Source organism: Jaculus jaculus, chromosome 14 (assembly GCF_020740685.1).
Source record: "Jaculus jaculus isolate mJacJac1 chromosome 14, mJacJac1.mat.Y.cur, whole genome shotgun sequence".
In the NCBI taxonomy this organism is placed as follows: domain Eukaryota; kingdom Metazoa; phylum Chordata; class Mammalia; order Rodentia; family Dipodidae; genus Jaculus; species Jaculus jaculus.
The window spans coordinates 82067802-82211980 of record NC_059115.1 but is presented as its reverse complement, the minus strand read 5'-3'; the positions used below and the strand labels follow the sequence as shown (position 1 = coordinate 82211980).

Sequence of the window (144179 nt, the reverse complement as noted above, 5' to 3'; positions counted from 1 at the left end):
CATCCTCTCCAGAGCCCTTCTTTTCAGGTGCTCCCCCCATGTTCCTGCTAAGGGTTCAATCTTTTAGTCTGTCTTCAGGGACAAAGGTTTCTATGGTACCAGTTCATTTGGGATTTAGTTTTGTGTTTTCCCCCTATCCTTCCCTTCCCCTCTCCCCAAGTCCTTACCTCCCTATCATCCGGGCCTCGAGATGCCATTCAGGTATGTCAGCAACTTGAGCTGGTCGCGGTTAGGAACCGCAGATGACTGAGACCATGTGGCCTTTGTCTTTCTGTGATTGCGTGAGTTCGCTGAGGATGATCTGTTCCAAGTCCATCCATTTTTCTATAAATTTCACTGTGTTATTTTTTCTTACCACTGAATAGAATTCCATTGTATAAATGTACCCCAACTTCATTGTCCATTCATCCAATGATGGGCACCTAGGTTGATTCCAGTTCTTAGTGATAATGAGTTGGACAGTAATAAACATAGCTGAGCAAGTATCTCTGCAGTGAAGCATGGAGCATTTAGGCTAAATGCCCAGTGAGGGAATGACTGGGTCTGCTTGCAGCTCTGTGTTCATCCTTTTCAGGAATCTCCACGTCGATTTCCATAGTGGTTGTACAAGCTTACAATTTTACCAGCAGTGAATGAGGGTTCCTCTTTCTCCACATCCTCACCAACATTTGTTGTCATTGGATTTTTTTTTCAATGATTGCCATCCTTATTGAAGTTAGGTGACATCTCATAGTTGTTTTAACTTGCATTTCCCTGATGGTTAGGGATGTTGAACATTTTCTTAAGTGTGTGTTGGCCATTTGTATTTCTTCCTCTGGGAACTCCCTATCCAGTTCTCTGCTCCATTTTTGAGTGGGTTGTTTGATTTTTCATTGTTTAAGTTTTTGAGTTTTTGAAGATTCTAGATGTTAGGCCTCTGTCAGTGGTATAGCTGGTAAAGATTTTCTCCCATTCTGTGGGTAAGTTCATTCTGCTCTGAGTATGGTATGTTTGTCTGTGCAACAGCATTTTAGCTTCATAAGATCTCATTGTTGAGTTATTGCTTAATTTCCTGGGTTACTGGGGTTCTGTTCAGGAAGTCTTTCCCAACTCCTATATTTTGGAGAGTTCCTCATGTAGAAGAGTTTCAGGTCTTATATTGAGGTCTTCAATCCATCTGAATGTGATTTTTGTGTATAGTAAGATGTGTGGGTCTAGTTTCACTTTTCTTTTTCTCTTTTTTTTTTTTGAGGTAGGGTCTCACTCTAGCCCAGGATGACCTGGAATTCACTATGTAGTCTCAGGGTGGCCTTGAACTCATGGCTAACCTCTTACCTCTGCCTTCCGAGTGCTGGGATTAAAAGTATGTGCCACCGCACCCAGCTTTAGTTTCAGTTTTCTATATATGGCTATTCAATTTGTCCAGCACTGTTTGTTAAAGGTGCTATCTTTTCTCCAGTCTACGTTATTGGCACCTTTGTCAAAGATCATGTAGGTCTGCTCTGCATCTATTGAAATGATCATGTGGCTCTCGTGATTAAGTTTATTTATGTCAGGTATTACACTGACCGATTTCCATATGTTGGACCATCTCTGAGTCCCTGGGATGAAGCCTACTTGATCAAGGTGGATAATGCTTTTGATGTGTTATTGAATTTGGTTTGTGAGGATTTTGTTCAGGGGCTCTGGACCTAAGTTCATCAGGGATATAGGCCTGTAGTTTTCTTTTCTTGTGTCTCTGTCTGGTTTGGTATTTGGGTGATACTAGCTTCATAAAAGGAGTTATGGAGCTTTCCTTGTTCTCCAATTTTTTGAAACACTTTGAGAAAAATCGGCTTCAGTTCTTCAATGAAGGTTTGATAGAATTCAGTTGAGAAAACATATGGTCCTGGACTTCTCTTTTGGGGGAGGTTTTTGATTACCTTTTCAATCTCAATGGATGTGATAGGTTTATTTAGGAGATCAATCTGCTCTGAGTTTAGTTTTGGTAGGTGGTATGTGTCCAGGAATTCATCCATTTCTTCTAGATTATCCAATTTTGAATAGAGGTTTTTTTTGGAAGTAATTCCTGATAATACTTCCAATTTCATTTATGACTGTTGTGACATCTCTTTTTTCATTTCTAATTTTGTTAATTTGAAATGCCTCTCTTTCTTTCTTTTTTTTTTTTTTTTTGCTTGATCAGATCAGACTGGCCAGGAGTTTATCAATCTTGTTTATTTTTTTCAAAGAACCAACTCTTCATTTTATTGCATTTTAAAATTGTTTTCTTAGTTTCCAATTCATTAATTTCTGCTCTGATCTTGATTATTTCTTTCCATCTGGAGCTCTTTGCATTGGATTATTCTTGTTTTTACAACACTTTTAGGTGGATAGTTAGGTTTTTAATTTGGGGTCTCTCTGTCTTTGTTATGAAGGCATTTAGTGCTATGCATTTTCCCCTAAAATTAAAAAAAAATCAAGGTAGTCATTTCTGTCTCCTTGCACTGAGCAACAAGATCAAGGTAGGCAGTTTCCTTCGGTCTGGTTTGGTAGTGTGCATTTGTTTCTGGGTTGCTCTTACATGCTGGCCTTGGCTTCTTGTAGACCCCACTCATAGGGAACCTGCCAGATGGGTTTCAACACAGACCCTCCTCTAACAACTCAGCAGCAAAGCTAACCTTCGGATTCATTGAGATTAGATGCCTGAGGGGAGAGTCTTGTTTCTTGCTTCCTCTCAATTCCTGCTTTCCCTTTCCTTTTTTTCTTTCTTTTTTTCTTTTTTGTTTTTGCCAGATCAGCAATATGGTCATATAATTTAAAAAGTATTCCTAACAGCATGTGTGATTTGTCTTCCTGAGGTTTGTCTAGGGTCTAGGTCCATCCTTCCCACATAGAAGTTCATTCTAGTATTTTTAGAAGTGTGTTTATTAATTCTTCAAAGGACAATGAATTATTGTCTTACACAACTATTTCAGAGAATGTAAATGAAGTCACGCAAGCCATTTTGCAAGACATTTGGCCCAGACACATAAATCAGACAAGAACAACACAAGAAGGAAAACTGAAAATCATTCCCCTTTATGAATATAGATAGAATTACAAGTGAAATGACCCAAAAATTCTCTTTTGTGCTTAACAAAAAAACACCACAAAAATACCACTTAAAAACATAGTGGAAGAATCCCAATATATATATATACAGGTCCAATAATGTATTTTTCAAAGATCATGATTCCCAAACAATTCTGTGATGGACTACTTGTTTTTGTTTTGTTTTTAATAAATTCTATTATGTATAGTTGAGGTTTATAGCATAATGCTATTGTGCTTTCAAATACATGCCTGTGTAGTAAATAAACTAACATAGCTATCATGAACATTTATTTGGAAAAATCTCCAACATAATACGATTTTATTAACTATAGTCTTTTCTTAGATCTCTAGACCTCTTTCATTCCTGTTGTTGGTTTTGGTTTTTATGTTTTTCATTTTTAACAATATTTTTATTTATTTGTTTGAGAGAAAGAGAGAGTGAGAACATGGGTGTTCCAGGGCCACTTGCCATGGCAAACAAACTCCAGATGCATGCACCACTTTGTGCATCTGGATTTATCTGGGAACTGAGGACTTGAACCTGGCCAGGCTTTGCAAGCAAGTGCCTTTAACTGCTGAACCATTTTCCCAGCTCCTGTTTGCTTTTCAGGCAGCATCTCAATTAGTTTAGGCTTCCAATTCCCTATGTATCTACGGATGACCTTCCAGGCCAAAAAAAAAAAAAAAAAAACAGCTCTCACCTGAAAGAGGTAAGAGATAGCTTATTCTGGAGCCAAATATGAGTGGCTATGATCTGGGAACACAGGTACCCCAGATTCCATGTTCTAATGTGTTAACAATTTCATGAAGGTTTTATAGTTACAGATCAAAAGAAAGTCATACATCAAGGTACTTTTGAAATCCACTGGTTGACCAGCCAAATGACTTACTGTGAAGTGGGAAATCTCCACCATAGGCCTCAGATGCTGTGTGATAACATTCTTAGCCCTTGGGTTGGTGGAAGCTGGGGTCTACTATTGTATTTTTAAAAAGATTACACCTAATCAACTGATAGTCACCAGGGTGTTAGGTCAGACACAGAGGTGGGCAATAGATGGCTATTAAGGAGCTAAAGGCATCCCCAGGTAATTGGGCTCTGACTGGCCACACCCCATCTGTCTGTGGTCACAGGAGCTTTATCAGTCCATTCAGCCTTGCTGGAAATAGGTGCAGCAGATACAGCTTGGGGGAAAAAAAAAAGGAATTAGGGCACAAGGGCTGGTGGTTAGCCAACATCTTGGAGTCAGGGTGTCAGGAGCACTAAACTAAACTCGTTAGTCAAGAGGCGGATTATGTTAATTCAGTGGCTACACTTTATTCACTCTTCACAGGTGTTAATTAAGCCAGGTCCCTTTCCCTTATCCTCTCAACTAGCCTCAACCCCTGAGGCACTCACCTGCAAGGTCACTTGGCCTGCAGGTGGCCTCCGGGCTCTGCTCTGCCTGCTCCACTCCACGCCAGGCTGCCAAGTGGTCGCACGGGCTGCTTCTTCTTGTGGGGGCATCGGCACTGAGAGGGACGTGAAGTCTGCCTCTTTGAGTTGAATGACAATATTCTGAGCTTTGGTGGGGTTTTTATATCCGTTATTTCCTCAGTCACCCTGGCTGCTGGTAGTCACCTTCGGGCTACCTCATTTGCATATCAGCCCTTAGTCTCTGGACAGGCCCCTGGTTGCCATGGTGATGTTGTCACTGCTGAGTGAGTGTCCCATTTTTACTTGTAACTATTGCTCCTAACGCTGGGGGTGGGGGGGTGGAGAATAAGGACACAAGGGCTGGTGGTTAGCCAACATCTCCATGAGTCAGGGTTTTCTTTTTTAATATATATTTTATTTATTTATTTGACATAGATTAAGAGGGGGAGAGGGAGAGAGAGAGAAAGAGAGAGAGAGAGAGAGAGAGAGAGAGAGAGAATGGGCACACCAGGGCTCCAGCCACTGAGAAAGAACTCCAGACATGTGCACCCCCTTGTGCATCTGGCTTACGTGGGTCCTGAAGAATCAAACCTGGGTCCTTTGGCTTTGCAGACAAACGCCTTACCAACTAAGCCATCTCTCCAGCCCTGAGTCAGGGCTTTTTGGAATTCAGTCCTTGGACTGTTCTCTGGACTGGTCATTGGTGATATTCTTTTTGCATCTGTAACCTTGGCTATTTCTGAAACAGGGCTACCTTCCTACCACAAGCAGATGCCCTATGACAGCATCCTTTCTGACACAGACAGTGGGCACCTCCTGTGTGTTTTGCCAAGAACCCCCTTCAGGACATAAGATTAGCAACATACTGATAGTGTCTGGCACAAATAGCTTGGATGGGGGTGGTCAGCAACCTTCCTCACAAGTGGCTTGGCCAGCGGTTGGTTATAGCTTTTTTTTTGAAATGGGGTCTCGCTTGAGCCCAGACTGACTTGGAATCCTCTGTAGTCCCAGGCTGGCCTCAACCTCACTTCGGTCCTTCTACCTCTTCCTCCTCAGTGCTGAGAGTAAAGGTGTGCACCTAATGCCTTTTTTCTTTTTCTTTTTCTTTTTCTTTTTCTTTTTCTTTTTCTTTTCTTTTTGTTTCTGTTTTTGTTTTTTGAGGTAGGGTCTCACTGTATCTCAGACTGACCTGGAATTTACTATGTTGTCTCAGGGTGGCCTTGAACTCATGGTGATCCTCCTACCTCTGCCTGCCGGGTGCTAGAATTGAAGGTGTGCACCACCACACCCAGCTCGACTCTAACACCTTTTTGATGTGAGTGACTTCAGGAGATTTCCCTTGTCTAGAAAAGGCTTGAGTCCTGCTGAGATACACAGTCCTGTTTTACAGCCTGAAAAAGATAATCCTGAAGCCAGAGGGGAAAAGAGACAGGATACACCTGCAGTGGTGATATCACACGTGAGACCTACGGACCCCTAATGAGAGACACCCTTCAGAGCCCGGGAGCCCATCTCACCCTCCCTGCTAAGATTGTTTATTTTCTGACTTCAACTCAGGAAGGGTAACTTTTTCTCTTTCTCCTTTTCTCCCTCGTCTAGACACCAGCCAATTCCTAACCCTGCTTGCCCTGAGACCCCAGGCAGTCCACCCTGGCCCTCAGAAAACTGCCCCACCCTCAACATGCAGCAACTTGCAGCTCTCGCTGCAGAGCCCGCGCCCTCTTGATCTTGGACTTAGTTCAGCCGTCTCCTCTTTTTTCTCCTTCCATTTGCCAAGATCTCCAGATTGCCTGCCCTGTTGTTTTCTCTCTCAAGCTCTAATAAAGTGGCCCTCAATTTTCTTTTTGTGTCTGTTTTTAAACTTTTTTAAAATCAAGAATCTAAGACAAGTAACTTACAAGAGAGACCCTCTGCCCCCCTTGGCACAATTATGTAGACTGGAGCATTTTGTATTGCCAGCTTGGAGTAGGTGACAGCAAAGAACCCTGGCCTTAAACTGTCCCTCCTGCTTCTACAAGTATGTGTCACCATACTAGGTCCCATCTATATCCCTTCTTCGAGTATATACCCAGATGGAATGAAATAAATATCTCATAGAGCTATCTACACTCCGTGCTCATTCAGGCATTGTTCACAGTAGCCAAGATACAGAAACAACCTAAGTGCACAAGGTTGATGAATTAATAAAGAAAATATGGTGCTCACAATGGAATCTATTCAGCCATAAAAAGAAAGAAGTCATGCAATATGTAACAATGCCAATGGGTCCAGAGGACATTATGGTAAGTGAAATAACAAAAACACAAATCCTATATCATCTCACTTACATGTGGAATCTAGTAAAGTCAATCTCATAGAAACAATAGAATGCTGGTTGCCTGGAGCTGGAGCTGGGGGGGGGGGGGGGCTGTAGAGTAGACGAACGCTGATCAAAGGATATAAGAATGAATAAAGCCAGTTGTTAGGGTGCACACATGTAATCCCAGCACTTGGGAGGTGCAGACATGATAATAAGAAGTTCAGGTTCATCCTTGGCTACATAGCGAGTTTGAGGCCAGCTTCGGTCACATGGGACAAGGTCTCCTTTAGAGTGTTCGTCTAGCCTGCATGAAGCCCTGGGTTCTATCCCTCCCACCACATAAACCGGACATCATGGTGTATACCTATAATCCCAGGTAGAGGCGGGACAACCAGGAGTTCAGGTCATCCTTAACTATATAGTGACCTCAAGACCAGCCTAGGCTTCATGAGACCCTGCCTCAAAAACAAAATAAAATAATTTCTTTTTTGCATTGCTGCCGATCAAACCCAAGAGCTCATGCATCCTAAGCAAATACTCTGCCACAGAATGACACCCCCGCCCTACACCAACAAAATCATGTATTACCTCTACTATTTACTGATTGCTATTTATTGGGTCCTTTGGAAAATTATTCATCTATTCTAAGACTCAATTTTCTCAATGAATAAAAGTGAAATAACATTAATCTTTAGCTCATAAAATACTTATGTGGATTAAGTGATAAAATCTTCAAGTGTTGGTCAGTTTTCAGTCATTGTGCTAAAATATGTGGAATAATTTGCAAAAGAGAGAAGGGCAGGCTGGAGAGCTGGCTTAGAGTTTAAGGTGCTTGCCTGCAAAGCCTAAGGACCCAGGTTCAATTCCCCAGAGCCCATGTAAGCCAGCTTCACATGGCATGCATGTGTCTGGAGTTTGTTTACAGTGGCTGGAGGCCCTGGCGCACCCATTCCCAAATCCAGCAGCTCCATGTCCAGCATCAGGGGAGCCCATGATGGAATCATCTGGGATCCAAAGGGCTTCGGTGTCCCCCCTCCAGCTGGGCTGCCTGGAGCACACATAGCCTCTCCTTGGGCCACTCTCCTCTGAACTTGCAGCTTTCTTCAGTGGACATCCCTGGTTCTGGCATTTCAATGTCCTGGGATTTCCACAGTAGCTCAGGCTTCCCTTCCCAGCTTCACGCAGCTACGCGACGCTCCTTGCAGGAGCTCAAGCCCTGACCCCATCGCCTGGCCTCAGCAGCTCTCGGCAACCGTGCTGGAAAATTGCATGGTCCGCTCAATCCTGCATCTTTCGCCCTCCAAAACCAGTACCTTATGGTTTGTTTGGCTGCAAGCTTGGGCTGGCGCCTGGCTCTCCTGGACCATGCATGGCTGTACCAGCTTTGGGTGCAACGATGACGCTGACCCCAGGAAATACTTTCCTTGGAAGTTGCTTTCAAGCAGGGGTATTCTCAATTTAGGCTCTCTCCTCTTAAGTAGATTTACATTTTTGATAAGGTGGAGCCTTTATGGAGGGGTCTTGCCTCTTGTCCCAGTGCTGATTTCTCTTCAAAGGCACCAATCTCTTTAACAAGGACAGCTGCTTTTGAACATGTTTTTTTCTCTGGTCTCGGAATCCACCATGAGGGTGCTGTCACGGACTCTAGACTTGCCACCTGTGTAGTTATTCTAACTTCTGGGTAACCACGAGGCTCTCTCCCCCTGCAGGCTGATAGCACTTGCCAGCAGTCCACAATGGGGAGGCTTCCTGTGTCCAGCAACCGAACCTGCCTGCCATTTTTAATACAGTTGTAGTCATTGGTCTTATTAATTTCATAAAAGTGTGCCGGTGGATAGCTTGTCATCCTCACACGCTCTGTCTGCTGAAACATGTGGCACCAGGTGTCTCTGCCCCGCCCCCTCCCGCTGCCACCAGACAGTCAGAGAAACAGAATTCCTCTCTCAAGGTGACTCACACAAACTAGAATCCCATTTTCCCCAAAGCCAGCCACAAAAATAGAACTATTACTCTGACCCCTCGCTTTCTGAGGAGTGGACCATGAACTGTCCTACCTTAGGTGCCCAGTAGGTAGGAAAGCTAAGCCAAGAGGAATCGGAGCAGGCCGTTCCTGCTGAGTCCTCCTCTCAGGGTGTGTTCCCTGCATCACACCCCTTCCTCCATCTGAGCACGTTTCTATTCAGCCATCCATTCTTCATAGAGCCTAGGTGTGAACATAGAGTCTCCCCCCCCGCCTCGCCCGGACTCTGGGTCCTCAGAAAACGTTGGTGAAATCTATCATGCTTTTCTCTTGTTAACTCTTCCCTCCCCCCTCCCTGCTTTTTTGAGATAAGGTCTCACTCTAGCCCAGACTGACCTGGAATTCACTCTAGTTTCAGGGTGGCCTCGAACTCACGGCAATGCTCCTACATCTGCTTCCCAAGTGCTGGGATCAAAGGTGTATGCCACCACACCCGGCTTCTTGTTAACTTTTGTTACAGACGTGTTGGCTATGACCCTTGTCTGTTGGGTGAGGAAAGGGGTCACACCTTGCTGCCTGTACATTGTCAATGTTTATTGTTTCTGCGTATGTGTGTCCGCTTTTTTCACAGCATCACTGGTTGAAAAACACTGTCATTAGCCACTGGATTGCTTTACTTCTCTTTGCCAATCTCAGCTGACTGTGTTTGCGAGCACTGTGCAGTCTGTCCGGCAGCAGATTTATGGTGACCCAGACAGCGGGGGAATGTGAGTCTTCCTGATTGTTTCTTGTCAAGAGTGTTTGGGGTTGGGGAGATGGCTCAGTGGTTAAGGGTGGATCTTTGAAAAGCCTGCCAGCCCAGGTTTGATTCCCCCGTACCTACGTAAAGCAATGCACAAAGTGGCACATGCACCTTCAGTTAACTTACAGTGGCAAGAGGCCTTGGCACATCCATGTTCTCTCTCTCTCTCTCTCTCTCTCTGTAATAAATAAATAAATATTCTTTTTCTAAAAGTGCTTGGATTTTTTCTGCATAACTAGAATTTCTCTATAATTTTACGATCAGCATGTGAATTTCTGAAGCTGAGTGTTTGTTTGTTTGTTTATATGTGTGAGTGAGGGGCGTGTGTGTGTATGGGTGTCTTATGTACAGGGCACGTGCATGCATGTATATGACAGCAAGTGTACATGGAGGCCGGAGGTTGTCTTCCTCAGTTGCTCTCCACCTTATTTTAACTTTTTTTTTTTATTTGACTTTTATTTGTTTGACAGAGAGAAAGAGGGAGAAAGAGGGACAGAGAGAGAGAGAGAGAGAGGGAGGGAGAGGATGGGTGTTCCAAGGCCTCCAGCCACTGCAAACGAACTCCAGACGCATCTGCCACTTATGCATCTGGCTAACGTGGGTCCTGGGGAATCGAACCTGGGTCCTTTGGCTTTGCAGGCAAATGCTTTAGCCCCTAAGCCATCCCTCCAGTTCTCCACCTTATTTAAAATGTCACAAAGGCTCTCTTGCTGAACCGGATTTGGCTACACCAGCTAGCCAACAAGCCCCAGGGAGTCTGCTGTCTCTACCCGTCCAGACCTGGTGTTTTAGGAACACATGGGCTTTTCATGTGGGTGCTGGGGATATGAACTCTGGTCCTCACGCTTATGCAGCTGATGTCTTATCAACTGAGCCATCTCCCCAGCTGCTCAGCTGAGATTTTGATAGTTGTGTTGAATCTGTACATCAGTGTAGAGACCATTATTGTTTTCACAATATAAAGCTCTCTATCCATGAACACAATACATTTTCTCATTTATTGGCATTTATCATATCTCTTAACAGTGTTTTGTAGTTTTCAGAGTATAATTTTTATATTTACCTTGTTAAATTTATTTTTGCATGTGGTCTGTTCTTTTCATTGGTTCTAGTTATTTTCTATAAAGTCATAGGGGTAAAAGTTCTCACTCAGACCAAAACTGTTGCAAAAACTTTAATATTTAATAAGGAATATTTGCTGCAGAAGAGACAGAAGCGCAGTGGACAAAATCAGAGGGAGAGGGAGAAGAGCGACTCCTGAGAAACATAAGAGGTCTTTTATAATAGTTATGGGACATTATTTGGTCTTACTTCATGTGAAATTTTTGTGGGGTCTGTATCTCACTATTTTATTAATTGGTAAATTGTTCAAGACTAGTTGGCTTTCTTGAGATTGGCCATTTGGGATAAGCTACCGTGGATAATCAGGAGTCAGGTTATGAACGTTTATTCAAGACATCACAAGCCACTGGGCCAGACCCCTAGGAATCAGAGTCTCACTGTTAAAATGTGGGAGGCTTTGCTTTTATTTTCAGTCTCTCTATTTTTCTGTGTGTTTTTCTCTCTCCAAATATTGAATTTTGGTTTCTAGGGGAATATAAGTCTACGTTTTCACAATCTCTAGTCTCAACCTTTTCCTCAGTAGAAATGCCAGTTGAATTACATAGGGTTGTTTGCCAACATGCTTATAAAATAGGCAAGTTCCAGAAAGAACTGAAAACCTGCTCTTCTACACAATCCTTTTTCTGTAGAACTATTAGCTGGCATTTAGAAATACTTCCCCAACCTGCCTCTCTTGAAACTTAAACAAGGAAAGAGACTCATTCTTACCGTAAGTAGTTGTAACTTAGGGTAAGTCCCTTAAAATTTGCACTCCTAAACCCTGAAAAAAAAAAAAAAGAGACTGAGACTTAGGACGTTTCTAAGATTCCGCTCATTATGGGTCTATCTTTGTCACCTTCCCTCCTGGGCCCACACTTTGGGATTTTAAGGTCTACATCTCCCCCTGCTGGTCACAGAAAAGAGAGCACGCGGGGGAGAAGGCCAGTGTGTAGCTAATGATACCTACCTGTACTTTGACTGATTTTTCAATATCATTTTTAATTTTAAGTCAATTTCCCCTTTAAAATTGCTACACAGAAGTGCATTAATATGTCTAAAGGCACCGTATGAGTCATGACTCACCAAAGCACACCTTGCATAGAATCCTTTGTGAATTTAAGACTAATTCTTAACAGTCATCACCAATCAGCCTTGCTTGATTTAAGAAAAAAATAATTTTTAAAAAAGGCCTGCGGAAATGGCTTAATAGTTAAGGCACTTGCCTGCAAAGCCAAAAGACCATGGTTCTATTATCAAGGACCCACATAAGCCAGATGCACAAAGCGCATGCTTCTGGAATTCGTTTGCAGTGGTTGGAGGCACTGGCGTTCTCATTTTCTCTCTCTTCCTCAAATTAATAAAAATAAAAATATGCATCTTAAAAACTACTCAACTTGTAAGTGTTTATGACCAGCACTTTTTTCAGCTTTGATCAGAGAAGCTACTTTTGACAGTGGGCAACGGCTAATGCAGAGACTCATGACTGGTCCAAGTGCTGAGGCCATGCGGCTTGACTGCTCAGCCCCAAATGAGACATCTATATCCTCTGTAAGGCTCAAGGAGCATCATGGGAGGTGAAAAGAAAGAACGCAAAGGTTGGAGGATGAGGAGGAGTACCGTGGAACAGTCTGCCAGACATGACCCACTCACAACTGGGTCTGTCAACAACACTCAGTCATGCATGTAGTCATGAAGTCCCATCTCAGCCTCTGAGGAATTATGGACAATTAATACTTGCTGGGGAAGGGTTATTTTCTTCAGTGGCGTAGCCACTGGCAAGCTGCTCATGCCCAGCAGGTGACTCCTCACCCATCCTCGCACAAGCAGCCCTAATTAAACTGTGTGTGCCACATGCGCACAGAGACATGAAAGTGGAAAAGGCTGATGGGAAGAAGAGGGGTGGCAAGAGTGGGAGGCACAGGAGAGGGCAACAGGGTAGATATGTTCAAAATACATTATATACATTCAAATTTGTGAAAAATAAAAGTATTAAGCAATTACATAAAATAAAGATATTGGGGCTGGACAGATGGCTTAGCAGTTAAGGAGCTTGCCTGCGAAGTCTAAGGACCCATATTCAACTCTTCAGATCCCATGTAAGCCAGATGCACAAGGTGATGCAAGCATGCAGGCTGCTCGTGAACACAAGGTGGCACATGCATCTGGAGTTTGATTACAGTGGCTATAGGCCCTGGCATGTCAATTTTCTCTCTCTTTCTCTTTCTCTCTCTTGCATAAAAAAAAAGCCAGTCTGTTGGGCTAGCCTCAAAAGAAAGAGAGGTGGGTGGGAGAGGGAGGAAGGAAGGAAAAGGACATCTGTGGGAAACTGGATACTGCTGTAAAATCTGTATTGAGTCAGTGTCGGTCTTGGTAATTGTACAATAGTTATATAAGCGGTCAACGTCAGGCCATGCTGAATGAAGAGTGCTTCATTTGGTAACTTTGGCAAAATAAGTTAAGATACTACTCACATTTAAAACAAGGTTTATTTTTTCTTTTGAGACATGTATCCTAAGCTGGCCCTGAACCTGCAATCTTCCTTCCTCAGTATTCTCCAGTGCTGCGATGACCATCAGGTGCCACCACACCTGGCTCTAAAGCGAGAATTTTTGCCTCTGTCTTGTGGTGAGAAGTTATCATCACAGCCGGTCATCAGTTGCGTGACTCACAGAAGAGACAACCGACTCCCGGCTCTGCCATAAGAGGACAGGGTGTCCTCGGAGTGGGTAGAGAGCAGGGGTGGATGCCTTTCCTTATTCTGTGCCAGACACAGGGTGGTTTTGCCTGAACTGATGCTCCTCTTCCTATCACTGCCATTAGCTCTGACTTTCTTATTCAGCCCTTGGGCTGGCCATCTCCAGACTTGAGGAGCATGGGACCCCAGCCAAGTCAGTCAATGAGTATCTTCCTTGGTACCTTTTGTTTCTTTCTTTGAGTCAGAATTTGCAGCCTAAACTGGCCTTGAACTCACTATCCTTCTGCTCCAGCCTTCCTGAGTGCTAGGATTGTTGCAGAGCCTTGAGAGCAATCAGGCATTTCTTGGCCCATTTGGATGGATTCAAGTGCCTAAAGGTCTCCAGTTCCTCTTGCACACCAGAGAAATTAAGGAATGTGGACAAGGAGGTGAGGAGGGCAAATGGAGAGGAAACAATAGAAAAGGACTCCTTCCCAAGTGAGTAACAGGGTTTTTCAGAAGAAGGAAGACAGGTTTGCTGGATCATGCTTGGGAGCTGGTAATATGAAGGTGGAAAAGCCCCAAAATGTCAGGACAAGCACACTTAGAAGGTCCACCAGAATCCAGCAAGAACAGATGGAGAGAAAAGAGGAAAAGTTGCGCTTTCTGAGTTAGAACTCAGAAAAGTGAGCAGGCTTTGCAGTGAGTGTCTAGGTATGGGACAGCACAGTGCCTCACTAAGGACAGAGCTGTTCCTCCCCCTCTTTAGCACATCTCGGAGGGAGGGTGGTCTCTGGGCCAGAAGGGTGCTTGGCAGGCTTCGCCAGGACCATAGGATGTGTGGACCTCTGGTCAGAGGAAAGTGGCCTTCTATGTCCTGGTACCAGAGGAGCAGGAGGTTCAGTCCTTCCTAATGTCGCCTTGGGCTGTGGAGACAGAGGTGTCCAGCAGTTCCTCTGACACTATTGGTGGAACTTATATGTGTGTGTGTGTGTGTGTGTGTGTGTGTGTGTGTGTGTGTGTGTGTGTATGCCTACATATATAGATATATATTATTTATTTATTTATTTATTTGAGAGAGAGAAAGAGGCAGATAGAAAGAGAGAACGGGCACATCAGGGCCTCTAGCCACTGCAAACAAATTCCAGACACATGCGCCTGCTTGTGCATCTGGCTTATGTGGGTCCTGGGGAATCGAACCAGTGTCCTTAGGCTTCGCAGGCAAATGCCTTAACTGCTAAGCCATTTCCCTAGCCCAATTGGTGAAACTTCATAAAGAAAGAGAAATTTGTCTTTCTTTGCTGTTAAGTTTGTAAGATATAATCTTGGAGTTGTCTGGGACCAGTTAAGTGGAGACACTTACTAGATAAAACTTGTTCCACAACCCAAATATGTTAAATATTCATGATTACCCACTGAGAATAGGGGTCAGTAAGGAAAAGAAGGGACTCGAGACATACTCAATGGGAGAGGGTCTTGATTAAGTTAGCATGCATAAAGTCCTGGGTTCAACCCCTCAACCCTGCAAAAAAAAAAAAAAGAAAGAAACAAAAAAGCCAAAAAGAAAAATGAAGAGGAGGATGAGAATTAGCTCCATTCTAGCATTATATAACTTTCAGCATCTACAGTAAACTCAAATCTCAGTAAAACTACCAGAAGTGTTCGTTGAAATTCACTATAGTCAAAAGGAGGAAGAAAATATTTATATATTTTTTTGTTTTTGATTAAAGAAAAATTTTCTTGCTATTTTCAAACAAGTTTCTATAAAAATCAAGGCAAGAGGGCTGGAGAGATGGCTTAGCAGTTAAGGTACTTGCCTGTAAAACCAAAAGACTCATGTTTGTCTCTCCAGACCCCACGTAAGGCAGACGCACAAAGGTGAAGCAAGCACAAGGCTGCACATGCCCACTATGTAGAGCAAGCATCTGGAGTTTGATTTCAGTGGTTGAGTCCCTGGCACACCAATTCTCCCTCTTTCTCTGTCTCTCTCTCTTTCTTTCTCTCTTGTGCGCTGTCTAAAAAACTAAAAATAATTTTAAAAAATCAAGGCAAGGGCCGAAGGGATGGCTTAGCACTTAGGGAGTTTGCCTGCAAAACCAAAGGACCCAGGTTCCATATTAGCCAGATGCACAAGGTGGCACATGCATTTGGAGTTAATTTGCAGTGGCTGGAGGCCCTGGCATGCCCATTCTCTCTCTCTCTCTCTCTCTCCCCCTCTTTCTCTGTCAAATAAATAAATAAATAAAAATAAAAAATCAAGGCAAGCCTCACCACATAAAAATGCTGCAAACAAAAGAATATAGTAGAAAGTACATTTTCAAGTATAGCACTGACAACCCATTAGAACAAAAAGGTATTCTCTCTCCTCTCTCTCTCATTTTCTTTCATTGTTTTTTGGGGATCAAACCTAGGCCTTCACTTGTGTCAAGACCTCACAAAAGACATTTTTTGAATACAGTGAAATGAAGCTAAAATAACCAAACCAGGAAAAAAATTTTCTCCTAGTCTTAAAGATTTTAAAACTATCTTAACTATGCTTCAGGTGAATGTGAGATAACAGCTCAAAGGGAAACGTTAAGAGTTTTTTAAGAGTGTGAGGGCAACTTTTCACCTTGGTGGCAATGCTATGTGAGTCAGAAAGTCACTGCAAGCAAAAAGCAGCCGAGCCCTGCTAAATGGGATTTCACAGCACGGCTCTGAGCGGGCTGGACTTGAGTGTGCGGCTCAGAGACACTAAAGCCAGTATTAGCTGGTAACCATGGGCGGAAAAGGAAAAACAACAAAACACAAATTTCTCTTCTCTAAGGGAAGGAAAAGTGAGTTTTTTCCTAAGATTGTAATGGAAATAAAGTAGAAGAATACTTGGTAGCAAGAAGTCTCGCCCAAGGAACACTTTCTTTAACTTAATACCCCCAAGGTCCTATCTTGTAAGGATAAAAAGACAACACACTAGGATTCTAATTTTTCCATTCCATTTCATATGACCCTTGCCTGGATTTACAAATTGAGACTATAACCAGGTGTCATGAAAAGTAACACAGTTTTATTTCACTGCCCCTCATGTAAAAGTCATGAACAAGTTCACATAGGATGAACTTGTCTTAAAGGATGCCATGTTCCAAGCCAAAGAAAACTCCCAATCTGAGGACTGGGTTTACTGCTGAGGACTAGAACACTCACCTAACATAGAGAAGGCCTGTGGGTCTTTCCTCAACACCACATACACAAAACAGACCCAATTATAACTGTGTTTTACTCATTTTGAGAGTCTCTTCTCATGAGATAAATATTGTTGTTTGCTTGTATGTTAGTTTTAAAAAATATTTTATTATTTGTTTATTTGAGAAAGAGAGAGGCAGATAGAAAGAGAATGGCCCCACCAGAGCCTCCAGCCTAGAGTAAACAAACTCCAGACACACGTGCCACCTTATGCACCTGGCTTATGTGGGTCCTAGAGAATTGAAGCCAGGTCATTTGGCTTTGCAGGCAAGTGCCTTACCCACTAAGCCATCTCTCCAGCCCCCCCCCCCCAACTTTCTTTTATAGCAGTATCTATCCTAGACCAAGAGTAGCAAGACCTCCCTGGTTTAGAAGAATGGTGATGTCACCTGGTAAGACTCCTCTCTGCCACACTTTGAGGTGGGACGCACACGCACACACACACACACACACACACACACACACACACACACACAACCACCCACCCCCATACCCACATACACACACCCCTACATACACCCCCACATACACACACACGCACACAACCACCCACACCCACATACACACCCCCACATACACACACACACACACACACACTCACACTGAAACGCCCTTGGAGAGAGATGGCTCTGAGCCAAGAGAAAAACGAAGGGAAGGATTGCTGTGGAGATCTTTCTGGAAGGAGGAGTAGGGTTGATTTGGGTGTGAGCCGTGGGGTAGAAGTTTAAGAGGCTTCCATTGTGACACAAGGAGGAAGAAGCTGGGGAGAGGCCGTGGGGGGGTGACAGCATAAAGACCTGGTTGCTAGGATCTCAGGATAAACAGCAGAAGCCTGTGGAGAGGGAGAGGGAGCTGCGCTCCTGGTCCCCTTTCCCTCCCCTCCCCCTGCTGCCCGAAATGTCACCTTCCACCTAAACATCATCTCCCAGGTTTCAGTCCATCATTCTGACTCCACCTTCTCCAGCTGCTCGCAGGGGACTGTCGTCTGCCGTCCTGGAGTCACTAAGGTCTCCCGCTTTCCTGGGCCCCGATGGCTGGCTCTTCCAGCTCAGCTGCACTGCTCTCCCCGCCTGAAACCTCCAGCTGCACTGCTGGTTTACGACAAGAAGCAGTGAGACCGGGGCTTACCATCTCCCTGCTCGAAATTGGATCTCTTTCCTCTTACTTTTCAGACTCCCTCTTTTCAGTAACGCCCCATGACCACCTGGCCTCAGGACCACAGAGGACACAGACGTTGTGTAGCCTCTTAAAGGACATTAAAGATATTCTTAAATGTGTGGCAAGCTTTGAAGAGACGAGCACAGAAGCAAACGAAGCTTTGGAGGACAGCAGCGCTTCTGAACCTATGCCAGAACTTCAAGGACTTGACAAAGTGAATAAAACGCTACTGAAAAATCTATCTGTGAGTCTAGATCCAGACAAAGAACAGGACACAAAGGAGCAGATGATATTGAGGACTGAGAGCCCTAAGCATGTGGCACTGCGATCTGCAAGGTATGTGGGAAATTCATGTGACAGAAGAGCCTTCAGCGAAACTCAGCTGGCTGTGAAAAAAAGAAGACGCAAATCTTTTTATGTTCAAGAGGAGAACAGGAGGCTGAGGAACAACATGGAGCAGTTGCTACAGGAAGCGGAGCACTGGAGCCAGCAGCACACGGAGCTCAGCGAACTGATCAGGGCCTATCAGAAATCTCAGAAGGAAAGAAGCGAGTCTCTGGAGAACCGCCGGGTGGCCTCCTGCGACCGTGCGTGTGAGGAAGGGTCCTCTCCACGGGAGCTGGAGGAACAGGCCAGGAAGCTGAGCCAGGACACCCAGTCGCTGCGTCTGATCGCGGCTCTGCTGGAGAACGAATGCCAGATCTTACGGCAGCGAGTGGAGATCTTCAAGGAGTTCCGTCACCACCAAGAGAAGCCAACGCAAGTGAACTGCGAACAGGACAAGAAAAGTCAGAAGCCTGTGGAAGCAGACAAGGTGGGAACTAACAAGAACATGCGAGCGAGTGACAGCACGTGCCATAAGCGAGACAGGGTCTGCAGGCGCCCGGATGCTTGCCTCCGGAAGAAGGCACGGAATAACTGGCTCAATACTCGCATTGCAAGAAGAGCGCATATTGGGAGAAGGAGGACGCCCAGCAACGTAAGATAGAAAACGCCAAAGTAAATCCCTCTTCAGGTATCAGCGAGCATCTGGCCTATGCTAGATCTTTGGCTCAACCAAGAACGAGCTACACAAGAGAATCATCACATATTAGTCACTCCCTTAGACTTATGTAAGTGTGGTCTTTATGAACTTAGTAACACAATGGGTTTTTAACTTTTTGCCTTTGAAATTTCACTTGGCATTTGTGACTGTGATGTGTCATAGAGGTTTTACGACACTATACCCAGTTACAAGTTCAATTAAGCAAAGATCTGAATAAAGACCAGAAAATATTTTTTTGCTTGTTTTTCTTTCTTTAATCATTATCTGGAGGGGAAAGGTATACATTGCCATAATTGTGATTTTTGTTGCTGTCGATTGTCATTTGCTTATAGAGACAGGATCTCATGTAGCCCAGGCTGGCTTCAAACTCACTATGTAACCGAGGATGACTTTGTATTCCTGGTCTTCCTTTCTTATAGGAGAGGAAGACCGTCACCTTCATCTTCTGTATGGATGTCCAGAATGATTTTCTCAAAATCCCTCATGTACAGTATAGGCCCCATTACATACAGAGTGACATCTGGTTCTCATTGCAATTCCCTGGGAACAAGAACTGGGACAAGGGAACCCAGTACCAATGCGATTACATCACAATAATTTGCCTCTTATCTGGCCATCTTGCGCATGCATGCAGGATAAAGTTAAGATGGTTGAAACCCCCAAGCACAACCACACTTTCTCCAGCCCAGGTTCTTTCCTGACTGTAGCATAGGGTCAAATATTCACATGTAGAAAGTGCTGAAAATACTTCCAATCTCTACTCCACAAACCACTTCTTTCATATGTATGGAGTGTACATCACATGAAATAACCTAGGGGCTGGAGAGATGGTTTAGCAGTTATGCGCTTGCCTGTGAAGCCTAAGAACTCCGGTTCGAAGCTCTATTCCCCAGGTCCCAAGTAAGCCAGATGCACAAGGGGCACCTGTATCTGGAGTTTGGTTTCAGTGGCTGTAGGCCCTGGTGCACCCAGTCTCTCTTTCTCTCTCTCTCTTTTTGTCACAAAGAAAGGAAGAAAGAAAGGAAGGAAGGAAGGAAGGAAGGAAGGAAGGAAGGAAGGAAGGAAGGAAGGAAGGAAAGAAGGAAGGAAAGAAAGAAAGAGCAAATGTACCTAGCAGGCAACATTTTCCTAGTGCACCTATTAGTAAAAGAAGATTCTCATACTTGAGCAGCATTTAGGTGCTGAGAGTACCATACATTTCCTTCCACCTGTCTGTTTTTGAAATAGAAACAACCTATTTTAATTTCCAACTATCTTGATTAACAAAGTATTGTTCTCTTATTTACATACCAAGCCATATGTATGATTCATGTCAACAAGTGTAAAATTGCTGGTAAAAGATTTTCTTGCATATGTGTGTAGTATGCATGCACATATATGTGTGAGTGCACATGTGTGCATGTATGCATATGTTTGGAGACCCGAGGTTGACATCGAGCATCTTCCTCAACCTCTCTCTCCTTTATTAAGCAAGGCAGGGTCTCTACTTGAGCCCAGGGTGCTCTGATTCGGCTAGTCTAGTTAGCCAGCTCATCCCAGGATCTCACCTCTGCCTCTCAGGAGCTGGAATTACATATTACCAGCATGACATATGCATGGGTGCTTGAGATCTGAGCTCAGGTCCTCATGATTGCAGAGCAAATGCTCAATCCACTGAACCATCTTCCCAGCCAAAAGCTATTTTTTAAATTAAGGTTTAAGTACCACAGGTAAGTTCTGCTATTCTAGACCCTTTAGACTTAGCACTGGCTTTATGCCAGGCATGGTGGTGCATGCCTTTATTTTTTATTTATTTATTTGACAGAAAAAGAGGCAGAGAGAGAGAGAGAGAGAATGGGCACACCAGGGTCTCTAGCCACTGCAAATGCACTCCAGATGCATGTGCCCCCTTGTGCATCTGGCTTATGTGGGTCCTGTGGAATCTAACCTGGGTCCTTTGGCTTTGCAGGCAAACGCCTTAACCTCTAAGCCATCCCTCCAGCCTGCAAGTACCTTTAAATGCTGAACCATCAACCCCAGTTGAAACATTCTACTGGGAAAAATGACTACTAGGAAGAAGAAGCAGCCTCTGCCTCCCCTCAAGTCTGTAAGCCAAAATAACCCCTTTTTTCCCCCACAAGCTGCTCTTGGTCAGGTGATTTCTACCAGCAATACAAACCTAACTGCAACAGAAACTTTAGACATCACTCATGGACACTGAAATAAAAGTCAAGGTTGACATCACTACGAACCTCAGGCCCAGGGAGATGGCTCCCTGGGTGAGGGCATTGCTGTGCAGGTGTGAGGACTTCCGTCTACTCCCTGGCACCCACGTAAAAAGAGCCAGGCTTGGTGGCACATACCTGTGGCCCCAGCACTGAGCAGGGTGGAGACAGGAAGATTGTTGGCCTCCCTGGTTAGCCAGTCCAGACAAAAACCCAGACAACTCACGATGCTGTGCGATGCGGTGGGAGACTGTCTCGGGGAACCAGAGCCATAGAGGAAGACACCTGACACTCTTCTCTGGCCTTCACAGGGGTGTGTACAGAGCATGTGCAAGTGCACACGCACACGCATACACCGCACGTGTACACACACACACAGTGAACAAAAAAGAAAGAATCCGGGTCACATCACTGAAACCTGAACAAGAATCAGTGTTGCCCAATGACCGGTTGTATACTTTTGTTTGTTTGTTGGTTGGTTGGTTGGTTGGTTGGTTGGTTGGTTGGTTGGTTGAGGTAGGGTCTCACTCTAGCCCAGGCTGGCCTGGAACTCACTATGCAGTCTCAGGGTGGCCTCGAACTCACAGTGGATCCTCCTACCTCTGTCTCCCAAGTGCTGGGATTAAAGGCGTGCGCCACCATGCCTGGTTTATACTTCTTAACATTGTATCCCCCACATTTTTTTTTTTTTTTTGAGGTAGAGTCTCACTTTAGCTGAGGCTGACCTGGAATTCACTAGTCTCAGGATGGCCTCAAACTCATGGTGATCCTCCTATCTCTGCCTCATGAGAGCTGGATTAAAGGCATGTGCCACCATGACCAGCATATTTTCTCTTTCTGAGGGAAAAATTCCAATAAAAATAAAAGTATGTTGTGGTTTGAATAGAGTAGATGGCCCCCAATATATTCAGTTGTTTGTTTGTAGTTTGCATCTGCTGGCTACCTGGCTGGAGGCAATGTCACTGGGTGATCTTAAGGTGTGGTGGTGGGTTTTCGATTTCAATCTAAAAATATGCAAAGTGTGCCTAGCTGGAGTTCCTGAAGTGTGCTGTGGCTTTTGACCCTTAGGCTTGTACTTCTCTCTCTCTCTGCTTGGTCCTGTGAAGGCAGGCCAGTTTCTTCTGCCTTTATGGAACTTCCCCTGGATCTGTAAGCTTCAATAAATCCCTTCCTCCAGTGCCTGGTCTGGAAGTTCATCTCAGTGAACCTACAGCTGTCTGCTACATATGTTTCAACAAGTTTTAGACATCTATTCCTATTATTAACATATGCATTACTGTTCAAACAAAATTTTAAAAACTCAAATAATACTAAGAGGAATAGAAAATTAACCCAAACTTGTTTGGCAATTTTTCAGTAGTGTGTGGTAATTGTAAAAATAATGAGTTTTAGGCTGGAGGGATGGCTTAGCAGTTAAGGCTTTTGCCTACAAAGCCAAAGGACCCAAGTTCGATTCTCCAGGACCCACAATAGCCAGCTGCACAAGGTGGCACATGCATCTGGAGTTTGTTTTCAGTGGTTGGGGCCCTGGCGTGTCCATTCTCTCTTTCTCTCTCTCTCTGTCTCTCCCTCCCTCCCTCTTTCTCTGTCAAACAAATAAATAACAATAAAATATTAAAAAAATAATAGTTTTCATCATGACCTATTCACACCTGTATATAACACTCCTTTTTCATTTTTCCAATAATCCTTCATAGTAGTGAACTAGATAGAGATTCTTTTTCTTTTTTGAATTTCTTCTTGCAGCTCAGGGTGGCCTGTGACTGAGTTTCTGTGGATCTGAGGATGACCTTGAACTCCTGACCTTCTCTCTCTACCTCCCAAGTTCCTGGATTGGGCGTACACCACAGGCCTGTTTCTGCAGTGCTGGGAATCGAAGGGTGCTGGGCTAGCCCTCCACCCCCGAGCTACATCCTCAGCCTCAAGAGTCTTTGTTCTTAAAGGACGTGGATTTCCATGGAAAGCTTACTTCCCCTGTCAAGCCTAGCAGTTTATAAGCACAACAAGTAGCCTTCATAGTTTTTCTGAGGTCCTCTGAAGTCCTCCTACTTTCTTGCCTTTCCCATTTATCCCATTGACACACCTGGGATTCACCCAGGAAAAGAACTGTCGTGGCCTTTAGGTTTCTCATCCCGTGGTTTTTCAATTATGGACAGTTTCAAGTCCTTTCTGCATACCTATACCTACTGAGCCTTTTAAGCTTTTCAAATAATTATGGAATGCTTTAAATTTTTTTAAACTTTAAATGCTTTTAAACATTTTGCTATTTAAATAGCAAAATGAAAGAAACATTGCACAATAGGAGGTGCCTGGATCCTAACTTGTCTGAACACGGTTTCTTTCACAAGGGGGAACAGTAACTCTCTTTTCAGGGCCAATGCCTTAAAGGTTATTTTTTGGTTCCATCAGCTAAGGTCTGATTACTTTTGGGGGGAAGTAGAAACACTGAATGAGATAATTAGAAATTAATTAGGCCTAAGGGAACAGCAAATAACCAAAGGTCAAGGTATAATAAAAATTAGGAATGATGATATGTTGCCAATGAAAAGAAAGTATTACAAAGCAGACAGACAACTTGGATCAGAAAAAAGAATCATCATCACCATTATCATCATTACATTGTTAATATTGTTATTATTTTTTAGTGTTCCTGTGCAAGCCTGATCAATACAGAAAATCACTGGAAAATATTTCTTACCACAGGTAAAGCACCAGGCAAAGATTTATTGCTGGAGAATGAGAGTGGATTGTGGGTTTTTTTTTAAATTTCTTTTCTAACAATTGCATTCATTTAGAGGAAACTACTAACAACGAATCCATTTTTAATTAAACCTCCGCAGGGAGTCATGCATCACCTGGCTGGCACTAGCCTATTAAGCAGCTTTGGCTTAGGAAGTGGGTGCTGAGGTACACATTCTGTTTTGATCTTGAGAATTTTTTTCTTCACTTCAGAAGATAGTAATGGGCTGGGGATGTGACTTAGCTGATACAATGCCTGGGGTCAATCCCAGAACTTCATAAGACAGGGGATGCACATTTATAATTGTAACACTTGGGGAAGGGAAACAAGAGGATTGGGGGGGGGGTTCAAGGCTAGCATGGAATTCCTACTGAGTTCAAGGTCAACCTGGGCTTCATGAGGCCCTATCAAAAGAAAAAGAAGAAAAAGAACACAGTACTGTTAAAGGAGGAACAGGAGAAAGACAGCCTTTTTTTTTTTTTGAATAGGTAGTCAGCCAGGGACAGGGGTCCATGGAGATGCCACCCTGACTGCCAGGGCAGAACTAGAAACCACATCTGATCCAGTCTCATCCAAGACAGCAGTGAGCAGCACTCACCAGCTTCCTGCTTCTTCAACCACAGCACCCCTGGGTGGACTGGCCCCTGCGGAGTCAGCCTCTCATGTCTACCAGCCCATCAGCTCTCTCTCTTACCTGAGCTTGATGGCGAGGCTCATCTTACTTGATGTTTAATCTGCAAATGGGCCTGCCACGTGTGCGGGACCCTCTGCACCCATTTCCCTTGTCTTGGCTCCTGAATCGTCTGGTCCTTGTTTTGGCAAGCTGGTGCTCATGCGTGCTCCTGTCTTGCTGTCCGGTTTTGCTACAAGTGTGATCTCTTTAAGCCTTGAGTCTTGTGCTTCCCCTTGTCTTCTCTGAACGAAGGTGAACGGGTGGCGCGGGCTGTCATGCTTTGCTTTCTGCGTGTGTGTGTGTGTGTGCATTCACACTGGACTTAGAGCTTCCTCCCCGTGTGCACACACACGCACATAAACTCCACACATGTACCACACACAGAACATGTTCATATGCACGCCATACACGTGCATGCAAAACAGTAAAAATGAACATTGTTTTGTTGTGCTTTTTCACCTACATGTTTTTGAGACATGGTCTTGCCATGTAGCCCTGGCTAGCCTGGTAGTCTCTCTGCAGCCCAGACTAGCACTAAAACTCAAGGCTGCCTTCCTGCTTCACCTCCCAGGTGCAAGGATTAAAGGCCTGTGGCATCATGCCAGGCCCTCAGTTGATTCATTTAAACTGTGGTAGAGGGCTGGAGAAGTGGCTGAGCAGTTAAGTGTGCTTCCTGTGCCAGCGTGAGGGCCTGAGCAGACTGAGTTCAAATCTCCAGATCCCTCGTAAAGCAGCTGGGCAAGGCCACAAGTGCATATTACCGCAGTCCTGCAGGGGAACGAAGAATCCATGTGGAGCCCCAGAAGCATGAGAAATAGGAGAGAGAGAGACTGACTCTGGCTCAAAACAAGACTACTAAGAAGACACATGGTAGTCCACTTTAGCCACCATAGGTGAGGCACCCCAGCCCCAGGCAAGGATATGGAATGCCGCAGGGCACACACACATGCATACACCACCTCTCTCCCTCCCTCTCTTCCTCCCTCCCTCTTTCTCTCTCCCTCTCTCTCTCACACACACAAGCAAAAATAATAAAAATAAATAAAATTGTGGAAGGGGCTGGGGAGATGGCTTGGAAGATGAAGTGTGTGCTATGCAAGTATGAGTTCTGAAGAGCAGCCAGCCTGGTGAACATACCTGTGAACTATGAGGGACCCTACCTCAAACAAGGTGGAAATGAAAACACACCTGGGTTTGTACTCTGACCTACACACACACACACACACACACACACACACACACCCCAAGATTATGGAGTTTAGGGAGGTGTTTATCCTTCAGTGAGGGACCTTACAGGGTGCTTGTGCCTTACTAAACAGTAAAATTTATTATATCTTAACACATTTTAAGAATTTAAGAAAATATGTATATATTTCCTTATTTGCATATGTGTGCCTGTCGAGGACGGGGCATGTTAGGACGTGCTGCAAATGAACTCCAGATGCATTACCACTTTTTGTGTACAGATTTATGTTGGTTACCCAGGAATTGAACCCCTGGCTGGAAAGCTTTTAAAGCAAGTATCATTAGCCACGGAGTCATCTCCACGGCCCCCATAAAAATATTTTTAAGCTGTCTTGCTTAGTAGTCGGGGGGGGGGCGGGGGGGAGCCGCAGGGAGAAAAGCGGTATAAAATGTTAACTTGTCCCAGAAAATGCACAAAGTAAAAATCTCGAGGTGTGTAAACACAAGTGCCTTCTGGGAAGTTACGCTAAGTTCTTTCTGAGAACTTGTAAGGACCGGTGATGAACGCTCGAGTCAATAGTTGACACCAGCAAGAAGAAAGATGTGGCCATGTTGGATTTCTCTTTCAAATGAAATTGATTATTTCCTTGTCTTTTTTGATATGTTATTTATTCATTTGCAGGCAGAGAGATACAGACATAAAGAGAGACACAGAGAGAATGGGCATGCCCGGGCCTCCAGCCACTGCAAACACACTCCAGATGTGTGTGCTACTTTGCTCAGCTGGCTTACGTGGGTACTGGGAATTGTACCCAGGTCATTAGGCTTTGCAGGCACACACCTTAACCCCTAAGTCATCTCTCCAGTCCCCTTTTCTTTAAATTCCCATTTGTTTTATGAACTTTTCCTGAGAAGATATGAACAAACACCCACTCACCTTAGTCAGGGCATCAATGATAGAATCACGATTCCACACAAGTGTAGCTTGCTAAACCAATGAGTTTAACTGGGTCTGTTTACAGGAGCATGGACAATGTATGGGTGTCTATGTCACTGATGAAAATGTCTCTTAGCGAGTCAGTCCCCAGACAGAGCATCTAGTGCTGGAAGGTGCTACATGAGCGACTGGGGGATAATGACCAATACCCGTCCAAGCAACGCATGGTCTAACCTACTTAGCAGCAAACAACCTGTCGTGATGTTCATATAAGTGCAATAGTGGTGCATAGCCATGGTGGGAAACCAGCTGCTCTCGATTTGGCTAACTGATCTGCTCAGTGGAGCGGAACCCACAGTTGGAGCTGGAAAACAAGTCAGAACTATATCCAAAAATGGACCAGCTCTCCACTAAACTTTCTCTAAAAAACAATGGTGATCACATTTACTTGGTTCTAACTTTACCCTCCATTGGAGAATCTGCTTCTCTTTTTCAGATAGACACAGATCCTAAGAAGGGAACCACCCATCATACCTCAAAAGGGCCCCATATGAAACTAAGAATAATTGGGGAAACTTGCAAGAACACACAAGGGTGAAGGAAATAGATACAGAGAACAATCAACCCCTACCAAACCGATATCCAGAGACACAGCGGCTCCCAAGACCACAACATGGAAGCAGATCTAATATGAACCCAACATGGCTCAGGAAAATTTGCAGAAGAGGGGGCGGAAAGAATGTCAGAGCCACACGTTGGCCATGACACACAGAGACATTTCCTCCTACCCGAAACTAAAGACTAACCCCACAATGCACGACCCATATACCCCAACAAATGGGTCCCTGTGGAGGGGGAAGGACAGGGAGGAGGCTAACAACTTAACTCCATTCACGGAGTACAAAAATAAAAGAAAATGGCTCTTAGCAATGGTTAAGCACTTATACACTCTTTAGGAGGGTAGGGCTTTCATGAACCCCTCTCCCCTAGCAATCCTTAACCAGCTTTGCATCCTTGGGGAGTTGTGGGGCCTGGTGCGCCTGTCTCCCTTCCATAACATAAAGTTAATGAGGCCCGTCTCGCACACGGTCCCCTTTAGGTAACCACAGTTGCTAACAGTTAAAGACGCCAATGGCCACACCACGCCATGAGGAGGACAGCATTCCACATTTCCTATGCTGCTCTCAGGCCTCCTTTAGTTCATCCTGTCCTAGTTTCTTTCGACATGATACGTGAAAATGATGCACGTGCACACTCTTGTGTTCAACCCTTAGGAGGCAGTTTTAGAGTTCAAATGTGCAAGTTTAGGTCCTGCCTCACTACCGCCCCTGTCTTTCTAATAAAGGGACAGCTTCCCTTGAGGAAACACGGTAAGTCAGTACAGCAACAGCTGCTCTGATTTTTTCTCCACTGTTTTTTGTAAAATAACTGTAAATGCCTGCCCTGCATTACATTCATTTTGGTATTCAAGGGCTCATGAAATATGATTCATTTTAGGTGATGGGATTGACTCATTAAATGAGTTTTTGTTTCTGTGTTTTAAGTGTACAAATTGTGATGGGAATGATGTTTAAAGCCATGTACCAGAGGCACAACTGGTCGCCCATGACCATCTCCTAAATTTCTGTTGTTTCATGTAGAGCTAAAATTGCTGTGTAAGAAAGAATATACTGAAACTGGGCTGGAGTGATGGCTCAGTGGTTAAAGGTGCTTGCTTGCAAAGCCTAAAAGCTTGAGTTCAATTCCCCAGTACCTACATAAAGCCAGATGCACAAAGCGGTACATGAATCTGGAGTTCACTCGCAGTGGCAGAAGGTTAGCACGTCCATATTCACTCTCTCTGAGTCTTTCTTTCTCTCTCAATAAATAAGTTGAAAATAAAATAGTTAAAAACTGTGTTAGCAGGCTGGCCAAACACTGCTTAGTGAAGATTGTCACGGATCGCATCAGGCAAGTAGAACAGACAGTGGAGAGCACTTTCATCACATGTCGGCAAACAGGAAATCAAGCCTCCCCACGTACTTATTGAACTTTTTGGGGGGGGTCTTAGTTTTCTCTTCTGACAGCATAGCAGGGAGGTTAGTTAGAATGATGATTCTAGAAAATGTGTTTGGAATATGTATCTCAGCAAGCAACCTTTGAACAGAGGTCAGAGGAAGGCAGGAAATGGTGATTACATGACCAGTGTTCTGATGGTCAGGATCTGGTGTTGGGCAGAACTAAGATACTGAGATCCCAAGCTGTGATTAGACAGGAATGAGGCTTAAGGGCATCCCCTGTAGAGTATCACCCTTCGGGTCCAGACAGAAAGCTCTGGAAAGCAAGCACAGAGGAAGCTTATCATTCTAAGCAGATCAACAAGATTCCTCAATGGGGCTAGAGAGATGGCTTAGCAGTTAAGCACTGGTCTGTGAAGCCTAAGGACCCAGGTCTGATTTTCCAGGTCCCACATAAGCCAGATGCACATGGTGGCACGTGCACCTGGAATTCATTTGCAGTGGCTGGAGGCCCTGGTGTGCCCATTCTCTCTCTCTCTCTCTGTCTGCCTCTCTCTCTCTCTCTCTCTCTCTCTGTCGTTCTCAGATAAATAAATAAAAATAAACAAAGAAAAATGATTCCTCATTGGCAACAGATCAAAACTTAATGCTAGCGAAACAATCTGCAGTCAATCAGAGGACACTGTGGCTTGCACCAGAGAGTGAGGAGCAGACGGATTTTGAGGGCAAAGCTCTGTACAGCATGGTAGATTACCACAGGTTCTTGTGTGAGAGGAAGAAACCAGAAGCGAAGGATGGCGTCTAAGTTTATCCTGAGCAACTGGAAGATGAGGTCATCAGGATAAAAAAAACTATGAGAAGAGATGTGGGGCAGAGCCAGACGCTGTGGGTGTTTGATTTGATTTATTTTGTTTATCAGATAGGGTCTCATATAGCTTCAAACTCACACTACAGCTGAGGATGACCTTGAACTTTTGATCCTCCTGCCTCTCCTTCTCAGTACTCGGATTTCAGACACGTGTCACCACAGCAGGTTTATGTAGTGCTGAGGTTTCAAACCAGGGCTTTACGCATTCTAGGCAAGTACTCTAACAACTGAGATAATCCTTAACCAAGACACTGGTTTTTTTTTTGATATGCCTAATTTAAATCTTTGTTTTTAATGTTTAAAGGTCCTTGTCAAAACGACCATTTTTACTTGTTAGATAATACAGGAAGAACTAGAGAAATTATTAAGAGAAAGCCTACATATCTAATCATGAAACTTCACCTTCTTCCCCTCCTTTAATGCTGAGAACTCTAGCATCCAAGATTTTTTTTTGTTTAGCTATTTTATTTTTTATTTCTTTCTTTCTTTTTTTATTAATTAGTTTTATACTCAGCGAATACAGTAAATTTGGTACCATTGTTAGGCTCATCCATGTCCTACCCCCTCCCCCTGGCCCTTCCTTGTTGAGGTATGTGGGTTATGCATTTTGGAGTTAGCCCACAGTTATGGGTAGATCCTAAGGAGAGAGCCACTCCATCATACCTCAAAAGGGTCCTGGCTGAAACTAAGAACAATTGCCGAAACAAGCAAGGGTGCTGTTTTCTTGGTGAACCAGGTACCAGCACAAGGGTGAAGGAGATCAACACAGAGAAAAATCAACTCCTACCAAATCAGATATCCAGATATTCAGAGACCCAGAGGCCCCCAACACCTCATCAGTGAAGCAGACTAAAAATGAACCCAACATGGCTCAGGGAAATTTTGCAGAAGAGGGCACAGAAAGAATGTCAGAGCCACACATTGGGTCATGATAAGCAGAGACATTTATCCTACCCAATATTTACTCATTCCATGCCTCCCAGCTACCAGAGACTGATGATATGTTACTCTGTAGAAACTAAGCAGCTGCAGAGAAAATCCCCACAGGGATACCTAAGCCCATAACCATTCCAGAGCTCTTCCCCGCAAAGCCATGAGCCTGGCCAGCACACTTCCCGGCGTTCTTTCATTTCCACACACCAGACATAAATGGCCAGCTAGAAATCACCAGACTTAGTCAAGGCTTCATGCTGTGTCCTGGGAAAGACAGGAGGCAGGGAGATCCCACCCACTCCTTCAGAATTTCAGCAGAACTGTGCTAGGCTCAACCTGACGCCTGAAGCACCCTTTCAGCAACAACTCAGATTTCTGAAGATGAGCAGAGCAAAGGGCTTGGGGAGGTCTTCTCCAAATTGCCTTCCAATAATAATTGGTGGGAAACAAGTATTGGTACTAAAATTGACACAAATGGATGAAGGATGTGAAAATAAAATAAGAACAAATGAGAGGCACCAAGAAGGGAATGTTAAAGTATTATTCTAGTAATGATTAAACAAAAACTTGAGACTTTCTATTTAAAGGTAAGTATATTTAAACCCAGTTTCTGTTCAGCTGAAGATTATAATTTGTAATGTTTCACTCAGTCTTGGGTTCCATTTAATCACTTGGCATCTAAGAAAATCACCATGAAGTTCATCAAAGGTCACAGCTGCCAATGTCTATTGTAATAATGAGAATCTTTTCAAGTTATGAGCAGAATTAATTTTTCTCCTCTATTGTCTTATGCAAACAAGACCAGCTTTAGCAGGTGGACAAATAAATGACAACTGTATATTATTGAAGGAGAACGTCCCATAAAAGCAATATTGACAGTATTGATAAAACCCACATTGAATTTATCTAATTTTCTTAGCCAACACTAAAAGTGTGTGACTCCAGAGGGACATTTAATAATGAAAGTAAATCATCTGAGCTCCAACTTTTTAACAAACTATTCCTGTTAAAAATGAAATGGGGGCTGGACGAATGGCTTAGCGATTAAGGTACATACCTGCAAAGCCTAAGGACCCAGGTTTGATTCTCCAGGTCCCACTTAAGCCACATGCACATGGTGGCACATGGATCTGGATTCGTTTGCAGTGGCTAGAGGTCCTGAAGTGCCCATTCTCCCTCCCTCCCTCTCTCTCTCTCTCTCTCTCTACTAAATAAATAAATAATAAAATCTTTTTAAAATGAAATGGGGGGGCTGGAGAGATGGATAAGGTTAAGGTACTTGCCTGTGAAACCTAAGGACCCATGTTCAACTCTTCAGGTCCCACATAAGCCAGACATACAAGGTGACACACACACACAACGTCACACATGTGCACAAGGTAGCATGCACAACTGGCATTTGATTATAGTGGCTGGAGTCCTTGGGGTGTCAATTCTCTCTCTCTCATTTAAAAAGTTCAGTCTGTTGCGCTTGACTCAAAAAAAAAAAAATGAAATGGCACTAGGATAGAGAAAGGAGTTTATTAGAACTGGAATGAGCTCATTTTTTTCTCTAAGCCTAAAATTGCTTTAAAGCAGTATTGATTTTAAAATAATCAACAAAATAGCCTTTTTAGGATACTTTCAGCTTTATCAGTCTTCCAAAATTTTATGATAACTTTAGTTTTTTGTATTGTGTTTCTTAAGCAAAATATAAATACATCATAGGAGAGTAAAATTACAATGGAAGAGATCTTTCCATTTAAACAAAGCAGGTCATATTCTGGAAAGATTGTATTGTTGCTAATTCATCAATATACAAAAATAATTCATGATGAATAAATTAGCAATGTCAACCAAATAATAATTGAAATCTATGCACTATTTTCAGAAAAGATGAAGTGCATTTAAAGGTTTTATGCGGGTTTGTGGGAGATACAAAGAGCATGCCGAGAGACAGCAGGCAGCAGCCACCACGCTGTGTTCTTACCCGGATTCCTGGAGTGGAATTGAGGCCCTCAGGTTGTCCTTGCCTTGTTTAGACAAAATAAGCACGTAGGGGACTGAGCTATCTCCACAGCCTCTGGAAATGCTGCTCTTTAATATAGAATTTGTAAGCTCTGGAATCTAATAAGTAAAAAATGGAAGAAACATATCCTATATATGCAAGGCAAGCCATTGACTAAGTGATCTCCCCAGCTAAGGTGAGTATTATTTGTTTCTTTTTTGAGACAGTGTCTTACTATTTAGCCCAGTCTAGTCTTGAACTTGTGGCAATTCTTCTGCTTCAGCCTTCCAAGTGGCGGGATTACAATGGTGAGCCACCATATTCCGTTTTTAGTTTTAGATAAACATGTCTACCTACTGTTACCACAAGAGGAACTTTTATGACAACTATATGATCCGAAGAAAAATCAGCTCTGAATCAACATTTATTGTGGTAGTTTGAATGTATGGCCCCGTAGATTCAGTCAGTCATTTTTGTTTAAAGTTCCTACTTGAGGCCTAGCAAACAAATTTTTGCTACAAGAAGGCATGCCACTGGGAGAGGGGCCCAGCCACAAGGTATGTTTGGAGGTGAATCTCCAGTCTAGCTCCACAAGGTATGTGCAGTTGTTCTTGTTGCTTTTGGTGTTTTCTGGCTGTGTGGTGTTTGTTTTTCTCTGTGTAGATCTATGAAAGGGGTTCAGCTTTTCCACGATTGAGGGAATGTCCCCTGGATCTGTAAGTCTGAAATAAAGCCCCTCCTGCTATAAGCTGTGTCTGCTTGGATGTTCATCCCAGCAATGTGGAGCTAACTGCATTGCTGGAGCACTTTCAGTATGCCAGGCTCTGAGCCGGTTGAGGAGGAACACTGATGTCATCCAGTGACCATGTGGAGAAGTCACGAGTCAAACCAGATTTCCCTTGATCTGAAGCACAGCATCCAGATAAGGTGCACAAGTTACAACTGACACCCGGATACCCACTCACACATTTGGAATAACTTCCACAATGGTTTTCCAATAATCAGAATTGCCAATATTTAAGACCTAGCTATCTGAGCACAGAATTCCAGGTTTCTGACTTCTCAAACAAATTAAAAGAGAGGCTGGGGACTGGAGCAATGGCTTAGAGTTAAGCGCTTGCCTGTGAAGCCCAAGGACCCAAGTTCAAGGCTTGATTCCCCAGGACCCACATAAGCCAGATGCACAAGGGGGTGCACGTGTCTGGAGTTTGTTTGCAGTGACTGGAGGCCCTGGTGTGCGCGCGCTCTCTCTCTCTCTCTGTCACTCTCAAATAAATAAATAAAAACAAACAAAAAAGCTTTTTCAAAGAGAGAGGCTGTGGAGATGCCTGAGTGGTCACAAACACTTGCTGCACGCGCCTTACCACCAGAGCTCTGATGCACAAGACCTGCAGACAGCGAGTGCAGGGTTTCCAGTTCCGCTGCCTCCACAGCAATGGGAAGGGGCGTCAGAGCATCCCGAAGCTCACAGCCAGCTCGTGTGGCAACCACGGCCGCAGAGCAACACAGACGCTGCCCCAAACAAGGCAAAAGTGAGGTTGTCCTTTGACCTCCACATGCATGTCATGGCCTGCGCATGCGCACACACCACAAACGTTAACAGCTTTTCATCAGGATGGCTCTGAAGGCAGAGCATGCCATGCACGTTATGGCAGCCCAAGACTGTCCCTCCAGGGGCAAGTCAGAGACCCTTGGAAACAAGCTAGACCACTATACCATTGTGGTGGTTTGATTCAGGTGTGCCCCATAAACTCAGGTGTTCTGAATGCTAGGTTCCCAGCTGGGGGAGAATTGGGAATTAGTGTCTCTTGAAGGGAGTGTGTTGTTGGGGGCGGCCTTATGGGTGTTATAGCCAGTTTCCCCATGCCAATATTTCGCACACTATCCCATTCCTGTTGTCCACCTGTTGTTGGCCAGGGGGTGATGTCCACCCTCTGCTCATGCCATCATTTCCCCTGCCATCATGGAGCTTCTCCTTGAGCCTGTAAGCCAAAATAAACCTGGTTTTCTCACAAGCTGCTCTTGGCAGGGTGATTTCTGCCAGCATTGCGAAGGTGACGCAAGAGCCGTCACCAAGTTTCCTCTGCATCAGCCATGGAAGAGCTAGGAGACAACACACTGTTCACTGTCAGTGTCAAGGGCAACAAGCAGATCAAAGAGGCTATGAAGAAGCTCTGTGACACTGATGTGGCCAAAGCCACCGCCCCAGGCCTGAGGGACAGAAGAAGGCGTGTGCGTGACCAGCTGTTGAGCGTGGGGCTCTCTGCCTGCCGCAACAAAACCAGGATCGGCTACAGCGAGTCCACCTGGCATTGGAAACACACTTTTCCTTTCATCATAAAAATACAACAGAGGTGCTGGAGATGTGGCTAGCATACCCAAAGCCCTGGGTTCCATCCCCAACACTGCACAAACCAGTAGTGGTGGTGTTTCTGAAATCCCAGCACTTGGGAGGTGGAGGCAAAAGGATCAGAAGTTCAAGATCATCCTCAGCTATCTAGGAAGTTCAAAGCCAGCCTGGCCTAGTAGACACTCTCTCTTAAAAAAAAAAAAAAAAGAAAAGAAAAGAAAAATTACAGAGGTAGTAACTTTGGTCTCAGCCAGGCAACTGTCACTCAAGCTAAGAGGATGTCTTAAGTAACTGGACTTTGTTGTTTTCTGGTTTTGTTTTTCAGTGCCAGAGGTGTTTAATTGGTGGTTTCCTTATGCCAGGCCCATGTTATTACCGGATGGTGCTTGTCAGCAGAGAAGTGGCTTCCGGGGTGTGTGACCTGTGCCAGTGACTGGGCCCTGTGCTTAGAAGAGCCTCTGGGGAGGTGTGATGTGCTGCTTTCGCAAGCTTAAATTCACCGTCGTCTTTGATCAATGGCTCCCACAGTGTTAGTTTGCAACAGGTCTAGCAATTTAGGTAACTTGCGCTACCAGTGACTGGCCTTAGGACTTTTGACATGAAACACTCAAGAGAGATACTCTTGGGCATGCTTAATTCTACAAAACATTCTAAGAAAATCGAAAACCAGGAGTTTTTCAGATGCTAATAGATTTAATTCGTGTCTTCCATTTTTTCTATGACAGTGCACGGCCAAACAATTTCAAGCTTGGTAGAACACCTGTGCCAGCTCTGCCTTGCTGTCCTCATCCAGCTTGCCATGCCTAAGGTCTGTCTTCGAGGCTGTTCTCCTCGTGGAAACACTTGTGACCAAATTCATGTTCTCAGACACTTGAGTGCCTACCCCCGACCCCCCATCTCTCATTCCCCAGAGTTCTGCAAGACACGTTTTGAAGGCTCTGCATAGGAGGTCATTATTTTTATGGTCAACTCATAATTGTAGTACCTTGCTTGTCTGGCTTCTTAAAGTTTAGGAAACGCGTTTACATCAGTCATTTAATCTTTACGACAATCCTACCGAGGTAAGTATTGTTGTCCTTTCTTTGTAAATGACTAACGTGAGGCATGATTCATGACACTGACTCCTGACCTGGCAGGGACTAAGGCTGCTTGCTGTGCAGGTGTAGAGTGATACACGTAATACGCACTTACGTTTTGCACGCATGTGCATATTATGTGTGGTATGGTGTTTTGCGTGTGTGGTGGTAGTGGTAACGGCGGTGTGTGCATGTATTATACATGGCACGTGTGTGGTGATGCGTGTATATGTGGTGGTGGATGGTGTGGGGGGCATGTGTGGCAGGGTGCATGTATGTGCATGTGGTGTGGTGGCGGGGTGGGTGGGTGGGTGTGGATGTGTGTGTGTTTGGCATGTACACGTATGTGCTGATGCAATGCCGCATGTCGTGGCTGAGGAGGGGGTCAGGTGTCCCCTCCCTCACTTAGCTGCTCTTCCTTGCACTGGAGTTTCTTATGGAGTTCAGAGCCTGCTGTTGGAGAGCCCCGGGCCTGCCGTGTCTGCTCCCCACGGGCCTAGCACTGCAGGTGCGCATGGCCCAGCTGCTTACGTGGTCCTGGGCCCCTCAGCCCTCGTGCCTGCACAGGAAACACGCCTAACTGCCGAGTCTTCTCTCAAGCCCTCCTCAACTATATTTTAAGATTCTTAGTAAAGGAGATATTATCTTAGCTTCTTCACTTAAATTCTCAATGACATATACAGAATTTGTCTGAAAAAAGGCAAACCCCCAAATTATTAGTTGGCAGTCTAAAGGATGCAAAACTAAAATCAGTTATAAGCTATAATGTTATTTTTCTATTTTTTTGACATGTGTGTGATGTGTGTGTGTGTGTTTGTGTGCTCCGTGTATGTATGTGGTGTAGTTACCCTCTCATTGCTGGGACAAAGACCCACAAAGAAGCCTAATGAAGTAGCCTAGGCATTTGTAACCCAGCATCCCTACAGCAAAATGGGAGGTAAGCCTAGAGAACCCCAGAAGCTCACAGGCCACTGTCTACCTTAAACAGTAGTGAGAAACAAAAGAGACTCTGCTTTAAAGAAGGTGGAAGGTGCGGACCACCCACACGCTGAGGCTGTCCTCTGACCTTCTCATGTGCACTGTGGCACGCGCATGTGCACATACACACAACTGAAGACTTAGCCAAGCATAGTGGCACATGCGTGTACTCCTAGCACTTGGGAGGTAGAAGCAGGAGGATCAGGGGCTCAGCACCTAGCAAGTTCAAGACCAGCCTGGGTAACATAAGTCTTCTCTCAAACAATGCAGAAACCCGAGAGCCTATCAAATCAAAGTGCCAAGGAAATTCTCTAATAAATTATGGAACATAGGGATGGAGGCATGACTTAGTGGTTAAGGCGTTTGACTGCAAAGCTGAAGGACCTCGGTTCAATTCCCCAGGACCCATGTAAGCCAGATGCACAAGGGGGCACATGTGTCTGGCATTCATTTGCAGTGACCAGAGGCCCTGATGGGTCCATTCTCTCTTGCTCTCTTTTCCCCCCTCTTTCTCTAAGTCAAATAAATAACCAAGGGTTGATTTATAAAAATAAAAGCCAAAAAATAATTTAAATTACAGAATATAAAGCTCCAATAGATGCCAAGACATAAAAATCTACAACTCTTATTAGATTTTTTATCATAGTAAACAAAAGATTAAAATAGATATCCTTGGGCTGGAGAATAGCTAAATGGATAATGATATTTGCTTGCAAAGCCTGCCAGCTCCAATTCAATTCCCCAGCCACCCACATAAAGCCAGATGGGCATTTGCTTGCAGCAGCAAGAGACACTGGTACCTACACACACACACACACACACACACACACACACACACACACACACACAGAGATAAAATAGATATTTTAATCTACAGCCATGCCACCCTGAATATGCCCGACTTTGTCTAAAATAAATATCCTGCAAGCACATACTGAAATACATAATACTTGTTTGTGTGTCATCACCATCCATGGCAAGGAGGAGGATTACTTAACAATTGATGGGAGAGAAATTGATCAACTCTCTGGGAAATAGAGGTGACAGAGTCACATATCTAAATAGTGGTTCTGTCTCCTGCATGGATATTCGGTTGGAGAGAAAGCAGAACAGATGTTGAAAGTCAACTGAGAGGCTATAGCCAACAAACAGGAAATGGCTCTGTTGTGGGGAGCAGAGGTAGAGAGGGGAAGGAGTGTAGAGGACTTCACAGGGACCTGGGCCAGAAAGAGGAAATGTAGTCTTGTGCGTGCCATAGGTGACTTGTCTCTAGGACGCATGAGTGGACTATCGTCACCGTCCCTGTTTTAGCTTTGAGGTCATCATTCACTTACACAACTTCAGGTGTGTAAAAGGATGATTTTAGGATTCTGCATAACCCCTATGTAATTACAGCCTCTTTAAAGACTCTTTTAGGGGCTGAAGAGATGGCTTAGCTGTTAAGCGCTTGCCTATGAAGCCTAAGGACCCTGGTTCCAGGCTCAATTCCCCAGGACCCACGTTAGCCAGATGCACAAGGGGGCGCACGCGCCTGGAGTTTGTTTGCAGTGGCTGGAGGCCCTGGTGAGCCCATTCTCTCTCTCTCTCTCTCTCTCTCTCTCTCTGCTTCTTTCTGTCTGTTGCTCTCAAATATATAAATAAAAATAAACAAAAACATTTTTTTAAAGACTCTTTTAGTCTATTCAGAGTAAGTTTACCTCTCACATTTACATTTAAACACCTCTTGGTTTGCGTTTTAGGGTTAGTCCTGAATACCCTGACTTAGCAATAGCCTTGGAGATAAATTTTTACTTCTGGAAACAGAAATTAGACTGGATGCTTAAGGGTACAGGCATGACTCCATTGGGACTTCTGCTGAACTTAGATGGGAAATACACTTCTAATCCAAGCATGTAAGACCAGCAGGTGCCCTGAACAAAGGAAATGAGGTTTCATATATATTTCCCACCAATAATCATCATGTGTAAATAAGAGGTTCAGTGAGTCTGGAGGTGTTGGTTCTGTCAGGAAAGTGTTTTTTGTACAAACATGAGGACCTAGGTTCAGATACCCAGGCCCCACATAAAAGCTGGGCAAGGAGTCATGAACCAGGGTGTGGAGACAGGGACAGGAAGATCCCTAGATCTGCTGGCTGGCTAACGTAGCTGAATCAGTGAGTTCTAGACTCAGTGAACAACCCTGTCTCACAAAATAAGGTAGAGAGCAACTGAGAAAGATACCCAACATCATTTTCTGGCCTCCATACTCATGCACACATAGTTAAATATGCGTGCACACTACACATGCACGCACACGCCAAGAACAGAGAAAAATAAGTGAATTAAATTTGCAGCACCATTGAGACATGACTGGTCAGTGCCAGCCCTTGCTTGCAAAGGAGGAATTCCAACTTGCAAGAATGTCCACTGACCAAATTGGTCAGTTTCTGAGCTCAGGTGTGGGAAGCTCATTGGTCAGGCTTGACTAACAGGAAGATTCCCAGGAGCCTGTATTGGTGTGAGTACGCCGTGTTCAGAGTTGTGGTTTTTGTTTTTGTTAGGTCGGGACAGGCTCCCAAAATGGAGTCACCATGTGGCAACAGAGACATAAGGAAGTAGGTTATCCACACTCCTCAAGAAATCACCCAGCCATCATCCCCTCCTTGCCTAACAATGCCTCAGGTCTAGGTTTCCTGCCCCTTATTTCCCAGGTCACCTGCTCACTGTTCTGGTCTCACACCCTAGCTATGTGAAATGGCTGATGTAAAAAACAAAGGCGTTCTTTTCCCTTCCCCACCTTCCCTAGCTGGAATCTCAGGTAGGCTGTGCTGCGCTCTTGAGAGTCAGTCCTGGCAGCTCGTGCTTTTCTTGAATAAAAGCTTTCATCTTTGCCTCAGAGTGGTCTGCATGGCCTTGATCACTCCTGAACCTTACAGGTTTTTCAAAAAAAAATTTTTTTTAATTAATTTATTTGAGAGAGAGAGAAAGAGGCAGACGGAGAGAGAGAATGGACGCGTCAGGGCCTCCAGCCACTGCATTTGCCCCCTTGTGCATCTGGAGTCGAACCAAGGTCCTTTGGCTTTGCAGGCAAACCCCTTAACCACTAAGCCATCTCTCCAGCTGCAGAGTTGTGTTGTTAACACCAGGTCTATGTATGAACCCAGATCCCTTAGGGCCTCTTTCCAGCATCTGATCACTTAATCCCCCCTTGGGGTGGTTCCCCTGCTGTATGATACGTATTGTGTACATCTTCGCTAAGCGTTATTTCTACGTTTCTTGCACACGAGAACGCCGAGTGGGAACAGATCAGAACTAAAGCTCTGAGGCTCTAACCAGGAAGGTCATGCGCCACAGCCAGGGTCAGACCAAGATGTTTCTTTCCAAAGCACGCTTTCATCACTTACATGGCAAATCCCAGCAGTCACATTTTTGTGCTCTGGCTTGGGTTTTGCCAGCCTTCATATCAAATTGAGATATGGTTGCCAGGGCAACTAAACTGTCGGCTTAATGCTTCCATTTCAGTTTGTTGTTGGGTTAGGTATTTTATTTAGGGGGATTATCTACTTTGTTAAGTATTTCACTTTGATATATTAAGTCTCTGGCCTCAGCCAACTGCCTCCATCCACTTGGCAATGGGCACGTTGCCGCCACCTGTCGCTAGTTTCTGGTGATCCGGTTTCGGTTATTTTCCTCTTCCATTAAAACCACTCCTGTGGAGGTGACCACAACTCTTTTGCAAGCCCTGTGGCCACCTCTTATTTATTTTATTTATTTATTTGAGAGCAACAGACACAGAGAGAAAGACAGATAGAGGGAGAGAGAGAGAATGGGTGCGCCAGGGCTTCCAGCCTCTGCAAACGAACTCCAGACGCGTGCGCCCCCTTGTGCATCTGGCTAACGTGGGACCTGGGGAACCGAGCCTCGAACCGGGGTCCTTAGGCTTCACAGGCAAGCGCTTAACCGCTAAACCATCTCTCCAGCCCCCTAACTAAGTTTTGAACAATAGTGCTTATTCTTCACTGAGCTGGAGGGTGGGAAGCCCGCGGCGAAGGTGACAGCAGGTTGCCCCTGTGGTGAGGGCTCGTCTCTCCTGAGACCGTGCCTTGTGACCATGCCCGCTTGAGAGGCGTCGACGCAAAAGACACAGCTCTCACTTCAAAGGGGATAAGAGACTGTTTGTTCTGGAGCCGAACATGAGTGACCATGGCCCAGTAACATGGATTTAGGTTTACCGCAAATTCCAGGCTCCAGCGTGTTAACAATTTCCTGAAGGCTTTATAGTCATAGGACAAAAGAAAGGTATAAATCAAGGCACTTTTCAAAGCCACTGGCTGACCATCGGGTAGTGAGGTTACAGCGGATGTGGAGAGATCTCCACCTTAGGCCTCAGATGCTATCTGCTGACATGCTTAGCCCCTGGGTTGGTGGAAGCTGGAGACTGTCAGTACATTCCAAAAAGGGTCACACCTAAGCAACTGATAGTCACCAGGATGTTAGTTCAGACACAGAGGTGGGTGATACATGGCTATGGAGGGACTAAGGGCAGCCCAAGGTAACTTGGCTGTGACTTGCAGCCTTCCATGCTCTGAGAGCACAGGGCCTTCATCAGTCCCTTCAGCCTTGCTGGAGGTAGGTGCAGCAAGAAGGGCAGCGAGGGACGGACCCACGCCCCCAGTCTCATGTGTGTGGGTGCTCATCGTGCCCCCAAGAGCCATCCTCACATCAGCACCTACTGGAGGACTCCACCTCAGCACCTCCTCAATCCACCCTCCTCTGCCAGAGGGACGTGGATTCACCGCAGGCCCTCCCACCGTGGCTCGGGTCTTGTGCCCTTCTACCATTTGCTTCTCTGCTCTCTTTATTCACCTCCTAACTAGACATTCCTCTGTTCCAGGCTTCTCCTCTTCTCTTCTCTCTTCAGGTGGTTCCTCTGCTCTCTCTTGCTATCAACTGTGACTATTTTGCAAATAACCTTCAGCCAGCTCTGAGCCAAAGATCTCTGCTCTGGCACTTCAAGGTATAGACATGGGCAAGGACTTCCTGAAAGGGGTTCCAAACACTCAGGGGGTAAAAATAGATAGATTTGGCAAATAGATTTGCATGAAATTTAAAAAGCTGCTACGTACCACAGGAAACAACAGCGTGAGGAGATAGCCTATGGAATGTGAGAAAATATCTGCCAGTGATTCATTCTCCAGGGAATTAACATCCAGACTATAGAAAGAGCTAAAAACACATTAAACACCAGAAGAAAAATAACCCAGGCAGTAAATGAGCAAATGAACCGATCAGACTCTTCTCAAAAGAAGAGCAGCACTGGAGAGATGGCAGCAGCAGCTAGGGCGCTTGCCTGTAAAGCATAATGCCTGGTCACCCATTGGCCCGCTGTCTGTCTGTCCCTCTCTCCTGTTTCCTTCTATATGTGTGCAGATAAATTAAAAAAAAATTAAAGAAGTATAATAGTCAATAACTACATCCACTTTGCAGATGTTGACATACCAAGGAATATGGAATAAAAAACACAAGATTAAATTGGTTTCATGCAGTATTGAAGAGATGGCTTAGCAGTTAAGGAGCTTGCCTGCAGAGCCTAACGACCTGAGTTCTATTCCCCAGTACTCACATAAAGCCAAATGCACAAAGTAGTGCATGCTTCTAGAGTTCGTTTGCAGTGGTTGGAGGCCCTGGAATACCTATTCTCTGTCTGTCTCTCTTCTCTCTTTGCTTGCAAATAAATATATATATATATTTTTTTTTAAATATTTTATTTACTTATTTATTTGACAGAGAGAGAGAGAGAATGGGCATGCCAGGGCCTCCATCCACTGCAGATGAACTCCAGATGCATGTTCCCCCTCTTGTGCATCTGGCTAACGTGGGTCCTGGGGAATCGAACCTGGGTCCTTTGGTTTTGCAGGCAAATGCCTTAACCACTAAGCCATCCTTCCAGCCCTATTTAAAAAATGGAAGTTTTGAACTGGCCCGAGGCCCTCTCAGAAGGAAGGGAACCCCTCAGTGGTACAGCTAATCTTGTCAACTTGACAGGAATTGGGACTGCCTGGGAGACACAGCCCTGGGAATGTCAGCTAGGGCATTTTCAAATAGGTTTAACTGAGGTGGAAAGACCCACCTAAATATATATCCCATGGCTGGGGTCCTGCATGGAATAGAAAGGAGGAAGTGAAATGAACATCCTAGCTCTGCTTCCTCACTGTGAAAGCAACGTGACCAGCCACCTCATGCTTCTGCCACCACAGCCAAATCTGCTCTTCTCATCATCCCTTTCTTATGGACTGCCTCACACCATGAGCCAAACAAGCCTCTCCTTACATTACTTTTGTCAGGTATTTTGTCACTTCAATGAGAAAAGTAGATCCAGTTTTCCTTGCAAATGTATGCAGCCCTGAGAATTAGTTCTGACCAATGAATACAAGTCCAGGGTTCCTGTGATAGCTTCTAAGACTGTTCCTCAAGGGACTGGTTCCATGTGTCCTTTCATACACTGTTTCTCTTTCCTCCCTTTTGACAAACGGAACCTTGGATGTGATTACTGGAGCTGATGTAACCATCTTCGACCTTGGGGTGACCTTTACAACAGAGGCCACAGGACAGCAAAACATTTACACACTTGAAGGCTGTGCTGTGCTCAAGCAAGCAAAGTTCCATGGCGCCCCTACACCACCTACCTCTGGATGGTAATGCAGGAGGGGAAGAAGCACTTACTGAAGCCTCCTATTTTGGGATCTACTGAGGTCTTTTACCAAATCTAACCCTAACTACCACAAACAAACAAATAAAAGAAGGTAATAAGAAACCCAGGCTTTCCTTAAAAATGACAGACCTTCATTGAAATGAAAATAGATGGGAAGTTATTGAAGAAAATTCCATTTAAGAACAATAATAGAGCTAATTAAAGCCAGGCATCTTGTCCAGATGTCCTTGATGCTAAGAAGGAAATGGATGTGGAAATGACCACCATAGGAAGAAAATACCACAGGATGTACTGTGGCCTCATGTTATCCAGTTCCCTTATCTATCGCTGGTCCAGCACAGTAGGCATGCTCAAAAACCTTAGTTTAGGGCTGGGAGAGATAGCTTAGCAGTTAAGGCACTTGCCTGCAAAGCCTAAGGACCCAGGTTCGATTCCCCAGTACCCATGTAAGCCAGATGCATAAGGTGGTGCATGCGTCTGGAGTTCATTTGCAGTGGCTAGAGGCCCTGGAGCATCCATTCTCTCTCTATGTACCTCTCTTTTTCTCAAATGAATAAATAAAATATAAGATGATACCTTTAAAAAAAAAAAGCACTGGGCTAGAGAGATGGCTTAGCCATTAAGTGCTTGCCTGTGAAGCCTAAGGACCCTGGTTCAAGGCTTGATTCCCCAGGACCCACCTTAGCCAGATGCACAAGGGGGCACATGTGTCTCGAGTTCATTTGCAGAGGCTGGAGGCCTTGGTGCACCCATTCTCTCTATCTGCCTCTTTCTCTGTCTGTCGATCTCAATAAATAAATACAAATAAGAACAATTTTTATAAAGCATTAGTTCAAGAAGACAAAGGGGCAGATGATGAGATTTCATTTTCTTATCACATACTGTCCTTTAAACTAGTAAACTCTCTCTCTCTCTCTCTCTCTCTCTCTCTCTCTCTCTCTCTCTCTCTCTGTGTGTGTGTGTGTGTGTGTGTGTGTGTGTGTGTGTGTAGTTTATGCTTTAATTTGGCTAAAGAATTCTGAGTCCATATGATCCTAGGTTTTTAAAATATTAAGGCAGATTGTAAAGGGTTCAGGAAAGATTTGTCTAGTTATCACTAATTGTCCTTGATTTGAAAAGATGTGAGTCAAAGAATTGTTATAAGAGAATCTCTTGAAATAGTGACCAATTTTGTTAAAAAAGCTGATGAGAGATTTCTCATGAGCTCTTGGACTGGAGGCTAGAACTTTCACTTCATTTACATGCGGATCCCCATCATAATCTACATGTTATGGATGAGAATACTATTCCAGTCTGGAAAGAGAAAAAATCCACCATATTCCCTCATTTCCTAAACAAATTTAATCTGCTCTGAAGTGGGCACGTTGGGTCATGCCTGACCACCCTCCGAGGGGTCCTGCAGGGATCTCAAGCTTTCATAAATGTCACAGAGGTTGGCTGGCCTTTGTTCTCTAGGGTTGTCATCCTTGCCATTGCTCTGTGAGCCCCAGGATGCTGTTCTCTAAGTTGCCTTTTGGGCACTGAGACCCCAGCAGGCTCAAAGTATCTCTCAGGGATAGCCAGGGACGGGTGGGAGGGGTTGCTGCATGCTGGAGGACTTAGTCTCCACCACCTCAGCTAAAGAAAGCCAGAGCTGTGAGTTCAAGACCACCCTGAGACTACTTAGTGAATTCCAGGTCAACCTGGACTAGAGCAAGACCCTACCTCCAAAAACCAAATAATAATAATAATAATAAATATAGGTAAAGAAAAGCAATAACTCGTTTATTTTTTTCTGCTAATAGTTGTGCACAATGTCAAACTTATGTAACTCAGATAGGATGTTAGCTACCTTTTGAATTTATTCTCACCAAGTGTCGCTATTACAGTGACAGACAAGGAGAATGGTGGATGTAAATTTCAGTGCTCTGTCTGGCTCCAGTCCCTGTGCTGCTAGTGGGATTAGATGACCAGCTTGATGAGTGCCTGATAACGCCAATCTCTTCTCCACAAATTTGCATTTACATGCCAACTTCTAAATAAAATTTGCTTATCAGTATGTCAATATGATATGCTACATCTTTGACATTTCTGCTAAGAAATTCAGTTATGACTATCCTTGAATAAATACAAGTCACCAATGATTTCGAAAAAGTTTCTTAGTGAAACCGTTCTATGACTTATGAAATATACCATTAGAATTATAACTAACAACTAATTTCCTACTTAAATTTAGTTATGATCCCCATCTGGAGTTTGTTTGCAATGGCTAGAAGCCCTGGAGCAACCATTCCATTCTTTCTCAAATAAATAAAATATTTTTTAAAATTTTTAATTAAAAAAATAGTTAATCACCTTCATGGAACCAAATACAATGTAATTCTAAAAAATGCCCACCTTTTTAAAAACAAAATTATTTATGTTTTTTTCTTAAAAGAAATATGTTTTGTTTGTTTGTTTGTTTGTTTATTTACTAGCTACAGAGGGACCAGGGTGGAGGGAAAGAGGGAGAGAATGGGCATGCCAGGGCCTCTAGCCAATGCAAACGAACTCCAGATATATGTGCCACAATGTGCATCTGGCTAATGTGGTACCTGGAGAATTGAACCTGGGTCCTTAGGCTTTGCAGGCAAGTGCCTTAACCACTAAGCCATCTCTCCAGCCCTATTTATTTATTTTTGAAGCAAGGTCTTACTCTAGTCCAGGCTAACCTGAAACTCACTCTGTACCTCAGACTGGCCTCAAAATCATGGTGATCCGCCCACCTCAGACACATGAGTACTGGGACTGAAGTTGTGTGCCACCATACCTGGCCAAAATTCACAACTTAATTTCTCCTTTCCTTGTCATTTCAAAAGCACTGCAGAAGCTGGGTGTGATAGCACACATCTGTAATCCTAGCACTTGGGAGGCTGCAGGAGGACCATGAGTCACAGAGAGGGAGGGAAGGAGAGAGAAAAAAGAAAGGGAAGGGAGGTACTGACTATTGGATCTTGTAATAAATCTGCCATTACTAGAAAACACAATGTAATTATTGCATATTTATATTAATGTAAAAAGCTTGAATGTCTTATAATATGTACCAACAACTAAATTCATGTTATTTATTAGTTTTTTAAAAATATTTATTTATTTGAGAGAGAGAGAGAGAGAGAAAGAGGCAGATAGAGAGAAAGAGACAATGGGCATGCCAGGGCCTCCAGCCACTTCAAGAACTCCAGATGCATGTGCCTCCTTGTGCATCTGGCTTATGTGGGTCCTGGAGAATTGAACAGGGGTCCTTAGGCTTTGCAGGCAAACGCTTAACCACTAAGCCACTTCCCCATTCCCCATTTATTGTTTTTCTGTGGTTATAAATTTCAAAATGTACTCAGAAAACTGGGTTAACTGCACTTTTTGGTTTTTAGAATTTTAAGATGCAGCTATGTTACAATAAGGATCTTCAGCGGTTGTTTGGTGGGTATCACAATTATAGTTGTCCATTGAGAACTGAAAAGCACTATTCCCAACAACCCATGCTAAATGACAGCACATGCTGTTGACAGGAAGTGTGCGTCTCAGCACGCCTTAAAGAGCCTTGCTGATTAGGTACTTCTGTGCCTCACATCACATCACAACCCGGGGACAAGTCCTCAACTGCAGGTTTGTTGACAGGTGGGCAAAACTGCCCACACTCAGAAATGCCAGCCATACATGGTAGGTCAAGGCTCAAAAGCAGCAGGCAACCAGTTATGAAACCTATGTGGAAGGTGTTCTTGGTCTTAAGTGACCATGTGCAGGCCTGGGGGAAGTAACCAGCATGTACAAAACATACGGTGAGAGCTCAAGACAGCACCTATCTGCTCCATAAGTGTGGTCTTCATGGCTTCCCTCATGCTAACTGCTTCGTGTGGAGCAGTTTCTTTGCTGGGACAAAGCACCCGACCAAAAGCAGTTGATGGGAGGAATCCAAAGCACTGAAATCCACAGACCAAAGAGTAAAGTTTACAGGTTTTATTATAGATAGAACTTAAGAGAAGGAAGGACAGAGCTTGTGCCCAAGAGACATGAGCAGGGTTCCCAGAAATGGGGAAACTCACAGCTTAAAGGAAGGAAAGGAGAATACAGGGAGCCCCTGCCCCTGAGAAGGAGCGGGGTAAAACCCAGCTTTTAAATATATTTGAAGGTACCTGGTGGTACAAGGAACTGGTGTACATTACTCATCACAGGACATTGATGTAACAATATGACTATCATCACTCAGTTTACCCAAAGAAGTAAACCCATCAGGAATAGCAACTATTTATTTCCGTGCCCCACTTACGCGCTTCACATGAACTATCTCATGCAGCGTGTTAATTCTATTGTGACGCGAGTGTACTAGTGCCTAAACTTAGCAAATTTAGGTCACACTGTGTGGAACCTTCAACGGAGAGTGTCCCCCACGGCCTTGTGTTTATGATTAATCTTCATACTCAATCCACAGTCGGTGGCAGTGTGGGAGGTGCAACCTTGTTGGAGATGTGTCTCTTCAGTGGGTTATAGCCCAGGTCTTCTTGCCAGAGGCAGCTGGCTCACCTCCTGCCAGGTGTTGTGGCAGGATGCGACACCCAGCCTCTGCTCCGCCCTGCCATGATGAAACTTCCCTGTAAGGGTGGGAGCCAACATAAAGCCCCTCTTCCAAATGCTTTCGGTTGTGTGCTTTGTTCTAGCAAAGAGGTTCAAATTCAGGTAGTGCAAATCCCGAGACCATAGGCTCAACAATTGGGGGATCACAATAGAGGGACTGAGGGTGTAGCTCAGCGGCAGAGCACTTGCAAAAGCCCTGTACTTGATTCTCAGTGCCACAAAAGGGAATGGTGAATGCGGAAGCTGATTTTTTTTTTTTTTTTTGTAGTTTCAAGGCAGGGTCACCCTCTAGCCCAGGCTGACCTGGGTACTGCCAGGCTGGCTTCCAACTCATATAGTGATCCTCCTATCCCTGCCTCCCAAATGCTAGGATTAAAGGCGTGCACTACCATGCCTGGCAGGGAGCTGAATTTTTAAGTTCACTGATCGACTTGTCATATGTGTCACCTTAATTTTTTTCAGACTAAGTATATATGTAATGTTGAAAATTTGGAATGTCTTAAAATGATCTTAAAATAGTTGTTTTTCATGAGATAATTTCCCTATTGTTAAAATTTCTTTGTAAATGTAATGTTAATGGCTTTAATCATGTGTGCAGTTTTCTTTTTAACCATTCCCTTAGTTCTAGACTTTAGACTGCTGTCAATTCTCAAAATATAAATACTGTAAATATTATCATATAAATCTTTTTGTTCTGAACTATTTATTTATAATTTCCAATAGGGAAATCATTGAATTAGGTCGCATGAAGTTTCTAAGTTTTTTTTTTACATGATTTAACAATTTTTAAAGTCCTATTTTTTATCTTAATTTGTCCTAACTTATATCCCCACAAGAATGTAAGCCTATGGAATTTAATCATTTTAAGCAAATTGTTAGATTTATGAAAAATCACATTGCTTCAGTTTCTACATTATTATTAATGTGCTTCAACACTAATAAAATACAATAGGCATTTAAATTTTTAATTCACAAATTGGCCATTCATGCATATTCCTTTTCTATTTAAAATATTAGCGGTTGACTTTCTTATTTACATTCCCTTCGTCCTCACACTGTACACTTCTGTCCCTACCGCGATTTTGTACTATGCTACTGGAGTGTGATTCCAAGGGCAGGGCCCCCCATTTGATGTGTGAATGGTGTCACATTGAATCTGCGAGCAGAGTGGAGGAAATGCAGTGTACTTTGTGGAATTTTTCCTGAAGTTGAGATACTTCCTATAACTCACTGTCACACAAAAGATAAATTATTGCAGCAACCAAGGTTTTTCCTCATGAACTAAAAATTTCACAGTTCTATTTAACAGTTTAGGCAAAGCAAGGCTAGACACTAAGTATCTTCGAAAGCTCACAAGTACAGCTGAAATTGCAGATTTAGCCCGTGAGCGGATTCTGAAATTTCTGAGCACAAATCACGCGTGATTGAAATCTTGAGATAACTTGCCACCTTCGCAAGACTACTATGCATTCTGAGCTGTGAAACCTTTTGCTAACTGATGCACACAAATGCAATTCGTAACGATACCCTCATCCTCCAGTTTGCACTTCTCCCGTTTAAATTTACATTAAAAAAACACTGTGGCCAGAGTAGCCACGCTCAGCGTGCTGGAATAGCTGTGCGGCTTCTCCCCGGGAGAAGCTGGCTCCGCTCGGCCCCGGGGACAGGACGGCGGAGGCAGCCGGTGCCCTCGGCCGAGCACCACCGCAGCCGGCCGGGAGCACGTCGCGCCCGAGGGTCTCCGCCGGTGCCCGCGGCCGAGTCGCGCGTGCGCGTGTCGCAAAGGCGGGGCGCGGCGACCAGCTCGTTTCCTGCGGCCAGCGGCGCGGGCGAGTCCGGTGCCGGCCCGGCGCGGGGAGCGAGCGGAACGGGACGTCCAGGTCAGCAGAGGGCGAAGGCAGCGGGACGCCAAGGCCAGGGACTCCTCGGCCACGGGACAGGCCTTCCGCGTCCCCGGCGCAGCCGCATACTTCCGCCCACTCCCTGGCTCAGCGCGCAGGCGCCGACGCAGCGGACGCCGCCGGAGGGGCGTGGCGGAGAGCGGCCTGCTGTGCGCCTGCGCGCTGCGCTAGCCGATACGGGAGGGGCGTGGCGGAGAGCGGCCGGCCGTGCGCCTGCGCGCTGCGCTAGCCGAAGCGGGAGGGGCGTGGCGGAGAGCGGCCTGCCGTGCGCCTGCGCGCCGCGCTCCCCGCGGTGGGAGGGGCGCGGTCCCCGAGTGGACATCTCTTCCACCCCCGCCGGCGGGTCTCCGGGGCCCCGGGGACTGCAGTGTCGCATCGAGTTCCCCCAGAGCTCAGCGGGGCTGTGGGAGGTAAGAGCGCCCGAGCCCGCCGTCCTGACCGCTGCTGCTCTGCCCAGGGGGAGGGATGACCGCGAACTCGCGGAGCGGACGACGGTCTGGCCCGCCCCTTCTCCCTCCCCCCCCCCCCCGACTCTCAGGAACCGTGTCCCGTGTCCTCACGACCGGTTCCCTCTCCTAGTCCTCGGGGAATCCCAGGTCCCGACGCGGAGGGAAGTGTCGGCGGCTCGATGCCGGCTCCCAGCCGACCGCCTGGGGAGCGGGGTAGCCGCAGCAGCGACCCTGGGGCGTGGCGATCGCTGGAAGCCCGGCGGCCGTGCAGCCTGGGGCGGGGACCGAACCTCCGACGGGGGTGCGTGCTGCGCCGCCTGGACTGCGGGCTGCCCCTGCTGCCCGAGCTCCCTCGCGTGCCCGTTCCTAGACCCTGCATCCCACCCTCCCGCTCCTCTGCAAGGATGCGCCGCTGCTGGCTGCTCCTTCCAGCAGCCTTCCCTTTGGGGCCTTTGAAAAGATGACCTGACTTTTAACCATTAACTTACCTGGATGACCGTGATTGCAAATTGTGAGATTCCAGACTGGTGTTCTTAATGTGTAGGAAAACCAGCTCCACAGATTTGATATTGTTAATCATTTTATTTTTTAAAAAAAGTGTATTGAACTCATTTATTCTCATTTATCCATGGGAATTTGTCATCTCTTGAGTGGGGCAGAAGTTTAATGGTTTGAGCCAGTAGAATTAAGTGATTTTTTTTCCACTTTCTCATCCTCCTAAATATTAAACTGTATTTAGTGGTAAGATTTATGAAAATCATAATGAATAAATATAATTGTAGCCGGGCATGGTGGTGGAGCGCTTTTAATTCCAGCACCCAGGAGGCAGAGGTAGGAGGATCTCTGAGTTCGAGGCCAGCTTGGACTACAGAGTGAATTCCACATCAGCGTGGGCTACTGCGAGGAGATCCAACTTCAAAAAATGAAAAACGAAATAATGAAGCCCAAACAAACAAACAAAAAGATAATTGTAGTTCTTCCATGCAAGAGCCACCAAGCACTATTAACATTTTGTCTTTTTTCTGTGTCTTCTTTTTCCCGTGTATATTTTCTTAATTGAGATGACCAGGCTTTTGTATACAATGGGACTGCTTGCTTTTCTTTACCAAGGTATTTTTGTCTTATGTGATTGTTGTTTGAGGTAAGGTCTCTTAGCCCATTGTGACCTGGAATGCACCCTACAGCCCCCTGAAGTGTACTAGGGGTGATCCTCCTTTCTCAGCCCCCGAGTGCTGGGCTACACATATGAGGCTCCCTGTTTGCCTTTCTTATATATTTTAAGAAGCCTTTTAAAAAAATTTTTTTTAAACTTATTTGTGTGCACGCAAGACAGAACCAGAACATCAGGGCCTCTTGCCACTACAAACGAATTTCAGACCCATATGCCAATTTGTACACCCAGCTTTAGGTGGGTACTTGAGAATTGAACCCTGGCAGGCTTTATATGCAAGTGCCTTTAACTGCTGAGTCATCTCCCGAGCCCACCTGCGACTTCTTGCTTGTACACAGAATACATGAGCAGAACATCTTGAAGTAACCTCTAGAGAAAACTAAACTCCTAAGTTGTTGCTGGGTAGGGTGGCAAATGCCTTTAATCTTAGCGTTTGGGAGGCAGAGGTAGGATTGCTGTGAGTTCGAGACCAGCCTGAAACTACATCTTAAAAAAAAAATAAATAAAGAATCCCTACTTAGTTATCACCAATCATATTTAACATTATGATTGGGGATAAATCACATTTACAAACTTACCAAGGAACAAAATGCTTTTTTTGTTTCGTAATGTGATATATGTACCATTTTGGAAATTAAACCTCAGAAAATAGTTTTCTTTTCATTTATTTATCTAAAATAATACTGCAGTGATGTGTGGTCGGCATGCCTGCAGTCCCACTGCTGGTGGCAGTAAGTCAGGAGGATTGAGTTCAAGACCAGCTTGGACTACATGGCAATTTTCAGGCCAGCTTGTGTACACAACAAGGTTCTGTTTCAACAGTAAAGCAAAATCGGGCTGGAGAGCTGGCTTAGTGGTTAAGGCGCTGGCCTGTGAAGCCTAAGGACCCATGTGTGAGTCCTCAGGTCCTACATGAGCCCAATGCACAAAGGTGGCTCAAGTGCAAGGTCGCACATGGCCAGGTGGTGCAAGTGTCTGGAGTTCAGTTGCAGTGGCTGAGGCTCTGGTGCACCAATTCTCTTTCTCTCCCTCCCTCGTTCACTCTCTTAAAAAAAAGAAAAAGCAAAATAGCAATATAACCATTAAATATTCACTATTTTATTGAAAACAACTATATTTTCTAAAACTGAATTTAGTGAGAAGAGTGATATTCTTACCTCCAGGTGAGTCATTTAATGTCTGGCACAGGAGACAGCTAAGTTCTCATATTTGTTTCATTTCATTTGGGTGTGCTATCTTGTTTACGTAGAAGTATAGGGGGAAAAAGCCATCCTTGGGCTGGAAAGATGGCTTAGCAGTTAAGGCGCTTGCCTGCAAAGCCAAAGGACCCATGTTGGATTCCCCAGGACCCACGTAAGCCAGGTGCACAAGGGGGCACATGTGTCTGGAGTTCATTTGCAGTGGCTGGAGGCCCTGGCACATATATATATATATACATATATATATATATGTAAAATTTTAAAGCCATTCGTACACAGACATGGCTGAAAAAAGAGGACCTGGTGTCCCAGAAGTTCCCGGAAGGCTTTTGGGAACTTCAAGAGCTCTCAGCACAACTCGAAATAGCTGACGTAGCCTTTCCTCAGCAGGCTCTTGGGTTGCTTTCAACTCCCCACACTTAGCAGCATTGAAAGTTACTTGTGACACGCTCTTGTGCATGATCGCCAAGGTTTCTCTGTGGATAGCGTTGCTAGGTCGTGGAGTATGTCCCCCTGCCCCTTGTTTTAGCCTTTTGATAGACATAAACATGAGTCTTGATGCCCATCACTGTGTGTGTCCTGTCCTGATACTGGCGTTTAGATAATTTCACCTAGTGAGCAGTCGACTGCCTTTGTAGGTCTTCAGTTGGTTTGGAGTGTTTTCTCGTTACCAGGTGCAGGGTTTTGAGACGTTGGTCCACACTGCCTCTCTGAGGCCACTGCAGCTTCGGTCAGCTGGTTGAGATGCTTCTTGAAGAATCACACCTTCCCAGCATTGAGTACTTTCATAAAGAACAGCGGTCTGATCTTTTCTAATTCTTATAAATCTGATAGGCATTGTATGATCATATTTTTATCTTTTCGTATGATTTATCCATTAAAGTCCGCTGTCAGAGTGCTTTTCTAACAGATTTTTATTGCTATTATATAGTAAAGATGCATAATACAGTTCTTTGAGGAAAATAATCATATTTTAAAAGATTATCATGTCAAACTTGACCATTTTAAAAAATTTTTCGTTTATTTATTTATTTGAGAGTGACAAACAGAGCTCCAGGGCCTCCAGCCACTGCAAACGAACTCCAGACACGTGCGCCCCCTTGTGCATCTGGTTAATGTGGGTCCTGGGGAATGGAGCCTCAAACCAGGGTCCTTAGGCTTCACAGGCAAGAGCTTAACCACTGAGCCATCTCTTTGGCCCGGAAGATGCTCATTTTTAATCCTATTTACAAAAGCACATGCTTATTTTCAAAAGTAAAGTATGCTAGACATATAATGTAAACTTATGTAATCCCTTCCTTAGATTTATAGCATTAACAGCTTAATGATTATTCCTTCCTCCATATTTTCCCCTTTGCTTTTACTAATACTACTTTGAACAACTCATTTAGAAAAAAATGGGTTTCTGTTATGCACAAAGCTCTACAATTTTGTTTCTTTTTTTTCAGATGAGGGTTTTTTTGAGATTTTATTTTCATTTATATATTTATTAGAGACAGAGAGAGGGAGAATGGGCACGCCAGGACCTCTGGCCACTGCAAATGAACTCCAGACACATGTGCCACCATGTGCATCTGGCTTACGTGGGACCTGGGGAATTGAACCTGGGTCCTTAAGTTTCACAGGCATGTGCCTTAACCACTAAGCCAGCCCAATTTTGTTTCTTTCATTTAACATGATGTGTTGGAGCTTTCCTACAGAAGTGCTTGTAACTCCGCAGTCTTACCCGGAGTGGCTTGGGAACGTGAGCTGTGGTCATTGGCTGGCGAATGTCAGGCCCCTGCGCTCCTGTCTTTTTTCCTAGGTGCTCTCCAGTAACGGCTGTGCGGCCAGTCTCCAGGTCTTTGTTCAGACTTCTCTCTGCATCCCAGATCTTGCATTCAACAGCTTCTCGGACATCACTCCCAGGATGTTCTCAAGGTACTTGAGACAACAAACAGTCCAGAAACGAACTCCCATTTCTCCTTAATCCTGTATCACCTGTAATGCTCAGTGGTAACAGCTTTTATCTACCACCCTTCTCATTTGTTTCTATCTTGAAGTGTTTTCATTTTTAAAAAATTTTTTTGTTTACTTTATTTATTTGAGAGTGACAGAGAGAGAAAGAGGCAGATAAAGAAAGAATGGGCACGCCAGGACCCCCAGCTGCTGTAAACGAACTCCAGATGCGTGTGCCCCCTTATACATCTGGCTAACGTGGGTCCTGGGGAATGGAGCCTCGAATCAGGGTCGTTAGGCTTCACAGGCAAACACTTAACCACTAAGCCATCTCTCCAGCATAAGTGTTCTCATGTTTTTTAGAAAAAGTTATTTTGTTTATTTACATATTTAGTATTTATTAGAAAGAAAGAGCATGTGAGTGAGCATATCAGGGCCTCTAGCCACTACAGACGAACTTCAGATGCATGTGCCACCATGTGCATCTGACTGACATGGGTCCTTGGGAATCGAACCTATGTCCTTAGGATTCGCAGGCAAAACCTTTAACCACAAAGCCATCTCTCCAGCCCCAAGTTCTCATTTGTTAGCTACTCTTCTGATTCCTTTTCACCTTCTGAATTATCTCAGCCTTTCCTCCTCATCACTCACCTCATCACTCATTATTGGTTTATTTTCTGATTATTCGTAGGTGCTGCTAACACTTTTTGTAAAGCCATGAAGAGATTTTTAAATCAACTTTTGTAAAGTGAATTATATAGATTTCATTGGAAACCTGTGAGCTTATAAATGGCCAAGTTAGTAAAACTGTCATTTCAAATAAGTTCTAATATATATACAGAAAGTTTATCATAACATTTCACTGATTTCTTCTGTATGTAGTAAATTGCTGGCCCAGAAGTGATCAAAATGAGACATATGTAAAGATTAATAAGAGTACACATTAAAAGGTCTCAATGTACAGCATTTTCATTGTCATCCCATTTACAAATTGTTGGGGTGTATTATTATCTCTTTTTCTTTTTAGGTACCTCAAATACTATAATGCTTAGGAGTATCTTACTACATTGAGACATTCGTAAATAGTTTCTGTTGAATGAAAGCTCTTAATTTTTTTAATTTTTATTTATTTGAGAGTAATAGAGAGAGAAAGAGGCAGATAGAGAGAGAGAGGGAGAATGGGTGGGCCAGGGCCTCCAGCCACTGCAAACGAGCTCCAAACGCATGCGCCCCCTTGTGCTTCTGGCTAATGTGGGTCCTGGGGAATCGAGCCTCGAACCGGGGTCCTCAGGCTTCACAGGCAAGCGCTTAACTGCTAAGCCATCTCTCCAGCCCTAATTTATTTTTTAAAATTCTCTGGCTTTTGCTAGTGAGAAACCGTTTTTAGACTGTTTGGTTCCTGTTTTTTATTTACTTTTTAATATATTCTACATTTAAAGGTCCCAACTGTCTTAAAATACTTATTTACTTGGCTTCTTGAGACAGCGTCTCACTTGGTAGCACTGGCTGTCCTGGAACTTACTATGTAGACCAGGTGGGCTGATCTTCACGTGTGCACTTGTGGCAATCCTCCTGTCACTGCTGCTGTCTTGTTTGTTTGTTTGTTTCTTTCTTTCTTAGGTAGGGTCTCACTATAGCTGAGGCTGACCTGGAATTCGCTATGTAGTCTCATGCTGGCCTTGACCTCACAAAACTCACAGTGATCCTCCTACCTCTATCTACCTCCCTCATGCTAGGATTAAAAGCAAGCACCACCACTCCCAGCCTGTCTCTGTTTCTTGAGTGCTGGCATTATAGACATGCACCACCAAGCCAGCCTGGTTTTCTTTTTCTTTTTTAAGGTTATGTTTAATTTTAATTTAATGTCTCATTTTTATCAAAGGCCTAGCCATAAAGTGTTAAGGAATAGAACTTACGATGAAAAGACCAGTCACCTGTCCAGCACCCACCCAGACACTCAGAAACCCATTGTTCAGAGAAGGCTCCCTCAGTCTGGGTTCCCAGTGTGAATCACAGATGGCAGAAAATTGCTTCAGCAGCTGTTGACTTCTCCCTAGGATCACATCAACTAGTAGCACTTGAATGCCCAGGAAGATAGTTAATTTGTTACTAAAGGTGAATGCCTTAGGGCAGTAAAGACCAGTTCTCTCACAAAACTATTCCTGAGAAAGTCTGCTCTAGAGCCAACACCTTCAAACTGGTTTTTCACCTCCAGGTTTTTTAAGTCATATGCTCAGTTGCGTAGTTTCTCCTCTCCCCGTTCCTCATCCGCTCTGGTCTTAGATGTCAGTTCGTATGAGAGGAGGTGGCCGGGTAGGTTTGCTGCCCCAGCCATTCCCTTTAACCACTGCGCTGCGCTGCGCTCCTTGTCTTGTCACTCCTGAGTATTCGCAAAGGGTTTGTGTTAGCCGTGAGCTGTTCTCTGTTTATTTCAGCTATGTAAATGTTAGTGCAAGTTTCTCTTCATGTATTGGTCCTAAAATGGGCCCCTTCCCGCTGGAGACCATACCCCTTTGGTTCTGGGTTATTCTATTTGGTAACGTGCCTCCCTGCAAACTCCACCCATTCTAACTTTCTGTGCTGCTGCTGCTGCTGCTTTTTTTTTTTTTGAGGTAGGGTCTCAGTCTTACCTGGAATTCACTATGTAGTCTCAGGGTGGCCTTGATCTCATGGCGATCCTCCTACCTCTGCCTCCCAAGTGCTGGGATTAAAGGCGTGTGCCACCACACCTGGCAAGTTCTTCTTACTACTTGATTCTCTAATTTTCTGATCTTTTCTCTTCTGCTTTCCATCCCATTTTGGTCTCCTTTTTTGAAATGTTTTTTTCAACTTTTCCCCTTTTTGGTCCTCTATACTTTGTACCTTGACTTCACATTTATTTATCACTTACACTCGTAGGTGTGAGAATGCATGCCATGCATGTGTGCTGCAGGCACCCCAGAGTGTGATGCCAGATGCTTGCATCCAGTGTGGGTGACGTGGGAATTAGACTTGGGCTGGCAGGTTTTACAAGCAAGTGCCTTCCCCATTGACTGCATTTTAAAATAAGTTTGCTTTTTCGAATAATTTTAGATACACAGAATTATTGGAAAGATAATTCCGCGTTTCCAAATGTTTCATCCAAGCCTGTTATTAATGTATTACATAAATATGGTGAATTTTTCATGATTTTAGTAAGCCAGTGTTAATAGATTATTATTAAGTAAGGTCCATACTTATTCACCTTTCCTATGCTTTCCCTAGTATGTTTTCTCTGTTCTAGGACCTATCTCAGGTATATTACACCAAGTAGGTGCATCTCTTGAGGACTTCTTGCTTGTCAGTTCCTCAGATGCTCCTTGTTTTTGATTCCCTGGACAGTCTCTTTGAAGAAGAGCTGACTGGACATTACAGAATGCCAGCTGGGATTCGTCTTACATTTTTGCTCATGATTAAACAGATAACGTGTCTCCACACTGAGATGAAGTGCCTTTCCATTCCTGTCACATGTCAAGGGTAACACCAGCAGTATCACTTTATATGTCAGTATAACCATGTGGTCTCTTAGAAATATTTTATTTTATTGTAAGTAAAGAGAGACAGAGAGAGAGAGAGAGAATATGAACCAGGGCTCCCAGCCACTGCACACATACTCCAGACACATGTGCCACTTTGTGCGTCTGGCTTTACATGGGGACTAGAGAGTCAGACCCAGGTCATTGGGCTTTGTAGGCAAATGCCGTAACATACTACATGCACACACGTAGTTCTATGTGTAGTCCACACTAAGTTAAACATGACTTCACACTGATGTTGCCGACTCAAAATTGTCATCACATCGATAGTCTCAGCTTCCTCCCTTTGCTTATCTCTAACCTCCCTTTCCAGCAGGGACAATACTGGCTCCCGTCTTCTGCCATCCACTTACTTAATGATTCAACTGCCGTATACATTTTTGGTGGTTTCTGTTAACCTACAGCCTCACGTAACTTGTGTCCGTTAGTATTCATAACCAGAGTTCCTTTTGCCTTTACTCTTACAGACTCCTTGTTTCCAGAGGTCAGCACCTAGTCTTCTCCCCCGGTACAGACATTGCTTCATACATTTGTAACACTGTTGACTCTTGTCTCATTCTGCGTTTCGTTCTGGGATCCCTGACCTGCAGAGTGGTTTCTTGTTGCTCGGTTGGGGTTTTGTTTTGAGATCGTCTCCTTCTGTAGCCCAGGCGGACTCGGCGCTTGCTCTAGCCCTCCTGTCTCAGCCTCCTGTGTGTGGGGTTGCAGGAGTGAAGCGCTGCGCTCAGATACGGTTGTAAAACTGCGTCCACTGAGACACATCCTTGTAGAATAAAGTTATGTGGGTGGCGCGAGTGCTTGTCTTGACGCCCCGTGTTAGTAGATGTGCGGGTTACCACCCTGAAACATCTTCCGTGCTTCACGGCCTCAGCACCGCTAACCCAGACTACCCACTCTTGTGTGCACGGTCTCCAGTTTTGCCTTTTCCAGAGTGGTAAATTGAGCCATACAGCATATAGGTTCTTTTGTTTAGTGTTGCTCATTTAGCAGTCACCCATGTTTCTGTGGCACGTCGGTGAATGTTATGTGGCATGGTTTATTTATCTGTGCACCTCTGGGGACATTTTTGTCACTTCCACCCTGTGGCAATTATGAATAAAGCTATTTATATGCATTTATATCTAAGCTCTTATGTGGACGTAAGCTTTTCAGATCAGATTGAAAGCACACAGACTAGATTGCATAGTGACCATGCTTAGTTTTATAAGAAGAGACTGCCAAACTGTGGCTGCATGATTTTTCAATTACACCAGCAATAACTTAGTTTGTTATTGAGCATATATCACATTTGATATTGAAACATTTAGGGGGTGGATTTTAGCCTTTCTAATAGGTGTACGGTGGTATCTTGTTTTAATCTGGAGTGTGATGTGAAACTGTTGCTTTCAATTCTTGTTTGTATCTGTGCATCATGTTTGGTGAGGTTTACCTACAGAAGTTTTGTCTGTTATCTTGCTTGCTTTTATTGTTACTGTGACAAAAGTAACTTGAGACAGGAAGGGTTTATTTTGGCGCAGTTTCAGGATACACCTGTTGGGTGGCATGGCTACAGAGCATGAGGCAGCCGGTCCCATTGTGTCCACGGTCGGAAAGCAGAGAGGGATGCATGTTGACAGTCAGCTTGCTCTCTTCCGTTTTCTGACCTCAGCCAGTGGGATGCTGAGTACTACAGTTAGGGTAGGTCTTCCCCGCCTCAGCTAACCTGATCTAGAAACTGCCTCACAGACATGCCCACAGATTTATCTTCTAGATGTTTCTAGATCTAATCAAGTTGACAATAGAGATTGACTATCACCCACTCCACCTACCCCCACCTTCTGTTTTGTGGTACAGGGGTTAACCCACCTCTTGCCTCTTGTAAAACAGGAGTTTTTGTTGGCTTAGTTTTTATGGTTGTGGGTGTTGAACCCAGGGCCTCATGCATACTTGGCAAGTGTTCTATAACTGAGTTATATCCCCAGCCCAGAAGATTTTCATTTTAATAAGGTCGGATTTACCTTTTTTTTTTTTTTTCATGAATCATGGAATCAGTGTTACAGTTAAAATCTACTACTGTGAAATCTGCTACTGCAATTCTTTCCAAAAAGGTACACTTTCTCTTTTCCTTGTGTTATTGCACTAGCCAGGGCCTTGAAACATGTTAAATTAGAGAAGTAAGAGAGGACATCTTTTTCCTAATCCAGTCTGTAAGGGAAGGCAGTTTCTCATGAAGTGTGACTGCATTTTATAAATATTCTTTATCAAATTGAAGCCATTCTCCTTAGGGTTCTCTGAGAGGTTTTGTTAAGTCTGTGCCTCCCTGCATCATTGACAAGATTTTCTGATAATTCTGTCTGTTGTGGTAGACTGCACTAGTTAACTTCCAGTTGTTGCATGAGCCTGGCATGTCTGGATAAATCAGAGCTGGTCATGCTGTGTAAGATCCTTATTTAGGGCTGGAAAGATGGGTTGGCGGTTATGCCTGTGAAGCCTAAGGACCCCGGTTAGAGGCTCGGTTCCCCAGGACCCACGTTAGCCAGATGCACAACGAGGCGCACATGTCTGCAGTTCGTTTGCAGAGGCTGGAGGCCCTGGTGCGCCCATTCTCCCCCCCCCCCCCTCTCTCTCTCTGCCTCTTTCTCTCTCTGTATGCCACTCTCAAATAAATAAATAAAAACTAAAAATTTTTTAGAAGATATTTATTTATTTATTTTTTGAGGTAGGCGTATTATGTAGCTCAGGTGTGGCTCGCTCTCGGGATTCTCTTGCCTCGCCCTCTCAGGTGCTGAATTACAGTCGCGACCACCATGTCGTTTAATAGTAGTACTGTGAGGGAGCAGAGAGAGGTGTAAGCCCTACTACCTTCGAGAGCTTCTCTGAAATAACAGGAGTGCTGGTGGGTCAGGCTGTTGTTGCTGTTGTGTGATGGTGTTGGGGATATTGAACCTGTGCCTTGCATGTGCTGGGCAGGTGCTCAGCCAGGGCGCTGTCTTCTCAGCCCTGTCTTCTCCTTTCACGCTGTGGGAGCTGGGGAGCTATCTCCAACGAATAAAAGCACGTAAAGGTTGTAGTCTCTTGGGCTGGAGAGATGGCTAAGCGGTTAAGCACTCACCTGTGAAGCCTAAGGACCCCGGTTCGAGGCTCGGTTCCCCAGGTCCCACGTTAGCCAGATGCACAAGGGGGCGCACGCATCTGGAGTTTGTTTGCAGAGGCTGGAAGCCCTGGCGCGCCCATTCTCTCTCTCTCCCTCTATTTGTCTTTCTGTCTGTCTCTGTCACTCTCAAATAAATAAATAATAAAAAAATTTAAAAAAAAAAAAGGTTGTAGTCTCCTGGGCTGGATTCCGTTCCCCAGCACCCCCATAAAGCCAGATAAACAAGTGATGCAGTTTCTGGAGTTCATTTGCAGCAGCCAGAGGCTCTGGCACACCCCTACTTACACACACACACACACACTTTGCTTGAAAATAAATACATAAATACTTAGAAAAACAAAAAGAACATGTTTTTGGTTTCATTTGTTTTCCTATTTTTATTTTCATTGATATTTTTGCTTTAATTTTTCATCTTCTACTTCTATTAGACATAAATTTCTCTTCGTTATTTCTTCTTCTGGTTTTCCAAAATTGAAACTTAGGTTATTGATTTCAGGTTTTGCTTCTTTTTAATATAGGTACTTAGTAGTGTTGCTCATGAAAGTTTCCTTGCATCCCTCAATCCTGTTTTGAATTTGAAAATTTCTGCTTTTGATTTTCATGATCATTTTTTGTTCTCCATATGTTCCTTATTTATGTCTTTGTGGTCCTTTCTCATAGTTGCAAAATGTTTTTTCCTCTCTGAGAATGTGCCTTGAAGGTTTCTGTTCCTGCGTTGTGTCTTCCTTGTATCGGCTTGTTTTCTGTGCTTTGGGCACTGTCCTCTATGTACGGCATTACACATTTAAACCTGTGAGTGAGAGTAATGCACTTCAGTGAATTGAGACGCCATGCTTTCGTTGTGAAAGCACTTCTGACGTGCACTTGCTGCTGCGCAGTTGTTGTTCCTGAAAAAATGACCTTTTCTCTCCCTGGCTTCTCTGACTTTGGGGCTGAGTTGTTTCACTGCAATGTGGCTTACATGCAGATTTCTTTTTGTTTATAATGTGATAGGAAGTGTTTCCTGTCTCTATTGAGTTTTTCAAGAATCTTGGGAAAGTGTCTAACATTGTCTTTAAATAAAGTCTTGTATGCTCTCTCCTTCCCCATGGCACTCCTCTCATTTCATTTCCTGTGCCCCTGAATTTCATTTTCACATTTGTCTCTTCTTCATTTCTCTGGGCTTCATTTTGGGTAATTTCTTCAGATAAACATTTCGGTTCATTTGCTTCTCTTTAAGCTCTGTCTAATCTTTTAATCTATATTTTTAAAAAATGTTTTATTTTTATTTATTTATTTGAGATAGAGAGAAAGAGGCAGAGAGAGAGAGAGAATGGGCATGCCAGGGCATATAGCCACTGCAAACGAACTCCAGACACATGAGCCACCTTGTGCATCTGGCTTATGTGGGTCCTGGGGAATCAAACCTGAGTCCTTTGGCTTTGCAGGCAAGTGTCTTAACCACTAAACAATCTCTCCAACCCCTTAATCTATATTTTAAGTATTATTAAATTTTATTAAATCAGTGAGAACCCCTTCAGCTTGGTTTCTTTACCCTTTTACTCAACTTTTCATAAAACTGACTTTAGTTTTGTATGCAGGATTTTATTTGTATATAGCCTGTTTTATATTATGTAGTATTTATAAGAATTTTTATCTTTCTGTGGTATTATTCTGTCATCTGTTTGTTGTTTATTTTTTTTTAATATTTATTTATTTGAGAGGGAATGGAGAATGGATTTGTGCCAGCCTCATGTTGCTGCAAACAAACTCCAGATGCTTGCATCACTTTGTGCATCTGGCTTTACGTGGGTCCTGGGGATTCAAACCAGGACCATCAGATTTTGCTAGCAAGTGCTTTTAGCCACTGGGAAATCTTTCCATCTCATTATCTAGTTATTTTGATAACTGTTTTACAACCCATAATGCACGTAAGTGTTATGTTGTAAGAGTTTATTTTAGGGCTAGAGAAATGGCTTAGCGGTTTACGTGTTTGCCTGTGAAGCCAAAGGACCCAGGTTCAATTCCCCAGGACCCACGGAAGCCAGATACACAAGGGGCACAGGAATCTGGAGTTCATTTGCAGTGGTAGAGGCCCTGGCGCGCCCATTCTCTCTCTGTCTCTCTTTTCTCTCTCCTTGCAAATAAATTAAATTTTAAAAGAGTTGGTTTTTAATGTCATATTTTCATATAGAAACAATTTCATATAATTTTTATATAGAAATGATAGTCTTCAATGAAGCATTGTTTAATTTTGTTTTTTTTATTTCATGATTGTTTACCGGCATCAAATAGCTGACCTAATAGTTATATGTATAGAGAATTAAGTGTAATTGTGTTCTTTTTTATTTTCTAGACATACAAGAATTAAATTCTGAGTAACTATACAGGTAGAATGGACAGTTACTTTAAAGCCGCTGTCTGTGACTTGGACAAACTCCTTGATGATTTTGAGCAGAACCCAGGTTTGTTGGCTTTCCTATTTTGTCATTAGGAGAGTTTTAACATGTCTATAATTTAGTATCTTAGGAATACAGAGTATTCAGCAGAATTTGATATAGTTTTGGTCATACTTTTGTGTAAAACCCAGTTATTTGATTATGCATATTAGTTTGTTTATTTACTTATTTATTGTTTTAGTTTTCTGAGGTAGGGTCTTGTTCTAACTCTGGGCTAACCTGGAGTTCACTATGTAGTGGTGGCTATTATTCTGTCATCTATTAGTTATTTATTTTTTAAGTATTTATTTATTTGAGAGGGAGAGGAAGCGAGAGAATGGGCGTGGCAGCCTCCTGTTGCTGCAGACAAACTCCAGATGCGTGCGCCACTTTGTTCAGCTCATGGCAGTCTTCCTATATCTGCCTCCCGAGTGCTGGGATTAAAGGTGTGCACTGCTACACCCAGCTTGATACATATTTTTTAAAATTTATTTTTAGTATTTTTTGGTTTTTCAAGGTAGGGTCTTATTCTAGCCCAGCCCAGGCTGACCTGAAATTCACTGTCATCTCAGGTTGGCCTCAAACTCACGGTGATCCTCCTGCCTCTGCCTCCCAAGTGTTGGGATTAAAAGTGTGTGCCATCATGCCCAGCTTATTTATTTTTTTTGAAACAAGGTCTTATTAGCATGTAGCCCAGGCTGGTTTTGTACTTTCTGTGTGGCTAAAGATGACCTTGAACACCTGATCCCGCAGTCTCCACCTTCCTAGTGCTGGGACTGCAGGTGTGCTTTACCTGGTTCATGTGAGCTAGGGATCAATTCTGGTAATGGATGCTAGGCAAGCATTCTACCAGCTGAACAACACCCTAGAACCTAGTTTATTCTTTTACTTTTCTTGTACAGAATAGAGCCGATGGCCAGCAATAGAAGCTTCTTTGTAAACATCTGTATTCAAAAGTAAAACCTAGAAAATACTTAAAGCCACATACAGAATTTATCTCGAAGCTTTAGAAAGCATAATGTCTTTAAAATCTAACTAAACTTGTCTTATTTTTAATTAGATGAACAAGATTATCTCCAAGGGCCACAAAATGCATCTGATTCTAACCAGTGTTCAGTTTCTTCATTGCTACCCAAGGACCACCGAAGCATTAGCTGGGTCTCATCAGAAACATGCTGCGAAGCAAGCCAGGGTTTTCTAAATAAAAAAACATGTGGGGCACTCACTTCCCTACAAAATGAAAAACATGTCATGGGGCTAGATCTCCTTTCCTGTGTGGATGGGAGTACTTCCGATGAAGCCCAGCCACTATGTATGAGAAGATGTGGTAAACCTGTCTGTGACCTGATAAGCGACATGGGCAACCTCGTTCATGAAACCAGCAGTGAAGAGGACATTAAGAAATTGCTGCCAGATGACGTCACGTCTGGCGCAGGTCCTTTGATTGGGTTGGATTCATCCTCACTTTCAGACACTGCCGGTGTTTCTCCGGTAGACCATGGGAGTGCTCCTGTCACAGGAGAACAGAACAATGTCACCTCCCAGCTAGAGAGTGGAGAACTAAGTGCAGTGGAGCTGGCTTCAGAAGCAGACGCAGCACCTTCAGGTTCTTGTGATCGTGGCAGAGCAGTGAGCTTAGAGGACAAGATGGTCTCTCATGAGCGAGGAACAGTTGTCGGTCTGGACGCGTCTTCTCCTCTGACTCCCCGAAGTTCTGAAGTGTCTGATGCCGGAGGCACCGCACAGCACAGGAGCCTTCCGTGTGAGCTGCCACAGGACGACGGCTGTCTGGAAAGAGAGAGGGCGGGCTTGGCGGTCGTAGATGCCTCCGAACGCTTAAGGGAAGAAGATAGTGGGAATGCTTTGCCCTGCAGTCATCCAGAAAATGAAGGGATGTGTCCGAGTGACTCAAATCCAAAAGATGGAAATTCCACAGGACCAGACTTTTCCTCCCAGGAAAACAGAACTGCTGGGTTTATGAAACCGTTAGTAGAAGAAGATTCAAAAAACTTAGACCTTAAAGATAATAATGATATAGCCCAGCCTTCCTCTTCATCTCTGCCCGTGTCAAGTGAGGCTACACGGTCTTCATTGTCTTGTCTTCCGCTGTCTGGCTCGTTGTGTGGCTCTTTAATTGATGGCAACGCACGAGGTGATTGTTTACTTCCAAATGAGCAGAAGGAAGATGGGATGACTGCGCCTGAGGAAATGCAGAAAAGTGTGGCTCTAGACGGGGAGCACAAGGAAAAGTGTAAAACTATACTTCTTCAGCCAGTAAACGAAAAGAGGGGGGAAGCCAAGGCTGAGCCTGAGCAGGAGCTAGTGAGGGCTGACTGTCTGGAGTGCCCTGATGAAGCCAGTTCTGCAGCTGCTGCCCGTCACGTGGAGCCCTCTGCGGCTCGTGCCCTGGAGTCTCCCCGTCTTCCCTGTGCAGGCCTCGCTGTCCCGGGCAGTGACGCCGACGGGCCAGACTTCGACTACTTTAACATCGACGACGGCTCGCGGACTGCCGCGCTCGTCAGCGATGCTGAGCTCGACGCCTTTCTGACGGAGCAGCGCCTGCAGGCGACGCCCGCAGCACCTCTTGAAGACGGCGCAGGGCCCACGGGCTCTCGGGAGAGCCCGCCAGATGCGAAAGGCTTAGATGACGGGAATGCCGGGGACACATACTTCAACGCGGAGGCAGGAGCCATTGGGGAGAGTGGTGGCTCTGTGACTTGTGAAACAGTTGATAAAGATATGACATTAGAAAACGGTGGCCACTGTACGGAGGAAAAAAGCACAATTCCAGTTGAACAGAAGCCCTCTACCAGCAAGCCTGAGGTGACCAAAGAGTCCCCAGTCACCAGTATCCACAGTCGGTCTGTTCATGTTGGCGGGGCTAGACCTAAGCAACTGCTTGGCCTTCCATCGAGAGCAAGGAGTTCAAAGGAACCGAATAAACCAGATGTTCCAAGTAAGCCAGGAAGTGATTCCAACATGGCAAATGCCGTTGTGGCCACCACTTGTCCTGCAGATTGTAGAGCTGATCCTCAAGTTAGCTTCAACTCGAATTACATCGATATAGAAAGTAGTTTTGAAAATGGATCCAGTTTTGTAAAGGCAAATGAGGCTCTGCCTGAAAGCACTCATAAAGAAGTCTTGGCTCTGGGCCACAAACAGCCTACGTGGGTTCCAGACTCAGAAGCTCCAAACTGTATGAACTGCCAAGTCAAATTCACCTTTACAAAACGGCGACACCACTGCCGAGCATGTGGGAAAGTAAGTTACGCAAATATTTCTTTCTTCTTTTATTGTGCTGTGGATTGAACTCAGGGCCTCAAACAAATTCTGTGTCTGAGTTACATCTCCTGTCCAAGTGTTAAACTTTTTACTATTGATAAATCAGATGTTCCAAAGTCAGTCAGATCCCCCCACCCTAATTGTCTTTGAATACTTAATTTTAAGAACAGTTCCCAGGAAGACGCTGGAAAGCCAGTTGGCTTACACAGAACACCACACCTGACCTTGTTTGTGTCCTGATTGAGAATAGTTGGATGATAAGGAGATTACCTATAAATGTTAAGGAAATTGTTATACATGTCTTTAAAATATTTTTTAATTTATTTGTAAGCAGAGAGAGAGAATGAGAATGGGCGCACCAAGGCCCCTAGCCACTACCAATGAACTCCAGATGAATGCGCCATTGTGCATCTGGCTTACGTAGGTCATGGGGAATCAAACCCAGGTCGTTAGGCTAACTGCTCAGCTTTCTCTCCAGTCCCCTTCTTACTTTTCATTTAATCTTTTTTAGCAGTATGTTTTCATCTTTTTTGTTGTTTTTTTTGTTGTTTGTTTGTTTTTTGAGGTAGGGTCTCACTCTGGCCTAGGCTGACCTGGAATTCACTATATAGTCTCAGGGTGGCCTCAAACTCATAGTGATCCTCCTACTTCTGCCTCCCGAGTGCTGGAATTTAAAGGTGTGCGCCACAACGCCCGGCTGTTTCGATCATTTTGCTAATAATTTGTAGCAGGATAGTATTCTACTTGTAAAGGTTAAGTAAAGAACTATAGGAAGTTTTGTACTTCTGTAGTGCTGTGGATTGGATCCCAGGGCTTTGTAGATACTAGATAAGCTCTTGACCTGAGTAATGTACCCAGCCCTGTGTAAGGGACTTTTAAAATGATAGGTATCTATTAATGTTTTCATTGGCTTCCAATTCACATGATGGTTTTGAAGAAATTCTTATCAGAGATAAGATTATAAAGCGTGAAAACCTTATTGCATTGGAGTTTTCTAATGAGACAAATCCGACTGAGTACAGTGTGTGTGTGTGTGTGTGTGTGTGTGTGTGTGTGTGTGTGTGTGTGTGTCAAAGGTCTGTGAGCCTCAGAGAGGTGGTGGTCAGTGTGGATAACAAATTCTGCAGTCCCAGTCCACTGTGTAGGCCTGCTGGCTCCCTGGAGAGTCACTGGTGGGAATCGGCATTGAAAGGCTAAAGAAGCTGGAGCCTGATGTGTGTGCCGGAGGGAAGCACCAGTAGATACTCATTCCAGAAGAGTGCAGCTTGCACACCCTGGCTTTCTCCTTTTCACTGTTACTCCTGCCAGGCCCCAGCCTGTTGGCTGGTACTGTTCCCGTCCAGGGCATTCCTTCCCCTCACGAGGTCCCACATGCGCATGTCTGCTCGGACTGGAAGCACCTGCACATGCGTGCCCAGAGGTGCACTTTAGGAGAGCAAGGCCTTTCAGGCCCGCCAGGTTGACAGTCATTAGCTGTCACACTCGTTGAAGTTAAAAAAGATCATTAAAGAATTCTTACTATTATGGTGATTATAAAAATGAATCATATAAGTAAGTTGGATTTTGGTTAAATAGCTCTTAGTGCTCCCTTCCCCATTCCTGTAGTGTGAATATATTGGAGACAAAAACAAATACAGTATTTTACTCTTTATAGGTGTTTTGTGGTGTCTGTTGTAATAGGAAATGTAAACTTCAGTACCTAGAAAAGGAGGCAAGAGTATGTATAATCTGCTATGAGACTGTTAATAAAGGTGAGTATTAACCTGACATGTTTTCTCCCAGCAATTGAATATATATCAAAACAATTGGATTGTGACAAAGATAAATTTTTATTTTCTTAAGGCAGGGACCTAGTGTTGACTTATCTGGCTTAGGTGGGACATCCCAAGGCTTGGTTTCTCTTCTTTTTGTTCCACTCTTACAATTAATGCCACCAATCTGGAGAGGAAGCGTTCAGTTTCTGGAGTGGCAGTTCATTAACTTTTAACAGGTACCAAGTCCTTAAATGCTGCATTTCATATGCGTATTGTTTTGTCATCGTCCTCATCCTCACCATCTTAAACATTTATAAAATACCTGTCCTTTGGTCCTCAATGTTACATACTAATGGTAAGCGGCAAGATCATAGCTCTCACCTTTTAGAGCGGCCTGAGATGAGAATGACAGACGTGCATACGGTTCTGCGGACTCACAGGCCTGCCAGCTGTTGGCGCATTGTCTCGGCTCCCTTCTTGGTCGTAGAGTGTTACTGCGCGTGCTTCCCATCTCTCTCCGGCTCTCTGGTGGGTTTCCCTGCTCAACTGTGGTCTTGGTAGTCTTTGAGTTCCTGCAGGATTTTATTTATTTATTTGAGAGAGACAGACACAGAAAGAAAGACAGATAGAGGGAGAGGGAGAGAATGGGCGCGCCAGGGCTTCCAGCCTCTGCAAACGAACTCCAGACGCGTGCGCCCCCTTGTGCATCTGGCTAACGTGGGACCTGGGGAACCGAGCCTCGAACCGGGGTCCTTAGGCTTCACAGGCAAGCACTTAACCACTAAGCCATCTCTCCAGCCCTCCTGCAGGTTTTGTGTGCGTGTGTTATAGCTGTGTTTTCATCCCTAAATACACGTTTGTTCTTTTGCATAGATCTTGCATTTTCAAAGATTTGTTGACCACTTAGTTCCCAGCAAAAATTACTTGGGCCTTTTTGGACCAGGGCTGTGCACTAGCTCAGGCACTGCTTCCCATTAGTCAGGAGTATAAATACCTGATAATAATTTGTTTTTCTCTTTTGAATGAAGATTAATTTTTTCAGCAATTCTCCAAAAATCTCTGATGTGAGTCTAGTAGCCTGAGGTAAGCTGTTCTACTCCCTGCTGTTGACCTGTGCTCTGGAAGATAATTGAATATAAGTCACATTTTATGTTACTACAATTATTTATGAAGTGGCCAGGTGCTTATAGCTATTTCCTTCTACATTGCTTCAGTGTCTAGAAGACAGCTGCTACTGCTGTTAGCTAAGTCATCTGCTAGAAACTAAATTTTAGGACAAGCTCTTACATTATAATATAAATAGAGCAACTTTTCCCCCACTTAAAAAATAAAACATTTGGGAAGGTTCAATGCATTATATCAGTTGAGGGGTCAGATTTTGGTTTGAGGACGAAAACATACTATGATTATAAGGCCAAAAGAGAGGGAGACACAAACATTCAAGAGACTGAACAGGGCATGAAGGTTAAACTTGGCCTGTCAAAGAATGTAATGTGGAGGGAAGGAAGTGTACTCAGGAGAGAGTGCTTGCCTAGCACATGCAAGGCCCTGGATTTAATATCCCCACTCCACCACCTACACACACGAAAAAATGTTGTGCAATAAGTTCATTTTCGTTACCTGTTTTATTTTGTTTTGATATCTTACATACTTTCATGGTGCTATTAGGCATTAATTTATGCATTAGAAGAAAACATGAGTAAAAGTTACGTTAACATCAACTACAGAGATGAAAAGGATAGAAATGATCATTTAAGTAAGAAGTGATTCAAGGGTTGTGAGACACAGCAAAGGAAGGAATAGAGGAAAAAGATGGCTTGAGTAGAAACGAGGTTGAGGCTGTGCTGAGTGAGGTTGCATGTGAATGGCAGGTAGCTTCGGAGCGGGGTTACCGAGTAACTCGGAATGTAAGCTGTGGTTTCAGTTGGCTCCTGGAAGCGGCTTCCTAGGAGTGCTGTGGTTCAGTGGCACTTCGGAAGGTGTCTTAGCAGTAGCAGCACTTAGGTAGATTGCCCTGGAGAGGTTCTGAAGGGAGTTGTCAGCTGTTCTGGGCTTGATGAAAAGGTGGTTCAGCGGCACGCAGGCACAGCGTGTGCCCTGGGGCTGTGTCAGCACAGCCCGCGTCCTGCTCTGCCGCGGTCTACCAATCGGGCCGACGCGGGTGGTACACGGAGGATATCGGCGGTGATCGTCCTGCAAACTGAAATGTAACGTGTAAGAGGAGTGGGTAGTACCAGGTTAGCGGAAAGCAGTAATTTTTATAAGGTGTTAATAATAAGCCTTTATGATAGCGTGACATATGAATGAAGCCTTGAAGGAAATATGAGTACCTATGGAAAGAGTATTTTAGACAAAGTCATAAGAGCAAAGACACATAGCTTGAGGAGTGCTTGCTGACTTGCAGAACAAGGAAGCCTGGGCGGCTGGTCCTAGTGAGTGACTGAGATCCTACTGAAAGACGTGGGCAAGCAGGTAATTGGAAAGGTGGGGAAGGTAGGCTATAAATACTGCAGGGCCTTCTGAGTCATTTAACAACTTTGTTTTACTCCAGCCAGAAGCCATTGAAGGAATTCAAGGAAGGACTGGGGGCTGGGAAGATGGCTCAGCTGTTAAAAGTTCTTGCCTGCAAAGTTTAACCGCCCAGATTGAACTCCCAAGCCATCCATGTAAAGCCACATGCAACAAGCATTGGCATTTGTTTGCAGTAGTAAGAGGCTTTGGTGCAGACACGTATACACACACCAGCAAATAAACAATTTTTAAAAATGTTTTAAACAAAGGATAGATGAGATAATCATATATGTCTTTAAAAAAACCCTTTTCATACATGTCTTAAAGAATGACTCAAACTATGTTGGAAATAGATCCTAAGGGCTACGAAATTAAGATTGCTTTCTGGGGTAAATGTCCAATGCAGTACTGACGTAACTCACGGGCAGCTGACCAGAGTGGAGTGCTACAGGCAAAGGAAGGGCCAGTGCTTGTCACTCCGGCAACCTCTGCCAAGTGCCATTTCTTTTTCTTGATTGGTTGTTTATTTTTTTTCTGTGAAAATTAGATATTTATCATGATTTACTTTGAAGCTCAAAAGCACCTTGAGTTTTTAATGCTATTCTTTCCCCTCTGTAGCTCAGGCATTCGAAAGGATGATGAGTCCCACTGGCTCTAGCGTTAAGCCTCATCGCTCTCACGAGAGCGCCACCGTCCAGCCGCTTCAGGAGCCCCAAACGCCCAGTGTTACTTCACCTACAGCTCTACCAACCTCAGCACTTAAGCAACCAAACATTGAAGGTAACAAGAAGCCAATGCTGTGTTTCAGACTAAACATAAATTATTTGCCTGGCATGGTGGCACACGCCTTTAATCCCAGCACTTGGGAGGCAGAGGTGGGAGGATTGCCGCGGGTTCGAGGCCACCCTGAGACTACGTAGTGAATTCCAGGTCAGCCTGAGGTACAGTGAGACCCTACCTTCAAAAGGAAAGAAGTCATCTGAAAAAGAGGAAAATGGATCATGTGCAGTCAAGAGGCCATTTCTTTCACTTAAGGAGTGAAATATAAATATACACATACATATAAATTATGTAACTCAAGATACATAGAAAGATGAATGTATATAACTGTATATTATAACCAAAGATGAATGAATTTGTGTCTAAAAATTACATTCTCTGGGGGCTGGCTTAGTGATTAAGGTGCTTGCCTGCGAAGCCTAAGGACCCAGGTTTGATTCCCCAGGACCCACATAGGCTAGATGCACAAGGCCATGCATGCACACAAGGTGGCTCATGCATCTGGAGTTGAATTTTAGTGGCTAGAAGTCCTGGTGTGCAAATTTTCTTTCTTGCTCTCTCTTTCTCATAAAAAATAATAAAACTTATATGTTCTTTAAGTTTTTAAATATTTTATTTATTTATTTATTTGAGAGATGAGGAGAAGCAGATAGACTGGGTGTGCCAGGGACTGTAGCCACTACTGATGAACTCCAGACTAATGCGCCACCCTGTGCATCTGACTTTAAGTTGATAATGAGGTATTGAACCTGGATTCTTAGGCTTTGCAGGCAAGTGCCTTAACTGCTAAGCCATCTCTCCAGCCCCAAAATTACATATTCTTATATTGGGAACCTAAATTACTACCAAGATACTACAAATGTAGGAAAAATGTCTTGCATAAAATGTCTCCTAGGGCTGGAGAGATGGCTTAGTGGTTAAGCGCTTGCCTGTAAAACCTAAGGGCCCCAGTTCAAGGCTCAATTCCCCAGGACCCACATTAGCCAGATGCACAAGGGGCGCACACGTCTGGAGTTCATTTGCAGCAGCTGGAGGCTCTGGCACATCCATTCTCTCTCTCTATCTGCCTCTTTTTCTCTGTCTGTCACTCTCAAATAAGTAATTAAAAAATAAACAAAAAAAAGCCTCTTAATACCACAAGCGTATATGCATAATTCCCATTTTCTTAATGTGATCTCTGTTTTGTTCTAGAAAGTAGACATAAAACCTTTTGTACATAAGTTTTAAAAACAATGGTTTTTAAGGCAGTGTCTCATTCTAGCCCAGCTGACCTGGAAGTCACTCTGAGCCCAGGCTGGCTGTATCGTCCTCCACCTCAACCTCCGAAGTGACGGAATTAGAGATGAGAGTGCTTTGTTGTTGTTGTTGTTGTTTTGTGTGTGTTTTTGTTTTTGTGAGGTAGTGACTTTCTTTATCCCAGACTGACACTATGTAGTCTCAGGCTGTCATTGAACTCATGGTGACCCTTCTACCTCTGCCTCTCTGCCTCCTAAGCTCTGGAATGAAAGGCATGTGCCACTATACCCAGCTCCCCTTTTGTATCTTCATATTATTCTAAAATCATCTGGCATTGATTGTCATACCACCTGATTTGGATACTTTCTAACAAAGTGAACAATGTTGATGCTTAACTATAGTTCATTCCTTGATATTTGAGGGTAAATAGTAATAAGTATTCATAAAGTGTGCTCTGCATTGTAAGAATTAAAATATTACTCTTGCCAGGTGTATACTCTGGAGAGGTAGGAGGATTGCCATGAGTTTGAGGACACCCTGAGACTACACAGTGAATGCCAGGACAGCCTGGGCTACAGCGAGACCCTACCTCCAAAAACAAAAAAAGAAAAAAAGTTACTCTTTGCTTGTTAAGTGAAAGAAATGGCCTCCTGAATGCGCATGATCCATTTTCCTTTTTCAGACTTCTTTCTTTTTCTGTTGTTTGTATGTTTTTCGTTGCTTATCTGTTTATGCTTGGATCTCTAATATGCATCCCTCTTCTGTAGTCCTTAAATTTTATCTAGTTACTACTTGTGGTTTGGATCTGAAATGTCCCTGCAAAGGCACATTTTTGGAGGCTTGGTCACAAATACATTTTTCAGAGGTGGGGACTTTGGGGAACTGGTTGGATCATGAGGTTAATCCATTGATGGATCTGAAATCCAATGGCATCATTAGAAGGTGGGGGACATCAAGAACTGAGGCCTACCTGGAGAATGGAAGTCACAGGAGGGGAGATGGGAAGGATGTATCTTGTCCCTGGTCTCCCTGGGTCTTTCTTTGCTTTCTCGCCACCATGAGGTGGGCAGCTTTGCTCTTTCACATCTTTCCAGCTGCCATAGTGTGCCCCCTTGTCACAGGCCTATGGCATTGGGGCCAAGCAACCTTGGGCTAGAACCATTAGTCGCATCTTTTTCCTTGCTGGGTGTGGTGGCGCACGCCTTTAATCCCAGCACTCAGGAGGTAGAAGTAGGAGGATTGCCATGAGTTCAAGACTACCCTGAGACTACATAGTGAATTGCAGGGTCCTGGGCTAGAACCAAAGCCTACCTTGAAAAACCATAAATAAATAAACCTCTCTTTTACACCATTTTCTCAGATGCTTTGTTAGTAATAGAAAGTTGATTTAACACAGGACTTCACATTCATTAGCTTGGCCTCAATAATAAGCTCCATGTTTTCCCTCATTGTCCGTAAGGTGTGATTTCTGTACATTCGTTTTCAGAGTGTGACTCCCATAGCCACAACTGGCCTAATATGCTCCCTTTTATAAATTAGACAGAAGTGGGCTGTGCTTAGATACTTGAGTCATGAAAAGCCATTAAAAAATTATTTATTTTAGAGAGATAGAAAGAGGGAGAGAGGGAGACAGAGACAGAGAATGGGCACGCCAGGGCCTTCAGCCACCTGTAAATGAACTCCAGAATATGAGGCTTGCAAATGGATAGCAGAAAGCTTCTGAAAATATTAACTGTCCCACTTGGTATTGCACCTATTACTAAAATGATATATCTTTTCAACTGATTTCAGGACTCTGCTCCAAAGAACAAAAGAGAGTATGGTTTGCAGATGGCATATTACCTAATGGTGAAGTTGCAGACACAGCAAAATTATCATCTGGAAGTAAAAGATGTCCTGAAGACTTTAGTCCTGTTTTGCCTGATGTTCCCATGGTAAGAAATCTAGATAACTAACATTAAGTAAAATTGTATTATGCATAAAATTCCCCTTGTGATGATTAGAGTGCTTGTCTTTTGACTGCTTCTATAATGAGAAGTGCACATTCATACCTGGTTTCATTCACTTTCTTTACTACACTTTGCAGATACTGTAGTATTTATAAATTTAAGATTGTGACAACTTCATAGAACAGGTCTATCAGCCTCAATTTCTAAAAGCTCAAATATTCACATTTTAGCAATATATACTTTTCTTTCGATATAATTTATTGCACACTTCATAGACTACATTGTATTATAAACCTAGTTTCTGTATGTACCAGGAAACCAAAAACTTAAGTGACTTGTGTAGGAGCCACAGTCTGAAACTGGACCTGCAGTATCTCTGAGGTATGCCTGCAGTGAAGCAGTGAGTACGTGTGAGGTTGTGTCTGCCTGCAGTGAAGCAGTGAGTACGTGTGAGGTTGTGTCTGCCTGCAGTGAAGCAGTGAGTACATGTGAGGTTGTGTCTGCCTGCAGTGAAGCACTGAGTATGTGTGAAGTTCTGTCTGTCTGCAGGGAAGCAGTGAGTACGTGTGAGGTTGTGTCTGTCTGCAGTGAAGCAGTGAGTACGTGTGAGGTTGTGTCTGTCTGCAGGGAAGCAGTGAGTACGTGTGAGGTTGTGTCTGCCTGCAGTGAAGCAGTGAGTACGTGTGAGGTTGTGTCTGTCTGCAGTGAAGCACTGAGTACGTGTGAGGTTCTGTCTGTCTGCAGGGAAGCAGTGAGTACATGTGAGGTTGTCTGTCTGCAGTGAAGCACTGAGTATGTGTGAGGTTCTGTCTGTCTGCAGGGAAGCAGTGAGTACATGTGAGGTTGTGTCTGCCTGCAGGGAAGCAGTGAGTATGTGTTTATATAATATGATAATAAAATGATAGAGAAAGTTTAAAAATCTTATTTGAAAAATAACAAACTTATTACATTAGTAGAAATAATATTTTTATGAAAAAGCATATTAAAAACTAAAGCAGTTTAGTTTAGACAGGATTTTTTTTCAAATTTTCTTAATATCTGACTAAATAGAAGGTGATTATCACATCTGCTTTCACATACAATGTATTTGTGATATGTTCTGTTAGTTATATGAAGAAAGTTCCAGGGCCCCACTGACTCTGAAAAGGACCTTGGGTACTTCAGGGGTTCCTGTGCCACTTTGAGAACCATTGTAAAGAAATAAAACTGAGAATTAATCTTCTAATTTAGAATAATACAGCTTTAATAATTTTCAGACATTTAGGAAAGTATTTGATGGTGATATATTTGCTTGCATTTGTATGACTGTGCTAGGTTTAAATAGAAGACAGGTAATAGTGTTTGTAAGTAGTTTCTTTTTTAAAAATTTTTGACAATTTCCTATGTGTATGTAACGTATTTTGTAATCTTCCCATAATCGCCCTCTGCTATCTCACTCCTACCGAACCACTTCGTCTTCCCAACTCATCTCATTCCTGTTTTGTTTGCTTGCTTTTTGCCGTCCCGGGGTTGAGCTCATTGGGTTAGACTGCTGTGACCTGCATGAGCATGCCGCTTATCTCCTGGGCCGTGGACAGTTTACCAATGGCCACACCCCTGAAGAATATGACCCCCCCCAGTAGCCATTAGCTGCTGGTAGCGATTGCTGGGGTCATGAGCACCTCCCCCTCTTTGAAGTGTTGACCAGCTCAGTCTTGCCCAGTAAGGTGAAAGTTCTCAAGGTAGATTTTACAAGTAGGCATAACTACTGAAGGCATATTCCTTAGCTCATACCCATTCTCTGAATCAGTATTTCCACAAAACGAAAGTTGTAAACAGGCCAGTACGATCACTTGAGTTCGTGAGTTGTTCCCAAGTCTTACTTACTCTGGACAGTAAAGATGAAAGGGACTTCATTGCAGCTGATTTTGTATAGTCTTTCTCTGGGTGGTGGCTGTTGTAGGATGTGTCTGCCACTCTGCTTTCTGAGCCCCACTCCTTTTCCTTTCCCTCCCCAACTCTCACTCTTCCAGGGCTTTCTCTGTGTTATCAGTAGGGGAAAGCTTGAGTTGAACTAAGTTGTTGACTACATAATATTTCACTCGATCCTCAACTAATCTTTGCTTCATTTTGACAGTCTGTAATATTAATACCTACCTAAGCCTTCAGTAAAACTAAACTTTATGTTCTTTAATGCTTTATAGCACAGAAATTAAAGGAGTGAAATGGTTTCTGTTTAGGAGCTTGTTTTGCCTTTCATCTGTTTACTTCTCACTCGTGTGTGTGTGTGTGTGTGTGTGTGTGTGTGTGTGTACGTGGAGGCCATCTTCAGGCACCATTCACCTTTTTTTGAGACAGAATCTCTTGTTAGCCTTGAACTCGCCAGTTACGCTGCAGTGGCTGGCCAGTGAGCTCTAGGGACCTGCCCGTGTCCCCTACCCAGCGCCGGGCTTACAGGCGCGGCTGGCGCACTGGGTTTTGGGCGTGAGTCCGGAGGACCGGATGCAGACCATCCTGCTGCTCCGTTCCTTGTGTTTGCGAACATCCATGTTACTAAGAGATCACCGTTGAACAGAGAATAGGAGCTGATTCAGTGCTGCGTTCTTGTTTTACAGATTGTAGCTACAGTGGATAATACCCACTCTACTACAGTGGAAAAACTAAACAGTGAAACAGGAGATCCTGCAAGAAATGAGATAATTCTGAGTTCTCACATTTCGTCTGTGGAAAAACTGCCTGTAAACACAGGAAACGAGGGGCTACCTACTTACGGTTCTTTTATACTAGATGATGATGTTTTTGCAGAAACTGAAGAGTCGCCTAGTCCTACTGGTGTCCCAGTTAGCAGCAACTTACCTGTTGCTGGTATTTCAGATTACAGGTTATTATGTGGCATCAGCAAGTGCGTCTGCAGTAAGATTAGTCTGATACCGGAGGATGACAGCAACTTGCCTCCAGTACTCATGGCATCGGGAGAAGTGGGATCAGGTGTGGTATCAATTATTTACACTTTCAAAAGAATATACACATGAATTTTTCTGCAGTGTATGAAATGCATTTTTTAAAACTTAGACAATTTTGTTATATGTACCAGAGCTGATAACTTTAGTTTTCAAAAAAGCCTTCCACAAAACAAATCCAAAATTATTTGAATGTTTGTGATTTATTATCACATCTGGGTCCTTAATTTAGCTTGGGCAAAGTCTAATACAATAGGGAAACTCATGGACTTTTTGAAATGTTTCTGTAATTTTAGGGCTTTGGGTTTTTTTCTTTTAAAAAAATTATTATTTATTTAAGATAGAGAGAGAGGCAGACATATATAAAGAATGAGCACACCAGGGCTTCCAGCCACTGCAAACAAGCTCCAGCTGCCTGTGCCATATTGTGCATCTGCTTTACATGGGAACCTGGGTCCTTTGATTTTGCAGGCAAGCGCCTGAGCTGCTAAGCCGTTTCTCCAGCCTTGGTTTGGTTTGAACTGCCTGGTTCCCAAAGAAAGAGCATTAAACTGGACAATAAAAATGAGGAGTTCCAGTTCATCACCTGTTTGCTTCATGTAAACTTGAAGCGTGTAATCTCTATAGGCACCCCCTCTGTAAGAGAAACATGATCTCTAAGGTCCTCCTCAGGCCAGGGATGCTGTGACTGGTTCTCCCCACCCCCCAGAGCAGCTTCTGGAGTGTATGCTCCTTACCCCAGGGCATTGTGCTGCGTCCTGAGACAGAAGCTGCTGTCTGTAGATCCATTTCATGAACTCATCTGTAGTGACAAGCACGGGGAGCTCTGTTCGTTCAGTGCCATAGGTCTTTTCTTATTGTCAAGTTTTGTTTGTTGCTACCTGTTACTGATAGCAGGATGTAGCAACAAGCAGCATATGTACTTAGACTTACACTGTTTCCATGGACATGTAAATTTCAGAAATTAGTGGACTGACAGGCAAATTGGAATTCACTTTTGACAGAAGTGTTTGTTTCAAAACTTTGAAGTTGCTAAAGTTTTCTAAAGTGCTCTTAATGTATTTGTATATATATTACAAATGTGTCGGCTTTGTATATATTACAATAATTAATGGATGGAAAGGAAATAATTGAGTGTATAACATTTGTACAGTGAGGTGATTGATTTTATGAAATGTTTCCTCTTTTTTTTTTTTTTTAAATATGTATGAGACCAAGTGTCCCTGGCTGCTACATAGCAGACAGGTATAGTTAAGAAACAACATTGTTTTGAACATACCAGCCATATTGTAGTTAAATCCTGCTTGAAATGTTTGCTTTTGCTCAATGGGACTATTGGCTTTGTACATCTTTCATTGTATGCACAGCCAGGAGGCTTGGCCTTGACTAATCTGTCTGTCCTGTCTAGCGCCTGTGGTGCAAGAACACCCATCTCCTGAGCAGATCACTTCGCTTCTTGAAGGGGAAGGATTTCCTCCTGTCACATTTGTTCTAAATGCTAATCTACTGGTGAACGTCAAATTAGTATCTTGTAAGTAGATACTTGCTTTTCTTTCTTGCTTTTGCAGAGCATTATTCCTGACATAATTATTTCTCAAATTAGATTTTGACTGGCAACAGTGAAAAATAAGAAGCATTGGATAATTTTTAGCCATAGACAGCTAAACATGTATTTTCCAAGTGCAACTCAGACTAGAGACCCTCCTGAATGCTAGGGTTACAGGCACTTTGCTCAGATTGGTTGAGATATGTTTTGACACTTAGTATATAATTACCTGTTATCTCTTGTAGCTTTTAGATCAGTTGAAGGTTAGTACATGCTATTTGATAAATGATATGAGCAGGCATAATGATTTAATAGCAGTCAAAACAGTTAAGACAGTTTCTTCCTTTTTTTTTTTTCAACAGGGTCTCTCTCTGTAGCCTGGGCTGGTCTGAAGGCCATTATGTAGACCAGGCCGGCCCTCACATTTGTGGGGAGCCATCTAGCTCTGCCTTCTGAGTGCTGGGATTATAGGCATGTGCTACCACAACCCAGCTAAGACAGTTTTAAAGTCAGTGACATGTGGCCTAATTAAAAGTAAGGAGCAGATAGATAATCCTCAGTAATAAGTAATCTTTACTACTTAGTGTGTTCACCAGCTTTTCATCTGAGAGTGCCAAATCCTAATCACTGGACCACCAAGGAAGCTAGCTTTCCATCTCTGAAGCTAATGTACTGCATTTCAGCATGTTTTAATTTAGTGTTATTACTTCACTCCCTACATTAAACCTTTGTCTTAGATGAATTCTAAAAAATTCAGTTTTTAACTAAAAACAAGTATTTGATCAATTATGCTTTATGCAGAAACAATTTTTAATTACTTACGTTGATAGAAGTTGACATAGTTGTTTACTTTTATTGCTCAAGATTCCTCAGATAAATATTGGTACTTCTCAACCAATGGATTGCATGGCTTGGGACAGGCAGAAATTATTATTCTCTTGTTATGTTTGCCAAATGAGGACACAATTCCCAAGGACATCTTCAGACTATTTATCACGATATATAAGGATGCTTTAAAAGGTATGACATTTTGTTTTGAACTGTTCAGGTTCAATATTGGATGAATTAGTTAAAGGCATTTAAATTTTTGGCTATGCTAATTATACTGAAGATTTATTTTTTCATGAGCTTAATGATTTTATAAAAGATCTTATTAAAGTCTTATTAAATCTGGCTTTTTTTTTTTTTTTTTTTTTGGTTTTCCAAGGTAGTCTCAGTTTAGCCCAGGCTGACCTGGAATTCACTACGTAGTCTCAGGGTAGCCTTGAACTTACAGCGATCCTCCTACCTCTGCCTCCCGAATGCTGGGATTAAAGGCATGTGCCACCAGGCCCGGCCTTAAATCTAACATTTTGTGTGATTTGTGTCTGTACAGAAATTTTTATAAAACTATTTTGTTTATTTATTTGAAAGAGACAGATGTATATATAGAGAGAATAGGTATCCCAGGGCCTGTAGCCACTGTGAATGAACTCCAGAAGCATGTGCCACTTCGAGCATCTGACTTACATGGGTTCTGGGGAATCAAACCTGGGTCCTTTGGCTTTGTAGGCAAGCACCTTCACTGCTAAGCCATCTCTCCAGCCCCATAATTTTTGTTTTTATTCTGTGGACTTGAAATTTCCCTCCTTGACTTTTTAGATGTACCCATATACTTTCATTAATATCTATACTATATTGGGAGAACATAATTTTTCTTAAGATCATACACTAAGGAGAAAAAAGCATCTGTAGTTGAAAACATTTTCTGATTTTTGTTCACAGTTCCTTACTCATTGTCCAGGAGTAACTCAGCTTTGTTCACAGATAGTGTATAATATTCGATGAACTCTCCTTTTGTTGTTGTTCTTTGTGTGTTTGTAAGTTGTGCTGGGATTGAGTCCCGGGCTTCACACAGCAAGACGCAGCTGGAGATACACCGTTCTGCCACTGCGCTATATCCCAGCCTAAGTAGAGGAAAAACAAGGGGACAATTCTGCATTGCTTTTACTTAAGAAAGTTTAATTGGGACTTTCAAACTCAGAAGAATGCTTTGTCATCAAAATAATAATATAACAACTTAAAATTATTTATTACTAATTTTATTTCCAGGAAAATACATAGAAAACTTGGACAGCATCACCTTTACTGAAAGCTTTCTCAATAGTAAGGATCATGGAGGATTCCTGTTCATTACACCAACCTTCCAGAAGCTTGATGACCTCCCATTACCAAGCAGCCCTTTTCTCTGTGGGCTTCTCATCCAGAAGTTGGAGATTCCTTGGGCAAAGGTTTTCCCTATGCGTTTAATGTTGAGATTGGGTGCAGAATATAAAGGTAAGTTTGAGTATAGTAAGGTAGGTTTCACATTTTCAAATATACTGACTATAAGGTAAGAATTTCAGGGGGCTGTGGGGCAGCTCAGTGATAGAATTTTGCTGCTGTACAAGCATGAGGACCTGAGGCCTCAGCACCAATGTAAAAAAGCTACGTGCAGCAGTGGCCCTGCCTGTAATCTCAGCATGGGGAGGAGCCCCAAGGCTGGCTGGCTAGCTAGAAATGGCTCGACGGTTAAGGTGCTTGCCTGCAAAACCTAAGGTTCCAGTTCCCCAGTACCTACATAAAGCCAGATGCACAAAGTGGCACATGCATCTGGAATTTGTTTGCAGTGGCTGGAGGCCCTAGTGTGCCCACTTTCTTCCTTTCTCTTTCTGTATCCACTGTCTCTCTTGGCTTGCAAAAAAAAAAAAAAAAAAAAGGAAATGTATAGAAAAACATAAGGTGGACAGACGGGTATGGTGGTGCACGTCTTTAACCCCAGCACTTGGTGGACAGAGATAGGATTGCCATGAGTTTGTGGCCATACTGAGACTATCTAGTCAGTTCCATGTCAGCCTGAGCTAGAGCAAGCCCCTACCTCAAAAAACCAGTAATAAGTGGAGAACAGTTGAGGAACAATGTTGAAATGCTGACCTGTGCCTCCCACCCCGCTCCACACACACACAAAGAATTTCAGAGAAATCATTAAAGTAATTCTTACCAGATTAATTGAATTACTTTTGTTTTGGTGTACTTTTAAATTTCTAAGACAACCCTATTCTGCCACCATATTAGTTTAGAAAATGTTGGTATGTCAGGAAGTTGCTTTGTGTTCATAAATTACAGTAACGTATTTTAAATTTTTAATGTCGTCATCTTTATGTTTTTGAGGCAGGGTCTCACTCTAGCTCAGGTTGAGCTGGAACTTGCTCTGCAGCCCAGTCTGGCCTTGAGCTCACAAAGATCTTCCTACTTTAGCCTTCTGAGATTTGAGATTACAGGGGTGAGCCACCATGCCCAGTTTACTTTAAAAAAAAAAAAAGCAGGCTGGAGAGATGGCTTAGTGGTTAAGCGCTTGCCTGTGAAGCCTAAGGACCCCGGTTAGAAGCTCGATTCCCCAGGACCCGCATTAGCCAGATGCACAAGGGGGTGCACCATCTGGAGTTTGTTTGCAGTGGCTGGAGGCCCTGGTGTGCCCATTCTCTCTCTCTGTCTCTCTCTCTATCTGCCTTTCTGTCTGTGTCTGTTGCTCTTAAATAAATAAATAATGAATTTTTAAAAAGTATTCTCGAGAGTTTAAAATTTTTTTTCAACCATAATAAAGAGGCAAATTAGTGCCTTCCAGCTTACTCATAAATCCAAACACACTCCTAAGTCATCAGTGCTGCTGAGTTCACTGGCTGGCGGCAGTCCAGGGGGAGCTATCAAGAGAAGTGTGGCTTCAAAGTAGCTGTCGTGGTCAGCTTCACACTGCTGGCAGAAATTACCTAACCAAGAGCTGCTCCTGGGACTAAAGGTTTATTTTGGCTTACAGACTCAAGGGGAAGCTCCGTGCTGACAGGAGAAAATAATGGCATGAGCAGAGGGTGGACATCACCCCCTGGCCAACATCAGGTGGACTACAGCAACAGGAGGGTGTGCCAAACACTGGCATGGGGAAACTGGCTATAACACCCATAAGCCCGCCCCCAACAATACACTGCCTCCAGGAGGCCTTATTTCCCAAATTGCCATCAGCTGGGAACCTAGCATTCAGAACACCTAAGTTTATGGGGGACACCTGAATCAAACCACCACACTAGTGATTGCCTTTTTTCTAAGTTTTAAATTCCTTACTTGTGCTTTCATATACCTGATATTCTAATTGCTCAAAACGGACGCTGACTGTAGCATACACCCTCTTGATACAACTGGAGATTCTGAAGCTGGTATTGTCTAGATTTTTGTATATGGCTATTTCTGTGATTTCAGAACTTCTTCTAATGTTAAACTTGAATTCCCACTACATCTTTATCCCTGACTTCTTGTCAACAAAGAATGTTTTTGTTGTTTGTGCAGTATATCACATGTAGTATATTCTGTTAGGCATGTGATTCCAAATCATTTAATACATATCATTTTGGAAGAAAGTCAAATGTAGAAAAGATACAAAAGTCATTTTTATTTCAGAATGGGCAATTTAAGCAACTGAGATAATTTATTTAAATCTGTCTTTTTGGCAAACTTCATTAGACTCTGGCTTTGGTGGTAGGGGTTCTGAGCACTTAGAAGTTAAGTAATTCTTTTACATAAATTAACTTTTATCTTGGGTTTTTTTCTGTGTTATCCTAAGTTCAGGCATTGTATTCTAAGCCAAGTGTTTTCTTCATTCAGCTTAATATTTAATTTATGTTAAAATATTTGAATGCTAATTTTTTGGGTTGTGGCAATACATTATAGGACATAAAATCTGTAAACATGGCCACTGTTTTGGACAGCAACACCTGAAAATAGCTAAGACTGATTTTTTCATAGTAACGGTTAGAATCTGAATCATGGCACGTGGACTACTGAAAGGACCAAAAGGGTTGAAACTGCAAAGCTGTGACTGCCAGACATTACTGGTGATGAGGGAAAGTCATAGATGGAAGTTAATCATTCTCTACCATCTTCTGTATTTATTATGTTTTGCTAGATCGATCTCTCTCTCTCACGCGCGCGCACACACACACACACCTTGAAATTAATGGTGCTCATCCTTGTTTGTTTATACATGACATGAAATTTGTTATGGGGGTAATGTACATGTGAGAAAGTTAATGGCCAAAGTTTAAATTCTATTATTAAAGACTGAAAACAACTCTCAGGTGGGGATTATTTGCCATTTCATATTGAGGCACCTTTTTGGAATATCATTGAATTGTACAGTAGTTTGTTTATAATACTTTGTGCACTGACAAGTCCTTCTAAACAATATCTGTTGAGAATGGTGTTTTCAGTAAATCGACCTGTGACAGTAGAAATCATATTCCTCATAAAAGCATGAGGTTAAAAATATCAGTAGTTGGGCTGGAGAGATGGCTTAGCGGTTAAGCACTTGCCTGTGAAGCCTAAGGACCCCGGTTCGAGGCTTGGTTCCCCAGGTCCCACGTTAGCCAGATGCACAAGGAGGCGCACACATCTGGAGTTCGTTTGCAGAGGCTGGAAGCCCTGGCGCGCCCATTCCGTCTTTCTCCCTCTATCTGTCTTTCTCTCTGTGTCTGTCGCTCTCAAATAAATAAATTAAAAAAATGTATCAGTAGTTGGGGCTAGAGAGATTGCTCAGTGGGTAAAGGCTGATGGATTGGGTTTGATTCTCCCGTTGCCCACATAAAGCCAGCTGCACGGTATGGTGCACGTGTCTGGATTTTGTTTGCGGTGGCAGGAAGCCCGGCTGTGCCCATACACACACACTCTCTCTCTCTTTCTCTCTCTCAAATAAATAATATTTTTAAAAGCCAGAATTTGCCTTAATTATGCTCTTGATCATTTTAATGTCTTTTAGCGCTAATAGGTTTTTTTCCTCAGAGTAGATCCTCTGTTTTCTAAATAACTTAGCTGCCCTTTTTAACATTATAAAATATGTTTGTCCCGGTAAGGTGTGGTTGCCATGGCGTGTCTTAGAAGTTTCAGAGTCGCCGAGTATGCCTTACACAGGTTAGCCGGCGTATGGCCCGGCTGAGAGCTGAGAACTGACAGCAGGTGACTTTTCATCGTGACCAGCAAAGTCGTGCCTGCCTTTTCTGCAAACGCGTTTCTTTTTCCAGAGTGTTCTCTGCGCTGCCAGCACAGTGTCTTCTTTGTAGGGTCTGTGTTTTCGGTGCCTGAAAGAAAGCAAGCCCGGCTCTGGCAAGTCCCGTGTCCTGTCCCCTTTTCTGTGCCGACCTCTAAGGCTCCTTGTGCTCCTTTCTCCATGTTGACAAAGGCCCGTGAAGGTTGTGACCACTCGTAAATTAACACAGTTCAGTAGTGCTTCTGAAGTCTTTAGTGTTGTTTTTGTTTTTCTTCAAGGTAGGGTCTCCCTCTGGCCCAGGCTGACCTGGAATTCACTATGGAGTCTCACTGTGGCCTTGAACTCACCGTGATCCTCCTACCTCTGCCTCCCAAGTGCTGGGATTAAAGGCATGCGCCACCACACCCAGCTAGTTTTTTATATTTCTCTTTTCATTAAATTATCAAGGTTTTATAGGGGTCTAAAACAATTGTAATTTTTTTGTCTCCCATGCTTTTGTGGAGACAGCATGTATAATGAACACATTAAATGCTGAGGAATTAGACAGACTTGGTTTCAAGTCAGTTTAAACAGTTTACTTGCTGAGAACAAGTTTATTAATCTCTGCGTGCCAACTTTCTCATCTAGAGAATGCATATAGATCCCCTTAATTCTCACATTTTGGTAGGGTTTCGCTAAGATGGTCTCTGTAGAGTTCCCAATTCAGTGTGGTGTCTCAAAGGTCCACAGTAAGTCTCGATGTCATTTCTCACTTTCCTCCAGGAGCTGATCACTGTGGTGCTTATTTGTAATGATTGTCTGAAAAATGAAAATTAAGGTACTAAATGTAATACTTCATGGATTTTCTCAATAGTAATCAAGCCTTCTCTCTATGTGTAGTATATCCTGCTCCTCTAACAAGTATCAGAAGCCGAAAACCTCTTTTTGGAGAAATAGGACACACTATTATGAACTTACTTGTTGTGAGTACTTGGAACTTTTGTTTTTATATTGTTATTTAAATTTTTTATTTATGAAATTTCACCCAGTTTTATTTTTTTATTTTAATTGTGAACATTTGGTACAATGAAGGATCATTTATATGCCAAGTTTATTTAGCATAAATGAGTTCTTTTTTTTTAATTGTATATGATGTATGAGGGTGCATGTGCATGGTCTGTGTGTGGAGGTCAGAGGACAACTTTGATGTGTCTGTGCTCCACCTTTGTGACAAGACATCATGCTGCAGCAGGTGAACGGTGAGGCCACGAAGAATGCCAGGCTAAGCGGCCCTTGAGCTTCAGACGCCCCCGGCTCTGCCTTGCGTTGCTCTTGTGACCTCAGATACATGTGCCACTGCCTCCACCTTTAATGCGCGTGCTGGGGAACTGAGCCCAAGCCAGCAGGCTTTGCAAGCAAGCACCTTTTCACTGCCGAGCTGTCTCCCCAGCCTCCTGGAAGGCATTTTGATGACACTGTGGCAAAAGTCTTAAAATGATATATATGTTTAAAAGTACTTAATGGATGAGACAATGTTCAGAGATAGTCTAAGAATTGTGGGACTGTGATTATTTTTGTAGGACCTTCGAAATTACCAGTATACCTTGCATCATATAGATCAGTTGTTGATACATATGGAGATGGGAAAAAGCTGTATAAAAATACCCCGGAAAGGATACAGCGATGTGAGTATAGCTGCTTTATTCCAATTTTAAATATAAATGGTGAATATCAGAGCTCCTTAGACTTGTGTAAGATTTATTTTTTTGCTCTCAAAATTTTTTTTCAAATTTGCTTATTTAATTTATTTATGAGAGGCAGATAAGAGAGAATGGGCATGCCAGGGCCTCCCACCACTTCAAATGAACTCCAGATGCATGTGCCACCTTCTGCATTTGCCTTATGTGGGTCCTGGGGAATTGAACCTGTGTCCCTTAGGCTTTGCAGACAAGTGCCTTAACTACTAAGCCATCTCTCCAGCCCTTTTTTTTTTTTTTAATTTTGAATGAGGGTATCTAATGTATAACAATAAGGTTTTGAAGTTTTAGAATTTGTTTGGCAAAAATTAGTTTAATCCAGTATGTTTATCTTTTTTCCTTGTTTTATTAATTGAAGTGATTTTATTTTAAAATAATTAGTTTCAATCACATCCTGAGACTTTTGTTTTTTATAAAGCAGAGCTTTGTAATTGTGAAGCAGATTAAGAATGTGGCTGTTAGCACAGGCAGAGCAATGTGGGAGGCTTTCTGAGCAGATGCTGTGTTCTGTTTCCTCAGGTCATGAAGGTACTGAGCTCCTCTAATGAGCACGTCATCAGCATTGGCGCCAGCTTCAGCACAGAGGCTGACTCTCACCTGGTCTGTGTGCAGAATGAAGGGCTTTACCAGACGCAGGCCAGCAGCGCCACTGGCCAGCCCAGGAAAGGTAGGAGCCTTGGGCTCCAGTGTAAAACCACTGACTGAGTAGAATCCATTTCAAAGGAGAACTTTTATTCTATTGAATTGATAATACATAGTAAATTACTTTGTGTAATATTTTATTCTTTTATTTTTAATTGCATTTCTTATGTGTTAAGAATAATATTTATTGAATACTTTAAATATTTGTATTCCACATTCTGAGTATAGCAAATAAAATATAAAATGAGCAGGTTAAAATGTAAGTAATTTTTAATTTTCCTTTTCAGTGACAGGTGCAAGTTTTGTAGTATTCAATGGTGCTCTAAAAACATCTTCTGGATTTCTTGCAAAGTCTAGCATAGTTGAAGGTATGAGCTTCGTCTTTTTTGAATGTGAAGTTGTTTTCCTGTTGCCTTTAAGAAGTATATCTGATGTTTATAAAGGAAAATATGTAAATATATAGAGTAGCACACAAACTTAGATAAAACCATCAACTAGCCAAAGTGCTGGAACGTGACTAATAATGGATCTGCTTATGTCTTTCTCCTCTACTCACAGTTTCCTCTTAGACTAAATGTAATATGCATCATTCTTATAATTGTTTCAAAGTTCTGCATATAATATACTTAAATGATACATATATTGATTATTAAGGAGATGTTATGTTCTTCACATAATGCATCACATTGTTTATGTTTCTAAAATTATGCACATTGGTGCCTGGAAATAAGGCTTGTTTATTTTCAGTGCTGGTAAATGTTTGTCAGTATGTGACTCTTCATTCATGCTCTCATGAGCTCCTGACTTACTTCTTGGCTTCACTGTTACAGGCAGAGGTGCTGACAGCGTGCACACTGCGCACAAGGCACTCTTGACTAGGTGACTTGGACTGGAACTGAGTAAATTCTTATCTTTACAGAGTACTACCAAATGTTTTCCAAAGTGATTGTGCCAATTTACATTGTGTCTGGTGTATAAGATTCTCATTGGTCTCCATGTTCTCTATAGGTGTTATCAGACTGCTTACTTTTGTAGATTTCATAAGTATGTCTGACTATGGTCTTTATTTTCCTATGTCTGTTTATTGGTAAGCAGAGTATCTTTTTTTTTTTCAGAGTATCTTATTACATATTTATTGGGCACATATAAAACTTCCATTTGCAGCTTTTGCTTATTTCTTTATTGGTTGTCTTTTTTCCAACTGATTTATAATTTACATAATACATATTGAAGGTTCTCTCACCTTCATGTCTGAAGTTGTTCATATTTACATATAGGCCAGTGTTACAATTTGTTACGTGACTAGAATGTATAATGATCCAATCACAGGTAACTATCATTTTCATCTACCTACACCCGTGTCATTTCTTAGTGTTGGCAAACTTTAAATTCTTCTCAACTCCTTAAAATTATAAAATAACTCATTTGGAGCTATAATTGCCCTTCTGGGTGTGGTACATGTATGTGTATTTATATGTATGTAAACTGTATTTTAATAACTCTTATCCTCCCTACTTTTTATCCCCTACCTTCTACCCTTCCTAACTTCTATTAGCCACTATTTTATTCTCTATTTCTATGAAAACAACTTTTTTTGGCACTTGCATATGACTAAAAACAAGTGTTATTTTATCTTCTGTGCTTATTGACTAAACATAATGTCTTCCAGTTCATCCATATTGCTACAAATGACAGGATTTCATTTTTTCCTCTGGTTAAATAATGTGTTCGATTCATTTGTCTGTTGAACACCTTGGTAGATCTTGTATCCTGGCTGTTAGGAATGACACTGTGACTCTTCTTCTTTGCTTGGGGTGACTTGGGAGGATTGAGACAGGGTTTTGCTGTCTCGGGCTGGCCCAGAGCTCACTATGTAACTCAGGCTGGCTTCCAGTTCTCAATTCTGCTTCAGCCTCCAAGTGCTGGGATGACAGGTGTATGCCACCATGTTCACCATCTCTCTTTAGTAGTTCTTTTTTTTTTTTTTTTTTTGCATATATATTTGTGCAATGTATGTATGCATGTTCCTGTTTGGGGATATGTGTGTGTGTGTGTGTGCGTGCGCACGCACGCGTGCATGCCAGAAGTAGACATCAGGTGTTCCTCAGTCACACTCCACCTTGTTCTTTGAGACAGGGTTTTTTGCTGAACCTAGAGCTCACCCATTCAGCTAGACTAGCTAGTCTGTGAGACACAGGGATTCTCTGTCTATGCCTCCACACTGCTGGGGTTGCAGTTATATGGCCAGCATTTTACATGGAAACTCAGGTCTCCACACTTGCATGGCAAGCACATTACGCAGTTATCCATCACTCCAGCCCTGATTTATTTATTTCACTGAGGATATTCCCCATAGTTGAACCATTGGGTAATATAATAATTTTAGTTTAGTGTTTTTTATTTTTTGAGGTAGGTTCTCACTGTAGCCCAGGCTGACCTAGAATTCACTATGGAGTCTCAGGGTGGCCTCGAACTCATGGCGATCCTCCTACCTCTGCCTTCCGAGTGCTGGGATTAAAAGTATGCGCCACCACGCCCGGCTCCTCCTCCTCTTTAGATAGAAGGTCTTGTGCTATAGCCCAGGCTGTCCTCAAACTTACAGTAACCCTTCTGCTTCAGCCTCTTGACTGCTGGGATTACAGACACAAGCCACCATGCCCAAACTATGCACAAATTTTGAGTAGATTTCCCAGTGTTCTCCCAGTGCTTCATACCTGCAGGTCTTATGTTTGGGTCTTTGATCCATTTTGAGTTGATTTTTGTACACGGTGAGACATAGGGGTCTAATTTTCATTCCTTTACATAGAGATATCCAGTTTATAGTACCGTTTATTGACAAAAATGTTCTTTTCTTTCTCTCTCTCTCTCTTTCTCTCTTCTTTTTTGAGTCAGTCTCACTGTAGTCCAGGCTGACTAGGAAATTACTCTGTAGCACAGGATGGCCTTGAATTCACTGTGATGCTACCTCAGCTGGGATTAAAGGTGTGCACCACCATGCTAAGACTTTTTTTTCATCAAGGAATATTTTTGACCCTTTGTTGAAGTTTAGTTGGGTATATGGGTAGATTTATTTTGGGGCTATCTATTCTGTTAATCTTTTGTTTGTGTGTGCTTAATGGCCATACCATGCTATTTGGATTACTGTAGCTTTGTAGCATGTTTGGAATGTTTAGAGACCTGGTGTCTTTTTTTCTTGTTGCTCCAGATTGCTTTAGCTATTTAGGGTTCTTTCTGGAGTCATATGAATTTTAGGATTTCTTTTTCAGGTTTTGGGAAGAACGCCATTGTTGTTTAGATGATAATTACATGGAATCTATAATTGCTTCCTGTGCAGTGGCTATTTTAACTATATTCTTCCAATCCATGAACATGAAAGCGTTTATTTTTTGTGACCTCTTCAATTTCTTTCATGTGTGTCTTACAGTTTTCATCATAGAAATCATTCAGTCCTTGGTTAAATTTATTCCTTTTGGTGGTGGTTGCTATTGTGAAAGGGATTGTCATGCTCATTTCTTTACTCAGCAAGCTACTGTTTGTTTTGTGTCCTGTAACCTTTTACTTCAGTAATCAGGTTTAACAGGAATTTAAAAAAAAATCTTAAGGGCTGGAGAGATAGCCTAATGGTTAAGGCACTTGCTGTGAAGCCAAAGGACCCAGATTTGATTCCCTAGTACCCACATAAGCCAGATGCACAAGGGGGAAGATGCATCTGGAGTTTGTATGCACTGACTAGAGGCCCTGGCATGTGCATTCTCTCTCCCCCCCCCCCACTTTCTCAGATAAAAATTCTCTCTCCCCCCCCCCCACTTTCTCAGATAAATAAAAATAAAATATTTTTTAAAATTGTAGGCCAAGCATGGGGGCGCATGCCTTTAATCCCAGCACTTGGAAGGCAGAGGTGGGAGGATCGCTGAGAGTTTGAGGCCACCCTGAGACTCCATAGTAAATTCCAGGTCAGCCTGAGCTAGAGTGAGACTCTCCCCCCACCAAAAAACAAACAAAATTGTAAAAATTTATGCATGTGTCCTTACATTTTTTGTAGGAGTTTTTCTGCATATGGAATCATGTAATTTGCACATAAGTCTCTTTGACTTATCCCTGTCCTCTTTGGCTGCCCTTGCTCCTTTGACCTAACACTGGTTAAAGCCTCCAGTTTTTGTTAAGTTTTTGTTAAGTGTGGTCCTAAGAAAAGTGGGTTCCACTTTTCCCCTCTAGTACAAGGGTAGCTGGGTTTGTCATGAATCATCTTTTTGATTTGAGGCATGTTCCTTCTATACCTAATGTACTGAAGGTCTTAATTATGAAGGGGCATTGAGTTGTTATCTAATGCTCTTTGTGCATCTTCAAGAGGATTGTATGGTTTTTGTCCTGCAGTTGGTTGACATGCTTATTGATTTACAGAATGTCAGCTCAGCTTCATATCCTTAAGTCATATATTACGTAGTCATACTGTATAATATTTTGGTGTGCTGTTAGCCAGAAGTACAAATTCTTATCCTTATTTGCTTAGTGTTAAAAATAATCCCTTAAGTCAGGTGTGGTGGCGCATACCTTGAATCCCAGCACTTGGAGTCAGAAGTGGGAGGATCACCATGAGTTTGAGGCCACCCTGAGAATACACAGTGAATTCCAGATCAGCCTGGGCTAAAGTGAGACCCTATCTCGGAAAAAAAAAAAAAAAAAAAAAAAAAAAAACATCTTTTGGGGCTGGAGAGATGGTTTAGCAGTTAAAGTACTTGCCTGCAAAGGTGAAGGACCTAGGTTCGATTCCACAGTACCCACATAAGCCAGATGCACAAGGTGGCCCATGTTTCTGGAGTTCATTTGCAGTGGCTAGAGGCCCTGGCACACCCATTCTGTCTCTCTCTCTCTGCCTCTTTCTCTCACTAAAATACATGACTAAAAAATAAAATACTACAAAATGTTTTAAAAACTAATCTTCTGATTAGGTGTTAGATTCTGTTGAGTACTATCAATAACTATTAAGAGGGTTAAAAAATCCTTAACTTTGTGAAATATTTTTATCATTTCTTAAACAACCATAAAGATGATTAGCAAAGAACTTAAAATGTATGCGTGGCACTGGACATAGTCTAATACCAAATTTTATTGTTCAGGCATACATAACTGATTTTATGGCAAAATAATTGTGAAACACATAAATATGATTTCTAGATGGCTTAATGGTACAAATAACTCCGGAGACCATGGATGGCTTGCGGCTCGCTTTACGAGAGCAGAAGGACTTTAAAATTACATGTGGGAAGGTGGACGCAGCAGGCCTGAGGGAGTATGTGGATGTCTGCTGGGTAGATTCTGAAGACAAAAGAAACAAAGGGTAGGAATGCTTTGTTACTGAAATGTAATTGCCTTGCTGAAGGGGAAAGGATAAAAACATCACCCAAATAGAATGAATTATTTTATGAATGAATATAAAATTGTGCCACTAATTTAAATGTTTATATTCTGGTTAATACAGTGTGTTTTGACACATGTACCTAACTGGCTTCGTCAGGAAGTTGCTAATGGATAAATGGTCAGTTTGAGGAGAGGCCAGTGTTCAATCATCCACTGGGTAGCTTGCTGCTGGGGCTGAGAAAAGGCAAAACACTAGATATGTAGACTGTATTTTTTTTAGACTATATTTTTTGTCAAGGAAGGGAGGGATTTTTTTTGATGACTCAGAATTATTTTGATTCATTATAATTATAATATATGCATTAGAAATATTAGGGATTGTTCATGCCACTCCTTCCCATTTTCAATTACCCATTGTCTTTGTTTTTGGAAGATTGGTTAAGGGGTTTGGAGCAAAGAAGGAAGGGGGGGGCTAATGGTGAATATAATTCCAAAGTAGTGTTTTGGGGTTTTTTGTTTGTTTGTTTGTTTTTCAAGGTAGGGTCTCACTCTAGCTCAGGCTGACCTGGAATTCACTGTGTAGTCTCATGGTGGCCTTGGACTCACTGTGTTCCTCCTACCTTTTCCCCCCCCATGTACTGGGATTAAAAGGCATGTGCCACCACACCTGGCTGTACTTTTGGTTTTTTGAAGTTGGGAGTCACTCTAGCCTGGGCTGTTCTGGAATTCTGTATGTAGTCTCAATCTGGCCTTGAACTCACAGCAACTCACAGTAACTCACAGTGATCCTTCTACCTCGGCCTCCTGAGTGCTGGGATTAAAGGCATGTGTTACCACACTTGACCAATGTAGTGATTTTGGTTTCATGAGATATGCTTTTTTGTTAGGAAACTAAAGTATTTTAACATAGGTCTAAATTGAGCACCTGAAAAAGGAGATATAATTTATTAGTGAAGGTGATGGGAAGATAGTCCAGGGGTTAAAGGCGCTTGCTTTTCAGCCTGATGGCCTGGGTTTAGTTCCCTGACCACCCATAAAAAGCCAGATGGACATTTGTTTGCAGAAGTAAGAGACCCTGGAGTCAATACACTCCCCTGGCACACAAATAAATAAAAATTAAAAGCTTTTACTGATGAACAAAGGTTGTTATACAATCAAGAAATCATTATGAATGAACTATAGATTATACACATTGAGTTATTTGTTGCTGTTTAAAATGTTGGCTTCTCTTTTTGTCTCCTTTGGCCAAGTGTAATAATTTCATAAAGAATACTTTGATAAAAATCTTGCTGTATTACGTTTTGTCCTGTAGTGTTGTTAGTTCAGTGGATGGAATATCGTTGCAAGGATTTCCAAGTGAGAAAATAAAGCTGGAAGCAGATTTTGAAACAGATGAGAAAATTGTAAAATGTACTGAGGTATGGAGAAAAGTTTCTTCCCTTTATGCTGTGTTTGGACTGGCTTTGGGGTTCTTTATTTTGAGGCAGAACATAGCTTATAGGTGGTGAGGGTTGCTTAGTACCCATTGGACTTCACACCTTGAGATACGTGTTTCCTCCAGGACTGTCTCTCATACACTAGATAATAGTTATATTTTCACAAATTGCCATGGGGATTGTACAATATAGTATGGTTTTTGTCATATTATTTTCATTTTATTCTTATTTTATAGTAACAAAACAGTGACATCAGTTTATAGTCAGCATTTATATATGAAAATTATTTTTACATGTTCTTTGGGTTTGTTTGCTTGCTTTCTTTCTTTGAGGCAGAGTCTCACTCTAGCCCAGGCTGACCTGGAATTCATTCTGTAGCCCCAGGCTGCCCTTGAACTCATGGCATTCCTCCTACTTTAGCCTCCCCAGTGCTGGTACTAAAGGTTTGCACCACCATGCCCAGCCCATTTTTTCATGTTCTAATTGCTTTTTTAAGTAGGAGATGGAGGCTGGGGAGATGGCTGTATAGTTAAGAGCACTTGCTGGTCATGGCCATGCAGAGGCTCACTAATGGGTATGGAGGATTGGGGAGAGAAAGCCTAGCAGTTCTGAGTAATGAGAGGGAGATAGGCATATGAATGAAAAAGAGGAGTACATCCAGCATTTTCCCTTGCCTGCCTGTGTTCATGTGCAGCCAGGGTGTGCGCCTCTGCATGTACTTGTGAGTATATTACATACATAACACATCATACCACTCACGCAACACACACTCTGCACACACTTGCAAAGAAGAAAGAAAATGGGGTTTGGGAGATGGCTCCTTAGGTAAGAGTGCATGCTGCCTGAGCCAGAGGACCCAGTTTGATCCCCAGCCTCATGTAAGCAGCGGGGTGTGGAGGGAGAGGAGGGGTGACAGCTCTCGCTTGAGTGAGAGACTGTCTCAGAAAATAGGCAGATGAGTGAAGAAAAGGAATCTGTCCAGCATTCTCCTCTGGCCTCTGCACACAGTGCACGCACATCCACATGTGCACGTCTCATACAAACCACATTAGTAGCACACATACTTTTCACACACATGTGCTTTGTGGGCAAGCATGCAGACCTGTGTTCAAGCCCCAGCCCTTATGTGAAAGCCGGGTCTAATCCGGTGTGCCTGTGAGCACAGTGTACGGGGAGAGAGAGTGGAGAGAGATTGCTGGGGCTCCCTGGTCAGCCAGTCTGACCACAACCCGAGGAGCATCGGGTGCCGTGGGAGGCTGCCTCAGGGAAGTGAGGTGGAAGAGCACGAGAGGGGGATACTCGCTGTCCACTTCTGGCCTTTGCACATGTGCACACACATACACACCAAAAGACAATATTAACTATAGACTATGGGCCCCTAATCTGTAGCTTCTTTATTCTGTGTGGTGGTTTGATTCAGGTGTTCCCCATTAACTTAGGTAATCTGAATGCTAGGTTCCCGGCTGATGGTGATTGGAAATTAAAGCCTCCTGGAGGCAGAGTGTTGTTGGGGGCGGGCTTATGGGTGCTGCCGCCAGTGTTTGGCACACTCTCCTGTTCCTGTTGTCCACCTTATGTTGGCCAAGGGGTGATGTCAACCCTCTGCTCATGCCATTGTTTTCCCTGCCATCGTGAAGCTTCCTCCTCGAGCCTCTAAGTCAAAACAAACGCTTTCCCCCAGCGCTGCTCTCGGTCGGGTGATTTCTGGCAGCGGTGCGGCCCTGACGGCAGCGTCTCCTCCGCCCTGCTCCTGCTCAAGCCGCCACTGTCGTGTCTCGTGTCATCTTGGCGAGTCTGTGTCCTCATAAAGTACTCTAGAGGAACTACGGAGCATTCTTTGTTTGATCCTAATTTTGATAGCTTCCAGAGTGTGGGCTCTTTTCCACTAGTTAAAGAATTAAAAGAACAGAGAGGCAGGCTGAAGCTAGACACGAAAGCTTTCGTAGTGACAGTTAACCAGGAGGGTCCCCAGAGCTGGGAGGCTGTTGGGCCCCGGTGGAGCCCACGTTTCAGTAGCGTTGGCAGCTCAGGCTCTTTGGGCCTCCCTCCTTCCTCTTCTTGTCTTCTGCGCATTGGTTGTTCGATATCTGCTCAGCTGATTTTGGCTGTCAGTTGGACCTGAAGCACCCAGGGACTAATGGCTGGCTGTGGCTCACTAACACAGACTGGTATTTGACCTCTACACCTGTGTTTTCTGGAACAGGAGAGAGTTGTCCATAATTGGGCTCTCTTAACCCATCTCTCTCTCTGTGGGAAAAAGAGGCCAAAAAAAAAAAAAAAAACTTCTGAAAAGACCATTTTAGGCCTTACCCTACTTTGAAACTTATAGGAAATTTATGGGCAATTCTGTTTTGCTTTTATAAAAATCTTGTGGGCAGTATTATTTTGAAAGCATCCACTTTAAATTTAACATTTATGGGTAAGATTAAGGCCTTAATTACCCCACACTGAATAGCAGTAACTCCACTGAGGAGACCCTCAGGGAAACTGGGTCTGGGGGAGAAGACTTGGTGGAGTGTAGTGGTGCACGCCTTTAATCCCAGCACTCGGGGGCCAGAGGTAGGAGGATTGCCGTGAGTTCAAGGCCACCCTGAGACTCCACAGTGAATTCCAGGTCAGCCTGGGCTAGAGTGAGACCCTATCTTGAAAAAAAGAGAGACAGACAGACTATAACCTTTGTAACATAAACAATTAAACCAAACCTTATCTTGTAGAACCTTCACCCCTACCCACCACATCTCCTTCTCAAAGTTCCTGGTATCATTAAAACTACTTTGCTGAGTCTCCCTTTCTCTCCTCCCCTGCCTGATGTCCAAAGTTTCCGGCATCAAAACTGAGGCATTCTCATAATATGTACTCTTTGGTTTTAATTAATATACATTTAGACTGTAGGTAAATAATGCTTCTCAGCTGGTGGTTTACATACAACTAACATTGGATTTGGTAAAGCGATTGAAAGCAGTAATTTGCTGCCTTGTTAAAGTTACTTGTAATCTTAATCGCGACTTGTTTCCTAATTTCAGGTGTTCTGCTTTCTGAAGGACCAGGACTTATCTATTTTATCATCGTGTTACCAGTTTGCAAAAGCAATCGCCATGGCTTGTAGTGCTGCACTGTGCCCTCACCTGGAAACTCTGAAGAATAATGGGATGAATAGGATTGGACTCAGAGTTTCCATTGACACTGATATGGTAAGACATGTTTTTGTGAGGTGAATATATTTTACTTCAAAAGTGTTTTAACCCAGGGACTCCTATGCTAGACAAGTGCTGTACCAGTGAGTCCACCTAGGCTTGAACTAGACTGTTTAGCATCAGGTGTGCTCACATTTCATGTGTCCCTGTTAATCTCTACAACTCAGGCCAGCACATTCTTTTTAAGACCAGACAGCAAGTATTACTGGCGTTGTATGTTGGAACGTTTCTCTCCTCGCAGTTCAATTCCGTTACTGTAGTGGTAGGCAGCCACTGACAATGTGGATTCATAGGTATGGCTATGCCGTGATCCACTGAACCTGCTAACCAACAGGACAGAACTGGGCCTCTTGGACATAGTTTGCAGATGTGTATCTATCCTGTGTGAAGAGTGGGCTTTTCAACTTAATCTGACTAGATTTATAGTATTTCAAACTTCAGGTATATATGTAAAAGGATCTTCTCACTGAACATTTCCAAAGAGCAGCCATCATGGTATACTTTTTTGTGTACTCAGTGGGTCTCACAGACATTAACTCCAGACTCTAACATAAATGTTTCCCATTGTAGCAATGTACAGCCACAAGCCTGGAGAGATCTCCTATTTGTGCTTAACCTCCAACTCTGTACTTCACCTCCAGGCTTCTGAATCCTCTTTCCCTGGTCAAACAACTAGCATTATTTATATCTTGTATATTTTCTGCAACTTTATGCATTTTAAAAGCAAGTGTGTATTACCTTCTTCCTGCCCGTATATGTTTTGTTTGCCATTCATTAGTATATCAGAGATAGTCTCAGTACATATTCTTCATAGTATTATAACACTGTTTGATTAACAAATGGATAATTATTTAATTAGACCTTGTTCTATATTCATTAAATTTAGGTTGTTGACAATCTTTTTGCTTTTGCATAAATATAAGTACAGTTACTTAAAAAAAAACCTAGAGGTAGACTAGCCAGATTTGAGTGTGTTCTCAGTAAATACTGTTGTATTCTCCCAAATAGAGATTATACCCACACATCATACTTCTGCCAGCAAATCTTTCCTTTTATTAATTTTTTGGTGATTCTGAGGCATTGAACCCAGGGTCTCCCATATGTGAGGCAAGTGCTATATCACTGATCTATATGCCTACCTCACTCATTTTTTGAATTTAAAAAAAAATATTTATTTGATATGATGGAGAATGGAATTTCAAAGGAGAAAGTGGGGGGAGGGAGGGAATTAACATGGGATTTTTTTTATAATCATTCAAAATGCTAATAAAAATTTAAAAATTAAAAAAAAAATATTTATTTGGCCTGTAGAGATTGCTCAGTGGTTAAGGTACTTGCCTGCCAAACCAAAGGAACCAGGTTCAGTTCCCCAGGACCCATGTCAGCCAAATACACAAGGTGGCACATGCATCTGGAGTTCATTTGCAGCAGCTAAAGGCCCTGGCACACTCATTCTTTCTCTCTCTTTCTACCTCTCTCTCAAATAAATCAAATAAATATAAATTTTTTAAATATTTATTTATCTCTAAGCAAAGAGAAGAAAAAGAGACGAGAGACAGAGAATGGACATGCAAACAAGTCCCAGGTGCACATGCCACTTGGTGCATCTGGCTTTACGTGGGTCCTGGGAAATCAGAACAGCTTTGCAGGCTTGCACCTTAACCACTGAGTCATCTGCCCAGCCCGTTTTTAATTTTGAGACAGCCTTGCTGTGACCCAGGCTGACTTTAAACTCACTCTCTAGTCTAGGTAGGTTTTGAACTTGTTACCTGGTTTCTATCAGCATCTCTTGAGAGGCTTGTTTTCCCCAAACACTTAGCAAAACTGTGTATAATCAAGCTGTCTTTTAATAGGGACGACAGGCTTAGATCCAGGGCATTATCACGCTACCTCTACTCAGCCCAAACTTTGGAACTCTGACAGTTTGATAGATGAAAAATCATGCCTCAGTATTATCTTAAGATACATTTCTCTTGACAATGAATGATACTCATCTGACATTGTAAGAGCCATTTGTTTTTCTTGGAACAGTCCATTCATCTATGTTAGGCATATTTACACAATTTATATAGGTTTTCAAAACATATTCTTTAATACAATTATTCTAGACATAGATTCAGTTGCTAGCTTGCTTTTTTCTAGCAAGATGTATTTTCCTTAGACTTATCTTAGAAAGAACTTTTATTTTCATTGCACTGTTAAAAGAGCTCTTTTCAAGGAAGCTGTTTATAATTATTGGTTGAGTAAATAGTTTTATTTTTTTGTCAAATGTATTAAAATTAAATTTTCAGGACTGGAGAAGATGGCTTAGCAGTTAAGACATTTGCCTGCAAAATCAAAGGACCCCAGTTTGATTCCTCAGGACCCACGTAAGCCAGATGCACAAGGAGGCGCATGCATCTGGAGTTCGTTTGCAGGGGCTGGAGGCCCTGGTGCGCCCATTCTTGTACTCACTCGCATGCTCGCTCTCTCTCACACCCCCCTCTTTCTCTCTCTCAAATAAATAAAATATATTAATAAAGAAATTAAAATTTCAGGCTGGAGAGATGGCTTAGTGGTTAAGGTGTTTGCCTGCAAACCCTAAGGACTCAGGTTCAATTCCCCAGTACCCACAGAAGGTAGATACAAGGTGGCACATGTATCTGGAGTTTATATGCAGTGGCTAGAGCCCTGGCGTGCCCATTCATTCTCACTCTCTTCTCTCCACCTCTCTCTCTCAAATATAAAATAAAAATTTCATCAACAGTATTAAATCCTGATATTAAGTAGTGTTGCAACAATTTGAAATATTTTAAATAGATTTTTAGTACACTATTGTTTAAGTTATGATATCTGTAAGAGGGGCAATTATAATTTACCAGTAGATTAAAAAAAAAATGAGATCATGGGCTGGAGTGATGGCTTAGCAGTTAAGCGCTTGCCTATGAAGCCTAAGGACCCCAGTTCAAAGCTTGATTCCCAGGACCCATGTTAGCCAGATGCACAAGGGGGCGCACGTGTCTGGAGTTCATTTGCAGTAGCTGGAAGACCTGGAGCGCCCATTCTCTCTCTATCTGCCTCTTTCTCTCTCTCTCTCTGTCACTGTCAAATAAATAAATAAAAATGAACAAAAAAAATTTTTTAAAAAGAATTATTAAAAGAAAATGAGATCATATAGAATGAGATCATGTAGAACGTTTTAAAAATACATCCAGGTATTTTGCTTAAATAGCAAGATTCCTGATTTCTAGTTATTTTATCAAGGTTTTTTCTTTCCTCAGGTTGAATTCCAGGCAGGATGTGAAGGTCAGCTCCTCCCCCAGCATTATCTCAATGATCTCGACAGTGCTCTGATACCTGTGATCCACAATGGAACCTCTAATTCTAGTTTACCACTAGAAATAGAATTAGTGTTTTTCATTTTAGAAAACCTTTTTTAGTGAAAGAATGGATGGTACTATATGTTGTAAACTGATATGTTAAAACTAATTCCAGTGCTAAAACTGAAATGCTGCAAACACTAAATATTTGATGATTGAAACTTGCAATCTTGCTTTATTGACAGGAATGATCTTTTAAAATCATTAGCACAACATTTAAATGTCAAAATACTTAAGGAATTCACCATTTTTGAAGCTTTACATTTATATAAGTACTAAAAAGACAAAGATTTCTTCTAACTTAAGTTTTATAATACTGTGTTATTTAAATGTTAAGCCAAAGTATCTGCACTTAGTTATACCTCTGTGTGCCAAGAATGGTTTTCATGAAGGTTCTCTTCAGATGTAATCTTATGAAGGACACCGGTTTCTAAAGTCTGTTTGAAAACACATTTCAGTGGCGCAGATCATTTGAGATGCTAGACTTATAATTTTTGAATACATCTGATAATTTATGTGCATAAATGGAATGGAGGCTTACCTCCATGATTAGATAAAGGCTGCTTGATTAAAGTTAGAATTTTGCCTCTTCTCAAATTATTATATATAAAAATATATAATTTTTCTTGATTAAATGAGCATTCTTAAAATAATTGTGGGTGCTTCAGGATTTTGTGCTTCTATATTTAAGTATAATGTTTTTATGGCAACATTTGATTTGGAATGTGTTTTATACATCTATAATAATTTATAAATAGGTAATATTTTTGTATCACAGTACATTATCTTTACTCCTTCCTTACAAAGCATACCACTGTATTTAACACTTCTAAGACTGATTAATGATAGGTCAGATGACCCTTGAAAAGTAGTCATTATATAGCAATAAATGACTCCTGAAATGATTTTTTTTTACTACCATGTTAATCCTTAGAAATTTCTTGACAACTCTACATATTTTCATTGACACCAGTGTATTAAGTATACATTTTAATGGACTAGTTACTTTTGCATATTTTAAATTCTTTATATAGTAGTTATTTTTTATAATATAATATTTAACATAAGTTAAATTCTCTGTATTTGAAACTGTTTTCATTTTTCAAACAGTAAAAAAATGAAAAATATGTGTCATTTAACTTATATAAAATCTAATCATTATTTTAATGCCTTTTATTCTTATGTGGAATGTATTTTTGTATAAAAAACACTCACTGTGTGTATGTATGTATGTGTGTGTGTGTATATATATATATATATATATACACACACACACACACACACGCACACATTTAAAAACGCACTAAGTCACCCTGTTTTAAGGAAAATATTTGTGAAGCTTCTCAGTTTAGATCCACTCAAGTCTAAAACTCGGGCGCTCACAAGTCTAAAGCTAGGGGAGACAAAAGAATCATAAACTGTTTGAGCCTGTGGTCCCAACTAAATCACATTTGTAGGACTAGCTGAAGACACATTTTGAGGAGAAATTGCTACTTCATAAACAATGTAAAATGTTACAGGTATTAAATAAAATGACAGCAGAGAACTCGTAAAATTCATTGAAATAATGTAATATAAAGATGTATATCAAACTCATTCTGTGTTTTCTTTATGTGCTTATTTTGTAGTATATCATAGACATTTCATAGATGAATTTCACAATTTATGAATACTGAACTTAACCAAATAGTGGAAGGTTTGTCCATAATGAAATTTTTTGGATTTGATTCCATAAAGTATCTGCACTCAATAAAAATTGAAATTATGTGCCTAAAGTTTGGTGGAACATTTAAGCATTCTTTTTGGATGTATAATTCTAAATGCATTTGCCACTTACTTAGTTAGGTCCTTTATAACTGAAAATTTAAATTGAAAAAATTTTTTTTTATTTGAGACAGAGAAAGAGTGGGAATGGGCGCACCAGGCCCTCCTGCCATTGGAAACAAACTCCAGACTCACGCATCACTTTGTGCATCTGGCTTTAGGTGGGGACTCGGAATTCGAACCTGGGTTAGGGTTTGCAAGCAAGCACCTTTAACTGTTGGTCCATCTCTCCAGCTCTGGGGTCTTAAATTTATGAAATAGTTGCATATGTAGCAAAAGTTTCACTTGTTGCAGTAGAGTTGTGACTCCTGATGAGGTGATTGGGAAACATTCCAAGAACATTTCCTGCCCTATTGTTAATGAGATGGTAGGTATTAAACTTGTGTAGGCAAGAGTTAAAAATACAAAAAGTTCACAATGCTGTAGGAAGACCAAACTTCTATTTTTAAAAATGATTTACATTCGGGCTGGGGAGATGGCTCAGCTGTTAAGGCACTTGCCTACAAAACCTAAGGACCTGAGTTTGATATTCTGGTACCCACATCAGTAAGATGCACAGGTGGCACATGCATTTGGAGGTCGTTTGCAGTGGCTAGAGGCCCTGGAATGCCCATTCTCTTTCTCTCTCTCAAATAAATATATTTTTTAAAAGATGATTTACTTTCAACCAATCCTTGGGGTTGTGTGAATATAGCACTACTTAATTTAATCATAATCTTTAGCCTGACTCTTGTCTCAGATACCTAGATTTAGGTCTTATTTCAAAAATAAAGAACTGAACTTTTCAAAATAGCAAACATAACTTTAGTTTTCAAAGACTCATCAAACATGACTTTAGTTTTAAAAGAATATATGTTGAAATAAAACATCCAAGTCATCCTAGGTTTTGTTTTTCCTCTTTGTGATTAAAAAATGTTTCTTGGATGATATACACAACTCAAAAATCAAAGGAAATATGAAGGCCTGACAGTGTTCATTTTTGTCTCTCAACTGTATGCACCTATCTGTTCATTACACTGCTTAGTCTCCTCAGTTATTACTTTCTTGTGCATCACTGTAAGATTTGGAAGTAGTCAGCAATACAAATACATACTTCATTTATTTTATACCTATTTTTTTCAAACATACAATGAGTGCATTGGTATCACTGTGGCTACCATATTGTATGAAAGACCTCTCAAACTTACTCCACCTAACAAAAATTTTGTGTCTGGGCTGGAGAGATGGCTTAGTGGTTAAGGTGCATGCCTGTGAATCCTAAAGACCCTGGTTCAGTTCTCCAGGTCCCACATGGCACATGCGTCTGGAGTTTGTTTGCAGTGGCTAGAGGCCCATTCTCTCCCTCTCTGTCTCAAATAAATAAATAAATAAAATCTCTTAAAAGAGAATTTGTGTCCTTTAACTGGCATCTCCTCGCACTCCTCTTCTCTGCCCTCTGAGCTCCGCCCCTTCAGCTCCCGGCAGCCGCCATCTGCACACCGCTCTTACAAGCTCAGCGTCGCTAGTCTCTCCAGTGCAGCACTGAACTTCCCAGGCCCGTCTTGTTTTAACAGAGTATTTTCTAGGTTCATATTTGGTATTATCAATGAAAGTATTTCCTTTATGTGTGTATGCATGTATATATGCCAAGAGAAATGCTTGTTTCTAGAGTCTGTACAGGTATACAAGTGTGGGGGTAAACATGCACATGAGTGCACATGCTTATGAAGCCAGAAGACCACCCTGGGTGTCATTCCTCAGGTGCTGTCCCCTCCTTTTTTTGTTTTTTTGGTATATCTTTGAGACGGGGTCATTGGCCTGGAACTTGCCAAGTAGGCTTCACTCTTGGCTAGCTGCCCCAGGAATCCACCTTTCTCCATCTCCCTACCACTGGGATTGCAAGCATGCACTGCTATGCCTGGCTGTTTTGTTGTTGTTTGTTTTGTCTTTAACATGGGTTCTGGAGATTGAATTCAGGTCTTCGTGCTTCTGTCATTAACTGCACTATTTTGGGGGTATTACTACATTCATCTGTTGATGGACACTTACTGATTTGATATTTTGCTGTTGTAAATAATGCCCCAGGGAATATGGGGGCACAGATACTGCTTTGATATAGTGATTTCATTTCCTTTATATACACACCCAGTTGTAGATTGAATTATATAGTTTTTAGTTTTTCTAGGCTCTGCTGTGCTATTTTTTCATAGTTTTATTTTTATTTGAGAGAAAAAGAGGCAAATAATAGATAGAGAGAGAATGGACCCAGAGTCTCTAGCCACTGTAAACAAACTCCAGACACATGCACCACCATGTGCATCTGGCTTTACATGGGTACTGGGGGATTGAATCTGGGTCCTTAGGCTTCGCAGGCAAACAAGCAACTGTTAAAAGCCATCTCTCCAGCCCTTCTATGCCATTTTTCATAAGGACTGTACTGATCTCCCCTTATTCCTTATACAAAATATAACCTGTTACACACAGTCTACCACATCATTTGGGTTACATAGCTTGTATTTAGTTCTCTCAAACCACATGTACTTAGTGAACAATGAAAGCACCTTAAGTGCAGAAGGGAAGGAGAACACTGGCATTGTGGCCCGGTTTTAGTAGTGCTTTGTCATAACACAATGATTATTACTAAGACACCGGTATAGTTATTTTTATTTAAACTACATTTCAACTGTTTTTCTACCCAGCCATCAAGCTTTGCCGTCCAAATTTGTCTTTGACCACCTAAGTGACACATTAATATTTTTTCACATCATATTTTAGTAGTTTAATTGTACAAGCTAATGGCTTTTTTAAAAAGATTTATTTTTATTTCTTAGAGGGAGAGAATGGGTGTGCCAGGGCCTCCAGCCACTGTACTGCAAACTCCAGACACATGCACTACTATGTGCATCTGGCTTACGTGGGACCTGGAGAAATGGAGCCTGGGTCCTTAGGCTTCACAGGCAAATGCTTTAACCATTAGGAAATCTCTCAAACCCCATTGGTTTGTTTTTAAGATAAGGTCTCAAAAGGAAGTTATCAGCTCCAAAAAGCCAAAGCTACACAGGTGTCTAGCAGCAATTCCACTCTTGGTACCACTTTACTGCCGCAGTCAGGTTCACATTGCTGGTAGAATTCACCCAACCAAGAATAGTTTGGGGGGAAAAAAGAGGTTTATTTTGACTTATAGGCTCAAGGGGGAAGCTCCATGATGGCAGGGAAAACGATGGAATGAGCAGAGGGTGGACATCACCTGGCCAACATCAGGTGGACAACAGCAACAGGACGGTGTGCCAAACTGGCAAGGGGAAACTGGCTATAACACCCATAAGCCCTCCCCCAACAATGCACCACCTCCAGGAGGCTTTAATTTCTAATTGCCATCAGCTGGGAACCTAGCAGCCTGAACACCTAAGTGTATGGGGGACACCTGAGTCAAACCACCACAACAAGGGAGCCCAAGCTAACCTCAGATCTTCCTTCCCATCTGCCTCCCAAATGACACAGGTGTCACTAGGCTCAGCAAAATAAAGGTATCTACAACATTATCCTGTTTGGGAATGGTATGCAAGTTAATACTTTTTGAGAAAGTTCTTTGTATCTAAAGTGATAAAATATAACTATTACCATGCTTATTCCAGATGAATAGGTGTCTAGTTCAAGTGCTGTAATAAAGGTGTTAAGAGTGACCTTCACATTGCTGACACAAAACCCCAGATCAAAAGCAGCTTATAGAAGGAAAGGGTTTTGGGCTTATGCTCCTGAGACCTACCCAGTATAGTCATTCAGATTCCCGACCCTCAGCAGAAACTATGTCCTGGTGTAAGATAATGACTGTTTTAAGGTCTTAAATTCTATGGTAATTTGGTATATGTAGCAAGTAACTGTTAACATTACACTAATAATAAACAAGAGTCATTGTTAGCAGCTGTGAGCAAACTGCTAAAAATATTATGACACAAGTTAGACATTTCATCCTTTACAAGTCCCATGCTACAAGTAGTACATACCAAGTGCAGAGACTACCAAGTGAGTAGGGTTTGGCCATGCAGGAACTGTGATGCAATTGTGGGAAACTTCCTGTTCCTAAAAATTGCATGCTAGGATACTTAGATCCATGTTTGTACTGAAAACAAGGAAAGCTGATTGAAATTTAGGAGAAAAAAAAAAAAAGATTCGAAAGACAATAAGCAGTGCCCAGTCCAAATATAGAAAGTGTCTAGGGATGGGGATATGGTGTTTAAAGTTGCTTGCCAAGCCTGCTGGCTCAGGTCCAGTTCCAGCACTCACACAATCATGCAAAACATCACACAAGCATCAGCCATTCATTTGCACTGGCAAAACCAAAAAAACAAACAAACAAAAACTGGCACGAACAACACATACACATGCAATTATTTTATTTTTTGTTTTGTTTTTGAGGTAGGGTCTCACTCTAGCTGAGACTGACCTGTAATTAACTATGTAGACTCAGGGTGACCTCGAACTCACAATGATCCTCCTACCTCTGCCTCCCAAGTGTTGGGATTAAAGGTGTGCGCTACCACGCCTGGCTCAATTTTTAAATTTTTTTTAAGTGTTCATAGGACCCCAGTTTTGACAACCTAAGGAGGATGGAGTCAAACATCAGGCTCTGCATAATGAATTTAACAGAAGGTCTTGCACAGAATAGGCTAAGATCTTTAAAGGCTTTTCCTTCAGGATGATGATGACTCACACATGGAGGGTTGTATACTCCGTTTTTATAGTTGTCTTAAGTCATCAAAGCTTCAACATTAGCTGTGTAGTTAAGACGTTCTCACCCTGATGATGCCTCCACGAATCAGGAAGAATGAAAAGTTAAGTTCCGTTAAAAAGTAATTCCAGGACAGGGCAGATAGTAGTCAGTAAAGTGCTTTTCTTGCAAACATGAAGACCAGAGTTTAGTCACCAGAACCATTAATCCTGGTACCAGAGAAGTGGAGACAAGGTGGGTCACTGGAGCTCACTGACAAGCCACTGAGAGAGCATTTCATACAAGTGGACTGTTCTTGAGAATGACACCCGAGGTTGTCCTCTGTCCTGTACATGCATGTGCACATACACACATCTATACATGCATTAAAAAAATAATTCCAGCCAGGCATGGTGGCACACACCTTAATCCCAGCACTGGGGAAGCAGAGGTAGGGGGATCGCTGTGAGTTTGAGGCCATCCTGAGACTACATAGTGAATTCCAGGTCAGCTTGAGCTAGAGCAAGACCCTACCTGGAAAAACCAAATAATAGGCCTCAATTTTACAATAGGGTATCCACTTACAGTAAAAAAAAATTTTTTTTAAAGACCTCAAATTCACAGCAATCCTACTTCAGCCTCCTAAATGCTAGGATTACAGGAGTGAGCTACCAAGCCCACTTGTGTGTGAGACCTAAGACCCTTATGGCCAACAGGTGAAACCTTTTACAATGTATTAACAGACCATTAGATTCCACCAATCCAAACGCTGAGAATGGCATCAGCAGCTGAAACCCAGCAGAGCTTTTCCCAGTTCACTATAACCCATTTCCTATTGGCTCCACCAGTGTATTTGGACAATTCGTTGATTTCTGACTTTCTTTTTATAGAAACTTCGTAAAACTGTTTTCACATTGGGACATTATATGAAGCAATCTAATTTGTGTTCTTGAGCTACAGGCTCAAGAATAAACTTCTCTTTGAGAACTGCATTTTGCATGGTCACATGTCAGATTTATGCTTTCTGTAAAGAAGTAAATTTAGGTGTGAGATGCCTGCAGAAAATAAGAAACTACACCAGCAATAGAGTTAACTTAGTGTTTTCTGTAACAGGGAGTCTTTTGGCTGGGCTAGAGAAAAATCTAGAGAATATACAGGTCTGGATGAGGACAAAGAAAATAATCCCCACTGGAGTCAGAATGCCTTAAACTCTGCAGATGGAAGCGAATAGCTACTTCGTGTCTTGTCCAGTTCGTTGTTAGACACACAAAGAGCCTGGACACTAGGCTGGGCAGATGGCTCAACAGTTAAAGGCGCTTGCTTGCAAAGCCTGATGACCCAGCTTGGATTCCCCACATAAAGCCAGATGCATAAAAGTGGTGCATGTGTCCGGAGTTGGTTTGCAGTCCCTAGAGGTACTGGAGCACCAATTCATTCATTCTCTCCCTCTCTTCTTGCAGATAAAAATAGAAATAAATAGGGCTGGAGAGATGGTTTAGCGGTTAAGATGTTGGCCTGCAAAGCCAGAGGGCTCAAGCTCAACTCCCCAGGACCCACATAAGCCAGATGCAAAAAGGGGGTGCATGCATCTGAAGTTCATTTGCAGTGGGTGGAGGCCCTGCGCAACCATTCTCTATCTACCTCTTTCTCTCAAATAAATAAACAGCAATAAATAAATATATAAACGCAAAGAACCTGGACAACCGTCCCCCGCCCCGGTTGCATTAGGTAGAAAGTCCCAAAGGCATTTCTGGTTCGGGAGCCTCTAATGCACATGGCTTATGCGACATGACAGTGGTCACTGTGCTTCGGGCCTGCTGAGCGTGTCGCCCTGCCCTCAGCCCGCTCCCTGCAAGGCTGCGCTTTAAGACGATGTCATTCTCAGTTCACAGCCTGCAGGGAAACGGAGGAGGCCGGGCCCTGCTGGTCACCGAGGTCCGGCTGGCCGTCCCGCACGTCGGCAGGGGGAGTAGGCGGTGCGGGCCACCGTGGCGGGAGTCCGGGCGGGCAGCGCGTGCGAGCAGCACCGACGGGTCCAGAGCCTTGCACGTCACGGAGGAGAAGACCCACTGGCCTGGAGAACGCGAAGGGCACCCTGCCGCCGCCCGCTTCCGTGCTCTCGGCACCACCGCCCCGGAGCGCCCACGGGCATCGACGGGATGCAGCAGTGCGCGTGCGCGTGCGCGCCACCGCCTCTTCCGGCTCCGAGACGCGGGACGGGTGCGCACCGCCACGCGCATAGCGCGCCTGCGCACGCCGCCGTATGCCCACTGCGCCTGCGCACGACGCGCCTGCGCACACCGCCGTATGCACACTGCGCCTGCGCACGACGCGCCTGCGCACACCGCCGGATGCACACTGCGTCCCGGCATCATGACGGCGCCGGCGCCAGCGCCGGCGGGGTCTCCAGGTAAGCGTGGGTTCCCCGCCTTCCGGCCCTGCTTCCGGTGCCCAGACGGGGAGCCAGGTTCCCCGAGGACGTTAAGGGTACTACGTGAGGTGGCGTAGTGGCTCAGGCGTTTGATACCTCTAGAGCCCAAGAAGCCGGGTTCGATTCCCCAGGACCCACGTAAGCCAGCTGCACAAGGGGGCGCGTGCATCTGGAGTTCGTATGCGCGGCTGGAGGCCCGAGCTCGCCCATTTCCTTTAACTCTTTCTATCTCCCTCTTTTTCCTCCTCTCTCAAATGAATAAATAGATTTTTTAAAAGAGTAATACTTGGGCCACCTTCGCAGTGCCCGTTTGCTATAAGGAGAAGCTGGCACTGCCACCAGCCTCACAGGGCCGTGCTTTTCCCCTTGTGGGTGAGGCAAGACTCCACGGCCATCCCTGTCCAGCGTCCACTTCTCATAAGTCCACCTCTGCGCCGCATTCCGTTGTGTTTATTTTCTTCTTCGTACACGTCACTGCCTGCATTATTAGAGAACATTGCAAGTGTATGGGAGTGGGAAAAAAAAAAAAAAACCCTTCATAATGCCAACACTCGGAACCACTGCTAACCCGGCCGTTTCTACAATGTTCACGTTGAAGAAACTAAAGTGAAGAGTGTAGTAAAAAACTACGTTCCCTACCCCTGCATCTTCTAATAGTAAACTCATGTCCCAAGAGGTCTGTTAACATAATTTGGGGTAGCTGAATTGTTTTGTCATACAAAAGTGAAAAATAGTATGTTCTTAAAACAAGTTCAAAAGGCACAATAATGTGCTGTAGTGAGAAGTACCCTCCTGTGGCGTTTTGATTCAGTTGTCCCCCATAAACTTAGGTGTTCTGACTGCTAGGTTCCCACCTGATGGCAATTGAGAATTAAAGCCTCCTTGAGGCAGTGTATTGTTGGGGGCGGGCTTTTGAGTGTTATAGCCAGCTTCTTGCCAGTGCTTGGCACACTCTCCTGTTGCTGTTGTCCACCTGATGTTGACCAGGAGGTGATGTCCACCCTCTGCTCATGCCATCTTCCCCTGCCATCTTGGAGCTTCCAAAATAAACCTTTTTTCCCCACACGCTGCTCCTGGTCGCATGTTTTCTGCCAGCAAAGCGAACCTGACTGCACCACCTCCCATCCCTCAACCAGCTTTCCTCCACTCAGGCCTTCACTGGCACCATTCCTCTGTAATCCTTTCACAGACATGCCACACATAGTATCTCTTTTTGATTTCCTTTTTTTTAAAAAAAAATTCAAATAAATGTTATCACTCGTTTTAGCAGTTTATGAGTTTATCTTAGGATTCTGAAGGTCAGTGGGCAAAAGTCAGTGTCAGCACACTGTGTTCCTTGTTCCTTCTGGAGGTATAGGTGACAGTGTTGTGGCAACTGGAGACTGTTCCTTGGATCATTGTCTCTTTCTGTGCATTCCAAACCATGAGGAAATGACTAGTTGACTACCTCACTGTTAGGTTTTGACTTTGTCTCTCTTGCTCCCGCCCCCGTCTTGGACTTATAAGGGCCTTGTTACTAAATTTTGTACACCCACCTCATCTCAAGATTATCTAATAAGCAGCCTTAATTTCAGTTGAAAAAAAAAAATAACTACGGCCTCATTTATATGGGGGATCTGAGAAAGAAAATCCATATATATAGATACTGAAGGCCATTTGATTAGTAACCTGAATTCCCTTTCTACTTTGTAGCATGTTATCAGATCCTGAGGATTAGTACATAAACATCATTGGGCCATTATTTCTGTCTTACAGTATCATCATTTCACTAATATCTTTGAAATTATGTCACTACATATATAGTTGCTTTAGCTGTTCTGGGGGCTCCATAATGTTCCCTTATAGGGATATGCCATATTTACTGGGTCTATTGTTGATAGACATGGTTTTGCTGTTTTTTTAAAAAAAATTATTTATTTATAAGCAAAGAGCAAGAGAGAATGAGATACTGGGCATGATAGGGCCTCTTGCCACTGCAAATGAACTCCAGGCACATTACCACTTTCTGCATCTGGCTTTATATGGGTACTGAGAAACCTAAGCCAGCAGGCTTTGCAAGCCAGTGCCTTTAGCCACAAAGCCATCTCTCAGCCCTTATTATCATATTATAAATGATAATGCCATTAATATCCTTGTATGGAATGTGGTGCTTCTGCATGTGAGCTGATTTGGCAATGGAGTAAATTTATAGAAGTGAAATTTCTTGGGACTGCTCTTTTTGAGACAAGATCTCACTCTTTAGCCCAGGCTGTCCTAAACTCACTTATGTAGACCAAGGCCTTGAACTCATGGCAATCCACCTGCCTCAGCCTTCCCGGGGCTGGGATAACATGCACAAGCCATCACACCCAGCTAGTAGAATTTTTGGGTTTTGTCTGTTCAATAAAAGTGCCAGTGAGGGCTGGAGGAATGGCTTAGCAGTTGAGGTGCTTGCCTGCAAAGTCAAAAGACCCAGGTTTGGTTCTCCAGGACCCACGTAAATCAGATACACAAGGTGACATGTGTCTAGGGTTCGTTTGCAGTGACTGAAGGCCCTGGCATGCCCATACGCAAGAATTTTTCTTTTTCTTTATTTGAGAGTGACAGAGAGAGAGAATAGACACATCAGGGCTTCCAGCCACTGCAAACGAACTTCAGATGCGTGTGCCAATTTATACATCTGGCTTACACCAGTACCAGGGAATCAAGCCTCGAACCAGGGTCCTTAGGCTTCACAGGCAAGTGCTTAACCACTAAGCCATCTCTCCAGCCCCTGAATTTTTTTTTTTAATTGCCAATGAGCTACCTGCATGTAGAAGAAGCTACAGCTGCAGGAACATCAGAGCAGCAGTGCCAGCAGATGTAGCACGTTTACTAATGGTTTAAACTAAACTCTTCAGTTTCCTTGTTCCTTAGGCTGCCGCTAGAGGCAGCTAGCCCACTCCTGAAATAGGGGCATCAGGAGTTAGCTCTCTCACTGCTCAGGCTTTGCTCCTAGAAGCAGTTACTCGCTTCTGGATAGGAAAGTTCCAGAGGTTAGTATTCTCTAAATCCAGGGTTTTTTCCCCCCTCCAAATAGGACAGACATCAACCTCTGGCCTCCAAATGCACTTACATTCACGTGCACAAGCGCCCACACACATATGAGCATACACACACCCCAAAGAGAAAGGAAGGTGGAAAGGAACTTGTAACTTGCAAAGCCCCAAATTTAATGTCTGGCTCTTTACAGAAGATCTTTACTGGCTGTCAAACTATGGAAAGAACCAAATTGTCACAAGGGGATGAGTAGACTGGGACAATGTAGCCCATGGACATGGGGACACCATTTGACCTTCAAAACAACAGGAACTCTGTCCTTTGGGAAACGTGGATGAGCATTGAGGGCCGTGTGCTATGAAAAGATGAGCCAGGAACAGACAGACAATCCATATGCGAAAACATACACCTGTATCTGGAGGGGTCATCACAGAAGAGCGAGGGGAACAGAGGCCACCAGAGGGAAGAAGAGAGATGGGGATTTAGGCAAAGGGAACAATCTCAGAAAGAAGAAGCTCCTGTGATCTGCTGCTCAGCAGGTTAATACTTTAACATTGGTAAACATAGAGTCCTCACCACAAAAAAGTAAGTTTGTTAGGTAATAAATGCTTTAATTTTAAAAAATTAGCCAGGTATGGTGGCACACACCTTTAATCCCAGCACTGGGAGGCAGAGGTAGGAGGATTGCCGTGAGTTTGAGGCCTCCCTGAGATTACACAGTGAATTCCAGGTCAGCCTGAGCTTGAGTGAGACCCTACTTCAAGGGGAAAAAAAAAATTGAGTCAGGCATGGTGGTTCACACCTCTAATCCTAGCACTCGGAGGCTGAGACAGGTCACCATGAGTTCAAGGCCATCCTGCTCTTTAGAGCAAATTACAAGTTAGAAATTTAGCATCGCACAGCAATAATATCACAAAAGCTACTTGTAAGGTCCCTAAGAGCGATTCTCACAGCTCTTTCCATGGCTCATTCCTGTATTTCATTCTCATAGTTTGTTCCCACAGTTTGATCTTATAGTTCATCCTCACAGCTGTTGAGTATCTTCCTCAACCACTCTCCTTCTTATTTATTTAATTAATTTATATATTTGTGTGTGAGAGCACTTCAGGGTCTCTTGCCCCTGAAAACAAACACCTGTCTAGCTTTATGTGGGTTGCTGGAGAATTGAACCCAGGCTGAAAGGCTTTTGCAAGCAAGTACATGTAGGTGCTGAGTCTTCTCTCTAATCCTATTCAGTGTTTTTGTTTGTTTGTTGAGCTAGGGTCTCACTCTGGCTCAGGCTGACCTGGAATTCACTATGGAGTCTCGGGGTGGCCTCAAACTCACGGCAATCCTCCTGCCTCTGCCTCCCTAGTGCTGGGATTAAAGGCATGCGCCATCACACCCAGCCACTGTATTTTTTGACAAAGGTTCCTTGATGAACCTAAAGTTCACTGGTTATGCTAAACAGGCTAGCTAGCGAGTCCTAGCCTCCTTGATGAACCTAAAGGTCAGTGGTTATGCTAAATGGGCTGGCTAGTAAGGCCTAGCCAGTCGGACTGAAAACAGGAAGCTCCAGCCAGGTTCAGTGAGAGGCACCGTCTCCCAAAAATACATCAGAAGCGTGTTAGGGCTGGAGAGATGGCTTAGTGGTTAGTTGGTTAAGGCGCTTGCCTGAAAAGCCTGAGGACTCATGTTCGACTCTCCAGGTCCCAAGTAAGCAAGGTTGCACATGCACACAAGATGGTGTATGCATCTGGAGTTCGATTACAGTGAATGGAAGCCCTGGTGTGCCACCTCTCTCTCAGAAAACCCAGTTTTAAAAATAAAAAAAAAGAAGACACCCAATGTTCTGCTCTGGCCTTCACATATGTGCACGCAGGGTACACATAGCTGCAGTGTGCACACAGGGTGGACACAGCTGCATGCTTGCATGCACAGGGCGGGCACAGCTGCACGCTTGCATGCACAGGGTGGGCACAGCTGCACACGTGCATGCACAGGGCACACAGAGCTGCACTATGCACACAGCAGACACAGCTGCATGAGTGTGTGCACAGCGTACACACACAGCGTAATACTATGCACACAGGGCAGATACAGCTGCATGCATGTGTGCACAGACTACACAGAGCTGCACTATGCACACAGGGCAGATACAGCTGCATGCATGTGTGCACAGGGTACACAGAGCTGCACTATGCACACAGGGCAGACACAGCTGCACGTGTGTGCACACAGGGTACACAGAGCTTCACTATGCACACAGGGCAGACACAGCTGCACGTGTGTGCACACAGGGTACACAGAGCTTCACTATGCACACAGGGCAGACACAGCTGCACGTGTGTGCACACAGGGTACACAGAGCTTCACTATGCACACAGGGCAGATACAGCTGCATGCATGTGTGCACAGAGTACACAGAGCTGCACTATGCACACAGGGCAGATACAGCTGCACGTGTGTGCACACAGGGTACACAGAGCTTCACTATGCACACAGGGCAGACACAGCTGCACGTGTGTGCACACAGGGTACACAGAGCTTCACTATGCACACAGGGCAGATACAGCTGCATGCATGTGTGCACAGGGTACACAGCTGCACTATGCACACAGGGCAGACACTGCTGCATGCATGTGCGCACAGAGTACACAGAGCTGCACTATGCACACAGGGCAGACACTGCTGCATGTGTTTTGCATGCAGTATATGGACAAACACAAAACTGGGAACCTGTGAGATAGTGAATATGTCGCTTTGCTTCGTGTACTTCCAATATGCACCATAGCATTATGTTGTCTACCTTAAACATACATAATGTCATTGTTTAAAAATGTTTACCCCATCGGAAGCCAACTTTTATTAAATTTTATTTTATCTGTATTAGAATTCTTTTATCCCCTCCCCCCAGCTCCCATTACCCTGGTGCCCCTCCTCACTGGGGTTATGATGTTCAGTATGGGGTCATGAAGGCCTCAGTTGCTCCCTGCGGGGTAGTGGAGAGACCAAGCCTCGAGGTGTTCTACCCACTCTGCAGCCCTTCAGTCTGTGCACCCCTCTTCCACAGTGTTCGCTGAGCCTCGACGGGCCTGTTGGCAGTCGGACTTAGTGTTGTGTTCTTTGTAGCCTCTAGATTTCTGCTTTGATAGGCAAAACCAACATTTTTTCATGTAAATACTGTTGTTTTAGGATCTTGGAGTGAAAATGTACTGGAGTATTTCCTGAGAAACCACCAGATTTCAAGTGAAGACGGTGCTGAGATCCGATGGTACCATGCAGCTAACCACAAGGCGCAGGTGGCCGAGGCGCTGGGGAGTGAGTGTTGCTTCTACAGACTCTGGCCCTCAGTTGTTGGCTTACTTTCATTTATTCCTCTTTAGAATAGAGTCTGGCTGTGTAGTCATACCTACCTTGAACTCAAGATCCTCTTGCCTTAGTCTCCCAAGTGTTGGGATTACAGATGTGGACTATACCCAACTGCTTTTATTTACTTTGGGCAATAGATTAACTCAGTACATATTCTGATATCTAAGCAACACTTTGTTGTTTTACCAGGCACGGTTTTGCTTTACTCAGGCTGACCTGGAATTCACTATGTGGTCTTAGGGTAGCCTCGAACTCATGGCAGTCCTCCTACCACTGCATCCCCAGTGCTGGCATTAAAGGTGTGCTCCACCACACCCAGATTAAGCAACACTTTGTGAACTTTTAAAAAAGTGTTTATTTTTATTTGAGAGGAAGTGGGCACACGAGGGCCCCTAGCCACTGCAAACAAACTCCAGATGCATGTGTCACCATGTGCATCTGGCTTATGTGGGTTCTGGGGGAATCAAACCTGGGTCCTTAGGCTTTGCAGGCAAGTGCAATCCCTCCAGCCCCTTTTTGAATTTTTTTTTTTTTTTTTTTGGTTTTTCAAGGCAGGGTCTCACTCTAGCTGAGGCTGACCTGGAATTTATTATGTAGTCTCAGGGTGCCCTCAAACTCATGGCGATCCTCCTACCTTTGCCTCCCAAGTACCGGGATTAAAAGCGTGTGCCACCATGCCCAGCTTCTTTTTGAACTTTTTATTGGAACATTTTTCAACTTTATGTTTGCTGGATTCGGAGCAATATGTGGGACTCTACTAGAGGCCCATATCGGAAGGGATGGGGGAGCTCCTTGTTTTGTTAAGTAGTACAGTTTACAGCCTGAGGCCAAAGCTGTTTTCTTGAGACTAGACATTTGGTTGTGTTAGGTCATAACGATGTAAGGCTCTGTATGTGTGTGTGTGAGACATCATGGCTTAGGCTCGGAATGGTTGTAGGCAGTTGATTAGTGAGGGAATCTTGCACTTATTTGTGGCATTTCTTCTTTATGCTGTCAACATTTATGTACAGGCTTTTCATGGTATGTGTTCAGTTCTCTTGCATGATATATCAAGAAACAGAATTGCTGATTCATGTTCCACATTGTAAGAAATTCCAAAATGACAATACCTTGTTTCCTGCTGGTAGAGAAGAATACTTCCTACCACCCAAATAGCTGTTCCAGATTCCAGTGTGTGTGAATTGATATGCCATTCTGAGTTAGACTTGTGTCCCCTAAAAGATCAATGCCCTTGAGCATCTGTTGCTATGTATATTTGGAAACGGCTTCCTTTGCAGCCAACCATCTTTCTCAGACTTCTACCTGCTTGTGAAATTTGGGATTCCCTAAACCTCTTTCTTCTGCTTTTTATTTTACACACACACACACACACACACACACACACACACACACACATTTACATTAGTTATCGTCTTGTATCCCTTCACACCCAGTTTCCATTACCTGAGGGCCCTCCTTGGTGCTCACTGCAGGGTAATCAGAGCCCCTGGCAGCCTCTGGAGGGGCCTTTGGTCAGGATATTTCTACCTACTCTGTAGCTCTTACAAGCTTCATGCCCCCTCTTCTACAACAGTTCTTGAGCCTTGGCAAGAGTGTTAGAAGTTTTAGTGTTGGGTTGTCTGTAGACTGTGTTTCTGTTCGGTTGTATTCCACTTCACAACCCTGTTTGTTGCTATTTCCCTGGAGGTAGTTGTCAGGCTAGCATTGGGAGCAGCACTTGTCACTGCTTCCTCTGCAGATTCTTCTGGACCCTGGTGAATGTGGTAGAGGAAGCACATCGTATGATTGACTGTCCTGGTTTTTGGCTGTTCAAGGTAGGGTTTTGCTCTAGTCTAGGCTGACCTGGAATTTACTGTGTGGTCTCAGGGCAGTCTCAAACTCATGGTGATCTTATACCTCTGCCTCCCAAGTGTTGGGATTAAAGGCATGTGCCACCATGCCCTGCTTAGTCGACTGTCTTTTTTTTTTCCCTTGTCAAATTGATGATCTTTGGTGTCCCAGTATTTTATGTAGCTCCCCTTCCCAATCTCCCTTGCCCTGACCCTTCCAACAGTCCCCCCCCCCAATAATTTTTCCCTTAACTAGTTTTCCCTTAACTAGTATCCTCTCCTCTCGTCCTTCTCTGTTTTCACTTTTTCCTGGTCTCATTGTAGTTATACACCCATAGTGCTAATACTTACTCTGTTTTGCCCTCCTCTTCAGCTGGTCCATTTTATGAGTCACATATGAGGAAAAAAAAACAAAAACACATGTGGCATTTGTCTTTCTTAGACTATTTAACTTTACTTCCTGAAAGTTTGATTATTTCATGTAGAATTCCACTGTGCATATGCAGCACATCTTCATTATCCATTCGTCAGTTGCTGAGCATCTGGGTTGATTCTAACTCCTAGCTATTGAGAATAGAGCAGTGATAAACATGGTTGAGCAAGTATCTGTGAAGTAGAGTGGAGTCTTTAGGGCAATGCAGGAGTCTCCATACTGATTTCCACAGTTGTAACAAGTTTGCACTCCCACCAGCAGTGAATGAGGGTTCCTCTTTCCCTACATCCTTGGTAACATTTATTGTTGTTTGATTCTTTTAAAATGTTTATTTATTTGAAGAGAGAGAGAAAGGAAGATAGAAAGAGAGAAAACAGGCATACCAGGGCTTCTCACCACTGCAAGTGAACTCCAGATGCATGCACCACCTTGTGCATTTGGTTTACATGGGTCCTGGGGAATTGAACCTGGGTGCTTAGACTTTGCAGGCAAGTGCCTTAACTGTTAAGCCATCTCTCCAGCCCTGTTGTTTGTTTTTTTAATGATTGCCATTCTGACTAAAGCAGAACCTCATAGTTGAGCATATCTTCATAGCGTCACACGTTAGCGTTAGCCCAGGCTGACCTGGAATTCACTATGTAGTTTCAGTGTGGCCTTGAACTCACAACAATCCTCCTACCTCAGCCTCCATAGTGCCGGGATTAAAGGTGTGCGCCACCACAAGCACAGAAACTAATTCTTAATATAGATTCACAAACATGAAGTAAATACCTGCGGGTTCTAATTTGAAGATCAAAAAGCTGCATTATTCTTTGTGTTTGTGTGTCTGGTGCTGGAGCTGGAACCCAGAACCTTCTTCATGCAAGTGGGCAAGTCCTCTACCTCTGAATGACTCTCCCAATCCTAATGCATTGTTCTTTATTCCTAGAAAATGTCAACAAATATGTATGAAGTTTCCTGTATCAGTCAGGGATCTCTAGAGGAACAGAACTGATAGAAAGAATGTATATTTAAAAGGGGATTTACTGGCTAGGCTTTAAGACATGGGCTAGGTAGTCCACAGTTTCTGTCTACATGCTGGAGATCTGGTGAAGGATATAACCGCTGAGTCCAGACTGGATGCAGACCGGCTCCATGCGGTCCTGGAGCTTCCTTATGTTACATTCTCCCGCCACAAGGGCCACCCACTCTGGAGGAAAGACTTCCTTGCTCAGTTAACCTTTCCTGAAAAGCCCTCACAGGCCACACAAGAGGCATGTCTCTCACTTGATTCCTTATCTGATCAAGTTGACAACAACACATCTCCCTTTGTATAATTCACTTTGCTAGTACTAGACACAATCCCGAAGTAAGACAACAGCTTAAGAGCTATGTGGTTGTAGGGATATCATATAAGGACCTCGGTGCACTACCTGGCATGTAGAGTTACCCAGTAAATATTAGTTTTATTTCTCTTTCTTTCCCAGAAGGCTAGTGGCCTGGCATCTCCTCAGCTCTGCTGGTTGTTGTAGCAATAACTTTCTGTGCTTGGACAGGTGCTGCTCACATGATAGAGGCTGACGTCATTGTTCCGGGTGACGGGTCAGCGCATGGACTGCCAATCATGGCCCATCCCCCCGAGACGCACAGTGATAACACTCTGCAGGAGTGGCTGATGGAGGTCATGAAAAGCAATAAGGGCATCAAACTGGATTTTAAGAGGTATTTGTAGAAATGTTCTTCTCATTGTTATAAATAACTTTCATGGAAAACAGTCGTAAAGACATATGTCTGACTACCTGTTTCTGTACCTTATCCAAAGTGAAATTGGAATTGTAGACCTGCATATGTTTCAGGAATAGATCTAAAATCCGCTGAGATGTTTGCTAAAATTGTTTCTTGGGGATCCTTGTAGGGTAAATTTAATTTTTATAAAGGAATTCATCATAACTAACCACTGTATTACCAGAATGGTAAATTTAAAGTGCATCTTTTGCTGGGTGTGGTGGTGCACATCTTTAATCCCAGTATTCAGAGGCTACATAGGAAGATCACCATGATTTTGAGGCTCATCTGGGCTACAGAGTGAGTTCCAGGTTAGCCAGGGATAGGGTGAGACCCTGTCTCAAAAAGAAAGAAAGAGAGAACGAGAGAAAGAGAGAGAGAGAGGGAGGGGAAAAGAATAAAATGTTTCATTGGAAGGATTTTATTGAAGTAGCTAATGCATATCTGATTGATTTATGTTATTGCAGTTATAAAGGGAATTATATAAAATTATTTAATAACTGAAGTATTCCTTAAAAATATTACTGTGGGGCTGGAGAGATGGCTCAGTGGTTAAAGGAGCTTGTTGCAAAGCCTGATAACCCAGGTTTGATTCCCCAGTACTCATATAAAGCCAGGTACACAAAGTGGCACTTGCATCTGGAGTTCGTTTGAAGTGGAAGGAGACCCTGGCATGCCCATACTCAATATCTATCTCTTTTTCTTTCTCTCTCTCCCTCTTTCTCTTTCTCAAATAAATAAATTAAAATATTTTAAAAAATATTATTATGGAGGCATTGGCAAGGAGAGCAAGATTAAATGCCATGACTGCCCTGGTCATCACAGGAAATTTCCTTCTTAAAGTATTTTGGCTATGTACAAATTATAAAGTCAGGAGTGAACCGTGTTGCCATTGCTAACACCCATGATCTGTAGGAAACCTGCCTCATCTCTTAAAATTGAAGTTTTCTCAGGAAGTTAATATGAATTTGGACATCTTGTGAGATTATTAATATGGCTGTAACCACTTGTGAGGTTAACTACCAGTAAACCTTGTTGTTCTGTTAATGAATGGACAGATCCACAGAACCTTCATGTACAGGAGGTTGTATTCACAGGGCTTGTGAGTTAAAGAATCAACTTATACTTCATGATCCTAAAGCATTTTGAGTGATGGGTGGTTCAACTGTGTTTTATTGACAAAGAAACAGTCTCTGAGCAGTCAAGTCATTCATCTGCGGGTGACTGCTGAGCCTGGCAGGCTGAGCTAGCTGCAGATCCAAGGCCTCCTGGAGCCAGGGCAGCATTCACCTGAACCATGGAACATGGGTTTGATCTACAACACTTGGCAGTTTAAAGCATTTGACCTCCTTGTCTTTCCATGTGCTCACTGATCTGTGAGTGTACTCTTGTCTGTGAGATCGTCTTCAAGCTCCTCGGGGATGAGCTTGCTCATTCCTAAATGCTAACAGCTACCACAAAAGTCTGTGAAAAAGATGTTGCAAGTTCTTTTTTTTTTTTTTTTTTTTTTTTTTTTGGTTTTTCGAGGTAAGGTCTCACTCTAGCCCAGCCCAGGCTGACCTGGAATTCACTATGTAGTCTCAGGGTGGCCTCGAACTCATGGTGATCCTCCTATCTCTGCCTCCTGAGTGCTGGGATTAAAGGCGCGTGCCACCACACCTGACTCTTGTTTTTAATCATAACAGATTTGAAGGGGATTCGAAGGGTACAGCTATAAGAACATGAGATAATGTTCTGAAGCATTTCATGATTTTCATTTAATCCTCATAATTTTCTAAGGTAAAAATCATGCTATTCTCATTTTCCTTCTAAAGAAATGAAGGCAAGGAAGTTGTAAACTTCTTGAGGTTATATGGTTGCTGTTAACAGCTGTGAGCCTGGTGGGAAAGTTTTGTCTGTTTGTCTGTCTCTCTTTCATTGGGGACCAATGCAGTGCCTTACTAAATGCTCTATACCACTGACCACTGCTCACTTCCCAACCTGTAAGTTCAGATCCTTTTCTTAAATTTTTTTTTGTTCATTATTTATTTATTTATTTGACAGCGATAGACATAGAGAGAAAGAGGCAGATAGGAGAGAATGGGCACGCCAGGGCCTCCAGCCACTACAGACGAACTCCAGACGTGTGCGCCCCTTTGTGCATCTAAGATGGGTCCTAGGGAATCGAACCTCAAACCAGGATCCTTAGGCTTTACAGGCAAGCGCTTAACCGCTAAGCAGTCTCTCCAGCCCGAGTTCAGATTCTTAACCAGATCATTATACAACCTGTGTAAGAGGTGTTGAAAACTATGGCAGTCAAATTTTATTCATGTATGTTAATATTTAATTTTTATTTGGAGTTTTAGCAAAAAATGATTTTTTTTTCTAGTTTAAAATGTAATTGGGGGGGGTTGGTTTTCAAGGTAGCATCTTGCTCTAGCCCAGGCTGACCTGGAATTCACTTTGTAGTCTCAGGGTGGCCTCAAATGCATGGTAGTCCTCCTGCTTCTGCCTCCTGAGTGCTGGAATCAAAGCCTTGTGCCACTACACCCAGCTAAAATGTAATTTTAAGAAACCATTATAATTTTCAGTATGATTTCATTTTGTTTCCCTTGATTTCTTTTTTAAAAATATATTTGCTTATTAGAGAGAGAGAGAGAGAGAGGATGGCATGCCAGAGCCTTGTGCTGCTGCAAACAGACTCCAAATGCATGTACTACTTTGTGCATATGGCTTCTTGTGGGTTCTGAGAAATCGCACCCAGGCTCAGGCTTTGCAAGCAAGCACCTTTAACTGCTGAGCCATCTCTCTCCCTCCCTCCCTTCCTCTCTCCCTCTCTCTCTCGCCCTGTTGCCCTTGATTTCTCAATGAAATTCATGGGAAAGCAGAGTAACATATTAAAATAGCCAACAGAAACAGCATAAGGGAAGAAAGGTCTATTTTGGCTCTGGTTTCGGGAGTATTTCATTCCCCCATATGCAGGCAATGTGAGGCAAAGCTGCTCACATAGCAGCAGGCCAGAAAGCAGAGGTCACTAGCCAGCCTGGCCTATACCATCTTTGAAGTCAGATATGATGCCTCCAGGTTGACTTTGCTTATTCTGTTTTTTTTTTTCATACTTTCCTGTGAGTTTTAGAATGGTAGATTTTTAAAAATATTTTTATTTACATGTGTGTGAGTATTGGTACACCATGGCATTTTGCCCTGCAAATGAACACAGATGTTCTTGCCACATGTTTGTGCCCAGCTTAAATGAGTAGCTGGAGAATTGAATCTGGACTGGCAGGCTTTACAAGTCCCCTTGACCACTGAGCTATCTTCCCAGTCCACTAGAACTGTGGGCTTCATGTAGTATCGGTGCAGCAGAGGACGAAGCATTAAAACAGAGAAATGACAGCATCTGCATTAGAGTTCGCAAGGTCCTGCATTAGGGCTTGCTTGTTAAGCCACATGAACCTAGCGCTTCTGGTTCAGTAGCAGAAGAGTGAAAAGAAAGCAGCGTACCCCATGGGAGCACAGTGCAAGGGACTAGAGGCTGATGGCTGAGTCTCTCTGGTTGTAATGTACAATTTAATTGTGATTAAAAGAGAAATTAATCATGTCATTAAATTGTTGGATGCCCAAGAGGAATCGAGAGAAGAAAAGCAGATGCTCAGCAAGCCATGTCCCATCCTTAAGAGCAGGGAGATATGGAGAAGGTTGCTGAGTGTCCTCTCCTCTCCCATATCATGATGCTCGGCCTCTGTCACAGCGTGCCGCACAGGCTGATCTTGGAGGTGAGCATTGCTACCGGCTTCACCAGAGCCAGTCACATCCGCAGTTCAAAGGACAGCCAAGAACAGTGAGGTTTGCCTTTAAGCTTGTATGTAGATGGGATAGTATATGCGTGATTACATATGTGTGCAGGTACACGAACATGAGGTATGTGGGAAAGCCACAGGTCAATGCCTGGTGTCTTCCTCAGTCTCCACCTTGTTCTTGTCGAGACAAGGTCTCTTAGAGCTTACTAATTTGGCTTGAGTATGTGACCAGCAAGCCCCAGGGCTCTGAACTCAGCTCCTCATGCTTGTGTGATAAGCACTTTGCTGACTGAGCCATCTCCCCAGCCCCTTGTATATACATTGTTTTAAAAATAAAAATGATGTAGATTGATGAAACTTTATTGTTTTATTGTTAACTTGATGTCGGGGAACCAAAAAAAAAAAGCCACTTTTCAATTTAAAGTAGCTAAAATAACCTTACCTCTAGTTTGCAAAATGAAAGAAAAAGAAATTGAGTTTATAAGAGCTTTAAGAAAACATAGTTTTATGCTTCCCAGTCATCTTTATAAATAAATTTGTGTCTCCAGACTCACCCGAGAATGCATGAAGAAACACTTTTTTTTTTTCCTTTCAGGGTCATGAGTCCCTATTAGACTCAATTTTTCATTGAAGCAATATAAGCCAGTGTTATAGACTGAGCCTGGTGTACTTGCTATTTCATGACTGTAAAGGAAACGTGAATATTGGTGCCATTTCTTAAATTGTGTCACACTTAATGATTCTAATATGGAATATTTGGGGAGGGGTAATTTCAAAGTAGATTTAATTTGCATTTCTCTGATGGCTAAGGATGTCTGATACTTTTAAAAATATTTAACAGCAATTTGTATTTTTTATTCGTTTGAGAATTCTGTTCAGTTCCATAGCCCATCTTCTAAAAAAATTATTTATTTACATGCAGAGAAAGACAGATAGGAGAGAGATAATATGAATGGACACACCAGGTCCTCTAGCCACTGCAAGCGAACTCTAGATACATGCACCAGTTTGTGCATCTGGCTTCATGTGGACATTGGAGAATCAAACCCAGATGGTTATGCTTTGCAGGCAAGCACCTTAACCACTGGGCCATCTCTCCAGTCCCATAGACCCCCTTTTTTCTTCACTGACATACTTAGTATGGCTACACCATGTGTTTATACTATCCTTTCCCTTGTCCCTGCTGCCATTCTCAGTGGGGTCGCAGGTATTCCCTGTGGGGCTGGGAGTTAGAGGTTGTGAGAGCAGCAGGCAGATATTGGGGGTGAAGGTCAGTACCTTTGGGCATGTTCCAACATGTGGCTCTTACAATATTTCCTCCTTCTCTTCCGCAAAATTCCCTGAGCCGTGGTGGGTGAGTTTTAAGTCTACTTCAGTGATGAGCTCTTAAGAGCCTCTGCATCTCTGCTTTGGTATTTTTTGAGTGTCTGCAGCGTTTGTCTCCTTCGCCCTGGTGCTGAATATTGGGCTTACCATGGAAGCAGCACTCTTGCTCGTCTCCCCCATTCCTCCGTGGTTTTAGCTGTGGCTTGGCTAAAGTGAGATGGGTAGTTTATCTCCTCAGGTCTTGCTACCTCCTAAAAAAGAAGAAGAATTCTCCAGTGGAGAGTAAAGTCAGCGTAGTTTAAGTGGAATAAGCATTATTTAGGGAGAAGTTACTGGACGTAACCCCTCTTTTAGCCCAAGGCTAGTGGGAGTTGACACTGGAGAGCATGATCTTTGTCTCCATAGGCTGCTGACCTGGTTCCCAGTTCCAGATACGGGTTCCTTTCCACTGAGCAGATCTCTCAGCTAATCAGAAAACTATAGGTTACCCACCAATGCTGTGTGCCTCCATTGCATCGGCATGTGTATCTTGTCAGGGTGTTCACTTCGGAGTAGCTTTAGACCTTTGGCTGCTTACACCGTTATTGGCCACTTTCCTCCAGTAGCTCATGAGGCACTGTCCAGCACTAGACAGGCTATCTGGGGACTTCATAGTCCATCTTTTGATGGGTTATTTGTTTAGCTTTTTTAAAATTACATTTTTATACGTATTGAGGGAAGTAGAGAGCCAAGGAAATGTACTCCCATGGCTAGAGATCTCACATGGAGGATCTGGAAAAAACCACAGGAAGAAAAGAGAGAAAAGAAAGCTCAAGCAGCTCCTGCCATGTGGGAGCTGAGGAGATAAAGAAGCCATGTAGAGAGTACGGGCTGGGGCCTCCCCTTGGCTCACCCTGGCTGGGCCTGGGCCGAGCTGAGGAAAAAAGTCACCAATGGCTGGAAGTTCCCTAGTGGTCAGAGCGGTTTAGCTTTTTGAGTTCTTTATGTATTCTGCGTATTTGTTCTCTGTCAGATGTGTAGCAGGCAAGGATTTTCTTTCCCCCATGCTGTAGGCTGCCTCTTTACTCCTTCGGCCATGTCTTGTGCTATACAAAAGCTTTGTAATTTTATGTGGTCCTGTTCATTATTGTTGACCTTATTTCCTGAATGACTGCAGTCCATCTGTCAACCAACTTCTAATTTCTGGAACAACATACTCATACCTATGTTTTGTACTTTTGGGTGGGTTCTCATTTCTGGCACCCTCTTTTGGCGCTCCTCATACCACCTGGCACAGGCCAGGGCACATTGCCAAGGAAGGGACCTGGCAAGAGATCCCAAGAAGGCAGGCAGTTGTCATGTGAGGTTTTGAAGCCTCTGTGTGGTTTGTAAGTGCTGTCATTATTTATGTACTTTATGCTCCTTTCACAAACAAGGCGTGAATTAACATCCTGAGATATGGCATATGTTATCTTTCCTCTTTCGTGCCATGTGATTTTTGAGTTTATTTAATTCAGCATTGTGTTAAATTTATATTGTTAACTTGAGAAGGAAGAAACTATTAGTCTCAAGAACTTGTTGCTGTAGGAATGAAGCATTGGTGACAATCTGTGTTTTCAGCCTGGCAGCCGTCGAAGCGTCCATGAGTCTTCTGGAGAAGGTGAATGGGCACCTGCAGCGTCCTGTGTGGCTTAATGCAGATATTCTTCCTGGACCCAATGGCAGTGGCAAAGTGGTGGCTGCAAAACCCTTTATAGACACAGTGACGTCCTTCTTTCCAGATGTGACATTTTCCCTGGGTTGGACAACAGGATGGCATCCTGAGAAAGTCAATGAAGGTGGTTATTCCAATTATGTGTTCTTTAAGACATCTGTCAGTTATACAAATACCATCTTTAATACAGTGCCTAATGGAGAGATTTACCCTCCAAGTATGGGCATGGTCCTTTCTGTTATTCAAGTAAACCTGATAACATCTGTCCACAAGCTTCCATGGGAAGTATTATCTAAAAGGTATAGAATTAACCAAAATTGTCTCTTTTTTGTGGGGAGGGGTTGAGGTAGGGTCGTGCTGGAGCCCAAGCAGGCCTGGACTTCACTTTGTAGTGTCAGGGTGGCCTCGAACTCATGGTGATCTTCTTACCTCTGCCTCCCGTGTGCGCCACCACTCCTTGCCCACGAAAATTGCGTCTTTACGTGCTCTGAACAACAGTAACAACAAGAGCCCCCCCCCCCCCGCTACTCTCTTTTTGTCCCCCACACCGAGGAGCAAAGCCCACATGTCACATGAAGCACTTGGAAGCTTTCCAGGTGATAGGAAAGCAGAAGAGGGAGTGAGCTGACAAACACGGGGTCTGCTCCCTGAGGGTTAGAAGACCTCATCATCTTCTCTTTGGCTGGACAGGAGTGTGGGAAGCCAAGAGACACCCTTAGGCCAGGTCCCTTCTTTCCATTCATAGCATTCTGTGGGTGGACCCCACGGCTTCCTCGAACACCATTAGGTTCAGCAGTCTGTTTCTTCGCCCATCCCTTCCTAGTGATTTCCTGGTTACAACTTGCAGTCAGATCTCTGGGACATTTTGTCTACATGGTGAAAATGTTCAACTAAAAAGGCATTTATGGGCTGGTGAAATGGCTTAGTGGTTAAGACGTTTGCCTGCGAAGCCCTGGTTTGATTCCCCAGGCCCCATGTAAGCCATATGCACAAGGTGGTGCATGCGTCAAGAGTTCGTTTGCAGTGGCTAAGGGCCCTGGTGCACCCATTCTCTCTCTCTCAAGTAACAGTAAATAAATAAAATATTTTTTAAAGGCATTTACACTCTATAAAGATGTTAGCTTTTTAATCTATGGGTTTAGGGTATTCTTCTAATTTATTTATTATTATTATTATTATTTTTTTTTTTTTTGGTTTTTTGAGGTAGGGTTTCACTCTACCCCAGACTGACCTGGAATTCACTATGGAGTCTCAGGGTGGCCTCAAACTCTTGGTGATCCTCCTATGTCTGCCTCCCGAGTACTGGGATTAAAGGCATACGCCACCACGCCTGGCTTATTTGTTGTTATTGTTATTTTTTAATTATTATTATTATTAATTTGAGAGCGACAGACACAGAGAGAAAGACAGATAGAGGGAGAGAGAGAGAATGGGCGCGCAAGGGCTTCCAGCCTCTGCAAATGAACTCCAGATGCGTGCACCCCCTTGTGCATCTGGCTAACGTGGGACCTGGGGAACCGAGCCTTGAACCGGGGTTCTTAGGCTTCACAGGCAAGCGCTTAACCGCTAAGCCATCTCTCCAGCCCTGTTGTTATTGTTTTTGATTGGTTGGTTTTGTGTGTGTGTTGGTGATAATCTCACTCAGGGTCCTGCATTTGCTAGTAAGTACTCTACACTGAGTTATTCCATCAGATCCAGATGTAATGTTTTAAAGTTCACCAGGAAGTCAGAGTAGCTGTTAGCAGGTGAGTGAGTAGTGACTTTTAGGTTATGATCTCAGTAACCAATAATTGATATTTAGAGAAAAACCAATATACTTTAACCTAACTCTATTTTCTAAGCATGCTAGTGTTTGTTAGCAGATAATGAAATATGCATGAGGAAAATAAACAGAAGATCTTCAGCACCTCCCTTATTGAGTCTAAACATTGTCCAGTGACTGTCGGTGGCCTGTCTCAGCTTGCTGAGTTTGCAGAGCCAGCTGCACGTCCGGAGTGCCCCATGCTGCACCCCCACACCCTTTCACTGCCGTCAGCCTGAACCAGAGGCCGTACAGGGTTGCTGTCATGTGGGCATGCCTTCTCTTAAAAACTCCATCTTCTTTAAAAAGTATTTTTATTAATTTATTTAGTTGAGAATAGAAAGAGAATGCGGTGTGTGTATGTGTGCATTCCAGGACATTTTGCCATTGCACAAAAACTCCAGATGCGTGTGCCACTCTGTGCATCTGACTTTATGTGGGTGCTGGGGAATCAAACCCAAGCCAGCAGGCTTTGCAAGCAGGCACTGAGCCATCCTGTCAACCCAACAATCCTATCTTCTAGTAATAAAAATACCATTAAGAATTTTTTTAAAGACCTAACACTTCCTTTCTATGTATTGGAAATGTCATTGAACTAACATACTCAAAGTATTCCTTCCCTTCCAATACATTTTACAACCTACTTCTATAGCATTTCAGGTGTAAACCTGTTTTACAGATAGAGTTTATTATCAGGTAGGTATGTTTTCCACAGTGCATTAAAAAGATTTATTATGTCAGTTTTACCACTATTTCTTCTTGAAGTAAAATGCCTATGTAATTTGTGCTAGTCACAAGGACAAATGAAGTTAATTTTCACATACATAGTAAGTAGCTTGACTTGGAAAAGAAAACTTAATTACCACAAATAGAAAAAAAAAATCTCAATATATAGAGAATATTAATGATGCAGGCTTTGAAATTGCTTTTCTAAAAGAAAAAGTTTAGAGGCTTTAAGTAACTAAAAAGTGTCAAATTTTCTTTTTATGTATATTGGAGGGGTTAAAACTTTCCTGTTTTTTATTTTTATTTTTATGTTTTTGATGCTAGAGATTAAACCGGGGGCCTTATTTATCCTAAGCTTATGTTCTGCCAATGAGCCACATCCCTTGCCTCCTTAAATCCTCCTCTTCCTCTTCATTCTTGCCCCAGTATGTGGTATTCTGAGATGGTCTATCAAACTACTAACAAGGCCTGACTTTGCTTAGCAGATGAGATTGGGTTGCATTTTTTAATGTTAAAAAGTACAACTCTTTTTTAATAGTTTACACATATATACACATATATACATTTATACACACACACACACATATAATATACTAAACTTGCTTGGGTTGTATTTTTTAAACCTTGCCTGTATAATGTGTGTGTGTGTGTGTGTGTGTGTGTGTGTGTGTGTGTGTGTGTAGCAGGCACAGTGACATCTCTGGTGTGTATGTAGAGGTCACAGGACAACTTCACAGCTTTGCCTTGCCTTCCGCCTTTTTAAGACAGGATCTCTTTTTTGCTCCCCATTCCACATGACAGGCTAGCTGGCCAGCAAACTTCTGAGATTCTCCTGCCCCGCCTCACTTCTCACAGTTGGACCCGGATTACTGATAACTTGCTGTTGTCTCTAGTTAATGTGGGGCTTGCTGATCCAAACTCAGGTCTTTACGTTTCCATAGCAAGCACTATTATCCACTGAGCCATTTCCCCAGTTATGCTTTGTTCATTTTTGGCATGATTTCTTAAACCTTTTTACTAACAGTTTCCATCCATGTACATGATGTATCTTGGTCATACCCGCTCAGTAACTTCTTCTGTCCCTTCCCTCAGCCTTCTTTGGTTGAATCCCTTCTCCTTTCCAGCTAGTCCCTTTTCTGGTTTGATGTCCATTTTTAGTCCTCCATCATTCATGATGAAATGTTGATGGGCCCAATATTATGCAAGTCTGTGCAGGTAATGACAGTCAATATGAGGTCATAAATATACTAACAGGTACTTCCTGTCTGGAAAACAAAATTTCAAAGTGCTCCTTCCCATTCTCTTGCTTTTATATTCTTTCCACTCCCTTTTCTACAATGTTCTCTGAGTCCTGGAGGGCACAATAGAGCTGTGTCATTTAGTACTGAGTATTCAACAGTCATTTATTCTCAGCACTTTGATAAATTTTGAGTCTCTCCAAAAGTCACTTCCATCTGGATAAAACAACAAAACTCCTTGACGACCAGAGATGAGACCAGCACTAATCTATGGGTATAATCATAAAGACCTGGAAGGTCACTTAATGGGCACAACATATCTATTAGCCAAACAGCAGTAGTAGCTTTCCCCCTAGGGCCTATACCCTTCATAGGCACAGGCTTTTGTTTACATTTATAGTACTAGTGACGAATTCCTTCCCTTGGAACAGGCCTGAAATCCAATTGGAGAGAAGTTGGCCACCCACATAAACTCATGCCACTGTCACCCAGTGGACACATCTTGCCAGACTGACCAGTTTTGTAGCTCGCAGAGTCACTACTGGTTAAGACTCTTAATGACTTTTCACACCCAGCGGGCTCCATACATTTTGTAGCACTTTGACAGCCAGCAGGGTGGAGGCTTCCAGCTCAGTTACAGCTTGATTTTTCTGTGTCCTGCAACCGAAGTGTCTTCCATTTAGGACCTTACCAACTAGTTCTAATGGGAAACCAAAAGCATTGGCAGAAAAGCATCGGCAGTGGCCTGCATTGTTTTGTCAGCATCAGGGCCCTCCCTGGCCAGGAACTCACTGGGAGGTAGCCCGCTCCTGGCACTGGGATCTTCCTGTGACAGTTTGTAGCCTCCAGATACAGCATTATCTGTCCCTAGAGGGCACTGCTGCTCACACCCTTTCATGGTAGCTAAGACACAGTAGGTCCGTATGCTTTGTCCTAACATCTTTGGTTTTGGTTAATCATCTCCCCAGCTCTGCTGTGGATATTTGTGGTATGGGTTCTTAATCTATGTTTTCCACTTAGAGTATTTTCTTAAATATCCAGATGTTGTGGGATACCCTGAAATCCTAGCACTCAGGAAGCTGAGGCAGGATTGCGACTTCTAGACCATCCTGGGCTATGAGGAAATACCTTGTGTCAACTGATTAAAAAAAAATTGTTGAGTCAGGGATTGTAGCTTAATGGCAGTGTGCTCACTTCGTGGGTGTGAGATCCTGGGCTTTCCTCCCAGTATCATGAAAAATAACAAAATACTTATTTCTTTCACTGTGATATTTTAGTTGGCTCTAAATTCATATGGGATCCTTTATGAATTATATATTAATTTGCTTGTAAATTACTGATAGATTTGTTTGTTCTTAAGTAGTTTGATTTTTATTTAGTTGACTTTCAAGATTCCAGTCAAAAAACATGGAATTTCTTTTTTTTCATCTCAGGATACAGTTGGACAATGGTTAAAGAGATGGAATATATATGCAGTGGACTACATCAGCCTGTCACCTTCCCCGTCAGAGCAGCGTTAGTCAGGCAGTCTTGTTCTCAGTTACTGTGGCTATTGAAGAAATCACATAGGTACGTATCTCTTTAACACTATAGGACATGAGTGTGTGTGTGAATGCTCAAGATAGGAAGCACATGAAATCAAGCCAGATGTGATATACACACCTATAATCCCAGCACTTAGATGGAGGCAGTAGGATCAGGAGTCCAAGGTCAACCCCAGCTACAGAGCAAGTTCAAGGCCAACCTGCACTACATGAGACTCTGCCTCAAAAAGAAAAAAAAAAAAAGAAGACATGAAAATTGTGAAAATATAATATGTGTGAGAGAAAGGGACAGAGGGAATGAAATTTACAATAAAGTATACAGACTCCCTCTTTGATGAACCTTCACTTACTTACCATCCTGTCTTACACATTTGTTCTACACAAAAGTATGTGTATATATGTATGTGTGTGCGTACATTATATAGATACAAACTTTATATACGTAAATATGCTAAATATATAGCAGATTCCAGTTTTTAAGTGTTATTCTCTTTTATTGTGCTATGCATTCATAAGTTACAAGTGCTACTTTCTCTTTGAATACCACTATATCAGAAATCTTTCATAGGAAATTTTAATTTTTTAATTTGTAATAAAAATTAGTGGGATAGTGTGTCAAATACTTTAAAGTGTGTTATAAAGGTAAAGATGTTAAAACAGTTTGGGCACTGCTTGTTTACTAGTCAGTAGAAACCCCAGAAGTGAGTCCAGATCACCTACGGAACTTAGTGTAAGAACAAGCCTCCATTCTCAGAGTGCCGTGGAGCACTGCTAGACACCGTCTTGTGCAAATGCGTCATTTATTTATTAGCACTGCCTCTGCTTTTGTTTGGTTGCATCACTGTTGGAGAATCACACTGAAATTAAGTAGCATGCTATGTTAATTTTTAAAGATTATTATTTAAATTAGGGCATTAAGTTAAATTATAAAAGCTAAATTCCAGAGAATGCTAGAATCCTTGAGAATATCTCTTCATATTCACATTTGAGAAATACAATATAAATGGATTCTATTTTCAAAGGTGCAGAGATGATAAAGTTGTTGGTTTTTTGTTTTTGGAGGCAGGGTCTCACTGTATCCCAGGCTGACCTGGAATTCACTGTGTAGTCTCAGGGTGGCCTTGAACTCACAGTGATCCTTCTGCCTTGGCCTCTTGAGTGCTGGGGTTAAAGGCGCATGCCACCACACCTGGAGGATGCAACATTTGAACTCCATTTCTGTTCATTTTGCATCATGTTTAATGAATGGTCATAACAATTTCAAGTGGTTTTGTTCCATCCTGATAAGAGTCCTCAATCAAAAGTAAGTCTTGTTGGGTGTGGTGGCACACTCCTTCAATTCCAGTACTTGGGAGGCAAAGGTAGGAGGATCAGCATGAGTTTGAGGGCATTCTGAGAATAATTCCAGGTCAGCCTGGGCTAGAGAAAGACCCTATCTTGAAAAGCCAAAATAAATAAATAAATAAATAATTTTTAAAAAGTCTTTTAAACATAATCCAAATGAGCCTTGTAAAAAGAAATAACATTGCATTTTGTTGTTGTTTTTTCAAGATTCAGTCTCACTCTAGTCCAGGCTGACCTGGAACTCATTATGTTGTCCAGCTGGCTTCAAATTCATGGCAATCCTCCTATCCCAGGCACTGGAGCGCTGGGATTAGAGGTGTGAGCCACCACGCCTTCCTTCATATTTTCTACGACGCTTAAATAGGTTCTACCAAAGTTTATAACCTATTCAAGAAAAAAAATATACTAAAACCAGATGTAGTGGCTTGTGCCTTTAACATAAAATATCTTGTGGACATAAAGAAAACTATTAACTATCAACTGGATATTGCAGTTCAATGTGACAAAATCTATGAAATGTTAGAACTTTTTTCTATTAAGCAGAAATTATGCATTTCTTAAACATTTAGTGTTGTTTGTCAAACTAGAATTCATTGATTTTTCCTGTGGTTCTTCACATGTAGGTGGGTCATAACAAAAAACTACTTGAAGCTGGGCGTGGTGGCGCAGGCCTTTAATCCCAGCACTTGGGAGGCAGAGGTAGGAAGATCACTGAGTTCTCTGAGAATACATAGTAAATTCCAGGTCAGCCTGGGCTAGAGTGAAACCCTGCCTCAAAAAGAACAAAAACTTAAACCAACTAGACATTTCTCTGCAGTAAGCATTTTATTCTTGTATTTTTAGGATTGCTTTTATATTTTCTTTTATGTCTGGTCTATTATATCAGAAATGCAACTTTTTTTTTTTTTTTTCGAGGTAAGGTCTCACTGTAGCTCAGGCTAACCTAGATTTCACTCTGTAGTTTTAAGGTGGCCTCATTCTCCTGGTGATCCTCCTACCTCTGCCTCCTGAGTGCTGGGATTAAAGGCATGTGCTATATCCTGTTTTGAATTTATTAATGGTTTTGTTTAAGTTAGCATATAAATTAATGGCTTTCGTTATGGCATTTTCATATATATTTTATATTTTATTTTCACTGATTCCCTTCTCCCATTCCCCTCCTGCACATCCTGTTCTATCCTTTGGTCTCCTTCCTTCCTGCCGCTTGTAGTTCCCATTCTGTTTTGTGTCACAGTATTCTTTTACCCAGCCCCACATGTCTCATCCCTTTGTCATATGGTCCACACACCCCCTACACATATATACACATGTATAATAACTAAAATCTGAGGTATACATGTGGTATTTGCCTTTCTGAGTCTGGGACACTTTGTTTAATATAATTTCCAGAGACTGGAGGGACCTGAGGAGGTGGTTAAATGGTTAAAGCACTTACTTGTAAAACCTGCCATCCTGGATTCAATTCCCTTTAAAGCCTTATGTACAAATTGATGCATGCATCTGGAGTTCATTTGCAGCAGCAAGAGGCCTTTTCTCTCTTTCTCCCTGTCTTCCTCTCTCCCTCCCTCCTCTCCCCTCCTCTCTCCTTGCCTTCACTAGTGAATTTTATGTTTCCATGTTACTATTCAGTGTCCTTTTCATTTCTTCCTACAGCATTTTTTTTTCTTTTCTTTTTTTTTTTTTTCGAGGTAGGGTTTCACTCTAGCCCAGGCTGACCTGGAATTCACTCTGTAGTCTCAGGGTAGCCTCGAACTCACAGCGATCCTCTACCGCTGCCTCCCGAGTGCTGGGATTAAAGGCGTGCGCCACCACGCCCGGCTGTAGCATTTCTTATAAAGCTGTTCTGGCAATAAAAAAAAAAAAAAAAATTGCCTCAGCTTTTGTTTCTCTGAACAATTACCTTTTCCTCTTTTCTTTTCTTTTCTTTTTTTTTTGAGGTAGGGTCTCACTCTAGCTAGGGCTGACCTGGAGTTTACTTTGTAGTCTCAGGGTGGCCTCAGACTCATGGCGATCCTCCTACCTCTGCCTCCTGAGTGCTGGGATTAAAGGTGTACGCCACCTCACCCAGCTTTTTCCTCATTTCTGAAAGATAACTTTGCTGGCTGTAATACTCTTGGTTGGTCAGCACTTTATATACATTTACTGTTCTGCTTTCTTAACCTGCGAAGTTTCTGCTGAGAGCTCCACTGGTAAATTTATGATTATTCATATATAACAAGTAGCTTTTGTTTTGTTGCTTTCAAATTACTCTATCTTTTGAATTTGATTAAAATATGTCTCCATATCATCTCTTTCGGGCTGATCCTACTTGAGCTGCCGAAGTTGGAATGGCTCCACACATTTTGGAGGTCTCCAACCATTATTTCTTTAATCTTTTCTTTCTCTGTTTCTGCAAGTCCATGATATATATATTGGTTTGTTTGGGGATATCTGATTAATTCTGCATATGTTTTCACACTCATATTTTCTCTTCTTCCCTACACAGTCATTTAAAATGACCTCCTTTTCAGTTCAGAGTCTTCCACCTGCTGGCAAAAATCATTCTTTAAAATTTCATTTAAGAATTATAGTATGTGTGTGCATGTGTGTGTCCATGCATAGACATACCACAGCATGCATGTTGAGGTTAGAGGACAGCTTTGAGGTGTCTGTGCTCCACTTTCTTTGAGCAGAGTCTCTTGCCAGTACAAACAAACTGTTAGACTATAAACAAACAAGACTAGCTGGCACCTGAGCTTTGGATTCCCTTGGCTCTGCCTACCATTGTTATGAGCACCTTGGGGTCACAGGTGCATGTGCCACTTTGGCTTTATGTGGGTGCTGGGGAATTGAACCTAGGCTGGCTGGCTTTGCCAGCAAACACCTTTAATGCTAAGCCATCTCACTTTCATGTCATTCATTGTATGTTTTAGCTCCAGGATTTCTGTGTGGTTCTAATTTATAATGTCTATCTCCTTGTTAACCTCTAATTTTGCTCAAATATTGTTTTCTTCATTATTTCTCAATTTGTGTCCTCTTACACCTTTCTTAACAGCCTCGAAACATTTATTTTTACCTTTTTTGTCAGGCATTTCATAGGTCTCCACTTTTTATTTTGGATATAAGAAAATTATGTTCCTTTGATTGTGACATGTTTCCTGGATTTTTTTTTTTTTAATCTCTTGAAGTCTTTTTCTGCTACCTTCAGATTTGGAGAAAAGGTGACCTTCTTAGCCCCAGTGAGCTTCAAGAAAGAAAGACTTTCTTGAGCCAACCTTGGAAGAGATTCTGAGGATCCTTCATACCTTTTCTCTGGGCATTCCTGCTCTACTCGTCTTACTCTCTTCTTTATGCCTTCTCTTGACTCTGGAAATCCAGACTGGATGCTGAAAACCTCTCAGCCATTTTCCCTCGCGCAGTCCACCGACATATTCAAAGTAAGCATGGCTTCTCAATCCACCCGAGTCATGCTGCCTGTCTGCACCTGCTCACGCACATCCGCAGAGGCCCGTTGTGCCCTCTGTGAGGGTAGTGCGTGTGGCGCAAGTGAGGGGCTCGCAAGGACCAGCGGTGTGTATAGGCCCCCTGAGCACCCACAAGTCATGCCTTTGACAAGATTCAGGGGAGCCTGCCTGGTTAGGAGACACTGACCTTCCTTGATTCGTATGGTCCACCATTTTGCCCCTATTCCTAGTTGCTCCTATACTAATCCAGTTCCTCAGTGTTCCGGGAAAGACTAGAACGATGCAGCTTGTGGGGCACTATTCCGCACAGCTGGGGGGGGCAAATGCTCCCTGTTCCTGTCCTCCTGTGGGGGGAGGACAACAATCAATGGGGTCTCTTAGGCATGAGCTGGGTTGCACTGGGGGAAGGGTGATGTGGGTCAAATAAAATTTCTCTTTATACCTCTTCAGTGTATCTATTTTTGATTTTTTTTTTTTTTTTTTTTGTCTGTTTTCCAACGGGATGGTGAGATCTCCTAGACCACAGGTTCCAATAAAGGTACTTTTTCATGGGGGACCATCAAAGTTAGTGTTTCTGTGGGGTTAGATGGACTGCTGTTGCTGATGTTGCACACATTCCTCTTGTAACCCACTGACTTCAGCGTGTGCCTCTTAGCAGCAGGTGAAGCTGGGAAGTGTAGCTGTTATTTTGTATAACTTTTTGTGTGTATAGAGTCCAATGTGGGGTTGTTGTCTAAGAAAACACGGAAAATGAATATTTAGTTAAACTACTGGCCTCTGTCAGACTTCTGTATCTATTTGTCATGCCTTCATGTTTTTGCTTAGGCTAACTTTAATTTAATTTTCTGATTTTCCTAGGTGAGTAATACATTTGTTCAAAATCCAAATAGAATAAAGGGCTGCAATGTGAAAGCTGCTTTGCCAGCCACCCAGTCATCCTTCCTGCTTTCACTGACCAGTTGTTAGTGTGTTCTTGTTCTGCCCAGTTCTCGGCACCCCCAGTGACCACCAAGGAGAACCAAACGTATGCAAGGGCAAGGAGCTTTATTTCGGGCTTAAACTCGGTCTCTTGACTTCACCAACATAGTAGATCCGTACAAGAGCCCCCAAGTAGCGGGAGGGTAGGGTTTTTATAGGGATTTGAACATAGAAGAAGGGGATGGGTACATGATTGGTTGATTTAAACAGTGTGCTCTTCTGATTGGCTTAGGATTTTGGCATGCAAAGTTGGCGGGCTGGGGCTAGAGGAATTGAATTTATCTATGACTACAGGAATGTATGGCAAAATCAGTTTCCAGTAACTGTTGGACCCACCCTTACCAGAAAATAAAACCTTAGACCTTGCCGAGAAACAGAAACTTAGGCCTACTGAGGACTCTGAAGCCTGTCATGGCGTCCATCTGGTTCCTGAGTCCATCATTCTCAACCACAGTCTTCGCTGCTTTGTGTAAATAAGAGTAAAGATAGACACATATCTTGGTTTGTTCTCCTTTAAAGCAAAATGCTTGTTTTTACTCACCTTGCTTCCAAAGGTGTGAGGAGGATGACTATGGAAAAGAGAGGAGAGGCTGGGATGGAGCAGGGCACACAGGGCCTCTCGAGGTGCTAGCCACCATGGTTTCTTGCTGTGGGTTTTGAGTACACTGACATTCACTGTATAATCATTTGTTAAAATCCACATTTGTGTTTTATATAACATGATTAAAGGGTTTTTTAAATCTAGCCTGAGAATTTATTTAAATGAACGTAAATTAAGATACCCTTCAGCAGTCTTATTTTTCCCATTTCAATATTAATACAATGGTGTAACTATTAAATGCAGCAAAACAACACTGGAAATCTCTTATTTTAGCCTCAATGATCATATCTGTGTCTTTTTATAAGGTTTGTTACCGTGGTACCCAAATAAATTAATAGATTCCCTTTTAGCAAAATGCATACACACACACACACACACACACACACACACATATGTATAAGCTTTAAAGCTAAATTTCAACTTCTCTCTTTTTTTTTCTATTTTGTACCTTGATGTAGTTTAAGCTTCCTATCGGTTTGTCATATAATACTTCTGTGGCAAAAATTGATGTCACCTTTCATAATGGCAGGAGTGTGACAGTTTAACAAGATCACATTCCTCAGATCTTTTATTTTGTGTTACCACTAGTAAAATAAATGCTTTGGGGATTTTTTCCCCCTCTGCTCTGACTAGTTTATGGGGAAATAAGTAAGAAACTCCTAAAACCAATGAGAGGACTTTTAGGCCTGTTGAGATTACTTATTGGTTTATCTTTTATTCTTAACTAGATAATCCTGCTTTGCATTTTCCCAAACTAGTACAATGGTATTACTGTAAAAATGAAGAATGAAGCCAGGCATGGAGGCACATGCCTTTAATCCCAGCACTCAGGAGGCTGAGGTAGGAGGATTGCTGTGAGTTCAAGGCCACCCTGAGACTACATAGTGAATTTCAGGTCAGCCTGAGCTAGAGTAAATCCCTACCTCGAACCCCCACCACACACACACAAAAAAAAAAACCAAAAAACAGAGAATGTAAATAATATTTGGGCTCTCAAATATTCATATTCCTGTAAAATTTGCACAAATTGTTGATTTTTGACTTCAGAAACAGATGTAACTGTTATGCTTATTGTTCTTAATGATGTCTTGAGACATTCTGTCATCTCCTAGAAACCTCCCCCAAAAGGATAGTACTGCCATTATGTGACTGAATGTTGGGAATGTGAATGACATTCATGTCCCTTCCTTCATAATCCCTTCTTCCCATCTTGTTTTCTATTCTTATTGGGCTGAATAAACCAGGTCATAGCTATAACTTTCTGGACAAGCAGACTCTGTGATTAGCATCAGAATTTCAGAATCTCTCTAGTACCCCCCCACACACACACCTTTTTTATCAATTCAAAATTTTATTCATTTCCAGTGTGACTAGTTTGGGTTTCTAAGCAATATAACATTCCTGTAATTTAAACAGACCAGTTATGTAACTGAGACAATAGCAGTGGGAATTTGTTTTGCCCCTAGTCTCTTTGATGTTGATGAAGGAATGAAATAGGAAAGTATAGCTATCCCGTTACTAATTAGTTTTTTCATTTTTTGCTTATTTGATTTACAGACATGTGAGAGTATTTTTAGGCCTGTTGGAATTGCTCATCTGTCTTTCGCTTTTAACTAAATTGTTCTGTTTTATTTTAATATAGGTATAGCCTGACTATTTGGACCGGGAAAGATGATAACTATTCCACTGAAGATTTACTCTATATTAGAGACAATTTTAATAAAAGACAAGTTTTCTATGATATTTTGGAACCACAGAACTGTGAATTCAAGCAAGCCATTGGAATCAAAGTTCATCTGTAAGAAGATTCTTCTAAATTATTTCTGTGTTTGGGTTTCATAATTTTCTGCTTTTGCTGAATCGCCTGATCAGCTGTGGTTCCTGGTTGATGCTCTTGCATCTGACTCAGACCTTATTTGCCCTTCCACAAGAGATTGGCAACAAAATATTGAAACGTTGAGTGTGCCCAGTTTACTAGTCATTTAGGAACCTCTCTGCAGCTCGACATGCCCGCATGGAGTCCCGAGAAAGGCACTTCAGAAAGCGCAGCAGCTGTGACATATTAAAATATGACTGCCCAGGGGATTGATGAGGCGGCTGGTTTGCCTCTTCTCCCAGAAAACAAATGGAGGTTTAGCTTTTCTTGGGTTTTCTTGTTTGTTTGTTTTTCAAATAGGATCTCACTTAGTCCCAGCTGGCCTCACATTTGCAACATAGTTGAGGCTGGCCTTGAACTTCTGATTCTCCCGCTTCCTCCTTCCATGTGCTAGGAGTGCAGGTGGGGACCCCAGGTCTGACTCAGGGGCTTTGATTTTTAGTTCAGACATACCTTCCTTACAGTGCCACCTCTACCCCTTGCTAACCATACACTTCTGGAAATGGTTAATGTTGATAAAGGGGTGGGATGAGAACTCATTTGTGGAGTTGTAAGAAGTAAGGTTTGTGTAATAGAGACAACCAGCTCAATGCCGGCCACACAGTAAATACCCAGCAGGCGCAGTTGCTTCCTTCTTGAAAACTTGATCATGGTCATGCACATTACCGAGAGACATGCAAATATGTAAAATAATCATGTCTCCAACTGAGTCCGTGTGATTTGTCAGAAAATACCCAGAACTATGCCAAGCATAAAAGGTATAATTTAATTTTAAAATCTTACCACTACAATGAAATTGACTTAAAATTAGGTCAAAAGCCAGGCATGGTGGCGCATGCCTTTAATCCCAGCACTGGGGAAGTGGAGACAGTTGATATGCTGGGGCTTCCTGGTCTGTCAGACAGTCTAGCCAAATGAGGCAAGTTCTGGGGTAGTGAGAGACCCTGTCTCAAAAAAGGTGGATGGTGCCTGGGGAACAACACCTGAGGGCGTCCTCTGGTCTCTCCACATGCATGTGTACCTGTGCACACACACAAGCTCATCAAAAGACACCATTAACGTATCTGACAAAGGTTCATATTCTGAATATGTGAAGTACCCTAAACAATAAAAAGCCAAAATTCCTAATGAAAAATCAGAAAATGCCTTAACAGTTACTTCACAAAACACTCATATGGCCAAAACAATATCAAAAAACACTGAGCAACATCACTCATCCAGGAAAAGCAAGTTAAACCATAATGAAATACTAATACTAACCCCTTCTCCCAGAAAGACTAACACTGAAAGGACTGTCAACTCCTTGCAGAAAACCAAGGGAAAACAATGTGGCAGTTTCTAATAAAGATAATATCTTGCCTTGGGGCCCAGGAATTCTGTGTGCATATGCCCCAGAGACGAAGCCCCTGTGCTCATCCGCTCTACTGTGTCCTTAGCCACAATCTAGAAACAACCAAACTTCTTTCAACAACAGAATTTATAAATAATGGTAGAATCCTACAATGAGCTTATTATACAAAGGACCAAAAAGTTTGTAGTACTAATGCATATAATAAAGATGAATGTTAGGACATGGTGTGTGAGCAGACACGAGCACCCACCCGCGGACACGTTTATATGAAGTTCAACACAGCAAATACTGAGCCTTGCATGGTGGCGCATGCCTCTAATCCCAGCACTCAGGAGGCAGAGGTAGGAGGATCACCATGAGTTCAAGGCCATTCTGAAACTACATAGTGAATTCCAGGTCAGCCTGAACTACAGTAAGACCCTACCGCGAAAAACAAACTTTGGTGATAGCAGTGAGAATAGTTGCTGCCCATGCAGTTGGGGTGTGGGGGGGGGATTGTCTGAAAGGGAATGGTGGAACTTTGGAGGGGAGCTCTATAACAGTTTCAAGATGGCTACTTGGACCAGGCATGGTGGCACCCACTTTTAGTCCCAGCACTTGGGAGGCAGAGGTAGGAGGATCGCCATGAGTCCGAGACCACCCTGAGACTACATAGTGAATTCAAGGTCAGCCTGAGCTAGAATGAGACCCTACCTCAAAAAAAAAAAAAAAAAACCAAAAAAACCCAAGATGGCTATTTGGATGTGTATGATGGCATTAAATGGTTGAGTTATACATTTTACTGTATTTAAATGATGCATAGCAATCACTATTTTCAAAATACTTGATGTACAGAATGCATAGATTATTAGCAGTCAATGAAAAGCAGCCTTTGTTAGTGTGGAAAGATGTTACACTGCATTATTGCAGCTTGCAAAAGGGCATTACAGTTGTGTCATAGCTGAAGTTACATGTATTCGCATGCATAGAAATTTTTTGGAAAGAAGCTCAAACAAAATATGTAGTGGTTAAGTACTACCTTTTTTGTCTCTTCAAATCTACCACATTGGTGTTTAGGTCCTGTAACATCAGAACTGAGCCTGACAAACTTTGATAAGATATTTGATTGCTCATAGAATCAGAGATTTAAAAAAGTACAATTGCCTATGGGTTCTGTAACAGTGATATAATTACTAATTAGACAAATATGTACTTGTATATCCAATGGGAAATTATTAAAAGTAATTTGGAACAGTTTGTTACTTTGCTTGGTGCCTTGGTTCTTTTGGTTTTCCCCCTTGTAATTAAAAGAAATATAAAGTAGGGAACTTACAGAAAAATGTTTTATCTCTTACCTGGTTATTTAAGATGGGTGCCTACCTAGAGAAGCCTTAATGTATTTAGAGTCATAAATTCATAACTAAAGCTGGGCGTGGTGGCGCACGCCTTTAATCCCAGCACTCGGGAGGCAGAGGTAGGAGGATTGCCATGTGTTCAAGGCCACCTTGCAACTTACATAGTGAATTCCAGAGCAGTCTGGGCTAGAGTGAGATCCTACCCTGAAAAACAAAATAAATAAACAAACATAAAGTGAAGTAAATTCATAAACCAGTGCAAGACAAAGTTGCATGTAAGAAAGATACAGACAGCAATGCTGAGGAAATTCCTTGCGCATAAAATGGGAGTGTGAGCAAGCAAA

At 42.9% G+C, this 144179-nt stretch overlaps 3 protein-coding genes across 6 annotated transcripts; all 3 read left to right on the top strand.

The window, feature by feature from the left end:
* The first annotated feature begins 17553 nt into the window (after positions 1 to 17553).
* Spz1 (spermatogenic leucine zipper 1) lies at positions 17554 to 18776 on the top strand. The gene has a single exon (XM_012952450.2). It carries the CDS (start codon positions 17554 to 17556, stop codon positions 18667 to 18669), a length of 1116 nt encoding a protein of 371 aa, XP_012807904.1. The 3' UTR covers positions 18670 to 18776.
* Positions 18777 to 50110: 31334 nt separating this feature from the next.
* Positions 50111 to 102487, top strand: Zfyve16 (zinc finger FYVE-type containing 16). 3 transcript variants are annotated; one of them, XM_045133720.1, is made up of 19 exons: positions 50111 to 50242; positions 54456 to 54571; positions 63612 to 63720; positions 64754 to 66954; positions 68630 to 68726; positions 71859 to 72020; positions 75048 to 75190; positions 77800 to 78172; positions 79553 to 79675; positions 80555 to 80710; positions 81782 to 82006; positions 86619 to 86701; positions 87299 to 87403; positions 87995 to 88142; positions 88405 to 88485; positions 93293 to 93455; positions 94788 to 94893; positions 97935 to 98102; positions 101366 to 102487. In XM_045133720.1, the coding sequence occupies exons 3-19, from the start codon at positions 63651 to 63653 to the stop codon at positions 101522 to 101524; spliced, it is 4563 nt and encodes a 1520-aa protein (XP_044989655.1). In that variant the 5' UTR covers positions 50111 to 50242; positions 54456 to 54571; positions 63612 to 63650; the 3' UTR covers positions 101525 to 102487. The 3 variants fall into 3 exon arrangements, with proteins under 3 accessions (XP_044989655.1, XP_044989656.1, XP_004651708.2); XM_004651651.2 differs by lacking the exon at positions 54456 to 54571 and having other exon boundaries at positions 50127 to 50242; XM_045133721.1 differs by lacking the exons at positions 71859 to 72020; positions 75048 to 75190; positions 77800 to 78172; ... (9 more) ...; positions 97935 to 98102; positions 101366 to 102487 and having other exon boundaries at positions 68630 to 68737.
* A 7836-nt stretch (positions 102488 to 110323) lies between these two features.
* Fam151b (family with sequence similarity 151 member B) lies at positions 110324 to 143737 on the top strand. 2 transcript variants are annotated; one of them, XM_045134470.1, is made up of 6 exons: positions 110324 to 110385; positions 116599 to 116724; positions 120573 to 120738; positions 127506 to 127723; positions 132798 to 132933; positions 140917 to 143737. In XM_045134470.1, exons 1-6 carry the CDS (start codon positions 110349 to 110351, stop codon positions 141074 to 141076), a joined length of 843 nt encoding a protein of 280 aa, XP_044990405.1. In that variant the 5' UTR covers positions 110324 to 110348; the 3' UTR covers positions 141077 to 143737. The 2 variants fall into 2 exon arrangements, with proteins under 2 accessions (XP_044990405.1, XP_044990406.1); XM_045134471.1 differs by lacking the exon at positions 116599 to 116724 and having other exon boundaries at positions 110339 to 110385.
* The last annotated feature ends 442 nt before the right edge of the window (positions 143738 to 144179 follow it).

Excerpts from the sequence above, each read along its gene's own strand:
- Spz1 (XM_012952450.2), top strand. The coding sequence starts at position 17,554 with ATGGCTGGCTCTTCCAGCTCAGCTGCACTGCTCTCCCCGCCTGAAACC.
- Zfyve16 (XM_045133720.1), top strand. The coding sequence starts at position 63,651 with ATGGACAGTTACTTTAAAGCCGCTGTCTGTGACTTGGACAAACTCCTT. Across the intron at positions 75,191-77,799 it reads TTTTGCCTGATGTTCCCATG|ATTGTAGCTACAGTGGATAA; the intron begins GTAAGAAATCTA and ends CTTGTTTTACAG. Across the intron at positions 87,404-87,994 it reads CCCGGAAAGGATACAGCGAT|GTCATGAAGGTACTGAGCTC; the intron begins GTGAGTATAGCT and ends CTGTTTCCTCAG.
- Fam151b (XM_045134470.1), top strand. The coding sequence starts at position 110,349 with ATGACGGCGCCGGCGCCAGCGCCGGCGGGGTCTCCAG. Across the intron at positions 110,386-116,598 it reads AGCGCCGGCGGGGTCTCCAG|GATCTTGGAGTGAAAATGTA; the intron begins GTAAGCGTGGGT and ends CTGTTGTTTTAG. Across the intron at positions 116,725-120,572 it reads GGTGGCCGAGGCGCTGGGGA|GTGCTGCTCACATGATAGAG; the intron begins GTGAGTGTTGCT and ends GTGCTTGGACAG.